The sequence below is a fragment of the Gavia stellata genome, chromosome 16 (genome assembly GCF_030936135.1).
Source record: "Gavia stellata isolate bGavSte3 chromosome 16, bGavSte3.hap2, whole genome shotgun sequence".
NCBI lineage: Eukaryota > Metazoa > Chordata > Aves > Gaviiformes > Gaviidae > Gavia > Gavia stellata.
The window spans coordinates 11,239,072-11,354,470 of record NC_082609.1 but is presented as its reverse complement, the minus strand read 5'-3'; the positions used below and the strand labels follow the sequence as shown (position 1 = coordinate 11,354,470).

The 115,399-nt window shown below is 43.9% G+C and overlaps 2 protein-coding genes across 3 annotated transcripts; both read left to right on the top strand.

The window, feature by feature from the left end:
* Window positions 1-4,296: 4,296 nt before the first annotated feature.
* C16H5orf47 (chromosome 16 C5orf47 homolog) lies at window positions 4,297-10,065 on the top strand. Its single transcript, XM_059825143.1, has 5 exons — window positions 4,297-4,600; window positions 6,092-6,180; window positions 7,644-7,746; window positions 9,505-9,554; window positions 10,039-10,065. The coding sequence occupies exons 1-5, from the start codon at window positions 4,312-4,314 to the stop codon at window positions 10,063-10,065; spliced, it is 558 nt and encodes a 185-aa protein (XP_059681126.1). The 5' UTR covers window positions 4,297-4,311.
* Window positions 10,066-21,381: 11,316 nt separating this feature from the next.
* Window positions 21,382-57,457, top strand: NSG2 (neuronal vesicle trafficking associated 2). Of its 2 annotated transcripts, none has more exons than XM_059825387.1 (4): window positions 21,382-21,510; window positions 35,291-35,374; window positions 55,260-55,370; window positions 56,937-57,457. In XM_059825387.1, exons 1-4 carry the CDS (start codon window positions 21,382-21,384, stop codon window positions 57,126-57,128), a joined length of 516 nt encoding a protein of 171 aa, XP_059681370.1. In that variant the 3' UTR covers window positions 57,129-57,457. The 2 variants fall into 2 exon arrangements, with proteins under 2 accessions (XP_059681370.1, XP_059681369.1); XM_059825386.1 differs by having other exon boundaries at window positions 35,291-35,410.
* Window positions 57,458-115,399: the final 57,942 nt, after the last annotated feature.

Sequence of the window (115,399 nt, the reverse complement as noted above, 5' to 3'; positions counted from 1 at the left end):
CAACTCAGCTCTTGTCAGTGGCAAGAAAATTTGCTCAAGGGTTGCTTTTACAGGGGGATGTCTTTGGAGGAATGTGATGGCAGAACAAAGCAGTGACTGCTTCAATTTTCTCTGCAGAGCTAGCAATCCTTGGAGACAGAAGCCCGGCTCTGTTCTTTTTCTGGCAGCATCCTTATGTCTCTGGGGGTAGGGAGGGAGTGAATGTTCAGTATTTGGAACAGTTCTACGAAGACCCTAGTACCATGACAAAGTGGACTTACTGCTGAGGAAGTTCAGTGGTATTTATGCTGTAGTTAAACAGCACTGTCTTATATATGCAGACAGATGTATTGGTGATTACGTTAGCCCGCAGGCACACTTCGGCCTGACATCATGTTAGATTTCAGAAGAGAGGCTAAGAAAATGTGAGCTTTCTGTACTTGGACAGATGGTCTTGGAAGACCTACATTACTGCTGAATCTGAGGATGCTTTAGTGATTTTTGTTTTTATATCCTGTACTGAACCACATCTTCCAGGATATGAGAGAACAATATCTGGAGGTTTATTGCAGGTAGGACGAAAATTCCCCATCTGTGTGTTCATGTTGGGTCTAACTGCAGTTTCCCCAGAACAGCAGTAATAACATTTAGTATCATCGTCCCTGCAGCCTGAAATTTGAAAGATCCAAGGTAAAGTTTTACTATCTGTGATTGGGAAACAAAGGATGTCATCATTAAATACCAGTAACTTGCACATTTGTGTGAAAAAATGAAATCAGAGAAACTGAAGTCCTTACCCACCTTTTGCTGTTACCTACTTAAGTACAAATCTTCCCCAGAAATAAGGCTGTTTAATTCTGGTGTTCTCTTCAGTGATCATTTTGCCTTTTTGAGTTTCCCCCATAGTTCAGATTGGGAATCTCTGTTTAAATACTGTAACACAAAGTTGTTCTAAGCCAAGGGTTTCAGTCTCGTTGACTTGCGTTTTGATGATCAAGTCTGTGGATCTTCTTGGTGATTTGAAAATCTCTTAAGGGGAGGCTCAGGCTTTTATGTAACAAACTTAGTTTATAGTCTGCTAAGTATTTTTATGCGCAGCATGGAGAAATGGGGAAAATATGCCTCTTCTTATGACTGGTGTGGATGAAGGTGATTCCCACATGTATGGTTTGTAAAGCAATCTGAGATATGCAGGTTCATTAATACAATATGCAGGTGTGTTAAAATGGCAGCTGGCCATTTTATCTCTCTGCTGCACTGTGTTGTTGCTTACATAATTAACTGTGAGATCCATTGTAAATTATGAAATCTTACAAGTAAGCAAAAACTGAAGGCATAATGCATTGCTTCAATTTACCAGAAGTGGTGAGTTTTGTTTTTATAATGATTCCTAGTTATACTAATAAATGATCCCCAGTGTATTCTGTAAAGTAACCACATTCTAATAAAATACCTCACTCCAGCGACTCTTACTAAATATTCTGTGAAAACGAAGGTGATACAGTAAGTGTTTGTGCTACTGCTGAGGGTATAATTAACAAGGTTTGACTGTAGCTGTTGTCAGAATTAGTATACTTTCCACGTAAAAGTCCCTGTTAATAGTGTTAAGATTCGTATTTCAGATGTATTCACAATTTGCAGTTGATCAAGATAATGTAATACTTGATAAGCAATCTGCCTTGCCTGAATTATGTTGAATCATGTGAGTACTTTAACTCCATTGCAAAGAATCCTCATAGAAACACGTATCTCCAACAGCAGGAGGAGCTTCCTTTTTGCAGGGAATCACTAGGGAATCAGGGAATCACTGAATGTGCATGCAGCAATGCCCCATCGGCTGCTTCTTTCCTTCTCCTTGGCACAAGGTGTAGGCTTGTTACCACCAAAACCTACCTTATTTTAAAATGATATTCAAGGTTAATAGAAGATGATGCATACTTGACCTAAGTAAAACTGAAACAACAGAATTCGGGAAAGAATGCAAGTTCTGAGCTGAAGAATCTGACATCTGAATACAAAACAAACAGCATGATGAGGTGCAGGCTGAAAGCTAGAATCTGGTCTATTTTTAACTAGGCAGTTAAAGATGTGGTGAAAAACTGAGGTGTTTGTTCAAAGTGACAAATACAGAGATAGTGGCTAGCTGGTAGTCAGTTCAGACATGTGGAAAGGACGATGAAGTGTGCAGTTAAAATAGCTGAATTTTCCAGTTCTGCAGATCGCTCATAGATTTTTAGGTGGCATTGATTTTTGCCAGTAGCAACAGATCCTAAAAGGGATCTGAGCTGAATTTGCTTTTGAAATCTATGTCCTGGCAACGTGCTGCTGGGCAAAGTGAACAGAATGTGCCACACAAGGTGTGTGTATTTGTATGAGTGGGGTAGAATCATATTCCGTGAATACAGATGCTGAGAAAACCACTGATTTGGCAGCCCTGATGCCCTGACGGGGCCATAGGAAGGAAGCAGCCTGCCAGTTGGCAAAGGGAACTCCTGGTCCGAAAGATACAGCAGCAAGTGTTTGTGCACAGTGCAAAGTCAGTCACGGAATGCAAACGGTGCTGTTCAGGTTTATGTGCATGTGTTCAGGGTTATTCTGTGGTGTGGACTGAGTCTTATGTATTTCAGCAAAAGGAGTGCTTTCTTTAGCAGGGGTTTGTGATTAATGGACGTGACAAATTTTGCACTCCAGGATCAGCTTTTAATGAAGCCGTCTGGTTGCTTCTCTCTGTGCTTAATATCCCCAAACTGAACTCTCTGGCTGCTGCTTCACTAGGCCAATTTGTTAGCTCAGGTCTTTGCAGAGGAGGAGGGAGTCCCTGGTGTTTGGGGTTTTTCTGAGATCACAGTTGAGCTCAAGGCTACTGACTCGGTGGTTGTATCGTATCTGTGACCTCCTTTTTAGCCCGTACACCTTGGAGCCTGCAGTAGGTGCCCTTTTAGTGCTGGGAAATAACGAATGACTCTGGCAAACTCTCAGGCTGTGCCTCTGGAAGTTGTTTTGCTCTTTTCTAACTGCATACACAAAATGCCTGTTTCTGGCAGTGTGTAAAAGAGCTGGAAATCCTGGGACGCTTCGCAGAAGAGCGCTGCGGGCTTCTTCCCTGCCCCGCTCCCCTCCTTCACGCCCGGCCGGCGGGAGCGGGGCCGCCGCCGCGCTCGGTAGGTAAGGCTGCCACCTCGCGGGGTCCGCCGGCAGAGCAGCCGGCCCGGCCGGGGGCCGCGGTGACAGCAGCCCTGGAGAGCCCAAGGACCCTCGGCCTCCTCCTCAAGGGCTGGGCAAAGGCTCCAGTTTGCTTCGGGCTCTTTCCGGATCCATTCGCAAGGGCGACAGTTTGGCAGCGCCGTTGCTATTGCTCGTGCTGCTGAAACAACTAGAAAAAGGTCTTTTCGTAGAATTTATTCTTTCTAAGTCATAATGCTTTCCCTCCTCTGAACAGCTAAGTGCGCTGAACCTCTGGGAGATAATGCGGAGCAGCATTTCAGTGCCAAAGCAAAAATCAATGGGACTTGTGCTCTTAAGTGGTTTGAGAAACCCCGCTTCTCACTGGCCGTATCTCATAAACGTGGTGCTGCGGTGGGACACGTCTCTTTAGAGCACCTCCACGGGAAGGACACCCGACTGCGCTGGGCGTCCTCTCGGAATCACACAACGTGCGTGTACGCCTGCTGGTGCTTGAGGGACAGAATGTCAGTGGGTATTTAAACCAATGTTTCGTAAATGTTGTTCACCAGGTGGCCGGAGCCACCCACCCATGCACTAGCAGGTAAGCTGTTTGGAGTACACCGGTGTGAAAGTTCATTATATCAATGCAGGAACTGCGTCAAAGAGACGTCACTCGTTCCTCGTCTGTAAATCTCGGCAGAGACAAAGAGTACATCACCGTCCTCAGACTGGAATCCCATATATCACTTTATCTCCAACTTGCATGAAATATATCAATATTTGACTTCAGCATACTTTGTGCTGCACTCTAACTAATGCTGGCCAAAAGCAACCTTGTGGAGCAGCGTTACTACAGAGAGAGACTGGGCTGGTACAAGGCCTGCTCCTATGCTGCACTAAGCTCGTCGTTCCTTCCTGCTCAGAAAACAGTTGTTTCTCCCTTTTTCACCATTCAGCTGGCACGCTGAAATGGGACAACGGCGATCAGACAGGACGAGGCCGGAGGGGTGCTCTGCAGGTCCCCCCACGCCACGCCTGCCCAGAGGAAGGGGCCGCTGGCGCTGCGCGCCCCCCACGGCGGTGGCCAGGTTGCCCGCCCCACCAGCCCCCGTCTCTCCTCAGCGCCCTGCCTCGGCGGGGCCTCGCCTCTGTCCTGCCCCACCGCAGATGGAGCCTGGCCGCAGCCAGGGGAGGCCGCGCGTGCAACTCGTTTATGTCAACAGCTTCGGCTCCCACCGCTGCGGCTCCATCATCCGCTATGGCAGGGGCTGCCGGCAGGCCGAGGCGGGCCCGGCTGGGCCCCGGCTTTCCCAGCTCAGCCCCGCGGGGGAGGCTGGGGGCCAGAGGGCCGCCCTGGTGCCACGGGACAAGGCCGGCCCCGGGCCGTCTGCCGCTGGTGGCAGGGCGCAGGCGGTGGGGAGCTGTGGCGTGGTGAAGCCTGTCAGCCGCCATCATGGTACGTGTCACTGAGCCTGGGGACCTCTGTGTGCCTGGGCGCGGGCGAGCACGGGGTTGAATTCAAGCTCCCGCCATGTCCTCCTCTTCTGGCGGGAAACCGTTTCCCTGTGGTGCGTTGTTGATACTGTCCCACCAGGGCCTTCCCTCTCAATCAGACTGTGCACACTGAAGGGTAAATGTGGCATAATTTTTTAATTTTTTTTTTTAATGTGCCCAGTACAGTCAGACTGGTATTTAGGCAGGAGGTAGAATATGGTTTTAAACTTACATGAGTGAAAAAATTAGTATTTTTGCCCCAAACTCTTACACTGTTGGGTTACAGTGTCTCCATCCTGTAAGGTGAGGTGGCTGCCTGCAGCGCAGCCTTCCCTGTCCCTGCCTGTGATAGTAATAAGGCCAAAAATAAGCTCTGTTACACACCAAACCTCTGGGTCCTTTCTGCCTCTTCGCAGGAGATTCCCGCCTAACCAGAGCGCCACTGTGCTGCTGGCTCCCTCGGTGCTGTGACAGCCCGAAGATGTTTCTTAATTTTCTTTCTTTGTGGCTGGGACCAAAGAAAGTTGGGATGGGTATGGGCGTGGGTGCCTTTTTTATAAAAGCAAACAAAAAAGATTAGGCAGTTTTCCACTAGTTGTGATCTGTTGTGAAACACAGCTCTGCTGCACAGGATGAAATGGAGTGAAAATGGAGAACATGCCCTGGCTTCTGGAGAAGTAGCCAGGGTGTGAGCTGGAAATGATGGGTGACACAGGGTGGTCCTGAATTTTACTAACTTGTTGCTGTTGAGATGTTTTCATTTTCTTGTATTGTTTCCTCCTCCTAAAAGCCATTTTTCCAAAGATGACAAAGTGAAATGTTACATTAGTCTGTAATTAAAAGCACCAGTTGTGCTGGGTTGTTATCTAAGTGGTGCCAACCTGTGGCTCGGAGGCAGCCTGTGACCACTGGTAACTCAAAGGCTTGCTCCTGTGGCTGCCTTGGTGGGGCTGTGGTGGCCTGGAGGATGCTGGTTTGCCTGAAGCCCTGCTGCGGCAGAGGACGAGCCTGCGGCGGTGACCACATTCAGCATCCGCATGTGCTCAGCTCATGCCATGCCCTGTCTGTCCAGCAGCTCCTCAGAAAGCTGCCGTCCTCACCCCACTGGGAACTCACACGAGTCCTTCCTCCTTGCAGCTATATTGAGTCCACAAGATCAACCTGCCCTTCTTGCTTCTGTCTTTTAGTGCCAGCAGAGGTGATTTGTCTGGTTTCTTGCCTCAGTCTACTCACCATTTCCTCTTTGAGCTCAGGCAGAATTCTAGCAGCTGCCATAGCAAGGGGAAAAAGAGGGAATTAAAAGCTAGTGGTATTGCCCAGAAGCCCGTTGTCCTCGTTTTTGGTTTTCCTGTAAACTGCTGGACCAGAAATAAGTATCCCTCTGGAGGATCTACAGCTTCCTCAGGCATATATTGTAAACACTCAGAATATGCTTTCTAAACTCTCTTCCTAGGTGACCTTCGACAGGATAAGGCTGACACCTTTGACTTTCCCTTCCCTTCAAGAAATGTTGATAAAGTAATTAAACGAAAGAAGCAAAAGGTATAAAGTGTGGGAGCTGAATTAACTGCCTTTGTATTTGAGAAAATCGCCTCCTGCTTGTTCTGTATATGTCTATGTGAGAGCATGAGGGAGATGGAAAGATTGAATCACTAGTCTGTTACTGAAATCCTTACTTACAAAAAAGAAAAATGGTATTATTTTCCCTCTCTGGAGGCTTTAAAATTCTGGCTCTCATTCAATAAAACACTGAAGTGTGTGCTCACCTTGAAAAATGAGAGTATGCTGTTGACTTAAAGACTGTACTGAAATGCTTTGCTGGATTGGGGCCAGGGTGCTGCACACCTTGCTGGGTGAAAGCCGGCAGAGAAAAGCTCTGCAGCTCCTCTTCCTCTTCTGTTTTAAGCAAATAAATCCTACAGGTTACAAATAAGTGAAGGCAAGAATCAGAGGTATTAACACTATACCAGTAGCAATACGAAATTACTTTCTCTTTCACAAATGTATTTCTGTTCCTGTTCAGTAGGTCAACAAATGCTTGAAATTTTAAAAGGCACATTTATTAAAACAGTAACTCATTATGAGATTTTGTAATGTGTGAAGTACAAGTAATCAGCTAGAGTATAACATAGTAATGTCACAGATACTTGATTTAAAACCAGCAAAATACTACTGACTTTCAGAGGAACAGCTAATAACATACTATAATACCACTTTTCTAGTATGTTAAATAGTCTTAAAAAAGGATGAGGAATATGTATTATGTTTTAGCAATAAATGTCCATGAGAAAGCAATTATCTTTAGATTTAAATTAGTTTCATGGATGGGGTCCAGCAAAAGTTGTAACGTTAGCATCTTAACAGCCATTTATATTTGTCAGGTTGCCTCTATGTCTGAACGCCTTTATCAACAGTTCAAATTTAATGTTTTCAATGCACAAGTTTGAAATGTGCCCACTATAAACGGAGCTTTATGCCTCTAAAATAAAGGTCCTCAACATCTATAAAACAGATTAATATGGATTTGGTATGAAATAGGCAAGGCCATTGCTATTCTGGAATCTGAGCATGGGGTCTGAATTATGCTGCTCCTGAGGGATTACATGGGAATGTTTTTGCTCCTGGAAAAACAAGCAATCTTATTTTCCCCCCATTTTGGATGACTTTGAAGACAGTTTGATGGCTCTAGACACATTTTCATAAGCTCTTCTTATCTAGAAGGGCACTTCACAAGTCCTGGATAAACAGGAGTTCTAGGCAAGAAAGAAGGATATCTCATGTGGAAAATCGTGGCGTAATTTATGGTTTTTGACTTTTAAATAGAGGTGATTCTTCCAGTATATCCCACATATATATCCCTCCTCCACGTCTCCCACTTCCCAATCCTCAACCAAAAAACAGCTGGACTTCATAGTCATGCTGGAGAATTCAAAGTTCTGCTCTATAGATGTCTTAATGCAAACTTTTTATATGCTTCACTGAGAAAGTTCAATTTTATCTTTCAGTCCGAAGTCTGGCTTAAGGTCTGGAAAGTAATTTCAAAAATGCTTGAAGAAAATGAAAAGTTCAGAAGTCGACTCTTGACTTGCAGTCAGTTTAACGGAGAAGGTAGGCAAAGAACTGATAATGTTTTATTTTACTAGAGAAAACAAATTATTAATGCAAGTGCTTTGACTTAAGCTCCCTAGGTTTAAGGTCCATTCAGCTATTTGTTTTGGGTAGTAGGTTTTACAACTCACAAATTATGGAATTCATTGCATACCTTAGACACTTCTAGCCATATTTGAAAAACCCTTGTGTTTCATTGAGGGTCTTACATGTATTAGTTTGGAGGAAGGAAGGCAGAAGTGTTTGCGCAGTCTAACTTTAAAGACATGAACAAAAAATATCTGCAATTTTTTTCTGAACACGTGAAATATGTAATTAGACTATTATTCACAAATCGGTCTAAGGCAGTACTTGCATGAATAATAATTTTTTTTTCACATAGGAAAATAGTGATTCCTTTCATACAGACAATAAATAAATTAGATGCTCCCCAAAGCTGAGAAGTTCCAGTCTACTAAATCTCTCCTCATATGGAAACTGTTTCCTGGCTCTGATAATCCTTATTCTCTTGTCTTTGTCATCAATTAAAATGCTATCTACTTCACTATACGGTGCATAGTTCATCCATATTATTGCTCATTTGTTTGCAGTAATGAGAGTAATTATTTGCAACTGTAACACTGTACCTGACTCATGCCTGTATGAGTAAGCACCTGTGAAATATAAGAATTCCACAGGGTTGGGCATGGGTACCATTCCTCCTGCACTCATCCATTCCTGCTAGCCAGGAGAGGTTTGGCGGAGGCGGTGCGTGTCTTTCGCAGGACTTTTTCCTCTGTAACACCCATTGCAGAAGCCATTGTAACACTGTGCTTCTCTACCTAATCTAAAGGTTTTGATCTAGCAGCTTTCACGTACTTTCTCCTGCAGCTTAGATCATTGCAGAAGTTTTTGTACACAGCTATTAATGTATATGTAGGACATAGCAGTCACTGAGGAAAAAGATAAGTCTTCTAGGATTTTTGTTTGCCTACTTTTAAGAAAAAGAAAAACAAAAGACAAGGAAAAATCTTGAATATGTGATTGCCTCCAAAATTTCAAGTTATTGTAAAAAAAGCCAAGAATACAAAAGATCTCCTAGGTGGATTCACCATCTCAACATAATGGCTGCTAATCTGCTTTTCTGTTTGTTATGGATATGCAATGTGCTGCCTTGTCAAGCTTGTATTTATAGACAGGGCCCATTCCCTTTTCAGATGCTCATTTCTTTTTGTCATCTGGAGGAAGAATATCATTATTATTATATATAATTTCCAGTGACTTAAAAAAAACCCCAACAAACCAACCCAAGCAGCCCCCCCCCCCCCCCCCCCCCCCCCAACTTACTCTCTCCTTAATTGTAATTGTACTTCATTTTTCAGGAGCTTTAACTGAGAATCTACTATTACGCTCTTTTTAGGTGAAAACCATCCATTCTAATAAGCAGATTTTGCAGAACATAAAATCAAGGAGATAAGTCCCCTATTCATCTGAATTTTTCATTAAACAAGAAGCAAATGGAATAATTCTAGTAGACATTTAGATAAGGATCAACAAATCTGAATAAACTGGGTTCATTTTTATCCTTTTTTTTTACTAGATTAATAAAGCTAGAAAATTAATGCTGCATTTTATCGCTTCTATAAATAGTTTTCTTGAGAGAACAAAAGTCTACTTGAATTATAATGCTACCTATTTAATCCTTGGAATGCTGCAATTAAGATTAGATTCAGTGTGACTGAAAATGACGATGTGCCTCCACATAATGTTCTCCCACAGGCAATGATATGAACCAAAGTTCACAGAATGAGGCATCCTACCTGGACAGGGTATGTACGTAGTCCATTAATTGCCAAGCAAGCTTAAATGCTAAAACAAACCAAATAATAATATTAAAAAGACACACTGGTATTGTTTAATGTTATTAATAGGTACCGGTTGTACACTTCAGTATTACTGACATTGGGCTCAAATGCTTCTCAGGATGTCAGTCATGTTTGGGAAGCAGAATAGCTCTGTCCTCAGCAGGAAGGGCTGTGTGCATTGCCAAGGCTGGGAGGTGGATTTTGCCTTTTTATTGAGCTAAATCCTTCTGTGATGGTCTAAAGTAAAATCTTGAAGAATCTGAATAGAGTATTTATTTCATAGAATCATTTAGGTTGGAAAAGACCTTTAAGGTCATCAAGTCCAACCATAAATCTAACCCTGCTAAGTGCACCACTAAACCATGTCCCTAAGTGCCTCATCTACACTTTATCTCTGACTTTTTTATATTAAAGGGAATGCACCACTTTTGTCATCTTTTTTCTCTAGGAGGAGTCCATCTTTGGCTGGGTGTAGCAAGAAAATAAAGGAAGATTAAAACAAAAAGGAAATATAAAAGTAGTGAAAGTTTTTATTTTGATCTAGTTCTTACTGATGTTGGTGGCAAGACTGCAAGTGATTTCAGTGAACACAGGTTCTCTGTTCGGTGTATGTGCTTCTATTGTTTAAGGAGTTTGTTTTTTACAGTGGCTTAAACAGCTCTGTTGCAAGATATTTATTTCAAGTCATTAAGTCTAGTGTTTCACTTAGCTATTAGTTTTCGAAAGCTTTTTAATGAGCATAATATTGTGACAGGTTGCTTGCAAAAGAATAGAGATACACATTTAGCGCTGACTCTGTGTTTATATCTATTTTTTTGTAGCTTGTCAGAATCATAAACAAACAAATTCAGTAAGGCAGAACTCCACACAAGATATAAAGAAACACTTTTTTTTCTTACTGATTTGAATAATTTTGATTTTATTCTACTAAAATACTGCACAATTACCATTCTGTTCATTCATCCATTTATACATGAATCTCAGCAAATATTCTGGATACGAAACCAGGTGAATGTTTTCTGTCTTACTGTTCATCGTGAAGCACATAATGATATCATCATAATCAGAGGGTATTGTTTATCTAGCTGACTTCAATAACACAATATAATTTTCTTCTGTTATGGAGTTTCATACTTGAGCTCTTGATTGACTGTTAAACCCTTTTAAACTAGCAAATTGTGTAAATGGAACATGAAGACTGCATAAAAACAGTATGTATATGGATTTAATCTCTGTAGATAAAACATTCACCTGTCACAATTAGACGTCCTTGGTTTCAATAAAAGGATTGTTTTCTCATTGCATAATGTTTTAGTGTTTGCAGATATAATGACTGGAATGTCAGAGTGTTGATCTTTAATAACATGCTAGTGATTGTGTCATTAAGCAGCAAAGCATTTGGAAGGGTGTAATCTCTGTTTTCTTAATAGTAAAACTGCAAGTATATAACTGGAATGTGCCTGTTTGATGACAGCTCTGGCATCAAGATTCTTTTCTGATTTGTGGTTGAGTAATATTCCGATTTTACTTAAAATAGTTGACATTTCAGCTTGGAAAAGGAAGTGAGAAAGCAAAGTATTCAATCAAGACGTGATCATTTTTCTGGCAGAGCAAAAATGTCATAGTCCCTTGGTATTTTCAAAATGCATGTTTGGAGTCACACGTATTTTTATTCTTTTTGTACTAAGGGAGAAGGTCTCCCTGTTTCCACAGTTCTATCAATGAAATGTTTGCATGGAGAGTGTTTAGTTTATAATCCTGGATTGTAAATTGTAGAGTTGTTGCTCTAATGTTTCTTTTCTTGGTAACTATGACTGCAGTTGGTACCTTTACCGGCACAGACTTAAGGGGCCCTGGAAACAAAGCTTTTCTTTCAGGTGCATAACTGCTACTTTTACAGGATAGATTAGATGTATTAACCTAAATCTCGGAATAAAGTTCAGCCAACTCATTAAGATTCCTTGGATAAATATAGACCTTTGTCTGTGGGACTATGCTAAATCATTTTAAAGGGAAGAAATTATAAATATGGCCCTAGATCATCCCTATCCATTTACCTCTTACAATCTGAAAATCTGTACAGGTTGGTTGTCAGTAGCTGCCAGGGCTATCTGAGAGTGTTTTACCTGCGTGCTGTAGCCACTTCATGTGTGTAAATGACCAGAAGGTACAAGGGAATACTGAGGCCCTGTAAAACAGATTTGATCTTTTATTGGTACACGTGTGAGAATGGAGGGGTGCCAGCTTCCCCTCTGTGTGTTCAGGGACCAGTAGAGGTGTGATAGTCTAGCCCCAGCATTGCCCAGCTTCGGTGGCTTTGCTAGATTTTGTGGGGACACAGAGTAGCCTGGACTTATGTGCTGTGTTGCTCCATTTTCACCCAGGTGTGATTTGAGGGGAAGGCCTATGCAGCATTGACCTTGCCATATGGCTTTATACTCGTTAACATCCTGCTAATCAAGAGAAAGAACTACTGCCTTCCTTAAGAATCTCAGCAAATCTGTCTTCTTGCCCACTTGTCTTAGCCCTTGTCCAACATGCCTTCACTTCACTCCCAGCTCACTCCAGAATGCAGTTCGTGTCCAGAGCGGAGGCTGGTGAGCAGCAGTGCTTCAGCCTGCGAGGTGTGTGAAACTGCAAGTAAGAGCCAGCAGCCCCTTCTCCAAAAACCCTGTGGTGCTAATGATATAATTAATTGGTTGGGATCTACTAATAAAAAAGAACTTTCAGTTGGCAGTACTTTGAAAGAGATCTTACATTTCAAGTCACTTTGGGCCAGGACAGCTAATGCGGTGGGGCAAAAAGATCTATGCTGATTTAGGTTCAATTCCTAACTCTGGGTGATGAAGTCTAGCTTATTAATGTAGTGACCAGATTTCAAAGGTACTGTTGTGAACAAGGGTAGTCGGAGCGGTTAAGCTGCTGAAAAGAGAGTCTGGAGAAAAACCTAGCTCAAGATATACAGACCAGACCAGCTGACACATACACCATCACCATCCACTCAGACCCCTGTAGTAATGCATTCTTTTTTTTTTCTTCATATGAACATTTAAGTGTAAACTGAAGAAGAGAAAGTAATTGTAGTGCTGCATTACAATATGCTTATATGATCCAAGTAAGTAATGTCTTCAACAAGAAAAAAAAGGGTTGGTTTTTACAGGAAAAACTTTATTTAAACCCTCTTTGTTAAAAGGAGTCAGAAATAAATAAGGGAACCTCAGGGCACTAGATCATATACTTGAGATTCAGAAAACAACTGATCCTCCTCTGAACTCCTTAATCATCACTGCAGAACCAAAAGCAAGTGTCATACCGTCCTGCTGTGGTTCCTGGGAAGCAGTGTTGTTCTTTCACATTCTTCAAAATGCATATCACTTACCTGAAGTTTTTAATAACAAATCTCACTTGGAGTGTGAACTGAAGCAGATGTGCAAATATAGAGGTCACACTTTGTCTTTGCTTTGCCTTGTTCTCAGTACATAATTTACTTTTCTATACAGAACAAAAACTCTAGCTTATTCTAAAAGTTCAAAAATTTTTCATCTCAACCCTATGAACAGTTGCCAAGAGATCTGAGGAGGTACCTTATGGTATGGAGGTGGAAGGGAGCAGGCAGGGCACACAGAGTAGCTGAAGTCATCGCTGCTGAATTCTTGTTATCTGTAAATAATAGTGTCAGCCCCTTGTCTCAGGATCTTGAAGTTGGTCTGAAGAAGTGTGCCTTTGTACCATGTTTTCGTAAATACAAATGACTCTATATGAAAGTAAGTCATGGAGAGTAAGGCCTTTGGTTCTTATATTGCTATTCTATGCTAGTTAGAGATTTATTGGTAAAACAAACTTTAGCTGGAAATAGCACATCTGCGGGGCCTGAAATGTTTTGATTGATGTTATCCCATTTGGTGAGTTCTTGCCAAACTGAGCTCCCCTGCTTCCTGGAGCACTTCTTGGCAGGTCAGCCCAGAAAACGCAGCCTCCTCTGTCTTGGAGTAGCCTGTCCAATGGCACCAAGGACTGTCCAGGGCTTGGGGGCTCCAGACGGTGGTATTGGACTACCGCTTCCAACCTGCTGTAAAGCTAAAAGCAAGAAAACCCTGGGAGCTTGAACTGTGCTTTGATTTCCATGTGTGGAAGTGCTAAGAGGCTTGGCTGAAGCAGGACTGCTGGAGCTCCTGCACTCCCTGATGGGTAGCTGTGACTTTGGGCAGGCTTCCCAGGGTAGTCCACAGCATCAAGGCTGCACCGGAGCCAGAGGGTCTTGGGAGCTCCCACAGCTACTGTGTGGAGCTGGTGTTAGCAGATGCTGCTGCTATTGCCAGAGACTTTGTCACTGATCAGCCGCGGGCTTGGGAACTTGGGAATTGTGTTTTGATGTTTCTGAAGTGACCTTTCTGGGAATTTCCAGTTTGTGGGCATTTTCAAAAGAGTTCGTTTCCTGCTTGATTTGGACCAAAGCCACCAATTCAGATAAAATCCCATTTCCTGCAAACTGGAGGCTTGGCTTGCCAGGCAGCTCTTCTGCTCATGCCCCATCTGCTCTGGTGTTGTGATGAATCAGATTCCTCTGTCCTAACAGCAGAGGTTCTGCAGTCCCATGGCCTGTGAGGTTATCATAACTTGGCCATTACAACATAATCAATCACTAGGGTTAATAATATTTCATTGCTGACTCCTTCCATGAAAAGATTTCAGCTCTTAAGCAAAACTTGAGAACAGGATGTGGAGTTTCTAATATGGTCAGATTTCGGGAAAGTATAAGGTGACCTTTGTCTTCACTGAACATTTACATCCAGTAAATGTCTTTGTCTTTAGGGCCCTCTCTACCAGACTACCAGTCAATGTTCATGTTCTAACTTCAAAGCTTCTAATACAATTTTGCATGGACTCTGACTAAAGAATAGCCTTCAGCAGGCAGTTCAATTATGTTTGGGTTTTTTTGGGGGAAGTGACTGAAAGCAAATTTTGGGCATATGTGACATTTTATATGTGCAGTAGGTCCTTAACTATAAACCAAAACAGGATGCAACTTTGATTTATAGTTCTTGTAAATAATTCTCAGTGGCACGGGTAGGTTTGTGTATTATGTATATTTTCATTGCATAAGCGCTTATATAACTATGATGATATGAATTTGCATTAAAAAACAAAGCAGCCATACTTTGATGAGTTTAACGTTATAGGCTTTCCAGCAAATTGAAGTAGCAGGGGAACCTATTGCTTAAGTGGAAGCTTACTTTATGAGGAAAAGAGCAAAATTTATTGAAGCATATTAAGGCCACAGTGAATTTTTACTAAATATTCATAGGAAGTTGCTCACTTGCTAGTGACAGCATCACAGCCATCTGAACTGATCCAGAAAAATTCATGTTTGAAAGTTTCTGCCTGCCTAGTAGCTAGTGAAAAATCAATGTGTGTAGCTGCAGTTTCATTTTGTTAGAAACAACAGATATTGGAGGCCCCTAAGGAAAAAGGGAGAATGCCTTGATCCTCCTGGAAGATGCTGAGTACTTTCACCTCCCATTGATTATGGCATCTCTTAGAATGGGCTATATTGCATCTTCTGTGCTGTATGTATGAGGCATATTAATGGGAGGCTCTCTTCTTCCTCCTCTAAATTGTGAACCCACATGTGTCTCATCTGAGTGGTTCAGCTGAACTGCAGATGTTGCTGGGCTGCTTGTGAACATGCCTGATTTGTGTAGTCTCCCAGAGATCATGACAAGAATGTGTAAAATTTATTGCACGCCTGGCATTCCTGCATAGACAAGGAACGGAGGCAGATTAAAAGAGCTGTGCAGGAAGGTTCACTAAGGCACTGACAAATGCTCCCTCTCTTCCAGAATCTTTGTAATCTTTTGTATTTTGAAATGAATAATAAATTAACATGGCTTTTTTTTCCTGTTCTGCTGTATGCTTATTTTCTTGTTCCTAATGTGTGTGTGACAGGAAGTCAGCGGTGCCGATGTAATTCTGTATAATGGATGAGCTCCTCCACAGCAATGACTATGAGTAGTTAACCCCAGCTTAAAATGTACATGATCACTTTTTACATCCCTTGGTATTTTAAATGCCTTTAACTACATATAGAGTAAAAATTCTTGACTGTGGTGCTAATTTGTGGAGTGATCTCTAAGGGAAAAGACCAGAAATGCCTTCCTTGCTTGACTCTGTCGTCCTAGACTGAGCAAATCAACGGAGGATGAGCAGTGAGGAGCAGTTTGGAGCATGAGCAGGGAACAAAGACTCGTCCTTTTGTAACCTCTACAGGTCTGAAGTTCACTCAGACAAACATTTTAGTGGTAACAGCCCCATATTTTGCGTTTAGGTTGAGGTTGTGGTAAGATTCCTTCCCGTGTTGATGTGCTCTGTCTAAATATTACTTTCCATCTACATTGTGGTGTTTTCTCCAGGAAAACACAGATCTGAATTCTGACTGTATAGATTTGTTAAGCCATGGGACTCAGATCAGGGCTGGGTTTGGCCTAAACTGTCTCCTGAACTTCCATACTGGTTTTCATTGTTATATTAGACTAATTTTGAAAGGAATTAAGGTGATTGTTTGAGAAACAAACCTGATCTTTTGGTAGAAGAGTCTGAGGTGCCTGATGTTCCTCCTAGGATTGCCCTACCTTGACTACTGTGACTGGCCTGATTTCCTGAGACTTTCTCCTCACTTTGTGCCTTCATGTTTTGTTGTTTCTCTTCTTAGTAATTGCTACTGCCTGTTCATATGTTTTCAAATACTGTCATTGAAAGCCTGATCGCAGTTTTTCAATACACGAAAACAGGTAAAATAATGTTACCGATAATAGTGAGCAAGAACACTGTAGGGAAAAATGCACAATGTGTAGGAAATACATTTTATGAAGAGAGATGAGCATAAGAATTCCATATATCAAGGAGCAAGTAAGTAATATTATTAACATTGAAGAGAAGTTGATTCATATGTTCAGGCTTGAAGTGGGTAGAGGTTGAACTATCCTGTGACTGACATTTTGTTTACGAGTTGCAGAATTTACAATACAGAGAAATGTTACACCCAAGCCCTCTTACAAATATTATGCCTCTTAATTATTATTATGCCAATAATCTTCAGTGTGAACTGATAACGAAAACAGTAATTCTGCTCTGATTTGTTTAACTGGAAATAGAAAATAATATATTGTAGGAGTCTTATTAAAAGAATAAAAAGAGGCATATATTTTTGCTGACAGAAGAAATATATTGTTTATTCCTTTGGGGTCTCATGTTGCTCATATTGTTGCTCTGTGTGGGTGGAAATGTCAGACTCTGTATTTGCTCCATAAGAAAATCTGTATGTTACTCTTTGATTTCTCATATTCAGTTGGATTTGCTTTAATGTTGTCCCTAGAGAATGTTCACTTTTAGGATCTTGCTGGCAACTTTAGGCATCTATTTTTTCCATAAAGCAACTTTAGGCATCTATTTTTTCCTGCTACATAAATTTACTCCTGGTAGTTTGTCTGTTTATGAACGAGGCATTTTGCAAAGAGGTTTTTTCAAATTGAAATGGGGCATTCTGACCCTAAGTAGTTACAGGGCTAGTTCAGTCTCATGGAGGAAATGGAAGTTGTTGGATGTAATGCCAAGGAGGGCTTTGAGAGATTCAACATCTCTCTGAACACCTCCCTCCACCACCCTGCCAAAAGTCTCAGATGGTGCCTCTGCAAGACATTGCTTAAAATGTGCTTATACCCTGAAAAGTCATAAGGTAAAAGCAGCATCTGCTCACTTATGGCAGGTTCTCGCTGCTAGTACTCACAGCTAAAAGTCTTCTAGTGAAAAAGTGGCTCTAACTGCCAGTGCCTGAGTGCTGGCAATGTTGAGCTGCATTCTGCGGGTTATACAGAATATCTCCAGCAGAGTTTAGTTCTGTTTAGTTATCAGTAGATTTGCAGCTACATGAAAGGCATTTTACAGTGGTAGTAATGCACAAGAAGGAATGGGATTCACTTTGCTGCCCCTTAGCTATGTTACTCTGAAGAGTATTCAAGTATCACCAACAAAAGTTAACATACTAAACTCTGCGAGCATATCAATATGTTTGAGTGAGTAGACATGCTGAGCAATCAGATAACCTTATTTGCAACCTTATTTTTCATTGTCTAGCCACACTTTTAATGGATTTGCACAAGTGATTCTGGACATTTAACATCAGTGTGTTCGTGAAGTGTTGCTTAAAGCATCTGTTAAGTCAGAGGATCTGCCTAGGTGTTGCTAAGGTAGTATTTTGGCTAGCAGGATATTCATTACCAATGTTGATGTGCATGAAAATGATTTGGTTTTTGGATCACAAAATGCATTTGCAAGCTATGAAAGACATCACTTTGCTTTTCAACGAAGAGCTCTCATGTCCGTTGTTAATTACCAGATAAAGGTGGAAAACCACAATGCCATTTCTATGGAGTTAAAATGCAATGTTTCCTTTGCATTTTTAAATAATATTTCCTAGTCCCTCAGTTGAAAATAGCCTTTTTGCTGACAGAGGAGCTAGAGTAGTTCGAATGTATACATTCAGTGGAAGATAACTGTAGAGTCTGTGAATATCTTTGGATGGTCAAATCACTTTGGATGGTATAATCTGTAATATATTGAAAGCTGGGGAGAGAGTTGCTGCAATTGCACTTTCTTGCTTGGAGCATGTGCCACATGGGGAGAGGCTGACAGAGTTGGGATTGTTCAGCCTTGAGAAGGCTCAGAGCCAGCCTCTTCTCAGTTGTGCCCAGTGATGGGACAAGGGACAATGGGCTCAAATGGAAACGCAGGAAATTTCATTTAAACATAAGAAAAACTATTTTACTATGAGGGTGGCTGAACCCTGGAACATGTTTACCAGAGCATTTGTGGTGTCTCCATCCTTGGAGATATTCAAAATCCACTGGACATGGCCCTGAGCAACTGCTCTTGCTGTCCCTGCTTTAAGTGTGGGGGGGTGGGCGGACTGGATGGTCTGCAGAGGTTCCTGCCAGCCTCAGTGATGCTGTACGTGAAAGGAAAGAAATACTCTGATAGGAGCCTGGCCCAGTGCCCCTCTAGGACCAGAGGGCTTCTGCTCGGGATCTGGAGAGCAGGCAATGTCTGGGACAAGACTGGGCTTCTGTCATCATTTGCAAAGTATGTGCATTTGGATTTTCTTACAATCTCCACATTTTGAAGGCCCTAATTATCATCCTGAGCCAAACTATCACAGTGACATTCATCTCTGTGCAGAGTATGAGCAAAGGACTTTGCAGGGTTTATGACTTTCTATATATTTGCACGGATCCTAGCCCAGATGGGCATTGATGGTTGATTTCTGGTATTACTACAGTATTAAATCATTATATTGTGGTAGTTTAATCAATAATCTTTACTGAGTGTTTTTATGTGCTTCTTCAGACCTATAGAGCATAAGTCCTACACTTTCCCTTGCCTGCGGGATGCAACCTGACAGCTTTCTTTGTAGGTATCTATTCCTGGTCCAGTCTGCAGCAACCTGGAGTTGTAGTTACAGTGAAAATCTTGTTGAGTCTTGAGCTGAACATGTGTCTCACGGGTGGGATCTGAGGGGAATTCTGCTACTGAGCTTAAGAAATCTTTCCTGAATTTCCTGACTATGAACTCCCAAAACCTTATGATGTGATCAATTTTTTGCAGATGATTCTGAGAACTTCAAAAAGCTACCTGCTAATGATTTTTAACACTGAGCAAAAGTTATTCAAAGTTAAGTTTTATATATGGCAGAACCTTATTCTTAAAACCAGGAAAACTCTTGGATGAAATGTTCTGTAGAAGTTTGGCCTTACGCTGAAATGTGATACAGAAAATTCCAAACCGAGCATTAAAAACTGGCAAAGCTACCGGAAACAAGCTCTTCAACGGACCATGTAAGGCGATAACAGTGGAAGGTAGTTTCAGCTGCCCCAACTCTACTGACTGCCTCTCAGCACTTCTCGCTCTAGATGTTGAACTGCCCTACTGTGAACAAGCTCGTACCAATGCTTTAAGTGCTTTCACTTGCTCTGCCAAAGTATGGCTTTAAATGAATTTTCACAAGTGAGTTCTAAAAGGCTTTATTATGGAAACAGTTCACGCCTTTTAGGAGTATATTTAGGTCTTGTGAAAGATGCCAAGTCGCAAGCTCTGGAGGCAAATTCTATATTTATAAACAAATCAGGCAAAAGTCATCCCAAAGTATCCTCTGTCTCCAAGCAAAGTGCTTTAGCCTCATCCCGCAGTGGCTGGCGATTTCAGGGATGCTGGCGCGTGGGACGGTGTTTGCTGGCGGGCCAGCCTGGCGCTTCGTGGCAGTGCCTCCCGGGGTGGTGAGGCGTTACCAGGCTGGCTTCTGCAAACAGGAGCAGGGTCCCGCACAAAGCCGAGCAGGGCCAGCGGCTTGCTCCTGTCCTGCTGTTCCAGTATTTGAGTGGGCACCAGGGAGCGGTGACTGACCCTGTGCAACGCCCTGGTGAGGGACACAGTGGTCAACGGCACTGTGGGGCAAAGCGGGGAAATGGGGTGCCCACTTGCCCCAGCAGCAGCACCAGTCCCGTCTCCTTGCAGCACCGCAGCCGCCCCGGGCCCCGCTCCAGTCCCCAGCCCTCTCTGTGACCGCATTTGTGCCTGGGGAAGGGTCATAGCTCGCTTGTGGCCCTCTCTGGCCTTTGTGCAACTGCATTTCTGCGTGCACGACACGTTCCTGCAGCGCCGCAGCTGCCGCTGGGCCCTCTCCGCCCGACGCCCCCCGTGCAGCCGCAGCCGTGCCCGTGCAGCGCCTTCCTGCAGCACCACAGCCCACCCGCGGCCCCTCCGCAGCCGCACCCACGCCCCCCCCCCCCCGCCGACCCCATGCGCGGCCTGCAGGGGGCGCCACAGCCCGCCGGGGCGCGTGGCCGTGCGCAGTGGGGACGCCAGGGGGTGCCCGAGGCCGCGCGGCGACGCGCGGGGGCGCGGGGCGTGCGCGCGCGCGCGGCGGGCTGGCGCGGGGGGGGGGAGCTGCCGCCCGCGCCCGCCCTCAGTCGCGCTTGCGGAGCCGCAGCCGAGCGCAGGGCGCAGCGCTGTCCCTTCAGCACCGCTCCCCCCGCGCGCCTCATTACTGCAAATAAAAATTAACGGAAACCTTTCCCCCCGCTCGCCTCCGCCTTCCCCCGCCCCCCCGCCGCAGCGCCCGGGCCGAGCCGCCGCCAGTGACCGCGTGGTTTGCAGTAAGTAGGGGCTCGGGGGCGGCGGGGGGGTGCCCGCAGCTCCCCCCCCCCCCCCGCATCCCCCCCCTGCGACGCGACCCCCAGCCCCGCCGCCCCCGGGGGAGCTGGGAGGAGGTGACCCCCAAGTCCCGCAGGGTGTGGGGTTTGCAAGGGAGGGTTTCTGTTCCCTCACAGGGGGCTGCAAAAAATAATGGGGGGGGGGCAGGCAAAAGCACCCCTGGGGCCAGACCGGCAGCAGGCGATGCGCCCCGTCCCCGTGAACGGTTGCGGTTGTTTCAGTGGTGGTGGCAGTCCCGGTGGGTAACGCCGTTTGCGGTGTGGGTGCGTTGGGAGCAGCCCTGCTTGGGCTCACGGCGGGGGGGCTTCAGGGGTGCTGGTGGGGCGTCTGCGTGGGGCACGGAAAATGCATGTGTGAAGTCAAGTCGTGGTGTGGGATGCGGTGCGTCTAGAAACCCAAGCGTAAAAGCCCGGGTAACCGATAACGCTAAGTCAGACCGAGCAGGGTAAGGCAGCAATCCTCCCCTTCCCGCTACCCTTGTGACATCAATCATCTTGCCCGTTTTAGGTCTGGAAAGCAAAGTCCAAGAATGGTGAAGCTGGGGAGTAATTTGAACGACAAGAACAACAAACAACCATCCGCCGAAGATGGTTTTCAGACAGTTCCTTTGATCACACCTTTGGAAGTAAATCACCTGCAGTTCCCGGCTCCGGAAAAGGTAAACCGAAATAAAATGGCACTCTTGCATGATTACGCACATACACATGCCCCTTGGTTTTCACTGCCTTGGTGACTTACTGGTCTCTGATGATGTGAACTGTGGCATAGTGTCTATTCAATAAATAAAGAGGGGTTATCTTTTGTAGTGTGTTTATCTGTTTTAGCATGGCAAATAAGCATACAACTGTCCCCCAACTCCTTCCCTCCTCAAAAAAGCCCCAAATATTCCTTCAAAAATACAACTGGAAAAGGCTTGATGTGTTTCTCTTGCAAGTGCTGGAGAAATTGAGCAGTAGTTTACAATGCGTTGTTATCGGTGAGATGAATTGCCTGCATTGAGAGTACTGTGATAACTCTTGCAAAATAAGCAGCTATTTTAATTATCTCAGCTAAGGTTTGTTTTCTTCTCCACGGCTTTGCAAAGCTTATTTGGGCATTGAGGATGCTGATTTCTCTGAAGAGAGCGGCTGAGTTCGCCCGTGCATGGAGTGGTGATGGAGCAATCCAGGGATTCATTTCCCCGATTGGCTCCAGCCGGGGGACAGCTTGCTCCCCTGCCCACTCAACACTCTCAGAACTGAATGCAGCACTAAAATGTCCAGAAATGTGCATGAGTGATTGGCTGTGGTTTGGTGGTTGGGGTTTTTTAGTTGCAGTATGTACTAGGAAGTCTTTTGTCTGTATCGATGCAGTGACGATGCATATCAATATAACCTGGGGAGGACATGACGAGACCGTAAAAATCCGTATGCCCCAATAGTCCTTGCAAAAACAAAGCCTGTCTGCAATGTAGTTCCCAGATACTACAGAGATGGAGCCAACTCACCCGAAAGTACAGACAGAATTATTAGATCCCACAGGATAATGGAATAACAGTAAAATTAACACTGATGATTATTGAACATATATCCTGTTTTTACAGTAGTACAAAATGAATTTTCTCTAAATACATTAGGAGAACATGACGATGGATGTGATAAAACTGTCTAGATAGATAGACAAACTATGTTTATTTTATGATAGAGCTGAGTCAACTGCCTTGACATCCTGGGAACCAGAGCCGTGCCAGACAAAGGAGCTAGTTTCATTCTCCGTGTGCCTCATGGCAATCAGGGGCAACTTCGCTGCATTCAGGATAGTTACGCTTCCATGAATTGTTGTGAATGAGAGGGTAAACCAGCCCTTATCTATGACTCTGGTAAATAAGATGAAGCAATATAATTCAGGCAAAGCAGTATGATTTATCATAAACGTCTGAAAAGCTCAGAGGAAACTATAGATGTGTAAAAGTAGCTCATTTGATGCTAGTATAAATGGCTCATTGAGATCACACAGTGTCACATGACATGAAATTTAAATGACTCATGTATCAGGTGAGACATGGATAACCTAACAAAAATCCTTTCAAGCTAATAAAGTGGTAATGAGTGTTCTCACGACCACCACATTCCAATTGCCTGTTGGTGAACAAACACTGGGTTGTATTGGTCTGGTGTGATTCCTTGCTGATTTTTCTGTTTAAACATGCTTACATCAATAATTCACATGTTGTTAGGTTACATTACCTTCATTAGCATACATTACTGTCAATGCATCTACTGACATCCATATTTTAATTTGCTGGAAGAGTGGGATGTATCTCCAGGAGTGCTAAGCATGATTCAGAACTCATTAGAGTCAATGGTATTGATTTCTGCAGGCTGTAGTTCAGCTCCTGTGTGCAGTAGGCCTGGAGTTAACAGTGACTGGAGGTCCGCTTACAAGAAGGAGAGGTTATTTATGATAAAAGCAAAATAATTCACAACCTGTTTCCTTTGCTTTTTGTAGAACAGATTCTGTTGGGGTGAGTTCATCTTAGGGCAGAGGGTCTATTTAAAGACCTGCTAATAAGGAGTTGAGCCTCAGGTGGAAAGCTTGGGCAAAGGTTAAGTGGTAGGGGGAAATTTCAGCTGTGTACTTAGGAAAGCAAAGCCACTACTGAATTCTGTCAGACTGTGGGCCTGAGGAAGAGTAGACATGGATTTCAAGTCTTTCAGAGAGTATTCTTGTTTGGACTTGCCTTGCAGTCGGGAGGCAGGGTTAAAAAAAAAAACCACCAAAAACCTACAGTAGATTTGACTTTTTTTTCTGTCTATTCCTAAAACCTGCCAGCAGTTGATTTTTAGCTTGGGAGAGCGAGAACACACGCCAAGGTACTTTCTGTGCCTCTCGCATGGGATGCCACATAAATGACCAAAACCAAAACGGGTTTGGCATTGGGGTTTGTGTGCAGCAGCTCAGAAGGGCTTTGCTCACTCGTTTCCTTAAATGCAAACCCATCGCTGGTCGCTTGTAACCACAAGGAGGCAAGCAATGCTCCCGGCCCTGCACCCTGCCTGCCCGGCAGCTGCTGTCAGCCGCATCGCCTTTGCCTCTGCAACGCAGAGCTGGTGCGCCCTGGTGTTTTCCTGCAAGTGAAATCTAAAAAAGAAGAAAAAAAAATACCCTGCTAAATACTCACTTTTCTGGGCTTCTCTTCACCATTAGAGGGTATTGTCATTTAGGACAATGTGAGATCCCAACCTGGATCTGACCTTGGGTCTGGGGCGATCCAGGGTGCATCAAAACCAGAGCAAGGAGGTTTGACTGCAGCTTGGAGCTGTGTACTTGCTCTAGCTTCAGTCTGTCTGGTAAAGGAGTAGCAGTACAGGCTTTGGCTAGCGATCCAAGAGCATACTAGGTCTGTGCGGGGCGACCCAACTGCTGTTATTGCCAGTGCACAATAATGCCTTCACCTGGTGTACGTATATTGCATGGCAAAGGTTTGCAGGCTCTGTTAACTTACAGGCTTTTTCCACCTGAGTCTTAGACACCTGCATGCAAATTGAAGAGAAACAAACCTGTCGTTTCTCAATATACTTACCTTTGCAAATCCTTAAAAGCACCCCACAAAGCCTATGGAAAATTTCTGCTTTAAGTGCTTTAAATACCTGATTTTTCTTCATTTTAAGGATATTTTTGTAACTGGATCACTTGAGAGTCACTTGAAGTGACTCTCAGCATTAACCTCTGTAGGTGTCTCACCATAACTTCATCTCATTCAAAGTGTTTTCTGTGTCTGGCTCCCCTTTCAGAGAAAGGATATAGAGTGAGAATATAAAAATGAGGCTTTTGCTCATGTGATGTAATCCCTGAAGCCCATCTCTTTCCAGATAGGTCCTTGATTATAGGAAATCATGTGGGGGGTGATAGGGGGAAGCACTTTCTTAAAGGTATGCTTAAACTTACTGGCTGTCCTTTTTGGGATGCTTTCCTAACAGGCTTGTTTTACAAAGTGCTGTGAGCTTAGCAGCTCCCTCTCACTTCCACCTTGAGGCTGTTGGAAAAATCCAGGCAGGAATTCAGGAGGCTTGAATTTGGCAACCTTTTTTTAAAATTATTGGCCACTGTACTGACTTCCACCAAATGAGGATGTCTCCTCCCAAGGCTCGTGCTATGCCTCCTGCAGCATCAGCATTCTCATCGTTCTGTCAGCAGTTGTATGGCTGCAAGCGGGGAAATGTAGCCGGGACAGTAATTTCTCCCCTAGGGTGCTAAGCCTGCTGTGTATTTATATTTATTGAATATCTTCAAGCATTTCCCTTGCCCCCTGTTCTCTTGCTGGGGCGGCATTTGCAGAAGGCAGAGACAGATGCACTTAAATCATTTTAGTGTGGCCTTTTTGCTGAAATCTATCCATGTAACAGGAATAATAGCCATCACTGGTGACAAGCCCTCGACCTTGCTTTTTATGTCTCTGAATTTAATTTCTTCTTATTCAAAAAGCAAAAAAAGAAGTCTTCTTTCTTTTAGGACCGAAGGGGAAAAGGCTAGCTGTTCACTTGTTTTCCCAGGCATAGACAAAATGCTTCGGCTGTAATTGTTACGTGTCTCTGCAATGATAATGCTAAAAGATAATACAGCTTTTCAGGGACCATCCTGTTTCACTGAAATTTTAAATGAGACCAACAACTGGGGACCCCTTGGTCTCATAGGCTTGCTTCAGTATAATCCAGCAGGAAATGCCTCTGTTCTGGCAGTAAAAATCCTAATTTTACATAACACAAAAGTGCATGAAAGCTATTGTCAGGGCTGAAAAAAACATCCGGCATCTCTTTTGTAGGGAAAGCTGCAGAAGGCTTATCATGTGGTCCATTGTTCTTTATTTTGAAAGCATCTGGAGGCTTGAGAAATAATTTCTCTGGTGACAAATTCCTGCCATCCAACCCAAGAAAGAAAAAAACAGATGTAACTGCTCTCTTCAAATGCTTTTCCCATCCCATGCTCCTGCCTCTTGCCCTCCCTGGCCGCACCCCTCTCTGACTGGCCGAGGCCACACATTTACACAGAGTAATCAAGAGTTCCTGGAAATCAGGAGGGTCCCTTGTGTTCACAGCCTGTCCCTATTGGTTTAACAGAAAAGAATGTTTTGTCCTGGCCAGCTGAGCAGGCATAATTAATAGTATGCTGGATGAGTGCTTTTGTACCTAGGGGACTACTTGCATCTCTGTCCTGAAATACTGATGTCAGTCCGCCCTCTGCAAAGCAGCTCCAGCCAGCCTGAAGGCACATGCTGTCAGGGCAGCATGGAGCTGGTTTTGGGGTGCTGGTACCCGTGGTGGGGCCAGAGGCAGCTCAGCCTTCCCTGCTGCTGTCTGGGAGGGCTCCCGATGCAGCTGGGGGCAGGCATCTGTGCTCCTGCTCACGCTGCTGGTGACTTTGGTGGGATGGAGCAAGTGGCAAAAGGAGAGATGGGGCAGGGCTAGTAATCGTGGCAGTTGAAGGAAGAAAGAGTAAAAGGGAGGAGGAGGATGCAAAGGGAAAGAAAGCGTGAATAAAAGAAAGGAAGGGAATAAAAAGAGAGCGTTTGCAAACATGAAGCAATGCGCAGGCTGTCTTGCCTTTCCCCATCCTTTCCTTTCTCCACTTTGGATACCCTGCCTAATCCCCACAAATACAAGTCTGAGCCTTCCTCTCCTGTGACATTTGTCCCCCTTCTGCACTGTGCAAATCCATTTGTCCTCTAAATGTGTATTTGAATGTAAACACAGCCTCTGCTTATTAAGCTGTAATAAATATTTGCAGCAACACTGACTCTGGCAGTGCAGGGTTTCTGGGGTAACCTTTTGATTTTGTCTTGGACACTTCTACTTGAGGTTGTTGGCAGTTCATGATCCTCTTCTTTGGAGATAGCCACTGTCGGGCTAGCCTTCCCCTAGCACACTGAACACCTCCGCTCGCGGGTGATCTGTTCACAGCAGGGCTGTGCTGCAATCCAAGCGTGTGCTCGCAGCCTTCGCAGACACCTGGGGTAGCATTCAACTGCCTCACTTGCATACAGATAACATGTTGCTGCTGCAGCTCTTGAGTATGGAAAGTCTCGGGATTTATGTAGCCTGTGCAGAAATTTCTCTCCTTCACTGCACTGCTATCGGTGTCTGAATTAGGTTGTTTAAAGCTAGCTCATGTCTGTTTTTGTGAGCTCCATTGCCTCTCTTAAACCCAGTTATGTCTGCACTGCAATTCCTAGAGCTGCATTCTGCAGAAGCAGCAGAAATGGACACAGGAAAAGTGTATTAGGGTATGGATGTTTGGCTAAGCCTGTTGCAATCTATTCTAACATAAAAGCCCATTACTGCAGGTGGAAGTTATTTCAGCAAGACCATGAAGTGAACCCCGCATACTTACTGGTCTGGAAAGTATGACAGGGTAAGATTCTTGCCTGGTGTAAATCAGTGTAGTTTGGATGAAATCAGTGGAGGTCTGCTAATTTACCCTGGCCAATTTACCATCACTACAGCCGAGAGATTGATTCTTTTGTCTGCTTTGCTATACCCTCTCCTGGCTGAACCTGCTGAAATCAGTTTGTATCACCCCTTTGCAGCCTCCTGTAGGTTCCTGATGGTTATGGTCACCTAGGGATTTGTAGGGAGACTTACCTGAACAATTTCCAAGCCCCCTTTGTGCTTGCAAGCTATGCCTTTCCCTTCTCAGCTGCTTTAAGCTCCCAATGCAGCCTTTGCATTCTGTGCAGCCTTTGCATTCTGTGCTGCCTTTCATCGGTGATGCCAGGGCTGATTACATTTGCTGTCTTTGTCCTTTTGCAATGTTCCTTATGCCTGGAATATCCTCCTGGCACTGATTCAGGACACCACTTTTTTCTACCACCCTCTGTGAAACTAATTTCCAGCACAACACCCATTAGATGAGCTGATACAGGGGAAAAAAGATCCAGACTGTTTCTACTGACTGTGGCTTTCTCCATTGACTATGGATTTGATCTCTGGGCGTCCTTTTTTTTTTTTTTTTTCTTTTCCTTTCCTTATTTTTTTTGCTGCTTGATATTTCAGGCATTTAATGTATTCAGATAGTGACTAGGATGCCATGGGGTCTACCATTACATACATCCCAAATACCAATTTTAATACTAATCTCTGGGAAGTCTGCCTGCTGAGATGTGTTCATCCTATAGATTTGGAAGCATAGGTGCTTCTCCCATGGGGTGGGACATAGTCATAATTATTTGGGAAAGTTTTTAAAGACCTAATTGTCTAAAAATCTGGGAGTTTGCATCATGGTGATTGCCAGGTAGTCTGAGATTACTGGTCCACCCAGTCCAGTGTGTCCTGTTTCTAGCAGTAGCCAGTGCAAGAATCAGAAGGAGGTACAGGAGATGCTGCAATAGGTGTGGAGCTGCTGATGTCTATGAATGTTTCATCCTAAGCCTGCAAAGAAAGAGATTGTTTTAAGCCCTGAAACATGATTTTTCCATCTCTTTTCCTATACTCTTTTACTGCTAAGTATTTTAACTTCAGCTTCTGTTGGCAATGTGCACATCTCATTTGCTCTTTGAAGCTGGCTGTGTGTGAGGATTAGAGCTTGTAGGTCACTGGAGAATTTTGTGTGCGAGCAGGTGGTGAATTTTAGCCAGCCCTTGGCTTGCAGCATGTAAGCATAGAAACTGACTCAGTCACAGCAGATTTAGTGCCAAGACTGGGGGTCACCATTTTGCTATCATCAGTAGCAACCTGGACAGCATGCTACAGCTGGGACTTGGTCTAAGGTCTTTCTCGGCTATCGATGCTCAGCTGGGTAATGAAGGCAAAGGAAACCATGATGTTGGTGCCAGTGATGAGTTTATATTTTCTGTTCTCTCTCTGCAAGGAATGAAGAAAGGCATGTCTTCGGAAGCCAAGAGTCTCATTTTCATTTAGAAGTGAGCATGACTAATCCACACGGAAACTGATGGGTGTGCTACAACCATTTTGTTGGACTACAAAGTCCAGCTTTGAACCTGGAGGAAACCTTTTTCCTTGGTAGGAGAAACACATTTTGTTTATCTCTTCTGTCAATCTGAAAGCCACTCCGAGTGAGAGACTCTTCATTATTAATAATCCCGGGAAGTAGTATTTTAAATTTTTATGGTTTGCACTTTGCAGCACCTGAACCACAATATATTACATGCACTGTGGCAGTGAAGTGGGAATTACAGCAGGGCTGCGTGTCCTTTTCCAAATGAATAATTTAAAGTTTTCACAATGCCAGTTATGTTAAATATTATTACTCATTTCTTCAGGGAAAATCATAGAGCTCAAACGCAAATATAAAGTGGCAATAAATGATGTTACATTTAGCCAGTCTGAGACAAGACTCAGAATTCGTATCAGTTCATTTTCTGAAACACTTACTTCATCCCATTGCAGGAAAATCCTTTTTAAGGTTCCATGCTTAATGTGATATTTTTCCATTTGTCACATTTCACGTCTACTCTGCTCCTTCCTCCTGAAAGCAAATGCTTTTAGTATAGTCCACTTGGTTAGAAGCTTGCTTTCTTTTCCTTTCAGCATCCAAAATATCTAGATTTCCCAGCACTCTCCTACTGTTTACTTTCTCAAGGTTGTCGATGATGGATTTCCTGCTGGTGTACGCAGACTCTCATCTGTTGTTTCTCACCTCAGCACACCTATAATTTTCCAAAGCATCACTACAGAGAAGGTGCCTGGTCCTGCATTCATTAAAGCCGAGGAAAGGTTTCCTATTGATTGCAGTGGTGTCACTAGCATTAAGCCTAGAATAATAAGTGCATTTAGGTTTAGGACTCGATAAATGTATTAGCAAACAGCATCATTAGAAAAACCTTGCTTGTGTGGAGCAGCATGATAGATATGGTTTGTTGTCCTGTCATGTTTGGGTTTTTATAACTTTCACAGGCCATTCTTTATAGTTTTCTACTGAGCTCTTGCAAAAAAGCATTTCAGGGATTGGAATGAGGAACCAGAAGATGCAAGAAAGAGAATAGAAAGTAAAAATCTTTCAAGACATGGAGAGTGTTACTACATCTGCTAACCTAGGATGATTGAGGACAACAATTCTGAAGAGAGCTGCCATTTTCCATAGAGCATCTGACTTCCTACCCACCCCAGCCGTATCTCTTGCTAGCCACTAATCCCCAAAATGTTATATTTATATGGAGCATGTGCTGGAGCTACTATTACTGCTCAGTTAATGAAAACCTGAGAAAACACAGTGCACTGTAACTAGCAGCAAGCCATGGTCTGCCTTCCTGACAACCACAAATTGCTGGTGTGAGTCAGCATGTTACTAAGCTTCTTTTTTTTCTCTTTTTTTCCCTACTCCTCCATCAGTAATATGGGGATACTGGGGTCATGCTGGTATGCAAAGCGCTTTGAGCGGTCTTGCTGAAGAAGGCCCCAGGAGCCCTGAGCATCGGTATTATAACTGGCTGTGGGAACGTGATTGAAGCCAGCTTAAGCTCTGATCTGGCCAAAGCGCTTAAATGCACACTTAACTTCAAATATCTGATTAATCCTGCTGATGTTAATAGGACTACTTGCATGCTTAAGTGCTTCGCTGAATCGGAAGTTAATGAGTTCAAATGCTAGATAAAGTTAGTTTTGGAGGAAGCTGCAAGGACTGGCGGTGTGGATTCACATAATGAGACATGTCTTTTTGCTGCTCCATGGAAGCCCTTTTCTCTTTTCTTGTATACTTACAATCAGTCTGTAAACTTCAGCTAGGAAGCAACTTTCAAAGAACAGTTTTATTTTGAATGTAAAATGAAGAAAGTCCCAGGTAATTTATTTGTGTCCCCTTTATTGCATCTATCATAAACAACACAGTCTCTCTGCAGTTTCAAGGTGGAGGGTCTCTGGGAAATAGTGTGATAACTTTAATAACAGGTTACAGCAGCAACATAATTTGCAGGGCGATCCCCTGAGCTAGTATTCTTCTAGACTCCATCCACAGTACTGGCTTTAAAGTGCTATAGATAGGCTAGACTGAGCTGTCAGGGAGGGTGCTGTCTTTGGTGGGTGATCACAACACACAAAGTGAGGCACAAGCATAAGCTGGTGCTGAATCAGAGCCTAGACAATGAAACACAAAGGCTGACAAGTGTCCAAAAAAGTTCAAAGGGTATTTATCCAGCAATTGTAAAGGCTCAGACAATCCAAAAAGCTGATGGGATTGTTCTTGCTTTTTAATATTAATTTGCAGGTGTGCAGGTTGCTTCATTAACAACAACAACAACAACAACAACAATAACAACAACAACAATAATTCGCTGCCCCAGTAAGCTCACAGATAGAGATGTCAACCTAAAACAGCCAGACCCTTCTCACCATGAGGACTATGGGTTAAGATGAGCCTTAGGGAACATGCAGGAGGAGGTGAGAGCTCAGTGAGGCAAGTGCAGAGAGAATGGGCAGAATCATGTTCCTGCAGTGGGACTGGAGAGGGGGCTAACTGTCGTTTTTGGGAGTATTCAAGAGACCAGTTAAGCACTGGTTCAATTGTTTGCATGTATTGTCTGTACTCATGAGGCCAGAGCACAGCGAAGCAGTGCTGCCAGCTCTGGAAGTTACCCCCTCACAGCAGTTCATTCCCACCTTAACGGCATCGCAGAGAAGGGAATGAGGAGCTGGGCTTCAGTTTGCTTTGAATTGCAACCTACACAGGACCCCAATTTTATACTTCCTTCACGGGTTTCAGTCAAGAATAACTCTACTGAAGTCACAGCAAAGCTGCAAAACGGACAAGAAGAGGGAATGGGGATCATTCTGCTTGCTGTGGTTTGTAATAAATGCCAGTAGCTCTCCCAGGAAACCTGTCGTGGTGTGAGATGAATGTACCTTGTTTGCATTGAAACAGTGGGATCCTGGGCTCTGATGGAACTGCTCTGGGGCAGCTGGTGACAAATGAATGCTGATCATTGTGCTGACTGTGGAGTCAGTGGGGTTTTTATTACTGTACATCCAACAGCAATTTGGTTAGAATTTCTGGAAGACTTTACTGCCAGGAATTTTTTCTCAGTGACAAAACAGAAAGAAAATGTGAAAAAGGAGTGATGGCAGGGAAATGGGGGAAGGCAGATCTTTCCCACCCAACACAAATCAGAAAACTGGAAAATGAAAACAGAACAAACAACCAAAATAGCAAGAACCCAATAATGTTAAAAATACCGAAAAATGTCTTTGTAAGGTTAATTATTCCTTTTCTAAATGTGCACTTTGATTAATACGTGGTGCTTTACAAAAGTTCTTTTGGGTTTTGATCAGCTCTCATTTAGACTTGTTTCAGAAACACTCACAACTGACACATGCATGGGAGGCTGTCAGTATAGCAAATGCTCTGCTAAAAACTGGGGGGGGTGGGTGTGTGTGTATCTGTATATTATCATCTGACAGTGTTCACTCCTGTCTCTGGATACTGCTAAGGTAGCCCTGGCTGGGGTGGTCTCGCTAGTGAGGAGGCTCAAGGAGTTTGACGAAGACAGCTCAATTTCCGGAAGCCTTTGCGTGGGCTTCCTGATGGCAGCTTGTTGGATGGAGAGGGGGTGAACGTTGCTGCAAAAGTGGGATCCGTGCTCAGGCTTATTTATTTAGACTGTAGGCGACTGAACAAGAGGTAGCTCTTTTCTTCTAAATGTGTACCCCGTGCCCTCAGCAAAATTGCATTTTTATCGTTACTGCCACAATATTGAATGCTACCCCCACACTACAGGTTTTCAGTTTTCTGTTTGTCCTTTGTCATTCTATTTCTGTGCTCTCCTTTAAAGAGGAGACCTTACTGACTGCCCTGTCTTTCTTCTGCTGAGTAACTCCACCAGGTGTCTGACAAAGATACTTCTGGAGAGCAGATGTTTAGCTTTTGCAATGCCAAAAGGCATTTAACAAAGGTACTTCTTCCCTCCGCTACTAAAGCTTTTTGATACCTCTGCAAATTTCTCTGCAAAACACTGACCAGCAGGATGACTATGGCTCTGCGCACACACACATTTCACTGCTGGCACAGTAAGCAAATCGGGTTTCAAGTAGCTTCTGATCTGGCTGGGGACTGAGCTTACTGATTTATTCACAGACATGATAGTCATTGCCACTGGACTTGAATCTGATGCCTTGTGAAGGGCTGCGTGGGTTTATTTTCAGGCTCATGCTGTATCGCTGTAGACAGCATAATTCAAACTTTCCTACTTATAGGATATTTGTTGAATGTAGCGACAGTTAAAAAATACTGGTAAGAAAACTGGCATTAATGACAAAGAGTGTTATTATGTAAATGTAAAATTACAAATGTAAATTATGTGTAGAAACAAGTAAGGCTTTTTTTTTTTTTTCCCCCCTTATATTCTGGCTTCATGGTCCTTCATTAAGACGTAATGTTAGAGTTTGTGGAAAAGTCCTCATATATGTTTAAAGATTTTGTCTGAAACTAAGATTTATATCAAGCAGGAAGTGTGAATTTGGGAGAATTGGATATTGTGGCTGGTAGGTTTGAAAACAGAACGAGTGCAATTTCTGAGCACTGTTGGCAGGTGTTGATGGCTGACACCCTGTAATTTACTGTACTGGGTTTACAAAAGGCCAGCAAGGAGGCTGGAAAGCTAGGGGCCAGCTGCATGGAGTCCGGAGTGCGCTTGCCTCCTTTTGAGTGAGAAAGTGAGGTTCTTGCTTGTTCGTAACTCAGCGCTAACCTGGGCCAGCTTGTCCTGGCTGGAGAGGGAGCTTTGTTTTATTTGGTCCACAGTGTGCTCGGCTGCAATTCAGAGCATAGTGGGGTTAGGTTCGATACTAGGTTCATGGCAGGGTTAGGGTTCATCCCAAACCTGCTGAATCAAGCTTTTCCCCATGTGTCATTGCCCATCATCTATGTTGCGTCATCAGAAATCCTGAGTTCCAAAATGCTAATATAAATACATTTGGGTGGCTTTTTGTCCCCTCTTCTTCCCAAGTCTTAATGTTGCAAATGCTACTGTAATAAATATTATTGCAAGAGATTCACTGAAGGATGTAAATATTCATCAGTCTTTAACGCTTTGCATTTGAATCCAGAAAATTGGCTTATGACTTCATGCTGATTTTCTCTCACTCTGATTTTCACATGGCATTAAATGCAGGACGATTAAATACCTGGGGTTTTCTCTGGTCCAAATCAGAGTTTGCTGTCTTCATTTGGAAAGAAATTCTTCATTAGCTGGTAACTCAACCTTGTGCATCACAATCTATTTCAGTCCTTCAAGACTTTTTATTTCTAACAGAGAGCTTTAGGATCACTCTTGTCACTATCATAGGAACCAGTCACCACTCCTGGAGTATTTAATTTTCACCTTGGCAAGACTGGCAGCTGCATAGTCCTGCAATTCAGAATGGGAGACCAAAAAGTGGAAGTGTTGGCCCTGGGACCAAGAGCTTCGATGTTCTGTCTATCCTTCTGTGTTTAACCTATCCTAACCTTGCAAACCACACCAAATTGCTATATGCTTTGTGGACCTTGTCCCTGGGGTGGGGACTGTGCAGAAGAGCAGTGGTAGCATGTGCTTACAACCACAGTCCCCTCTCTAGGGATGGGCTCCAGCTCTTGGCCAGTGCTGAAGACAGGGCCATTTTGTCTTCTCTTGCATTTTCCAGCTAGATTGAGATAGTGTAGCTATGCTGGGATGCTCTCACACTGCTATTTTGCTGCATAGGCTCATGGATGGGTAGTCTGTTAAGATTCTCATGTCTAATGGGATGGATACACACACTCCTCTGAAGGGCTGTTAGTTTCAGAGTAGAGCCCCAATGCTAGTCCCCTCTGGGAGCAGCTGGCATTAGGTGTTACCTTTTCCGTGTTTGCAGTGGGTGGATTTTACCCAAAATATTTTGGGTCATTCTGGGTTACAATTAAATGCAATGTAGATTGACAATGCAATTTGGGTAATTTGACCGTACCCTTTTAAAAGCCACTTACGGCTTGTCCGTTGGCGTAAGCTACCTCATTTTTATAAGGTTAGTAGGACCTGGATTAGTCAGCAAATGACACTGAGATCTTCTGGGGAAAGCCCAAGGTGATAGTATGAGATTGATATTGATAATCTAGAGCCTGAATAAATGAGACACCAAATTGGCTTCAGTGGAACTTGTTAGGACAGGGCTTTTAATAAGTGAGGCTCTTCTTTAGGATGGGCTGTTATTCTGCATCTTCTGCCTATTGAATATGACACAAAAAACAAAAAGTGAGTATTAAACATTTTGCTGTCAGCTATTTTAAGACTCAGTGTGATAAGCTCACTATCCTAGGTCTGTGTATCTTCCTGACTATTTGTCTGTCTCTCTTAGTTCCTGAGCGTATGATGAGTTTGTGTTAATTTATGATTCTCAGATACTTGTGTAGCTTCAGGGAATGGTTTATATAGAAAAGCTTAGATAACAAAGAAAGTGTATGCTGTGTGCAGAAACCTTAAAAGTGTTGGTATTTTCCAGGTAATTGTGAAAACAAGAACAGAGTATCAGCCTGACCAGAAGAACAAAGGAAAACTCAGAGTGCCCAAAATTGCTGAATTCACAGTCAGTTTCACTGATGGTGTAACAGAAAGACTAAAGGTAAGAAATGGTTATTCTGCTGCCTTCTGATGCAAATGCCATTCATTTTAAAATAACTGAATCAAAGCGACAGTAAAGACATAACCAATTTAACACTCCACTCATCACTGGGGTCAAAGAGAGGTTTATCTGTGTGAGTATAAAGGTTTGGGGTTTTTTTAGGATAGGCATGAAACTAACTAGAGCTATAGGAGGATATGTTTTTCTTTTCCCAGGGAAAGTTGCAAAAATGTTTTCCAGCCCAAATTGAAAGTAAAACATGTTTGAATCTTTTTTCTTATCAAACATTTGAAAAAAAAAATCACAGTGATGATTGATTGAAACAGTTTGTTTCATCTTTTAAAAATGCTTTTGTCTTGTAGTCAAGCAACCCTTTCCATATTTAGAATATTTTATATAATTATATTATTATAGATTAAAAGCCATTTTAAACTGGATAAAAGAAGAGGTATTAGACAAGTGTCCAAGCATATCCTGTCCTGTAAGCAGTTTTGGTTCACAGGAATTGAAATTTTCTGATGAAAAATGTTTCCTTGAGAAATTTCCAACAGGCTCTACTCAAACACGGAAAGAAACTCATGAATTATTGAGTACCCTCAGTTCCTGTTGACTGCAGCATATTAGAATGGCTCAGTTCCTCCTAAAATTAGACTCCAAGTGTGTAGCTGCTAGTATTTTCTCCCTTTTCATTGAGAAGATACAGTGCTTCTCCTAAACCGCAGAGCATGTGAGTGATAAAAATGTGAGATCTGATTTCACATTTCCAAAGCCAGAGGAAATATAAATGATTTGAGTAAAAAACAGAGTAGGCAATGTCTAGCTATAGTCCTGCTCCTTGAAAAGCTAGGATTGGACTTATAAATTTTTGTGAAAGGGTATCAGCCTCGATGATTAACAGGAGTTGACTCAAGGAACTGAATAGTCTTTCATTTGGCCCAGTTGTTCTTGGTTTTGCAAGAAATAGGAAAGTTTATTATAAGGATTTTCTAGTAATTTAGAAGAAAACTGTAACTTTTAAAATTGTAATGTGATCCAGGAAAAACTGTTACCGTTCATCCTTGATAAACTTCAAGATAAGGCTTGTTCAACTTATTGAAAGGAAAAATGTTTAGCTACTGTCTTCTAAAGCACTACAGAATGGCACTGTTTCTATTTTTTCCAGAAATTTATTACATATATTATTCATATATATACATACATCTATGAACTAACATATATTACACAAGGACAATTCTGTTTCTTTCATCCAGGATATTTAAAGCCACAGTTTATTCTTAAGAGGTCTGTAAATAGATGTTTACGGCTTGATTCTTTTTTCAGTGGACATTACATGTTTTGATCTAAATTACTTACCAGGGGCTTACATGCTGTTGATTTTGACTGAGTTCTTCAGTGATCTTATTGCGTGCATAGTACCTATTTACCACCAATAGTGACTCTCTGTTTGTACCACTAGTAAAGTAAACAGCAAATTAGCCACAGTTAAATCCCTGGTCTTGGAAACCACAGCAGACATTTTCCACTGTGAACAACATACAAATCAGAACCAGACACAATGTGCCTGAGAAACAACAGTAAATGTAGAGTCTCCTGAAAGTGATGTGTTGGCTTGTGACTCGCAGTAAATGGCATTATTGTTGATACTGTAAGTAACGGTGCTTCATTGGGTCTTTAAAACTTAATCCTGCAGCCCTGAACTATGTTGAGGTCAGCGTAAGACCAAGTTTTAATTCCATCAAAAGAACTAACCTTGTTATTTAAAAAAGCAATCAAGAACCTTACACACTGTGTATGCTGGAGGCCCATAAGTTAGATGTGTAGCTCATCCAGTGCTACGGATAAATCTCATTTCATCTGCTCCTTCTATAGGGTATCTTATTTTTCCAATTCTTCAAACGCCCAACTTGCTGTTGTGTTCAAACCTCTCCTTTCAGTGTATTTTTTCCTCTCCCCTTCCTATTTTCGGTGCAGTTCTCCCATTGCTCCCACCCGTGTGTGCATGAGGACCGCACAGCAGCAGGCGCGGGGGAGCCGGAGGCTCCAGCTGTGTGCACAGCACTGACAGAGGTTTAAGCTGCCTTACTCTTTGCTGCGCGGTGGCGATGGCTGTGGGAGCTGTGCTTCTTCCTATGCAGCCTAGCAGCACGACAGTTTCATTTTTAAGCTATTTCCTTTCCCTAAAGTCCATATGATTTCCATTCTCTGCTCTTCAATGTCAACTTATTAATCACTCAGCCTCTCGTCTAATACTGGATAAGACTATAAGCCTCTCCCTGCCTGCTATTCATAAGGCTTCCATGTATCGTATTAAGTTTGTAGTATTATTTCCTGACAAAAATGAGCTGAGATAATAGGTGATATTTCATTACCTTTTGTACTTTTTTTTTATTGCACCACATTTTTATACCGGTGCATATTTTTAGTGAAGTTATTAAAAATACTGCCCTCTGGTTATAAGCAGTCCTGTTATCTGGTACTGATGAAATCATTTTACATTTGTTTTTTGTAAGAGGAAATCATAGTAAATACTTAGCTTTTATTATCTCAGTTTGGCTACACTTTTAAAAGCTTTAAAAAAGATAATATAAATGAGATCATCATATTTTCTTTTGCTGGCTGGTTGTTTTGTATAGCCTTCCAGTATGTGGTGTGTTGGAAAGATCAGCCACACCTTCTTGGTAACACCCTGATTAAAATTTAAGTATTCATCTATACCTGAGCCAGACTGCTGCTAGCTATACATTGGCAGAAGCAAGTAAATCATCCCATTGATTTCTTCAAGAGAAATGATGGCCTGAAAGGCCAAAAGCCCATCCAGATGTAGATGGTCCATTGGTTTAGTGCACTCCTAATATGAGAGCTGTATCCAGTAGCATGTATGGGAAGTGTCTGTTCTTCTATCCTCTGTACAACTAGTGTGAGTCCACGGCAATGCTTGAATTCAAGGGTTTTCACAGGGAGTCATTTTACTACTACAGCTCTACTAATCTGCATACAAGGAGCAATACGTCCCAGCACATGGTACCTGTATGCTGGGGAAAGAGGCAGGACAGTAAGAGACTGCAAAGAAATAGCCAAGAGGTCCTCTCCTATCTGCTCTTGCACTACTTTGGCATCCTGGTGAATACGAAGTGAGATGTCTTATATTTTATTTTTCACCCAAAGGGTAGAATTATCACTAATTCAAACAGAAATATGGCAAAGTGAATATCACTGAGTGTGTGTGGAAAAATGCTGCTGGACTCCATATTTATGACTGTGCTCCCCACCCACTAATAACTTCTCTGGAGGGGTTTTTAACATTCCTGTTTCAATCTATGAAGTGCTTTTCTTTCCTCTCTACTTCTGGTCACTTGGTATGGGACTGTTCTCAGTGAAGAAGGAATCACAGAATCACAGAATCACTAAGGTTGGAAAAGGCCTGTAAGATCATCAAGTCCAACCCTTGCTAAGTTTTTGTTTTTTTCTGAGTCATGTAGCTGCATTATATAGAAGAGCAGGATCTCTGGGGGAAATTTTGGGACCATATGAACATGGCAGTCAAATTCACAGATGTCCTTTATTCTGCCTTTTGGGTATCTTTTATTGAAGAGGCTAATGAATTATTAGACAACTTTCTCGCATGAGCAAGCCAAAGCTAGAATCTAAGTTTATGCATGCATATTTTTCATCCATCCAGAATAGCACAGATCTGAGCTCTTTAATTATTGTAAAGAAGAGACTGTCCCTAGGCAACAGTTCTTACTTCACACTACCTCTTCCAGGAACTTTGGATAGCTTCTGCAACCTGTCACATCTCCTAATAGATGAGATTATGATTCTCTATAGCTCAGCACACAGTGTCCTGGAAGTTCGACCAATTAGGCTTATTCAGCTGGATGAGTCACCCCATACATACTTTATAACAAATGTTTAAATAGTTGTGTGTAGATGGGCTACAAGAAAATTATGTTAAAATAGTGTTATGGTTGAGCCATCCATACATAAAAGAAATTTCTTTTATCGTTTTACTCCTCCACAGAGCAGCAATGACAACATTTTTTCTAAGCTGACTGGCAGTGATTTATAGACCTTGCCTCCTCCAGACTGTGCCTTTGGAGTGTGTCCCTCTAGGAAGTTTTTGAACTGCAAAGATCTTATTTTGCATAACGATGTATACCAAGGTTTCTCATTCTGGAGGGGAACAGTGTCTGGTCTTTGCCTTCCATTTTGCATGCTTTGAAGGTAGTGCATGTTACCATGTTTTACCATCCAGTGATGACACCAAGGTGCACTAGAAAAGGTCTGCAAATGTAATGACTCTCTCTATCGTGTTCCTTTGTGGGACAACAGATCTAGCCCTTTGCATTTGAGGTAGGTCTTGCTGCTTCTTTTTGCCAGTGATATCGTATGTTACAGCTTTTAAGAACAATCTCTCATACACAAGTATCTTCATTCCCGTGAGTTTCTGCCCTTAGCTCTTTCTATCAATCCTGAAATGAGATCAAATGCTCTTTTGCTTTTCAAGCAGATTATCCACTGAATGAAAGGTCTTGTTATGTCTGGAGGATGGGGTTTCCAGTGACTCCTTTTGTCTTCCAATCAGTCCAGATAACACAGAAATCAACCAGAAGCATTTAAAAGGTGAAGAGTGGGTTTCTACCCACTTTCTTGACTGTCCCCTAGCTGAAGTTTGTGTTTGAGACATCAGCACTGTGCTTAAGAAGTAACAAGCTTGACAATAGTTGCTGATGGATTTTGTGCTTGATCCAATCAGACCCAGTGAGTGTAGGTAGACCTGTACTAGCCTTGAGTTTGCCTAGATTTTTCTATCTCCAAATAGCACCAGAAAAGGTACTGGAGTGGTCTTTCAGCATAGGCTTACAACATGGACTGTCAGGTTGACACACGTAACTGCCTGTCGGTTACTGGTTTTGTGCAAATGGCTCTCTTTATTACACAAGTAAGTTCACGTGCAACCAGTTTGACCTCTGTTATCACTAAATGCCATAGAGCTACTCATTACTGCCTTTTCAGGGAGACAATGATTTAATGACTGTTAGCTGGGTGATAGTTACCTACCATAGTTATCTGACTTCTCAAGTCTTCCACAGTTCTTTCCTTTTCATGGATCATTTTCTTAAGAAAATTGAAGTTATCGGTCTTTCAGAGTTGGAATAATTGAAGTATGTACTTGTCTTTAATGGAACAAGTTGGGAGTGGGTGTACGGGGGAGAAATAGAGGTATTTAAGATGTTTTCTTATGAGCAATTTATCTACCTGGAAAAATCATCTGCAAGTATTGATCATTACTTTGTTGAAGAAGACTGGGAACTTCACTCTTTTTGCAGCAAGTTGGCAAGATCCATTTTCAGAGTCACTGGCTGTGTAATCCATTCCTGTTGAGTATGCAATGACAATATATTTCTTATCACTAGATCAACCCTCTCCTCCCTCCACCCTGAAACTGCTCTGATACATGCAAATCCAGTATCCAGTGGATGTAATTATTCACCACACTTTTCATCAGGTTCTTAAAATATAGTGGAACCCATTCAAATGTTTCTGTTATTGAAATGCTCATACTGAAACAATTATTTTCCTCTGACCTAATGTGAAAGACTTAGAACAAAATCGGTTTGTCTCCAGCCACACCCTACAAAACAGACATTAATGCAATAATTGTTCATTATCAAAACCAAGCCAGTATCTGAAATGCTTGGCTCCTAATTAAGAAAGATTTTTCTGGGCCAGGGCCAGGGCTTGATTTGCTGTTGGTAACAGCTTTGCTGAAATGGAAGATGCTTCCCCTGCTCGCACCACTAGAATCTGTCCCATCAAATCCTCAGGGTATTCAGCAAGATCTTGTAGTGGAAGGATCCTCATGTGACAGGCATTGTAATTCGGAGGAAAGGGAAGTCCCAGGCTTGTATGCTGGTGGAGGAAGGTGGGGAGCAGGTCTTGATCACTTTCTTTTGGTAGCTAAGATCCGCTGAGATGTGAGCACAAAGTGTCTTGTACAGTGTGGTGCAGAGAATTACTGTGTGGCCTCTGGACTGCCAAATGACTGCACCGTGAGCATAGCTTTGAGAAACGCCTCATTTCCCTACCTGCCCACCCTGCCCTCGTTTTTGAAGGGCACATCACCATTACAGCTGTGTAGGTGGCAACGTTCCCTTGCTCTGCTGCACACACACCCAGCCCCACATGTGGTATTCCTCTCTTTCTGCTTCCCCTGCTCCCCGTTCCCAAACTCCCCTTCCCTGCCGTGGCTCCTGCAAACTTCTCCATAGGATGTTCTGCTTTCATCTGTAGGCTATTGCTTTATGCTGATAGTTCTTGCTCTAATCTGCAAAGAAATGAATCCCAGAAAAATGGTGTGGGGCTTTTCATTGTGCCCATTCAATAGCTAAATAAATGTCAAGATTCCTTTAATTGTTAAGTTACCACAGGGCAGGAGTAACTCGTAGAGAAAGGACTCCTCTGAGTGTGAGCAGGACAACCCTTACTGCTTTTTAATACTAACAATAACAATGTTACCATGGCGACTGCCACATCACATCGGTTATCTGGAAGATGCAGAGTGGCTGCCGAAAGATCCCATTACACTGACTAATGTGAGTTGTGCTCCAGGGAGGGAACACGCTCTAATACACAGAGATTTTTCTCACTTTGGTGATAATTGCTAATGCGGCTGAGATGTTGTTTCCAGGCTGCGCAGCATTCGGATGGGCTGTGTGATCCAGGAGAACAAGGGACAAAGCGGAGAAAAATCAGAAAGGTGGCAGGCACAGGGGAGCAGTGGCAATAGCCTTCAGGCATCTTGTTGCACTGACACCAGCATTGGGGATAGTGCAGTGTTTTCCTGTTGAGTCTTGCATTCAAAGGGGGGCTTGGAGAGGTGACAGTAGGAAGGGGTTGATTTCAGCCTCCAGGGACTGATTTGGAAGCTTATTCACTCCCTTTGGGAGTTCTCAACTATCACCAGGCAATCTCCTTTCCCAGTGGGCTCAGATGCAGCGGGCATGTTCTTTTTGCAGGGCTGTCAGGCAGCCCTCACTTCACCTAAGTCTTCTCCAGACGGTGATGGAGTGACTTGCCTCTGGATCCACACTTTGCCTTGTCTTTGGAGATTGAATATTTTCCACTGCAATGCAGAGGGTCACAGTCTCTCCTTTCTCACAAATCCACTGCCCAGCCCTGCCTGGCCTTGCTTCTACTTACATCTGATGCAAACTAGCACCTGCGTGGATTCAGAGCCTCACTTGTGTGTATGAAAGGAAGTGAGACGTTGCGCATCGTCTTTCTGCCTGAACTCAGAAATCATTCTTCTCCTCCTCCGGCTGTAATGGAAGAGGAGAGGATAGGTCATAGCTGTCCTAGTTGGTCTCACAGCTTGCATGGAGATAGATTGATGGAGCCATTTGTGGTCATCAGTGACAATTCGGAGCTGTGAGGACGAACCGAATGTGGATTTGTGGCTCAACTGCCAGGAAACAGATATTTCTGATCACATCCCTAGGTATGGTACTATAAACCCTGCAGGCTTTCCCCTGTCTGGGTAAAAGTCTGTGGGTTTTGTACGAGTTCCCAGCTAATACCTGGCTTTCTGGTGCAGACTATATCCCAAGAAGGTAAAGCCAGGAAGAGCTGCCATGTCTAAAACACACACAACAAAAGTATATTGTGATTTAACTAGAATGCTCTGTATGACTGGCTTAGGGACCATCTAACAAAGCAAAGCAAAAAAAAAAGGCACGCCTTTTATATGAAATGGATCATTCCTTAAAGTGTATTCTTGTTTTATATTCTGTTTTTACAGAAACACACACACATACTCTTTTGCAAATCAAATATATTTTATTTTTGCCATCTGCGAGCACTGACGGAGTAGTCAGCTGCTTAGATTCGTTCAGGGTTATTTTTTTCCTTTAATTGATTTTTGGAGAGAAGAAGAACATTAATTGCTATGCAGAAAATGTCTAAAAATGGAAGTCACAGAGAATATTCACATGCTAAGGTGAGGTAGACCTGCTGAATCTAAATTCTCCAGATGATGATATATTGGAGGAAGAAAGGAGTAACAGAGCAGAAACCTCAAGCGACCCTTTGCTTTGGAACAAAATACTTGAAAAATATTTTCATAAGGGACTGCATGGAGATGCCCATTCTGCTAATTACAAAATGTAGCTGCAGTTTCCATTTAGTCTGAATGATTTCTTACAGTGCATCTTTGTCCTCAAAAACACAATGCCATGTTTTGTTCTGGTACCTCTGCCACCTCACAGTAAACCCTATTTGTTGGGTAATTTTCTTGTCAGCATTTGAGGTGGAATGAAATATGCTTAATGCTAGTTTGGCTAATGCAGCAAAAGGGACCGAATGGGATGGAGGAGGAAAGAGCTTGCAGCTGACTGAAGCCAAGGCAAAGTTTATTGACTGTCGTGAAGCGCATTTTGAGTCTTGTAGCCAAACCACAGAATGCTAAAAAAAAAAAAAAAAAAAAAATCAGGGAAGTGAAATGCTTCACTCATACATTTTTTTCCCATGTAATGTTTCATTCTCTCTATTTATAAAGCAGCACAGGCTGCTGATTGAATGTTAAACAGACCTGAGCTCCCTCTTGTCAGTACTTGCAGATGTATTAAGCCTGTTGGGCCAGATCCACAGCTAATGGAACTGGCCTTATGCCTTTGAAGGCATCATAATCAGCTAGATTATTCATTTTTGTTGTTTGTTTTTAAAAGAGTAGCTTTTGTAACTAATTTGCAGCAATAAAGCTTCACATTTCTAATTTAAAATGGAAAGGCTTTTAGTTCTTAAGTTACCCAGGAGACATTTTGCTCACCAAGTCCTCACTTTGTCCTTATATGAAGCACTCAGATAATAAGTTTTTTAAGAGAAATGGGTGTACTGGACCATGAATGCTGCCATTTTATTAGCTTTATTTCCTGACCCGTGATGGTAGACATAGATGCTGAAATGCATGTCAATATGTTGACCTTCTTGAAGGAACAAAATTCCAATTGTTTTGTGGGTTTTTTTTTAACCACAAGAGTGCACTGAACAAAGGTGGTTTAATTTGTGCAAGCTTGACCTTCGATTTCATTTTATCTAAGAAGTCCATGGGACTGGGGAGTGGTAGGGGGAAGTTATCTTGTGCCCTGGCTTATAAAGAGCTTAAATTGTTCTGGGCATTTTTAAATCCAGCCTTCTGTTGTTGATGGCTGATGAGGAAAATGGTAGTGTCACATGTAAAATCGAAATATAAGAAAGTGATGGGAGAGACAAATACACAAGAAAACATGCCTGGAGGAATACCATTTTGTGCCTTAGCCCAGTACATCAATACTCAAGTCTGAAAGGTTTGCTTTGAAAATTGCCCTGCCTGTGGAAGAAGGTCATTTCATAAAGCAAACAGACCTCAGCTTTTCCCCAGAACCAGCCTGATCCTTGGCCGTCCGATGGTGTTGGTGCTTGGCTGGTTGTGCACACATGGGCCCAGAGAAAGGCAAGCTTTTGGAGATTTAGATGCTTGCAGCTTTGGGTGGATCTTGCTGGAGCGCCTGTGAGTATCAGTGGGAGCAAGCCATGGAGCTGGACCTGAGTGTGTGTCAGGTGTCAAAGCAAGCCAGCAGCAGAGCAGGGAACACAACCTGCATTTCCCAGGTCTGTTGCCATGTGCTAATGCCCGTTCTTACTCAGGGCTCCTAATGCTTTCCCTGCACCAAATCCAATGTGAGGTAAGCAGGGAGAGGGGATTATTTTGCATGTATGAGACTCTTCAGAGGCTGAGTCTTGGCAGGCAAAGGGTAGGCAAGGAGACATTTTACTGATGACTTGATTTATCTTGTATTCTTGTTAATGCATTTAAAAAGGGCCCTTGGTGAGCTGAGGCATCCATTGTCATGTCCCATGTGAAGTGACCGGAGGGAATGTCACAGCCAAGGCTTTGCACAATGCAGTGGGAAATTGCAGCATGTCACTGATGAAGGGTTAGCAGTGGAGATGATGTATCTGTCTACTGCAATCCCACTAATTGAAAAACCATCTCACATTAATGATCTGGAAGGAAGCCTCTTCCAGCATTGTTCAGCTCATGCAATGGTATGTCAGGTGTTATTAGGACTATAGGTTTGAGAAGAAAAGCACCTTTGTAAGCAGTGTTCCTGAGTCACCCCACTTATTTAATTTTGGGGGTTTGCTTCTTTTCTTTTGAAGGTAGCAGAGTCACAGAAGTAAGGAGGGAAGGCTTATGATAGTTGAAAAAGGAAGAAAATATTCTTGTAGGAGGAGAGGAAAAAGACCTTTAAACACCTGTATGGTCTGTCAAAAAGGCCATGTGTTTATTTGGTGTTCCTAGAAGCAATATTATAGCATCTCAATATACCAGCCTATTCTGATGAAGGATTTTTTTAATGGCATTAAATGGCAGAAAAGAAAAAGCAAACCAAACACAGCTTTTTATTTACTGAAGTGGAAATTCACTAATATTCAATGGTGGAAGCATCCTTATTGAAAACGGCATTTTAGAACTTCCATAAGGAACGGGGGCTTGGAAACAGAGCCATGAATTTTCCTTTCAAGGGGTTTGACTTGGCACGGAAAGACGTCATGCAGATCGCAGCTGGCACCAGACACAGTTAAAAAGATCTGAGGCTATTAGTGCCTAAACAGCCACTAGAAATTATATTACATGATGGAGACTGGCTAATATAATTGAGCCAGCTAGTTATTGTGTGCATAATTTAATTATTTGACAAATTGCTTAGAAACACGGTGTTCTTGTTCCACACTCGTGCTGCACTCACAGTATTACAAGGAGCAGAGGAATTGCTGGTGGGTATGTAGTAATGTCGGAAGATAAACTTTTCTTTTTAAGATTTGCAAACCTGGGGATGTTCACTCGTGTAGTTGTGATGGGGTGGTGTATGCAGAGACGGGGGACATGGCTGGGATAGCAAACTGGCTCAGAGGCAGCTAGTGCTGTTTCAAGTGGATACCTTTGAGGCTTTAGGGTAGTTGGAGAAATTACCCTCTCTTTTCTCTACTCTGTGAGTCTTTTGGACTTTGATTGTTGGGCTGTATGGGCTGAAAGGAACCCATGAAATAGTGGAGCAGATGTGAGATGTTTTTGGACCCCAAGATTATACCACCCTCATGGATGGTGTTCAGTGTTGTTCTTAGGAGAATTGGGACCAAATTGGTTTATGGTTATGAATTCAAAGATAAAGAACCAAAAAAACCCCCCTTAGCTTCGTGTAAGAAGCCATGCATCACTAAGGAGTATTGTCCCATAGCTCTGAAGATTTAGGTACATGACTAAGGACATTTATGTTTTATAAAGCATCTCCTAAGAGTTGCTACTTAGAAATCTGGACACCATCTGGAATAAAGCTGTGCTGTAATAATAAAGGACAAATCCTACATCTTCTTCAACAATACCAAGCAGGACATGTGGGACATGTTTTAGTGGGCATGGTGGTGTTGGTTGATGGTTGGGCTTGATGATCTTACAGGTCTTTTTCAACAGTAGTGATTCTGTGATTCTGTGAAATATGCAGACCCAATTGTGTAACTTTTTTCACTTAGCCTTTCAAAATTTCAGAGGCTAAGCTGTTGCCATAAAATCAGCAAAATCAGCAGTTTATTACAAAAAGATTGTTAAAAGTCAGAAGTGAAATACCATTTCCAAAGAAGTGCAGCCTAATCATTTTTACCTGCAGAACAGATCAGGCTGTATAACAAGGTGCTGGACAATGCACCACACCATTTCTTTGGCTGAGTAAACAGAGGAGCAGCTCTTCCTGGGGTGTATTTTGGAGTCCTTATCCCCCTGGTCGATCCATCTGAGTGACCTGTCAGCCTGTGGCTCCCTCCTTGCCTACATGCCTGGGTTTTCTTACATTAGCAACCTAGATTCAAATGATGGGGTGGTTCACACTTGGATTTCATCCTGGCATAAAGGTGAGGGGCAGCCAGGACAGACAGCTGGATCCAGGAGCTGGGAAGTGCTCCTGAGTCTGTCACTTTAGCTGTAGCTTTCATGTTGAGATCTAATGTTGTCAATCTTATATCTAATTATCAGCTGGAAGAAGTTATGGGATGAAGGGGAAAAAATTAGCCTCCTGAATTTTTCACTGTCAAGCAAAAATCCTTATAATGAGATCATGAATCTATGAACATATACTGAGATGCCCTTACGGCTGAAACCTTTCTACTGAGCAGCAGGAGCTCTGGGACTGGCCCCGTGGCAAAGGGATTGATGATTTTGTGATTTTTTTTCTTGCATGCAAGTTGTCTAGGTTGTCAATGGATTGATAGGTTTCTAGGTGTAACTATGAGTAACAGAGTCTTGTTGCCTATCCAAGCATAGCTTTAATGCCCTTCTATGAAAATAATCTTGACGTAATTTCTGCCGATTTTATTTATAACAAATTTTGCCTCATGCAGAGTCTTTCTTCTTCTACAAAGAGAAAACTAAAACCGAGAGAATTTCTTCAACTGAGTTGCCTATTAAAGGTCACAAAATTTCCCAATACCCAGCAACACTGAAGGTATCTTGGAGAACCAGACATGGCATTGTCAGTGACATCCTTTCCTGACAAACTTGAATGTGAAGAGGGTGAGACTGCAGCGCACGAACAGACAGAGGCATGTGGCTTCCGAGATCCCTTATTCCCATTACAGCTGCTAAGACTAGGAAAACTGTGTGGAATTTTGTAAGGATTTTTCCATGGTAAATGATCTTTACCTAGGAATTAAACTGATCTCTTTCACAGTAACGCACAACTCTACGCTCTGAGAGCATTAACTCTGCTCTGGGTGCTGCTTGTCTGGCTGTTTGTTCTATAGAGAGCAGTGCTTTTCCTGGTTGTGGCATCTTCTTGGTTGTACTCCTATTTTGGGTGCATGTAAGCATATATATTGCATGCTCTGAGCAGTGGGAAAGGTGTCCAGAGTCAAACATTTATTTGCCAGGTTTCGAAAAAAAATCATGCTTGGTATCTAAGTGCCACCCATGCTGATGAAAATCCCTGCTTGCTAGCTCCTCACAAGAGTTGCGGGAGCACAGAACAGATATTCTGTGCTGTTTTCTTCAGACAGATTGACAGAGATCACATCATCTGTTTGCACCCTGAGAATTGCTCCACTTAGGTGGCAAATGGAGGGTGGTTTCAAATGCCTGGGCACCTACGACTTGTGCCTTGTCCACAAAGAGCAGGCAGTTCTTGCTGAGCTCCTCCAAAGCTGGACTGAATGAGTCTGTTCTTCCCCCAAAGAAAGGGCAGCACAGTGATTTTCCAAGTGAATTTTAGACAGCAGATGATAAGGCTGCTGCCTGAGTATGAGCAGTGATGGGACTGAGCTTTAGTAGTGGAGCACAAGGATTTCAGTGCTGCACCAGACTAGCTGAAGCTCATTGAAATGACCCAGAGGCAGATGTGTCAGAGCAATGTATGAAAACCCAAAATGGACAATTTCTTACCCCTCTGAAGACATCTGAGCCTACAGAAGGTGCCTACTGATTTTAGTGTCCTGTAGGAAACTGAAGGAGATTTAGACACCTGACTGCCTTTGTGGATCTGGATCTGAATGACTGGTTCATGTCATCAAATACGAGGACTCTGTGGGGGAAGAGGGGGCTGTGCCTTTTGTTTTATTAAGCCCTACTTCAAGCCATGTGGAGGCTCTCCATTTGAATGTCTAATCTTTTTGGAATCTTACTGAGGTCCTTCTGCCAACCATATCGTACAGAGTAAATTTGTTAGATTAATTGTGATTAATTTCATAGAATAATTGTGGTTTGTGTTAGAAAAAACAACCCTTTACTTTTTCAAAAGGTGTTGCTTCACAGTGTTGTAGGATGTCATCTTCTGTGTTTCACTGTGAGGTGGCTTGCATTTGAATGCCCGTGTTATTTTCTCTCCCTATCCATTTTTTTTTTTTTACCATTTTTATGCTGAGTCCTTTCAGTGTGTGACACCATCAGCGGAGCCTGTGACCAAACCATCAAGGTGGAATAAGCCCTCACACCAGGACCATGATTATGAGTTATGTTCCTCCAGCTGCTAATGCAAGTAATATGTAGCTTAACTGGGAACAAAACCACATCCCCACAACTCAGCAGCACAGGTTGGATGCTGAATACTAATAGAGAGCTGTCTGCATCCAGTCCCCACTGGGAAAAAAAATATTTGTCAACTCAGTTCAAACAGTGCATAAATTTGAGGGAACTGCCATCTCTGACAGACCCTTGCCCCACCTACACTGCCTGAAAATCCTTCCTGAACGAATATCTGCTCTGTGCAGTGATATTGCCATCAACCTCCATTCAGGGTCTGCCTTTCTCTGCTTCCTTTCGCCCCCCAGTATTTCCAGAGAGTTCAGGTTTTTCAGGACTCTAAGGCACCGAAATACCTCACTGGTTTGTGTGACAGTATCAGCCCAATGCGGGTGTGTAGCTACCTGCAGGCTCTGTGGCTCAGCAAGTGGTCAGGATTGCTGTCAAAGCCACTAAGGCTCGATTTTTGGAGGGACCAGCAGCTCCCCGCTCTTGTTGACTTCCATGGGGAGCGAAGGGTGCCCACCATCTCTTAAAACTAAGAGCGCAAACCAGAAGATTTTTGCCAAGGAAAACAATAAGGAATAAAAATGTAGAAACCTTGCAATGGAAAAGGCTGTTAAAAGAATGCCCTGCGGTTTGAATGTGGCATTGTTCTCTGGTTTGCTTTTAAATAAGGCTTTTCATTGTAGCTAGAGAGGGAAAAAAGGGAATTTTTGATGAAAAAAAGAAATCATGGGCAGCTGTTGAAATCAGAGAGTAGGAAGGATACTTCGACGGACAGCATGAAAGCCAGGTTAACTGGAACACCGTTGCAATTAGATATCATCTCACTGGAACAAAACCTAGTGGCAACTTATGTCCTGTTGCTTGATGAGGATATATCTTTTTTTTTTTTTATCCATGCTGTTGTGAAAATGCAACATGTACTTCATCTATGGGAAAGGTGGGGAGGAACCAAGTGAAGCGCGCTGCTGTTGATGGGAGGTTGACAACATCTTTCACTGGTGCTAAGGGCCTCTCTCCATGTTTTATGGAGGATGGGGATTTTTCTGATATGGTAATGATGTTTTCTCTTCTCCATTCCAGCAGACACTCCCCCCTTAAGGGAACCTTTGGGAACCATATAAGACTTTGGGGAAGGGGCAGACGAATCCCCCCCTTCTTTTACCCACTCGAGCAGTCACACGTGACAGATTCATGCCTGCAGCACTTCTAGGTTTTATCTGCTCGCTAAATTTTATTTCCCCTCTGTGAGTGTTTATATTGCTTAGAGACTGCCAAGGTTCATGTTAATCATAAAAAAAAGTGGAAGTTTATTAGGTATTGCAGCTCTGTGATTCTTTGGTGTTTGAATGTTAATGAAGCTTTGTATGCTCTAGAATAGCTAGAGAGGTGGATCTTAGCTCTGGTGTGGCAGAATACCAGCAGTGGATTTTTCTTCCTTTTCCTCTGGGTTTTAACATCTTACGTGACATTTCATCCCAGAGCAATTTTACAGTATGTATCATCATGTGTAATATTGTGTCACGCTGTAATTTTGCAAGTGCATGAAACGGCAGGAGGGAGGTGAGAATGGGCTCAATTACACCCCGAAGGGAGGGGAGAGCTCAGTGGAGGGACCTGCTCCTGGGAGGTAATGAATTGGGTGTCAGCACTTTGCCAGAGCAGAGTGACAGAGCAGAGGGGCATTTATTATTTTTAGGGCTCAGTGGGCAGACGAGAGGAAAGGAACCAGTCAAATCACATTACTAATGGTCATTTCCATAGGCTGTGCATGTATGTGGGATTTAACAAAAGAAGGGCCATTCATTCTCGCTCCAGACAGCTTGGTTCTTTCTTTTTCTGAAGGCTAAAGGAAGAGCTTGGCCATTTTAACTGGCTCAGAGTGAGAAGCCTTCAAAGCAACTTTGGTGGCAACTCTTGGGGAAGGCAGACACAGTCATTTGGGTGAGGGAGGCATCTGACAGTTCAGGGATATTCACCTTTCATGGCCTCTTCTCTGCATGCAGTCAGCCCTGAGGGATCCCTCTGGGATGGAGGAAACGGGGATGCAGAGGGGGAAAAAGGAACCAGGTAGACATTAGGGCAGGAGGAATCGTGTGTGCAGTGTGTTTGCATCCTGCTGGTGTGCAGCTGTTACTAGCCCTGGTGATGAAGGTTGTATTTACTAAAGCAAGCCAGAGGATGAGCAAGCAGCTTCTTATTTCTCAGGAACAAGAGGTACTTTCTCACTGAGTTACGCGCTATGCATTCCCAGGTGGCATTCGGTGTAATTTCATTGCCCTTTGTCTCTTCCTTTGCCCTGAGCACAAGTTTGTTCCTTCAGCTTAATCCAAGCAAGATTTCTTTTTTCACTGTACGTTGTATTTAGGGCAGAGCAACCAAACTGGAGAGCTGAGCATTTCTTATTTTCTGAATTTCAGGCCAGGGCTGCCCTCTAAGCATTGGCTTTGGTAGAGTAAGATGTATGTCCCGCTTTAGTGCCTTCAAACTAACATCATAGGGGACTTGTGTCATTGTCATCTTTGTATTACTACATAAATTGTTATCAGAGGAAGTACCAGGCCTAACCTGCTCCCCTTTTAAATGGGGAAGAGTTGATGAACATGTATTCTCCAGGGGGAAATGCTTTTCCACACTGGCCTGCCAGAGATGGGTTGTGATGGGTCTTTTTGGAGAGGAGTCTTTTTTCCCAGGTCTCCTGTTGGAAAAAGTAGAGTGTTGGCATACTTCATCCAGGAAGTCTCTCCTTTTGACTATGCTTTTTCAAAGTTTTGTTTGGTTCTTTTTTTTCATTTTTTCAGGTGTAATAGGACTTCTTTTTGGGACAGAAATCATGGCAAATGCAAATTCCATTTCCATCTCCTTTGACTCCAACCTACTGAGACTTCTTCCTCTTCAGCACTATGAAAAGGGACAGGGCTTCCCCAGGTTGGGAACCCATAGGCTACCATAAAGATGGTCTGAAAAATGTCTATTCAAACTTGCAGGCAAGTGTGCTTTGATGGAGAGGAAGTGGAGCCCATATTTTCTTGGTCAGACTAGTGCAATTCATACAACTGTAATCCTTTCAACCAGCTACCTTTTCAGCACACCAGAACTCTCTTACACATGTTGTCTGATGAGATCCAGCAGTAAGTGCTTCTCCCTCTACAGCTGCCTTTTGCTTAATTGACCCATTTTGCAGCAGATTAGGCCCCAAGGAGGAGGTTAATATGAGCAGTTGTTCTAAAAGGTGGGTTGGGGCTTCAGTGAAGTGTTCATCACTGGAAAAGCCTGTTAGCCCCAATTTTCTTACCTTTTTGTACTTCATTCTAAAATACTCTGACTTAACAATGAACTTACGAATCTCCCCTGCTAGATATAGTCTCCACACCTCTCTCTTTCCTGACTTTCAAACTGGATGTGTTGGGTCAGATTTAATACCATACATGCAGATTTACCTTCAGTCTTTCTTTTTGTCTTAAAACAGCCACCAAAATTGTATCTCTGGATCTTCCAGCATTGCAGATGGCATTGCCAGGGCCACTTTAGCTTCTCTGAGTAATAGTCCCAACATGGTGTGTGAGATTTAGGAATACAGCTCACCAGGCGGTGCATCTTTCTGCAGGATTGATGAGGATGAGAAGTCTCTTCCTGCACTGCAAGCAATTACAGTGGCCCCTCTGAGTCTGCGCAGGGATTGCATATCATACAGATTCTCAGAATTACAGCTGCTATGATGACTGAAGGAGAGAATTAGAGCAAAATTCAGTGTGAAACAATATTAAGCAATTAGTATATCTTTATTGATATAATATTACTAATATTACATAATATTATTGTTATATTAATAATATTATATTGATGAATTTTGAGATGTGGCCAACTTGCCCTTTATGAGCTGCTGTTCCTGACAAGCCTGTCCTGTATACTGCAGGAATTATCTCTGTATTTCCCCACTTTCTACCATCACCAGTCTCCCATACATTAGCTAAGGAACAACTTCTGCCTGTACCTACTATTCAATTTCCTTGAACACCCATACAAGAAAGCAAAAAGGATTGCGACATAACTGTAACAACAAAAGGGTGGGTGATGGGGGAATGACTAGGTAGAGCGGAAAAATTTGTGGCTCTTCCTTGCTAGGGCAGTAAATGATAATGATTGCCTTTAGTACAGGTAGGTGCAGCCCTGATACTGGGATGGGGGCGTGTTTTGAAGGATGAGCACATGCATGGTACAGTGGTAGCATGCCTTCAGGTAGAGGAATTAGCTGAGGGGCAGGCACACAGTCCCTGCCACGTCCTGCCATCACGGTTCTCTCAGTGGATGGGTTTTGGTATGACCAGGGGAAAATTGCAGCCCTGGGCTCGACTTCTGGTGCCATGACGGGGAAGTGGGGTTCTGAAGCAAACAGATTGATGTTGTGGGTAGGAAAAAGCCTCATTGATCGCTATCCCTCCTGTAAACCCATGCCTGATCTCAAATATTTGTAGGAACTTCCTCAGTGTGAGCTCTCACAGGCTCACCGAGCACAGGAATGTTGCAGCCCCTTCCCCGTGCAGGCAAGCATCCTGCAATCTGCGTGCTGCTGGTGTTCGGTCCCAGAGAGCCAGGGCATGCTGGGGAGCTGCCGCAGCTCTCTCCCTTGCTGCTGGCTGTGCAACAGCTTTAAACGTGTCCCCTACTGCTGTTCCCACCCCGATCATCTCTGTAAGTGAGTTCATTTGATTAGGAACTCTAGGTTGCATGGTAACACTGGAGCTCCGGGGATTATGATATTTTTTTCATGGCAGTCCAGATCAGTGTGAGACAGGAGTCTCAACAGGATGGGTTGCTGTAATTTAGGCAGTAGAAGTCCAGAGCCATTTATGCTGCATTTGCAGAATTACCAGCTGGGACCAAGAAAGCTTTGGGGAAGGAGAGAACAAGAGTGCATTTGGGACCCTTGCTCAGTCCTTAGGGAGGACACAGCTCAGCTAAAATCAAGGATCAGGGCAGCAGTTCAGACATCTGAATGGGGCTGGGAAACTTGCTGTTGAATGAACTATTTAAGAGGGACCTGGAAGGGCTGGAGAGAAGGGAGCTACAGCAAAGAAACAGAATGGTGCAGCAAAGTAACCTGCTTGGAAATGAGGAGAGGGGGAATATTTGAGCCCTAAAGAGGGTATTGTGTCTGGTACCTCCAACACCGTCATCTGCTCTTGGACATGCTGCGGGATTTACATGCTGAGCTTTGTTGGTGGTCAGGGTATTCTCCTTTTACAGCTTTGATAAATCCCTTGCTTCTGCAAGGTACTTGAGGCACAACTTATCCTTGTTGCATCGCCCAGAAGGCACAAAGGGATGTGTGCCACAGAGGCTTCATTATTCCTACCTGCTCACCTACCTCTGCTATCGGAAAAGCGGGATCTCACCATGGTTATAAGGCAGCTTATCTGCACAGATTAGACCCCGAATATGGACTCTGGCTGCTGGCAGATCCTGCTGGGCCAGCTAATGGTGCTGCTGGTTGAGCAGCTGAGAGCATGGGAACACAAAGCCTCTGAGAACACCGAATGCCTCAGCAAAATCCATACATTTGCAAGGGGTTAGACACAGGAATGCGCACTCCTGAAGGTCTGTGGGGGGATGGAAACGATGTGAGAATTCAGGGCTATTGGACCTAGCATTCATTCAATTACCATGCTTAGTTAAGTGCTGCACAGTGGAGTGAAGACTGCAGTCTGTTAGAGTGGCTGTTACTATAAGTCATTTAATTATGAGGTTGCTCATATGCCATTTTAACATATGTAGAGTAACATTATCCCTCTTTTGTAGGTCACTATTCTCATAAGTCTGGCTCTTGCATTCCTTGCCTGCATAGTGTTTCTGGTGGTATACAAAGCCTTTACTTACGACCACAGTTGCCCAGATGGATTTGTTTATAAGGTAAGAAACTTCAGACGGATGAATTGCCTGAGATAATGATAGAGTCTAATTGACTACATGGTTACAGTCTAGTCTGCTTTTTTGACCAGGCCAAACAGAACATTTGGCAAGAATGTGTTGAAATGGGAAAAGCGTTATGGGAAATGTGGACTTGCATCTGCCTCCACCAGCTACTGTTACACTGTAATTGTTGGGATTAGCATTTGGTGAACACTATAGACAGATGTTCAGGAACAATCCCTCACATTTGTGAATGGATTTATTGCAGCTGGAATCCCATGTTTGCTTCCCACACGTTCAAGTGACTGAGGTTTACTGACATATATTTTAATGCAAAGAAAACTCCCAGAGTGCTGGCACATGTGTCCTTTGTGAAAGAAATCTGAATTTGACCATGTAGGTCATTTTGAGGTGCTTTTAAGCCTCCATCAAGAAGGAAACCATGTAACTTAATTGCTAAAACCCTGCTGCCCAGTGATTTTTATATTGAATATTCACAGAGAACTATTTGCCTGGTCAGTTGAGATTTAAAAAAAATGACAAAGTTTGCAAAATAGTTCACTGACTCCTTACTGTGAACGAACCCATAAACTCATAGGAGTCTTGACCACAATGGGGATAGTCTGTGGGCTGGAAAATAGGGTAAGGATGTCGCTGTATTAGTCATTGTGAATTATTCTCTTAGGTTATATAAAAATGAAGTTAGGACGGAGTCATGAACTTCAGAATCAGATCCAAACCTGAACTTCTGAAAAGATCAAAGGTTTTGGACTCAGATTTCCGATAGTCACATTGAACTGGGAGTTGGGGTATCTCATAATAATACAATAATAATTGTACCTGGGGCCCTTTCTGTCCTTGGTGCTACTTCGACTCCAGTGAATATCAACCAGTCCGACAGTTGTTACCATTTGATTGCTCTTTTACAGCTGTTGCAAAGCAAATTGTTTTATCTGTGCGGTTCTTAGCACACAAGTGTCCGCACTAGCACGGAGGAGACGCATGGGCAGCGTCTGCACAGACAAGAAGCTCTGACAAGGGCTGGCCAGTTGGGCTACGCTTCCTACCATCCCTGACCAAGGTGGTCATCCTACAGGTCAGAGATAACACACTGTAACAGCAGCACGTAAGCAGCTTACTCTGCCTCTGCCTGTCCTCTACCTGTCTGAGGATTAATTCCGGACTTTGCTCTACAGAGCTTTCAATCCAGCGTGTGATAAGAGCTGCTCAGCCAGCCCTGCTAGGACTCCAGCAAGGGCCTCGGTCTCTGTGCATGCCAGTAACCTACCAAACCAGTCAGACCTTCATTTTACAGTCCCCATTTCCCATCCACGGATGAAATCAGCCTGCAATCAGGGTTGCCAATAGCAACAGGTTTTGAAGGCTGCTGCCCGACTCTAAACTTTGTGCATTCCCACGGCGCTGAAAGGCAGTCGGGGCTGCGCAGCAGATGCTCTCGCTGCAGCAAGTCTGAGTCAAACGTCATCCGCGCAAACAGCTAACCCTGAGATTTTTAAAGCGAGAGCCTGAGGCTCTTTACCTCTCTTGCTTTCTCCCCACTTCCAGCACAAGCGATGCATCCCGGCCTCGCTGGATGCGTACTACTCCGCACAGGATTCCAACTCCCGGGGCAGGTTCTACACCGTCATCAGCCACTACAGCATGGCCAAGCAGACCAGCTCCCGGGCCGTATCGCCCTGGCTGTCTTCAGGATCGGTAAACCACGAAGCCAAGGCTGCCAAGACAGAAGGTCATTAAAGTTAACAAGTGGTGACGGGCAAAGTGGGAGGGTGGGGGGACAACACCATGTCTATACTGCATTGCTCTAGCTGAGGGTGCTGTGCTAACAGCACGACAGGAAGAAATAAAACCCAAGTGCAGGAGTCATCTTAATGGATATTTCTTTTCGTGCATTGTTCTCGTTGATTTGTAACTGAGTCGAGCTCTTGTACAAAGGCATGTTTGATGTTGACTGTACCTTACAATGTAAAAATATTTTTAAATCATTGCTTAACTATTTGTTAGAAAAAGAAATTAAAAAACAAAAAAAGCAAATTAGATAAAAGCCAGGGAGGATAAAAGCAGCAAAGAGAATCCTGCAAAGTTTTATCATTGCTGGAAAGCTGTGACATGGCTTAACATGCAGTGAAGGAACAGCTGAAATCCTTTTGAGAGAGAGAGGGTAGAGAGAACCTGTTGCAAAGACATTATGATGTTGTTTGGCTTGCCAGAGGGGGGATATGTTGCTGTCAAATCAAATCTAGCATCAGTGTTCATTTGCTGATAGAGGAATACAAGCATCCCCTCCTCCCTCAAACATACACGTGCAAACACGCATGCACACACAGCCCTGCACAGTGGCCTAAGTGAATCCAGAAAGCTCTAGGCATTTGTAATGAGCCGCCACTGTGCTGGTGATCTTGGTTGGGCTCTGAGGCTGAAATCCTGGTTGGCATTGGGGTATGGAGCAGGATGGAAGCAGATGGAGGCTGCCATAGTGAAATCAAGAAGCACAGGGCTAGGAGTCAGGAGATCAGGGCTTTATTTCTGCTGCTCGCACAGATTTCCTGCATGACCTTTGGCAAGTTACATGAGGCTTCATCCTTTGGGACCTCCCCCTGGAGGGTCACCGAGAGACAAAGAAATGCCGTTATAAATTGAGGAGCCTCTCAAGAGTGGTGATAGTGTAGAACACTATTAAGCCTCTAACTTTTCAGCCCCTAATTTTCCCTCACCCATGAAATGGGATGCTCCTGCTTCCCTGCTTCAACTTCAGATACTTCAGTACTTAATATCATTCTAGGTAGTTAGAGAGGGATGGCCATAGCATGCTCTCAGAGTACAAGGGTCCCATCAAATCTCTGCTTGCAAACACAGACCAGACCCCAAGCTTAATCCAGTCCCAGACAATGTAAAACATCCTCCCCACAAGTGGCATGTGCAATTAATGCAGACTGATGGGATTTTAAAAAAAAAAAGGATTCTCTTTTTTCAGAGCTGCAAGCCATTGCTGCAAAGCAGCTCTGCTCCTTGATAGGGCAGGCAGGGTGAGACTGAGCAGCAGGAGCAGAGTGCACAGGGAGGGAAAGGTTCACATTCAACTAAGGCTGCTTTTTCAGATTTGTGGCTAGACTGGGATGGCAATTAGGAACTGGCCCCTTCTTCCCCTGCATTGGGCAGTTTTGTCCTCCATTTCGCATACATAGACACTAGAGGGTGTAAATGAGGGCAGAACTCCTCAGTCCTAACAGGCATCATGATAAATAACTGTATAGTGTAGCTAAAAATGTAGTGCCAAATGCCATTGTCTGATTTCCTATCCTTCCTTCCCCTTCCACCTGTAAATTCATTTCTCACTCAAAATGTACAAACCACCCCCTCACCAACAATCAAAACTCCAGCAAACCACTGAACAGTTTATAATTTTGTGGTGTATTTTTTGTCAGTAGGTAGCAAAGACTGAAGTATTTTTTGGTGTAATTCTTGAACTTTTCTGACGGGATTAAAATAAAGCTAGATGTGACTGAGCGCCTCTGGTAGGTTTTTTGGTGACTCGTGCTGTGGGCTGGGAGGTGGCGGGGGGCTGATGTGTGGGTGCCTGGTGCTGCCAAGCGTGGCTGCAGCAGAGATTGCGCCTTTGCATGGGACTCTGGCTTTCAGGAGGCATTTTCAGAGCTTGCTGTTTTCCCCTTTAATCACTGGGGGTTTATTCTCTATGTTCCTGCCCATTTTTCAATTGCAAATAGAAAAATAGTAATTAAATCTTCAAAGCAAGTGGAGATACTTTCTATTGGTGATTCTTGACTTTATGGCGGGACCTCCCCACCCTTCCCATTTTAAGGCCAACGAATGATAGAAACTTTGGATGGCAGCAATGTCTCCTTTGCCATCTACTCCCAATGCAAGTGTTCACCTATGCTGGAGCAGGCTTCTTCAGAAGGGCCGTTACAAAAAGAGTGCTGCCAGGAAATACAGCTGAACCAAGAGCCACAGCTGAACTTTGAAAAAGTTGAGCTCTGTATCCAAACTCTGCAGCTTGGTTTCTAATGAAACCACAACTATATTCATCTCACATTATTCAGAAAGTAGATTGTGTTTCCTCAAGCTTCAACTCTTTGAAATGGAATGATACCCTGGCATTAAATTAGCTCATTCCCAAAGGCTAAAGAACATTTTATAAAAAACCTTTGGATGGCATTCCTTCCAAAAAAAAGTGTATTCAGAGTTGTGAAATTGAGCTACCATAGGAGAGAAACCGTTCTTGTGTTAGAGGTCAGCACTGAGTACTTCTGAAATGTATTAAAAGGGATTCGGCGCGCTTTGCGGAATTGAGTCACAAGATAATTTGACTGTGGTATTTCTATTGCCACTCTCCCAGTAATACTCTAACCATATGTTTACTTTAATCTAAAAAACCCAGGAATCAAATAATTTGAATTAAAAGGTTCTAGCTATTATTAGATAAGTGGGTCAGTGGGAATAACCATTCCTATTTAATAAAGGAAAGATCAAAATCTGTATGGAGCAGAATAAAAAAAAAAAAAAAAGACCCAAGGAAGACTCATGGGAGAGCAAAAGAAACCAAACAAAAGAAACCAAACAACCCAACTCCAGCTGCAAGTTCCATTGCTGTGAATGTTGTTATTACAGTTTTTGTACAAGCTGCAGTAGAGCTTCCAAGATCAACCACGTATTTTAATCACAGTAACAGAGAGAGAGGGAGAGAGAGTAAATTGAAATTGTAGTACATCATCTTATTTCAGTCTTTAAAAGCCTCCTTCAAGGTTGATCATATGTTTCAATGCTGATTAAAGTAGCATATTGGTGATAGCACAGTCTCATCCTGGCTGTCGTCTCTCCGTGAAGTCTAAAGCTCCTGACTGGCTCTACAGAGCAGTGTTTTTGTGAGCTAGTGTCTGGGCAAGGGCCCAGTCTCAGCTCTGAATGGTACCGATGAACAAGAGCCTTCCCTGTGCTTCTCCCAACATTTATGTGATGGTCAAGTCAAGTCAGCTCCAACCTTTTCGTCTATGACTGGCCCTGCTAAAGCATCAGTTCCTTTGGGCAATCTTCTCTGTTATACTAGGTTGCTGCAGTGGGCTTAGATTTTGAATTCTCCACCAAAATATGCTTTTAGGCCACTTGATTTCTCTTCTGAGACAGTGATGCAGGAGATGGGTGCCTGGACTGTTTGTTTGTCCTAGCTGGAGTGGTGGGAAGGGATGGACAAGAAGTGTCAGCACATGAATGAGCTCATCTTGTGGGGACAAGGGCATTCTGAACAGGCAGCAATCCTGTGGAATGACTGGCAGAACGTGTGGAAAAAAACAGCTTTACTAAAGGTGTGGTGATGCCGTGATGGGAACTCAGCTGCCCGCAGCCTAGGCTTGGGAAGGGAAGGAAGAATTGTGGCTGTTGGAGCCTGAGAAAGATTGAGAGCAAGAGAAAAAGAGATTGCTGCCAGCCAAGGCATGGAAGCAAGCATTGCTTTTCTGTCATAACCCAATGACCCTAAAGCACTATATCCTGCTTGACTAATACAGACTGTCTTGTTTTGGAAAAGCTGCCCATTGTTGCTACAAACATCTGCTGACTGCAGCGTGCCCCGAGGGGAATTGTTCCATTACTGATTCAAATCCTCTTGGACTGCCTGCAAAAACAGTGTGAGAAAAGGAGGTGCCGATGGCAGGACCCCGTGGCCGGCGGGGCACACCATTGGCAAAACTAGAGGTGTCTGTCCAGGGTCTTGGAGGTGATTTCATGCTTTGGATCCGTGTTAGAAAGACAGCTGAAGGTGTTGCCAGTGCCTCTGTTACAAGATCAGAAAAGCAACAGTCTCTGTCCCTTTGCATGTGAATTTTTTTTCTTCCCCTTTATCCTCCTCTGTGCTTGCCAGCTGTTTCTGGTTTGTAATAATACCTCAAGTGATAAGTGTAAGGGTCATGCACCGAACTGTCTACAATCACATTTTATACGATTAGTCAGGGTTTTTTAAAGCACCCTAATTATTACAGTCAAACCGGATTAAGCTATTCCTCTAATAGATTTTCAGTTCCTGTAAAATAGGCCAGAGAAAATGACTTACGGGAGGGGACGGGGGAAGGGAAGGCTCTTGCCTTCTGTCTCTTTTGCCTTTGCTTTTTTAAAATGCTGTGCAGTGGCAGGGGTTTCAGGGATCCCACTGAAAGCACTGGATGAGTGCCCAGCAAAGTTGGGGGTTCTGGTACTCAGGTCCCATTCTCACCTGGACTGGTGCCCTTTGAGGGGCAAAAAAAAAGGTAAAATCCTTTTGATTGAGAATGTTACTTTACTTGGGAGGGTGGCTGACAAGTCATTTGATGGGATGTGGGTTGCTCCATGATGGAAAATAATCCACAGCAAGTTGAAGTACAGGAAGGTGATAAATGCATTGGCATTGTGCCTGAACTGCTTGTCGCTGGGAAAGGCTGGTCAGGATTAGTGCTGAAGAGGCTTTTGTCCTGCAGACTGTGAATGGTAAAAGCAGAGCAAGAAGAAATGGAAAAGCCTCTTAATGGCAGGTTACACAGTTCATCCTGGCATGGCCAGTGCCCTGCCCTGCTCTGACGTGACGGGATTGCCTGAGCCCGCTGCTGGTACAGGAACCGGCTGTTGGGGCTGTGCATCGCTTCCCTCTGCCGAGGGCTCCTGCCTGCATGGAGGGGCTGCTGCAGCTGCTGGCAATCCCTGTTAGCACAGGGGCGAGGGATTGCCAACAAGACGCCCCATGGCTTCCCTTGCTGATAATACAAAGTGTGAGCGCAACCGGTGTGAGCAGTAATGAAAATGCTGCAAACTGAGGCAGCCGTTAATAAAATATTTACACCACTCGGGCAGCGGCGTTTTAGACGAATCACATGTCGAGGTTTCCCCGTGGCAATCGCTGACTGATGGTGACATTATTACTTACCACTCCCCTGCCCTCCTCCATCGGCACGGCTTATTGAAGGCCAGCATTTGGCAGCTGCAAACGGCCAAGGAGAGTCTAGCCTCTCACAGTCCCAGGGGTTAAAAAGAGCCAAGCTCATGCTCCGTGGGGCTGCGAAGTCACAGCAAGCCCAGCTCTCCTTCAGAGTCAGTAGGTCCATGCCAGCAGGTTGCTTTAAGCACACGGTGCGAATCCGAGGGAGGTACTGTCTGCTGGGGCAGGAGGAGCGATGCCTGGAGACAATGCCAGCATCTGCCAGCAGCTTTCCAGCCGCTGCTTGAACGCTATGGTGGCACCAGGTCTCTGCAGGGGCTGATACTGGGGGCTCCACCAGTACCATCTCCCAGATGGATAATTGTGCAGCTACCAGTGGCCTTTCGACAACCCAAAACCCCAAGCTCCCAAGCCCTCGCAGTCACTAAATACCTTCTCCACAAGCTGCTGTGCAGGCCTATGGGTGAACCCTGCTCGTCTGGACAACAGCCAGTGCAGGTAATTAGCTCGCCCTGTCACTCAAGTGGAAACAGCACTGCAGCATTGCACAGGTTTCTGCTAAACAGTCGCTTATTCTCAACCCCTCCAGTCATGGCTACATTTCAATGGTGGGTAAATTGATTTCTGTGTATATTTTGTATGCCAGGTTATTACAATTACTCTTCAGGATCCTTTGGGATGAAAGGCTATTATAGAGATGAAAGCTCATTAACAATAAATATAAAGGGTCAAAACTCCCCATAAAAATGTATTAGAAACAGATTCTAGTTTGGAAATGTAAATATAGCATTTGGCAGAGGTCCGGACTGGCTAGTCTGGTGTGCAAGACAGCTTAATCCACTGGGAAGATGTGGCTATTTTTATAGCAGCAAGTAGAATTACTGTGTGAATTATGGAGTTTTGGCTCACTGGAAAAACAACTCCCCCCTGTCATCAAGAAAAAAAGAAATTGTTGAAGGGGGGGTGGGGATGTGGAATAAGATCATTTCTTCCACTAAAAATAGAATTTTTGTAGTAGAGCTGGAGCATCTTTGGGAATTTACAAGTATAAGTAAGTGTTAAAGAATAAAACAAAAAATAAAGGTGAAGGGAATTTCAAAATTATAGTGGTAGCAATTAAAGTACATAAACAGTGAAAAAACCCAACTTTTTTTTCAGATATGTTTTCACAGATTCATTAATGAAGGGGAAGCTGAACCTGTCTTTTTCCCAAAAACATTTGACCCACCAACATTTCAAAAACTTTCCCATACAAGTACCTTGAGCAAACTCCAGCTACCTCACTTGTGCAGGGGTGTAAGTGGGCCTCATCATGCCAGTTCATGGGTCCTCATCCCCCCGACACACAGCTTATTGCGGATGCCTTTTTGTTTTGCAGTCTCAGCTGTTATTGCAGACAAGCCATGGTTGTTTCTCTACTCTTAAAACAAGAGAGGATTCCTGGGGACACTGCAAGGAGGATGCAAACAAACACACATGGCAATGATGTGGAGATACAGACTGCTCCATGCATTTAAGCAGGACCAGCATGTCAAACACAACCTTGTTAGCTGTCTGGCGCTAATGGCTCAGTGCAGGTTAGATTGCACAAGCTCATTTGAGTAGAGTTTTGGTTTGATGCTGCAAGTAATGGGTATTTCAGAGGAACCATTTTTCTCAATCTGATCATCAGGCTGAAGGTCTGGAAGAGAATAACAGAGGGAGAGAAGTGGGTTTATGGTTTTTGCTGAGGGAGAGGCAGTGTCAGCAGAATTGGGCTCCCGCAGGGCTCCGGCATCGCCGTTCAGCGTGAGCTGACTCAGGCTTCAGTTCACAGAGGTGTCGCAGCCACTTAACCTTTAAAGATACAGCATTCCCTCCTTGCTCCACGTTATGCCTTGAGAAGGCATTTTTCTGATGGTTTTGATCAATTGGCATAATCACTGAGACCTTAAGATGAGTAATTAAGATGTTGAAGTCCTTGGCTCATACACATTACATTAATCTGCGCACGCTCCACATCCGTGCTGTCGCCCCACCTTGCAACATACCCATTATCTTTTTACTTCTGTGTCTTGACTGTGCTTTAAAAAATGACAATGAAGCTTTTTTTAAAAAAAAAAAAAACACAACAAGATGTGCCACTTTAACCTCCTCAAACTAAACAAACAAAGAAGGGGAGAAAAATCTATTCTGTTCCTTATTCAGCACCAGAGTTTTGTTGGTTTTCTACGCTGCGTTCAATCTGTGTGGCACAGTGGTGACTGCCTATAAAAGAGGGATGCCTGGCTGTCTCTTCAGCCCTTTTATTTCCAGTATATTTTGACATGTGCATGATGGAGAAGCTGTTGATTTTCACACAGACACATATTAGTAACCTGCCTGATGGAGGGAGCGCGAGAAATAAAACATTCGGGTCCCTACAACACGACTGACATTTCGTCGGTATTGGTGGTTGCTTCTGAGAAAAGTTATTATGAGGCCCATTAAAACCGCAGCAGGACTGTGAGTGTTTGGGTGCACCATCAGAATCATAGAGAATACAGAAGGGCACAGCCGGGCTGTTAACTGCCACCTCTGCTGATGCGCACGTGTGGGTGTGCGTGGCACACGTACATCTATCTGCCTCTGGCTAGCTGTATACACACAAGCGCTGCCCACAAAAAACCACATACAAACAAGAAGAGGCAACTCTGGTAAACTGTAAGGTTGTTTTCAAGAACACACCTCCTCCCATTACTGTTAACGATTACTTTAAGGGACATACAGCCATAATCCACCTGCTAGAACTAATTCTGATTCAATAGGGATTTACTGCTATTAAAGAAATGGGCCTTACACTGCTTTTTGTGGGCTCCATATATGCTTTATTGCTGCATAGGTCCTAAGTGAACTCAGGGTTTCCCTGTGCTACAGTCTCTGCAAAGACGCTGCAAAAAGACATTGCCTAAGAAAAATGTGATTGAAGAGTGGGTGGCCAAAGGAGGCAGGAGCGGTACCTGCGTGGAGGTGAAATAACTCGCCCAAGGGCTGAGCGATTCCTGAATACAGTAAGGCTGGGAGAAAACAAACCCACAGCCTGCACCCGTCACTGGCAGTGAGAAGTCCTGTTGGAGGTGAACTGGTTTTAAAGCAATTAGCTTGGAGGTTTTGCAGCTGTACGAAGAACCCCCCCTGCTCAGTGCTCATGGGGAGGTGTGCAGCGAGTGGCACTGTGTGCCCACACTTCCCAGTTTGTCCAGTGAGTCTCAGCAAGAGTTTATTTATTTCAGGCCTTTTCTCCAGCAAATGGCAGTCACTGTGGTGGTCAAATACTATAAGGAGAAAATAAACTCTGCAGGAACAATAAGCCCCATGTACCCAAGATCATGTTGTGTCTCTGGGCCAGCAGTGAATAGAAATGTCAGTTCAGAAAGCAAAGGGTATCCAGGGCTATTTTCCCTAGCCATCACCCTGCCAGCACAGCTAATATTGCACCTGATTAAAATGCACAGAACACAGTTATCTGTAACAATTTGCTCTTGTCTATTAAAATTAATAAATGAATGGCACTGGATGAGACAGAGCCGCCCGCTAATTGGTTTGGAGTTGCAGCAGATTTTTGTAGCAGGTTACAGCCTGACAATGCATTTTGAGCATCAAGAATACAGGTAATTCAGCCCACAGTCCATCCCCAATTTGATGACATCTGTGCGATGTAAGTAAGATTAAAAAGAACTGGGTTTTAAAAACATAAGTTGAAAAAATGAGAACCATTTCTTCATCCTCCTGACAGGTTGAAGATAGAGGGAGATGCTAAATGCAGCAATGAAGAATTTATTTATCCCTTGCCTACCTTCTTTTTTTTCTTTCGGGGAAAGTGGTGGAATTGTGTTTCTGACCCAGGTGAGCAGGCTGCACACCCGCCTTGCAGTCTTGGCTGTGATGGTGACTGTCACACACCATGGCACTGCGCACACACCTGCCTCAGTTTCCCCATGCGAGGAAAACTGATGAACCACATTGGGCTGCAGAAGGTTGATTAGTTCATGTTAGTAAACAATATGTAGAGGGCTGAAACACTAGCAGACACTGTTGTAGGCTTTGTGTCATGTAAGTGAATGTCTGTGTGAAGTAACAGGAGATTAAGGAATCACAGGTTTACAGAAAGCACCACGTAACTGACGGAGAAACAGCAAAGCCCTCCAAGAGCTAAGATCAAACACCTTTTTTCTAAGTCTTTGCACAAACATAGGGTAGAATAGATAATATATTTCCCTAAACCTGGCTTCTTTTGAATAGCAAATGTGTTCATCATCAAGTTTTCACTTTCAAGTAGGTTCACCTACCTCCAAATTGTTTTATCCCTGCATCAGAGTGTGGGCTCTTTTCATCAGAGCACCGGCCGGGCAGAGACAAGACCAAAGGGCCAACAACCTGCAGGGGAGCTTGGGGCACTCGGACGTGTTCGCGGGGATTACACTGAGGAAGGATGGGTTGCAGGGTGTGGGCAGCCAAACCCCGTGCACTGCGAGGCCACACGTGTTACCCCGAAGAGCAGCAGCAGCAGGAGCTGAGCCCCATCCATCACACTCCGCCTGTGCAGAGAACAGGTCTTCAAATAACATCAGACGCTGCCGGAGGGGAACGGCAGCTTTTCATCTCCCGACTGGAAGTCAGGAGGTACTCAGCAACTCCTTTGCACTTCCAATACTTCTTGCCTTCCCATTTGTTCCTTTCTGTCCAAGACTAAGTGAAAAAGTCTGTATGAGAGATGGGTCACCGTGCACATAGCATTTGCAAAGCTTCGCTGCCAGTTTCCACGATGCAGAGGGTCTGGGAGTGCTGCAAGTCCCACGGCATCCCGGGACCTGTGAGGAAACATGTGTGGGGCTGGGCACTCTCTCCTGCATCACCACCCGGGGCTGAGCTGCAGCGCCGTATTGAACAGCTATGCATGATCTGGCTGATTAAATAGAGTTTCCCCTCCCTCCCTTTAAAGTCTGCATGTCTATGAAAAAAGGCACTATATAATGCTTAGACAGCAGAGTGCTGTATTACCTAATTCCACCTCAAATCCCACCGCTGGCTCCCTACAATCAGGCCCTCAGGGAGAGCCGTGTAAACAACACCCACAGCCCCATGATGGAAGAAAGGCTGTTTTGAGAATCTGAGCGACAGCTTTGACTGTGTCTATTTAAATCTGCCTCTGTTCTGCCACGGATAATAAAATTGTTCCTGGGGGAACCCTTTAAAATTGACATAAGACAGCAAAATCAAGGAGACTGGTGATAAGGGGGAAGTTTATGGGATAGAAGGAGAAGGAGAGTGGCTGGAGAACAACCAGGATGGTATTTAGAGCTTTACATTTCAGCAGTATATACATTGGTCAGTACAGTCTTAGCAATTATTACAGAGCAGGGCACACACAGCCCTGCACCAAGATGAAATCCGTAAGCTGTTGCTGTCAGCAAAGCCCCAGTGCCCAGAGCTGCATTGCTCTGGAAGGGGGAGGATTAGGCAATCTCTAGTCAGGAAGAAATCTAACAATTATTGGAGTCATAAACCAGACAGGAAATTGTGTGCTACCCAACCGCTTGCCTTTCTTTGGGTGCAGTTTGGGCTCTACTTTCCATGTCCTCTAGGCTCAACTGTGAAGTCTGAGAACTCAAACTGGGAGACCCAGTTGCATGGTGGGAACCTCAGATGCAATGCATGAGGCTCCCTGTAGCACAGCCCGGGCAAACTTCTCTGCAGTTTTATCCAGCACAGAGACTCACCCAGCCCTGAGTCTCTGCGGGGCCAGGAGCGCACGTGCCCAGCGACACAGCCCGTCAGCAGAAGACAGATCCTTGTGCTCAGGGCACCGCATGGACCCAGTCGCCCATTCGGATCTGTCATGTTTGCATTTAATGGCAGGTCTGGAGTCAGCTCTCTCTCCCCCTTGCCTGGATCCTGCCTTTAGAGAGGGGTTCTCCCGCTGCATTAACCTGGCATGAGTTCCTAAGTCCCCAGACATGTATCAGAGATGGGAACAAAAAAACGCCGATTTGTGCCATCTGTGAGCAAGGGAGTGGACACCTGAGCATTGCCAGGACTGCAGGTAATCGACAGCCTTTGGCTATATAGCTCTTCAAGTCAGATTTGCTGGCTCCCATGAATACAGACATTTAAATGATAGTGTGTTATTTTTTGGTGGGTTTTTTTCTCTTTTTTATTACCGAATGGCAGTTGTCCTCTTCTGCTTATTGAGAGCTGCTGAGACAGAGAGGTGTTCCTGCAGTGTGGACATTGCAATGCATTGAAGTGACATGAGCTTAAATTTTGGTGCTTATTTAAAATCAAACAGCACAAATAAGCTCTTGAAGGCCATAGCGAGGGTGCTTTTATCTGGGATGTATCTGCTGTGAGTAATTCCACCACTCACAGGAGCGAGAATCGCTCTGTAATCACTTGTGCAGGGACTAAACAAGACAACCTAATTACTTTCAGAGAGAGCATTTTACAGCACGTAATTGGGTAGGAAGATGAGAGAAAGTTAGTTGGTGTGGTTAGGCTGCTGGTCTGGGATCCCTGATTACCTCTGCCTGGGATGCATTTTATGTCGGGGAGCTGCCTGCTGTGAGGAATAAAAACCATCACAGTCATTTTAGGAAAACAGCCTGATCCCACATTCTTTCTTGATTGATGGAGAAACAACACCTCGAGGTTAAAGGGGAAGGTAGAGGCTCCTGATGCCATGAGGGATTGTTGCTTCTCGCTCTCCGGGGCTGTAAGACCCCTTTGCAACGACCAGCGTGAGCGGCACGGGTGGGAGCAGGCGCAGGCGGTTGGCAGAGCCTCGGGCTCAGCCCTCTCCAGCCGCTGCGGTGGGCTCAGCAGAGTGCGAGTGGGGGATATGAAATTTCAATTTGAATTCTATTTCTCTGGGCTGTTTGAAGACCACTCGATTCAGCTTCCACTGGAAAGAAGAGCATTGTAATTGAGATGAAATGCTCTTCTGGTTTTTTTCTTTCTTTGTTTGTTCAATTTATTTTCTCCCCTAGCTGCAGCACGGCTTCATTTGCTTCAGCAGAAATCACTTCTGTGCTGCCCTCCCCTTGTTTCTAAAGTCTGTTCTTTATTTCCTTTCCCTGTATCAGGACTTCGTAACAGCACAGGGAACACATGGCAAATAGCATCTTTCAGACCCAAACAGAAGGCCTCCCTGTCACCGATTCCTTCAGACACATGGGAATGAGAAAACACAAATTCAAAACCTGTGTCAGATACAAAACCTCTTTCCTGCAGGGTTAACTGACCTGGAGGCCCTGATCAGGGGTTTTCCCAAAGGCAGGCACAGGCATGCCGTGTTTTCCCTGGTGAAGGTTAGGGGTACCCTGCTGGAGGATCTCACCTGAGGCTGGATTTTCTTAATTTTAAGGACTTAATTTTTCAATATTTGTGAGACATGAAATAAGCCTGCGAGGCTGCAGTTTGAGACCCACATAGATTGCCATTTGTAACCACGTGGCCCCTGCCTGCTGCATCGCTTCAGTTCAGGGAGCTGGCGAGGGCTGGAGCTGCAACACTCCCTGCTTAGAGCAAGAAGCCAAAGGAGCGGGATCTCTCACTTATCTTTCAGCCCACGATCCAATCCACTTGGACTGGGAATGCCGCCACCAGCCGCAAGAGCAAGGCTTGGCTCCATGATCGAAAAAATCACATTTAAACCCCCTGCCTCGGGTATAATCTCATGTTGACTCTAAAGTCTGGCTGGAAGGAGAGTGAGTGAAGTTTAGGGAAGCTTTCATTGTTGCTGTAAGACAATGAGTGGTGAGGTGTGTTAATGGTTCACCGCTCAGGCTGCATGTTCCTCGGAGATAACAGCAGACATATAGGCATTATTGGATTAATTATCAATGTAATGAGTCTGTACTATAAAAAGGACCAGATACTATATAACCCAGAATGACTGCGAGCACCTGCTGACAAATGGCTCTATGGAGAAATAAGAGGATGTTACTGTCTGATCCCCCTGAACACAGAGCATGCCAAGGCTATCAAACGGATTCCAAACTAAGCCTACCTCCACACTATTATGATGGTAAACGGGTGGGTGGTGGCTGCCGAGGCATGTAGAAAGGAGAGGAGTGTTGGTGCCCAGGGATTTTCGGTGACGGTCCTTACACACTCCATCAGCTGGCTCAGTGATGCTTTCTAATTTGAATTCAGTCTGGCAGCTCCTGGGGAGTTTTCTTTCCTACTTCTGAAGGCGAAGCCCGACGGGAGCAGCAGCTCGCTGCCGTGTGCTTTGCGGGGAAACAGCGATCAGTCCCACCCCTCAGAGTTCCTGCGGCTGGCGGGGGACGATGTGCATGCCCACTGCTGCAGATGGCATCATTTGGGGTAGTTTTGCTGGAATGGTAACACAGGTGGGGAAGAATCAGCCCTTCACCAGGGAAATGGTGAATTTTCTCCAAGAAATCCTAATATATTTCTAGGCAATTATCCCACAGCCGTCCTCAGTTCTGAAGTGGGTGTCCAGATTTTCACAAAACCTGAACAGCCACAGTTAGGCCTGATGCCACAGGGGAACTGAACTCTTTGGAAACAGCAACCCTGTAGTCCATCCCAGTGGGAAGGGGAAAGTCTCAGCTTCCCGAGGAGCTATACCGTTCACCTACCACTGTGCCAGGTCCCCACAATGGGGAATGTTACCTTAGGGCAGGTTCCTGGATGTGTTGAGATCAGCAGCAAATCTTCCATTGACTGAAAACCTCTAGATTTCCACTTAGGTAACTTTCAGGTAAAGAATGACTATTTTAAGGTAATTTCAGGTGTTTCAAATGCTTGTCTCTGAATCCTGTACGATGCCAAGAAACCTTCTTTAGGGTTTAGTAGTAAATAGCACCAAGGATGTAATTTTTAGCCTTCTAAAACATTTTTCAAACTGGTTTTGCTAATATGTTTACCACACACAATACATATGATGTAGTGGGGGGCTTAAGGGAATTTTCAGCTTGTTCCTGTAATAGTCAGAATGATTTACTCCCAGCGTCACCATTAACGAATACTACACTCATCCCAAATCATAATGAGACAGTTTTTTATCTCATTCTTGTATTGCCCTTCAAAATTGTCTTGCTCAACTCACTTGTAGTTCTGTATATATCCTAGAGATGCTAAGGACCAAGCCAGTTCATATTAACGGAGGATCTGGGGCTCTGTTTTTTAATAATTCACACCATTGATTTTTTTCACCCTGTCTGTATTCCTGCAATCACCTGCAGGTTTTGCAAATTACATTGTAAACCCAAACTGTTGCTTTTCACTGGGCTGCACGAAGATCTATTTTTCTAATGCAGTCCTATCATTTCTCTCCTTGAAGGTCCATTTATGCCAGCTATAACTCTCTTTAATAGTCTTGTCCATTTTCAGCAATTTTCCCACTCAGGAGCTAAGGAAACTGAAAGGAAATTATTTAATTTAGGGAGGTGTAGCATAAAGAGCAACTATTTCTCCTGTTCATTAAAGTATTTTATTCTCTGCTCTCAGCACCTCCATTTTGTCAAAACATCAACACAAGGTACCAGTGTAAACACTTTTATCCCATGTTACTTACACTCACGTTCCAGATTAAATGTCTGGCATTCCAGAGAGAAAGTGTGTTTAAAGGATCGCTGATGAGGCCTGAAGCATGACACATTTTCTCTGACCTTGGTCTGTTTGCTGCGACCATGGGAGTCTTGAACTGAGCTTCATCAGTTTTGTACCCCAGAGGAGAATTCCCAGCCTGCGGAGCCTTCTCTTCCCAAACCCTGCTACCATGGCAAACCAGGCTGTGCAGACCCAGCCTTTGTGCACAGTACCATAATACTGGGGGGAAAAAAGCCCACCACTTCTTTTTGAAGAACAGCTCATTTTTTTAGTCTGAAAGTTCATAAAGATTATGCTGAAGAGTGTGTGTGCGGGCAGGAGGCGGTGAAGGGGAGTGCAAAGTCAGAGGAGGAGTTGGAAATGGAGGATGTATCTTTGACACTCTCCTTTTCATACCATCATTTCCCTCTTTCCAAGTACCAGAAAGTTTAGCACTTCCACCCACCCCTGGCGGGGGTGTGTGGGGGGGTGTGTGGGGGTGTGTGTAAAAATAAGAGAAAGATTTTTTTGTTCTTGCCTTTTTTCCAGCTCGTTCTGCAATGGGAGACTGTATCAGCATTAATGTCCCCCAGCTGTTAATCAGACTGTTATACAGGATGTTAAAAAGCCTCTGAATACCCTCAGACTGCTGTGTCTCCCCATTAGACTCAGCGGCAGCTCCAGGCGCGTGCCAGCCCCAGTGCAGCCCATCAACAGAGAGGGGTGTTCAGGGCACAGCCTGGGCTCTGACTGGGGTGCGAAGAGAATCGGAGGAGGCAGTTGTGTGGTATGAACCCCCTCGGTCACCTTAATGGCTTGCCAAAGACAGCAAGAAACTTCCTGCCCTACTTTGTGTATTCCTTTGAGGCTGATGTGACCTTGGCTGTAGAGGTTGTATTGCAGCCCATTGATATGCGGTGGAATCACCCCCAAAAAAGTCAATGGTGGGAGGGTTAAATATTGGGCTACAGTGGTATTGTTCTTAATCTGGGAGGAGGGAAAGGGAACTGTGCCATAACTTGCCTTTAATCCTTCAAATGGTGTGAGTCAAATGCAGAGGTTTCTTATAGGGGACCAAGTGCCTCCATCGCCTCTGATTGTGGAAACATCAGGAAGGCAGAAAAAGCAAACAATAACCATGATCAGTATTTGCAGTGCAGCTCCTGCACCTGCACACAGAGTGGGTGGAGGGCGGGAGGACCCCTGCCCACCTGAGAGACACGAGTGAAGGAGGCTGGCAAAGCTAAATAGCCTGGACATAGCTATGAACAACGCCAACGTATAGGAGAGAGGGGTGTGAATAAAAATCCCATCCCTGAATCACAGTCCCAGGACTGCAATTGCAAATGCTGTGTACCCAAAACTGAACAGAAAGTCGACGGGGCAACTCCTTCCCCAGGAAGAATCAAGCCCAAGCTGACCCCCACGGTCCTGGCTTTGGCTTTTGGTGACTTTGCATGACAAGGTGAATTACCCTTTAGCGCGAATGAGGCTGCTGTACAATACACCTATTTATTAACCCAGCTTGCAGCAAACACCTGCCATTTTTATACAAGCACATATATAATTTAACAGAGTCTCCTTCAAAAAAGAGTGCACAGTGGGAAGCCTTGACCCCCAAAGCACTTGGTTGATATTTATAATCCAAACAAAGGATATACAGTGGCTGCGCTTTTGTTTACAAATCAGATGTTCGTGCACCTTGCATAGGCTACTAAATGTGGCTTTGAGGATAAGGCTGTAGGAAATTGTACCAGCCAGCAAAATATGAATTGCTGAACATGGTGTTTCAAGATATTGAAGCAGCGAGTCCAATCGCTAGGCTAGGAGAAAAGGGACTGGCTGTAAATGTGCAGCGTGGTAACATGACTGGAAACGTGAGATCCTCCAGTGACATGATTCCTGGCTTTCCCTGTTCCCAGTTTGTGTCACTACCATGACATAACCATAAGGAGACAGTCATCATCAGTCACTGGCTGTTATGGGGGCACAAGCATAGGGCAAGGCAAGCCAAGGAATCCTATCAAAAGCTTTCCTCCAAGTTTTAGACTCTGCCATCAATACAGCTGTCAGAAGGGTTCAGTGGATCCAGTTTCTCAGTCGTGTGGTGCGATACCACCTTCATGAGATCCCAGGTGTGTGCAAATAAGTAGTACAATTTTTACACTTCTCATCTTTTTTTACAACCCTTACCAAGTTACTTTCATAGCTGCAATGTATATATTATTTTTTTCTGTTTCCAAAGAAACACATTAACTGAGTGGCAAAGCCCACAGTAAAGCACTATCATACCTTATGTTTATGCTAACCTTGCCAGGACCTGTAGGAAATATTTTAAGAAAAGCAATGAATGAGAAATTCCATTATTCTTATCTTCTTATGTCCCTATCATTTTGTCAGGCTCGTAGTGTAATATGTAGCTTGTGCTGGCAGAGTGTCCAGCGCTCAGTCCTGCCACGTTTGTCATATTGTGCTTCATACCTACCCCTGGCTAACTCCGTACATCCTCCTGTGATACAACTAATACACCCTGGAGCATGTCTGCATAGTCGGAATTACATCTTTCTACCTTTTATCTTTTCTTTTGCATATTGCTGCAGACATGACTATACTTGTAGTTTCTTCTTTTAATCCAGCTTTGACAAGACTCTCATTTGCCACATTATTTTTTAACATGGTCCTTTCAAAGAAAACCATCTCCACCTTGGGGTTTTTTTTCCCATTCTTTTATTGTGTATTTCTTGCCATTGCCTGTCTAATGACTGTGTCTCATTTACAGTGTAGTCCTCATTGAGTTCTGGTACTAAAGAACCAGTTAGTCTATTGTCCATCTCTGATATAGTTTACTATCATTAAACGCTCTCGTTCTACAGCACCCACACATCTTTTCCTCTGACCTTCCTGTCAACATAAAACTTATCTTCATATAATTTCACAACTGTGATGTTATACATTATGAATTTCTTCCTAATCCTCCTGTTTACCCTGTCCAGTTTACTCTTTCATCTGAATATCATATATGTGCTTCTTCCCTTGTCTATGATGTGTATGTTAAACTTATGAGTTTAGCTAATTAAGACTTAATTTTATTTTACTTAACAGTTGTTTCCTTCTGAGGAGCTTCTAAATGATTATAGAAGTCGGTTCTCTCAGTGTCTCCTAATATCCTGTTAAATGGTCCTCCACCACATTTGTGAAGGGCTTATTAGCACCAACACGTGTTTGACCTCTATATTCTTCCTATATATTTCAGAAGGAAAAAAAAAAAAAGAAAATATCTGCAGTTTTAGCCATAAAACTCATATCAGCTCTGTACTTCCAGATTCACTACCAAAAGAAATGCTTTTGGCCTCTCTTTTTTTAGGAATTATATAGTCCTTCTTTGTGTGTATGACCACTGAATCCAGTATTTAACTTTGTACAAATATTGTTACTATGAATGCTGCTGCAGTTGTTATTTCCCTCAAGGAAAGTCAAGAAAAATCCTACCCATTTCTATTCCTGGTATAATTTAACTCCCATTTGGTAAAAGTCCATCAACCATGGTAATGGCACCAGGAATGCTGTGCTGCAGCAAGGAGCCAACACAGAGAAGAAAATGTATGCTCATGGCACCAGCACAGCAGCTCCAACAAGGGACGGGGTCTCAGACGGTTGGGGTCCCTGTCTCCCCTAAAGCTGCAACGCAACCGTTCACCCCACCAACGCAGTTGTTTCTGCCTGGGAAGGTGTGAAAGAAGCAGCCCCATCGGAGCAGAGCGGTTTGACCCAACTGCTGACCGACAGCAGCTGCCTTGGGAAAACCAGTAAGAAGCAAAGCAGGGCATCGCGCTTCCCCATCTGCAGGTAGTAATAACAAATTTGCACAGCTTTAAGAAGCTGTTCTCTTTAGTTGGATGTCTCTCTGGAAACCTAGTTAGCCTAATAATTGTGATTGGTAATGGCTGCTGCTCACCAGGGACAGTATTAGCAAGTTCTGCTTATCAAGGGCACATTTAGGTACTGTCGTACTATTGAAAGTGGTGCTCACTTAGCAGTGCAGGAAACTGGCCCTGCTCCTTCCATGTCTTTGTAATGTCCCTATCCTGCCACTTGCAGATGTTGTACCAGAAAACTAAAAATGAAGAAAATGCAGTTAAAAAGAGCCACCCAGCCCAAAGAGTTCGCCAGGAAGATGTCAGGGATGGCTTTTGAAGGAATAAGACATATGGAGAAATGATAGCTTAGTTTGATTCCTATTTATAATTGCCTTTTTTCTCTGATTTGTAGGCTTTTTTTTCCCCATGGCCTAAATACAGTGACTTTTTAAAAGCATCCTCTTTCAGGCTCAGCAAAACCCTACAGTGCATTCTTACCCTTGTGCCTTAACTGAACATGTATTTAACCCGGTGCTGAATCAGATTCCTAATCCAGATGAGGAGACAGGGCTGATGCAGCTGCTGGCTGGGCTGGAGGGAGCCGAGGATGGAGGGGGCAGCTGGACAGGGCACGGTGGCATGGACTGCAGTAACCAAAGTTTTTGCATCCTCTAGAAAATCCACCCTCATGCAGTGTCTGATGGATGGACTCCCATGTCCACCTCCCTCAGCAGGGAACCTGTAGGGAGCCAGTCCCTGCTGGGAGTGGTCTTCAGGAGGAGAAACTTTATGCATTACCCCCATGCAGATGAGAAGAGAGAGCTGAGACAATACTGCAGTGATGTTATTAACAGAGACCTTGCAGTTCCTGAGCTTTGCAAGGACATAAGGAGCACCCAGAAGACATTGCTGCCGTGGGGACCATGAACCTGGGGTTCTTTGCTACTTGCAGAAGTAGAATTTTGCCATTTTAGAAGGTAATGGGCAATAGTTTTGGCTGAAGAAAAGCATGTCATGGGGTTCGGGGCATGGGAAAGCGAGTGCCTCCAATCAACTGGTATTTCTGCCAGGCAGGGATGAAAGATATTGTATAAATGGGGAAAAGTCAAACCTCTCTGAACTGTTTGTTGCAATGCCTTTTCACCTATTGCCTTTGAATGGGGCTGTCAACTACAGAAATACCATTCATTCAAAACCTCCTCTTGCTTATGACAGTTCCTCTGGGTTAGGAAGAAACAGGATGATGTTTTACCACCTCAGTTCCGCTGTTACCTGCTGTTCAGCCCTCCGGAGCTGAGCACCAGAACTGTCCTTACAAAGAGAGGGAATGTCAAAATTAAGCGCAGTGCTTGGAATACAAAATGAAAAATGTAAACCATTCCACTGCAACTTTCAGGATGGTTAATAATGAGAGCATGGATTTATCTAATGGGCCACTTTGATCATTTACTTCACACACTGTCTCATCCTGCAAAGGGCTGAATGCATCCTGCGATGAGCGGAGGATCTTACACGCCCTGTGCAGAGCTGAGGACACTCGACATCACACAGAAAGGGGTCCCCAGAACTAATTTGATTCTAACAAAGAATTCTTGTAGAGAAATAGCCCTATAGAGCTTTGCATGCAATAAGGTAATTAACAGATCATAGGACCACTTGGGACATTAAAGAACTCAGCATACCCAATAGACCAAAAGGGATGTAAATTCTGCCAAGGCTAATTCAACTGTGATGCATTAAAATAAGAAGTGAGAGAACAGAAATAAATAGGTTCAGAGTTTCTCACACAGCAGGTCTGAGCTATTGCTTTTTTCTCCCATCTGAAATCTTATTAACCTGCAAGTGATTTTTTTTATTTTTTTCACCCCCCTTTTTTGATTGCTTGGTTTGTACTACATCCAAACGGCTCTGGGGTGTATGACTTCCAAGAAAGCTTTTGAAGTAGTTCATAAATGCGGTAGAAAATAGTTGTAAACACTAATTGAAAAAGGTAAGAAGAAAGCACTGTTCCTTTTTTAAAAGCATTGTTCACTAGGAAGATCAAATATATATTCAGCTCGTTTTGCATGAAGGAATTAGGAGGAGGAAAAAAAATCCTCTTGGTCTTTGTCCTGCCTGTCCAGGTGAGATGCCCCGCAATGCAGGCTCTGCTTCTTGTTAGGGGTACGGAGAGGGCTGAGCAAAATGGAGCGCTCAGTGGCCTTCTTGGTCTAATTAGCATAATATCAGTTAAATAAGTGGAAAAGTACCTGGCTGAGATCTCAACCTGCAGAAGAACCGCTGCAGAATGGAAAGCAGTGGTCTGCCCAAGGCGTTCGAGGGATGTTGAGGTGCCCTGAGCAGCCGGGGGGGTGATGGACTCTGCAGCACGGGCACCGGCAGCAGCACGGCAGCCTGCTGCCAGGAGCGATAGGCAGCAAGGGCACTCATCTGTCCCTGACAAGGGACCATTTGCTACCCAGTACCCACTAAGTCTGGAATTCAACTGTCCCTTCACAGAAACTGTGCCTCCGGCTCCCCATCCATCTTCTCCAGCTTGTCCCCTGCCTTCTGTCCCCTGGTTTGGTGCCTCCGGCTGTTGCTGTTTCCCCTCCCCTCTTCTCAACAGCCGGGCTGTAGGAAATGCAAAATCATCCAGTGCATTTGCTGTTTGCAGGCCACTGTTGCACACAAGCAGCATTTAGGTCACCAAGATGTCATGAACTGCCAGCAACTGTTAAGAAGATATTTTGCAGTGACGTATTACAGAAATGTCAGGCTAAAAGAAGCTTTAAAATGAATATTTTAAAGGGGTTAAAGGACATTTTCAAAGGAGATCTCCAGCAGCTATAGACCCAAGTCATGAAGTGGTAAACCTGCTTAAGACCCAGATTTCAATTCGCCTTAGTTCTCATTTAAGCCTTTTTTAGGAACTAATGGCTCTGCTTATTTTCCAGAAGAAGCCCTTGCTCAGTGCCTCCAGGAAAACAAGGTTGGCTGTAGAGTCACAGAAAGTCAGAGAAGACCTTAGGAGGAAATACGTGGAGTGGTCGTCTTGTTATGTTACAGCAGCACTGAAAAGATCCAGATTTTTTGTTGCTAGGTACTTCATGCATGCGTAATATGATAAAACAGAGCAGGGACAGAGAAAAGGTATTTTGGCTATTGCCCATTAATAAGGCTGGGAACTCTCATCTAGAGAGTTCGGCAGTTTCAAAGGTCAGGGCGGGAGAGAGAGAAGTTGTGAAGAGAGAGAGAAGAATTGAAGCCAGATCTCCCAGGTCCCTACTCAGGGATTTCAGTCTGTCAGCCTGAATACACACTCAAGATGGGTGAGGAACTTACAGAGAAGTCCCTGTGTCATGGGATCTCCCCCATGTTTCCAAGAAAACTGAGGGGAAATGCTCTCAAACTGGTAGCTCTCTGCAGGTAAAGCAAGAAGTCAGGAACCAGGACTGCCCTGCAAGCACCCATCGGACTCTGGTGGCCAAATTTGGCAAAGGTTCCCTAGACTGCTGTCACTGGTATTTCCACTTGAGCGAGGAAAAAGAGTCCTTATCTCTTATCATTCACTCAGGCTGATGTATTGCTATTTTTGTCACAAAAACATTTTCCAGCTCTTCCTCATATGCTTCCTCCTCACAACCCCAGAGCTGCTGCTGCTGCCCGAGTGCCCGTCAGATGTTTGCTCTTAAGTCTGGAGGCGTGAGGAATAGCTGCAAGGGCAAATGGATCATGGAGGAAATTGTTTTCCTTTCCTGACATCTCTATTTTCTTGTAAGAGGCTCAGGCAACTTGGTGCACTGGCTGAGGACATCTGTTTGTATGAAATACTGCAGCACACACCTGCCTCCTGGCACGCGTGGGCGCGCAGGTGTCATGTGGCGTTAGATTTGCTCATGCGATGCAGTTTGTTATCCCCCCGGGGACAAGCTATAACTTTCTTCATGTTAGAACATACTGGAGACTTAGGGCCATATTTTCTGCATTTTTTTTTCTGATGCTGATCAAAACTGTTTTTACTGTTGTCAGTGGAGTGGTTTTCTTTGGTAACATGTCAGCATTTGATACTACATAACTTCCAAAAATGGGACATGGAAGAAGGGCCAATTGGCAGGAGAACAGCCATGTCATCTTTAAAATAAAAATTAAAGTACAAATTTTGGCTTTTTCCTTGTTACTGGCTTTCCAGTGATGACATTGTGCATCAGGTTTGCATGCTACAAGATGGAACCGGCAGTGCATTTTTAATCTGATAAATTATCTGATGTCCCAAATTCCTTCTGTAGAATGAAAATGATTACGACTTTCAGGATCATTTCTAAATGAACATCCTTCTTTAGCTTTTCTAAACCTCCTATCACTATACTGTCTGGATGCCAACATAAATAATCCTTTCTCCAGAGCATCTTCATAAGACTTCAAACATTTATGGAAATAAAGAAAATAAACCTAGTTATTGTCTGAATAATCACTTGTTTATTGATGGAGACAAGTATGCTCATTTTTCTTGCTCTCTGGTGATTAGATTATGATAAACTGTGACATCCAGTGATAAACTTGATATGGTTGGTTACATACAGCTTAAAAAAGTGGCTATCCGATTATTCTTTCATGTGCTGGCACAATGCCTTAACCACCTGTGAAGGATATTGCAATGGTTATGAAGCAAACAGCACCCTCTTCTCTAGGTGGCTGTGACAAATGCAAAGGTCACCTATGTTCCCTAGTCCATGGATATAATTTTTGTTTTATCCCTTTCCTTTCCCATGTTCCAGCAAAACCTGAAGCTCAAGTCAGAATGATAATGAAGACTGTGCATTGAATGAATAGAAGATGAATGTAGAGACGGGCCAGGGCCAAACTGGGAGTGCAAGAGAAAGCCATTTTCACACAGTACACTAACTGGTACACTAGACTCCACGGAGGCTGAGAACTAAACATCAACCCAAAATACAGCTCTGAAAAAGCTCACTAGTAGATCTCAAAGAAAAATGCTCCAAGTGGCTCCTTTCTTTAGTCAGATCTGAAGTTCCTACTTATTAACCCAAAACAAGGACAAATTTGTTAATTTTTTTTTATTTGCATTCATGCAGAGTTTGAGATGAGGATTGTTGGACATAAATTGTACAACTATCAAAACCAAAGCAATGCCCCTGTGAGGAATGAGTGTCTCTGAGGCACACTGGATTACCTGCATTCAAACAAACAGCAGCAAAGCAGCTGGAGTCCAACCTCCTTCCTTTGGGGATAGTCCCAAACACTAGCCTATGAGATACCACCAAAGATCTCCCAGATCTGCTTTCATGTCAAATATTAACCGTGCATCTTTACCCATATCCCTGACATTACACACCCACCCCCTTATGCTGTGATCAGCAGACTGCCACTGGTGGCAGATGCTCACAAGATGCTATTTCCTAGCAGTTGTGGAAGGATGACTCCAAAACCTTAGGAATGGAAGGGACACATCCCTGGACATGACTTTTGGTTTTACCTAGAGAACTTCATCTTCACACTATAGGTCCTCTGAAAAAACAGACCTCCAGTGACAGGCGATCTCTAGCTTTGCAAGCCATCTGACACTTCTCTTTCCCAGTTTCCCAATTGCTCTTGTTCATTGAGCAAAATCATCTGTATCATCAGGAGTCTTCTGTCATGAAACATGAATTTTAGAATGAAACAGTGTCTTGGCAGAAGCAATAAGGCATCTGGGCCAGCCAAGAAGTTAAACCATCCAAACAAGGTGATTTGGGTTAGTTCCAATGAGGAAAGAAATCAGCAAGCCCCTGAGGGACCAAGGTATGGGACAGGCTCAAAAGATGGCATGTAATTAAATTCTTGGCCGCATGTGTGTGAGGTTTAGAGGAACACTTTCCTTTGTCCTTCTCTGCTCCTTCCCCCCGGGCAAAAAGCCTGCGTGGGAGTTTGTCTGCCTTGACTGGTGCTCGGAGACGGGAGAATGGGGGCTGCTCTGGGCAGACCTAGGGCTTTTGGGGGACAGCTCCTTATTCTATGTATTTGCTGCCTTCCCGATTGTCTTTCGGTGTTTAGACCATGCATGGCACCAGAAGGTTAAGGTTCATGCAGAAATGAAGGTCCCTGGCTCTGCACCGCACCGTCCGTTCCTGGACTCCTCGCTACGTCCCTGCTACCCCTCTTCCTCCCCTCTGCGGGCAGGTCGCTGCCCGCGGCACTGCAGCCTGCCGAGCCGCAGGGATCCTTGACTAATAACTGAATACACTCAGCTCCCTCGCTGTTTCACCACCTGCGTTTCCCAGCCTTCAGCCTAGCAACTGGAGGATCATATATAACCCTCTGTCTACAGGGAACTGCCTCTACTCACACCCGTGCCTCTGCTTACTTGAGGCTTGCTCAGTTTCTAAGCTCCCAAAACGAACTCTGCTTTCTGCTGCCTGGAGTCTGCACATCCCCTCGCCATGTTCAGCTTGTCCTCAGCAGGTCACACAGTTTTGCTTTTACCTGCAGTTTGCAGAAACTGCTTTCTCCTCTGGGGTGAGAGGGGAGAGCCGCTAATCAGCGTGGGCTGAACCCCTTGCAACTGAAGCTGCTGCCAAAACTCAAAAGAGTTTTCATGTTGGCCAGAGGAGATAGATACACCCCAGTGTGAAGGCAGCCTAGAAGCCCAAATGTACTGAGGAGAATGAGCAGGGCAGGGAACTGCAAAAGATTTGGTAATTTACTTTCCTCCTAACTTCAGTAACTCTTTCTGGCATCACAGACTCACGGTAATAAGCATCAATAGCAGATGCACATGCTGTTGATGAGGATTTGAGTCCTAAAGCTCAGCAGTTCCCTGCAGTGAAGGACTGCTGAGCAGCAAGGTGTGTGATAGAGCAGAATGCATTTAAGAGCATAATAAGGCACTTTGTTTTCCCAGGATAAATGTCTCCTTCCCCTCCTGCCCACTGCCTCTGCAATCGGCAGGGGCAAAGGCAGCTCTTCTCTCCGTACTCTTGAGTGTATCACCAGAAGTGCATCTTGCTGAGGTAAGACACTGCTGCTAAGGCAATTTGGGGTCCCACTAAGAGCAAGGAGCTACCGTCCCTCACAGGTGATGGGTGTCTGCTTCTCTGCTCCTCCCTTGCTACAGCCCTGAATATCCCATCCATACAACTTCCACTACCCCACAGCACGTGCTACCCTGGAAATGTATTTGGACAGAAGGCATAAGAACTCTGTTACTATATTTATTGTTCGTGCACTTTGGGTTTGCACATATGACGTGCGCTGCTGCTCTGCAGCATGGCATAAGCTCTAGCACAGAACATAGCAGCATATTGCAGCACATCCTCCTCTCAGACGGGATTTTTAACATCCATCTTGAGTTAGCTGAGCAAGAGCGGCACAGGCAGGAGCAGCAGAGAGGCTGCTCAGCTCTCACTGACTGCAGCGTCGGAAAGGCACCAAAGCATTGGTACCTCACCTGCCACAGCTGCAAATACCTGGGGTGACTCGACATCTCGCAGCCCCACGATGCTGTGGGTGTGACTGCTGGGGTTGGAGCTCTGACTGCATTCACATTCATCTTGCAGAAGCAGAGCATGAAGGAGAAATGGAAAGAATAGATCTGGTTTGTTAGTACTCCCCCAGAAACCAACTACTGCTCGCAATAATAATAATAATAATAAGCATTCCAGTTGTGTATCAGGAAAACATGAAGTGGTCTGTAGAGTACAAATAATTCATCCTGACTCACTAGAATAGTATCTCAAGTTTAAGACAGGGGTATATTGTCTTTGATTTTTATTTCCAAACTTGGGGGAGGGGTGGTTGGGTTTTTTGGCCTGTGCTGCTCTTATTTTCCTTCAACTACGTCTGAATTCTCCCTTTCCCCCTCCCAATTTAATACCTAATTTTTTATTCCTCCTTGGAGCTCTGTATTTCTTCCGTGTGTCTTACTTTATTTTTTTGCTTTCTCTTTTATTCTTTTGGACTCCGCTATGCTGTTTTCTTTCCTCCCACCTTCTTTTTCCCCTCAGTAAGAAAATCAAGCAAACCATTTAAGCTTGTTTAGAATTAAGCTTGTGATTAAGTGCTTCCCTTAAGTATAACAGATTCAAATACTCATTTCCTGAAGGAGACTCACAGCGGGAAGGAACCACGAGCTGGACCCGCTTCAGCCATTTTCTTGGGAATGCTGGTTTTTCTCTCGCTTTCTCAGCTGCTTTAATTTCAAGGCAGCTGAGGTATAAATAATCAATATCCCCATAGATGAGGCTGAGTAGTGGAGCCATAACAGCCTCCTGCCAGGTCCAACAGCCTAGTGAGGCACAGCGTGGGTAATACAGAGTTTATAGCACCCCAAGAAGTGGGCAACTACTTTACTGAACACCAACAGCAACACTTTCCAGGGATCTTTATTTGGCTGGCAGAGTATGGGAAATAGCTGATAAACAGTATTGTACTGAGTTTCCAGGCCATTGTCCCAAGAACTATACACTAAGCTGCTGGAAACAATGATTTATCCCACTGGGTTTGTTAATTATAAGATGAATGGGCAACCAGAAACTTATTAGCAAGAAAACAAGAAACCAATGTGCAGTGACCATATGCTCCAGAAATTTATTCTGAATATTCTTAAGTTATTCAGAGCAATACATCTTTGACTTTTTGAATGTTTACAGATGTTTTTCCAGTGTAAGGCCCAGTTAAGCACATGCCTAACATCAAACTCAAAAGGATTTTCACTGACATCCTCTGGGTTTCTTGTGCATATGCACTGAAGACTATAGCGTTTCATTGACCTGGCAACTGCTGTAATGCGGGCAATTCCTTGGCGACTAAGCACCAGATATAACCAGATTATAGGATTATGTCCTCTGTTCTGTGTCTGTATGTGCACAACTGTGAGGCTCCCCTCAAAGCCACCTGGGGCTACACAGATGTAAGACCCAGAGACTTGCAGTTCCATGGGCCCCCAGTGGCAACCAAAGTACCTTTTTTTCTGTCAAGGCTTTTGCATTGAAAACATCTACTCGCAATTAATGTTTTATTTTGGTGATGGCCCACAGCATGCCCTCTGGCAGTACATAAAAATTGTAGTGGAAGAGCAAGAGACATTTGTTTGGGGATGTATTTATGTTAGAGATTTAGGAAGGAGTTAAGATGTCAAAGAGAAGATACCAAAAACTACAATGGATCGGCTACTTTAAGTAATGCTTGGCAGAACTAAGAACTCAAAAGCCAGCAACACCTGGAGGTCTAGGCAAAAGGCTTAGTGCATGTATTTAGCTCTTTAGAGCATGGCAGCAATCACTGGAAATACACAGAAGCTTAATAATTGAGACATTGACATTAGTATTTTCCATCTGTTCAAAGCTGTCAAACAGATACTATTTCCGAACCTACCCATGGCTGAAGCAGGAGGATGTATGTGCAGGGATTTGCTGGGAAGCAGATTCTCAGCGAACATGTTCAAATCAGACATACACGTGTAAGAGAGGGTGCAACTCCACGTATACGCTAATGTTGTAGCTTTTGACACCTTGCCAAAATGACCGACAAAGGCGGTGGAAGAAACGGCAAAGCAAAGGTGACATCCAAGCTTTAGCTCACCATTGCTCATTTTCTACATTTTTCATTTGTTTGTCACTGTTAGCGTTTCACAGCACTGATGATGACTGCACGAGGCAACCGTGGAGGGAGACCCCCAATTTCTTGATTGAAACATCCTTTGTATTGCACTGGGCTTAGATTATAGTTTTTAAAATTTAAAATTTAAAAAAAAATTTTAAAGTCTTCTAACAGGAAAGGAAGGTGTCTGCATCAGCCATATTCACGCGCAGTGAGCTCACAGCCCTCCAGCTGGGCTGGGGACTTCCCTGTAGTGTTGATTCTTGCAAGTGTTTTAAGCAGTGCGATGTGGGATTGATTACCATTGGAACAGGTCAGCAGGCTGCTGGGTAGATGACCCTATTTCTAAGGTGTCAGTACAATTTCTGACAAATTTTAGACGATTTTGGAAACTGTAGTATGTTGAGCTTTGTTAGCTGTCTTGGGAATAGAAGCTCTCTTGCTGCACCAGGAGGAACAGCTGTTTACATAGCCTTAGATCACATTGTGCGTTTAACCTAGGATTACACAGAGGCAGGAACACCTCCTGTTTGATGGCTTGGTGTTGCTTGTGGTGCGAACAGAAAAAGAGAGAGTTTTGCAAAGATCTCACAGGGGAAAAGAAGAAAAAGCACCTCCTAGTCCTTGACTCCGTACAAGGAAAGGGAACATAAAATACCAGACGTTAGCTCCTGTCACATTGCAAAGCTCAGAATTACATGTAATTCCAGCTCCATTCCTGGCCCCTGCGTTTGCCGGAGACTGCTGACTCCTCTCTGACAATGTGGCCAGGTGAACAGTCCCTGCCCAGGGGACCCTGGGCAGAGGTGGGGAGGTGCTGGGGAGGATGGGGTGATCGGCCAGGGGAGACGGGCAGTGTGGGAACATTTCCAGTGGATTCCTCCTTGGGGTTTCGGAGGAGCTCCTGCCCCTGGGGAAGATGCTCCCTCCTCTCTGCTGGCCCACGAGCAACAGCGGCTGGTGGCGAGGAGACGGAGTGCCTGGCAGGGAGCTCGCCTGCCGCCAGGAAAGAGAAATAGCAATCTCTTAAAACAGCCATAAAGAGGGAAAAGCAATTATAATTTGTGAAATTGATAATAGATAACCAGTTACTATTTAATAGCTCTATGAAGGTATCTTGGAGGATATCTCCTATCCTCATATCTCAGAATTTATTCCACTTCTTTCATTATTCAGATTCATTTTGAATTCAGTGCCAAGAGCACCTTGGCACCATGGAGGACTTTTAATATTTTGATTTGTCGTATCCTCAACCTGCCTTGGAAATGAGCTTCAACTAAGCAGGCAGAAGACAGATTCCTTGACACATTTTTGTTTTTATTTAACAGAGGCCAGAAGAAAAAAAGAGGAGGGAGGAACTGGGACATTTTGTTTGTTCCTGGGGCTTTAAGATTCTTCGGAAAATCAGTTATCAAGAGGTGGCCCTTTTTGGGAGATTCAACTGGTGTTATGATGTTCAATTAAGCTTATTGAAAAGAAGATTAAGAGACAATTTAATCACAGTTTGTGAGTACCTACATAGGGAGAACATTTGATACAAGAGGGTTCTTTATTCTAACAGGCAAAGGCATTAAATTGCTGGAAGTTGAATTCAGCAAAGATTAAATTAGAAATAAAATTATTAAAATTTATTTTTTTTACAGCAAGGGCACTTTACCATTGAAACAAGTGATCAAAAGAGTCCGGAAATCCTGGCTTTAAATCAAGATGAGATGAACTGATATGCTCTATTCCCATAGTTGCTCAGGTTTAGGGTTAGGAAGTGTTGGCCCGGGTGCTGTGTGTGCCTGCTGACTGTGCGTCCTTGGGGGCTGTCTCCTTTTTCCTGAGCAGAGCCCCCTGCAACAGGGTGCCGTGGAAAGATGGGAGCCTGAGTCCAGGCTCAGACCACTGTGACGTGCCTGGGGTGAACTTCAGTAATGAGGGGCCGTATCCCGCCTGCGGCACAGCTGAGCCTCCTGGCAATGGTTGGCAGGCTGGGAGGTTTCATGCGTATCATACAGAAGGTGAATTATTCCAGGTCTGACAGAAAGATGACATTTTCTAGTACTGTAGATTCAAGGACTATCCTGACCAAAAACATTGACTGTAAGGAAATTAAAAAGGTCCTTAGTCAAGGTCTAAAATCCTAAACTGCTTCCCATCCTGAACTGTAAAAACATAAGATTCCTTTCCCAAGCAGTACAAGCCACCTCACACCATGAAACCACCGGGAGCCATAAATCTCCTAGAAGAGAATTTATTTTTCTCCTAATTTTCATGTTAGCTGCAGTCCACTGTCTTCCCATTACCAGTTTTGGCATCTAGGTGTAGTAGTGATGTAAGCATCAATATTTTAACATCAAAGAAGAATACAAAATGAAATTGAATTCCAGCAAGTATAAAGGAAATACAGCAATGGCTTTCCCAGTGAATCCTCTGCAGATTCCAGATAATGGATTATTCATAGACCTTCAGCTCATAATAAGGTGCCCTTTATTCCTGGAATTTGAAGCATTTCTCTCTTAAACTGCGATTATTTTCTGATTCAATTACCAAGTTCAGTTTTGACACAGTGGTACGATTTCCTTATCTCTCTCTTAAAAGTCACCGCATTAGACTGTGTAAATGAAAACTGCAACATTTTTCCATGTGTATTTTTTTCCATTTGTGTGATGTTTATTAAAAAAAAAAATCTGAGTGATACTTCATAGCACAGCAAAATGGTGTGCAATGGGAAATACAGCTGTACCTTGCAGGTGCTCCTAGCTGATATATAAACAACACAGCTTGGCCACACACAGCAATAGCCTTTAACAAACAGCAGAAGCATCTGTAACTCCAACAGCAGCTACCTATTTGAAAAGACAGCAGAGATGAAGAATAGCTGTAATAGGTGCAAACTGGTAATTGATCCCAATTCAGTTAGGAACACCATCTCTTGCCTGACTCCAGTACGTACCTGACCATTCATTCACCCAAAGCCAGGTGTGTACTCCACTTCCTTGCTGATTGTGGCTAATTGGGGATGAAAAACGTCAGCTCTGGGGGTTTTGGTCTTTGTTTGTTTGTTTGTTTTGTTCAATACAAGGATCTATTTCAGTTTGGTTATTCCTTGAGAAACTCAGCTGTGAAAACACCGTGCAATTCGGAAATCCCCTGCTAGCTGTTGAAATCTGTACTGCTATATAGAAGGTAGAATTCGTCTTTCACAGATCAAGAAGTTCCCTAATTACTCTACCCAATACAGTTCCCCACGTTTATATAGATGTTTCATTTCTCTGGCATTTTTTTAGATATAAAACAAGGGTACAGACTGATTTCCCAGTTAGCACCATACAAAAATCACCCTAACACTTTTAATTTTTTTTAATGGGATTTTAAAACCTCTACTGCATACAGTTCAGCTTATTAATCTTTAAGAATAATCCTGCATTAAAAGAGGAGTGACTCAATGTTCTCACAGGCTTTTCCCCTCTCTAGCTTTTATGGTCCTTTGCCGCTGATGTTCAGAATGGCTTTAGACAAACTGAACTTTGAGGGCTCCATTTTAATTTGTGAAATGCATACTAATTTGACAGGGTATTAGATGACTTAATTAATATTGCAAAACTTTGATAGGTTCAGATGTTAGACCCTCCAGAATAACTGGCTGTAAAGCAGATAAAACCGTAGTCCACCATCAACTCTTCCTTTTTAATGAATTTCAAACCCTGATCACAGACATGCAATGAGATTTGTCTGCCTTATTGTCTCCAACACTGCAATCCTCTGTGATGCTCATGACCTGTTAGTGTTACTTTGAGGAAAAAGCACAACTAAAGCAACGTTTGCATTGAATAACCGCCTGTTTAATAATATGGTTTACCAGAAGCAGCTCACTTTGCAGAAGAACTGTAGCACAAGATAATTGACCTTAATACAGTTATGAGCCTTTGCCTTTGATTTGGGCCACACAACTAAATTTGTGGTCAATTACAGAGCCTGCGAGAGTGAGCATGAAGGCATAATTAAAGGTTAGTAAGAGGTGGACACAGAAGGAATAGCTCTGAATTTAAAGTCCACTAATTCACTCTGGTTGCAGGGACATAAACAAGCTCTCAGCTATGCAGAGTTCAAAAGGCCACCTGCGCAGGTAGCCCCAGCTTTCCGTTGCCAGAGATCTCCAGGGCAGCAGAGATACAACATGCCCATATCGCAAAATGGATGAAAGAAACATTTTTGGTATGACTAACCTTTCTTTACATTAGAAATTACACTTTCAAATAAAGAAAACTCATTTCTGTGTTTCTAGCCATTGAGTAGTCAAGATGTAGAACTCCAACCAAGCTCAACATGGCTCATAGCCCTTCTTAATCTCAGAAAAAAGCCTTAGCAGTAGCACCTCAATGTACAGCCCTCTGGATAAGAAGGATGCATCATTCAGAGTTCAAATTAATGAAGTGAGATTTAGGAGGTCAGAGCTATATTTGATTTCTTGTTATCCTATGCTCTCCAAAGTAGTTCCACCATGACCTTAGATATGTCATGTCTCCTCATCGTTATTTAAATTCCCTACCCATAAAGTGGGAATAATAATATTTATACACTCCCAAGGAGTGCCACAAACCTCATTTGATAAGGCACAACTGGAGATCTTCATAGGGAACTCATTACAGTAATTACAAAATGTTGTAAGAAATCTTTCAAAAAAAAGTTGATTTTCAGGATTTTGTGATTCACTATGACCTAATAAAATGTAACTCTGGAAGAACCCAGGGTAAGCTCTGGGTGCAACACTGAATGTTTCTGAAATGGTTGCAGTCCATAAGGGTAAACTGAGGCATGTTGAGAATTCATGAGTCCACACCCGCCTGGAATGTGCAGAAGTACCAAATTCAGGAGAGATATATACCTGTTCTGGGATGATTGCTTGTTGTGATGAGAATGCAGAGAAAGCAATGTACAACCCAAACGATTAAAGGCAAGAAGCAAAAGTCCACTGTAGAAGTAGCAGCCCAGAATGTGTGTCAAAAGTGAATTATGAAAATAGCCTTGTACATCCATGGCAATTTCACAGAGCCATTCTGATAACAATGAACACGATAGTGTGCAATAGGAATAACAATGCCTGGAATTATTTCAACCAATATATTTTTTAAGGACAGTCGCTTTAGTTCTCTCTTTGCATCTGTAAATGGTAGCTGAATTAATGATAAATATGACTCAAGCAACAAAAGATTCTGCATGATGTTCTATTATCTGCCCTCTCTTCCTGCCTGGAAGTGGTATGAAGATATTCCTTACAACTGAACTGCAGATGATCTTGTACCTAGTGAACCATAGTTTGTGCAGAGAAACTAAAAGGCTGAGGAAGAACAAAAAGCCTCTCAGGTCACTTGGCGATTGCCTGCAAGGTTGTAGGGATCTGTGTAGTTTAATATTTCACTGTAACGCAATTTCCCTGCTGGGATCTCAAAGCACTTCGCAAACATTAATGCTAAGATTCGCACACGGTTATTACCTTGCATGGGTGATTTCCAGGGCTGAGTTTTGCTGCCGTGATTAAGGCAGAGCAGTGCTGGAGTGCTACTGAGGGACCTTGTATGAAAAGGCACCACTTCATATCAGCGAGGGTAGACATGATCAGGCCTAAGTGAGGCAGTCCAAGTGTGCAGCTGTACAAAAGGAGAGTCTGACACTGGGCAGCTTCAATGGAAAGGAAAAAATTCTTCTATGTACGAGCTATGTCACCTTCGTCAGACCAACTGTTATGAAGCAGAGCGTGGGCAGTGAAAAGCAGCAGCCTCAGCGTGAAAGAAGGTATTTTAGGCACGGGGGATTATTATTTTCTGAATGCAGCTGGGAGGTGGGTGAAGGGCAGTAGGGACTGCCCAGGCTCCCCTAACACCTAACTGGGAGGTGTGAATGGTCTCACATCACCCCATCCACTTTCTAGGCCCGCCCCGTGCAGAAACACAACGCTACGTATGAGGCAGTCAGACACTCAGTGCCTCTAGCTTCTCTCAGGCAGTCCTATATTCCTCCTTCTCCCACTGGCTTTGTTACAGAAGTCCGTGCATGTCAAGTGATATCCCCTTCAAAGTGCTTTCCCACTGGGCTGTTTCCTAAAGGCATTTAGAGCTAGAGACTCCAAAAGCACCTCTGCTCATCTTGGCTTTGGCTGCTGCCACTGCAGATGCATTCTCCCTCTTCTGAGGTTCTCATAAGACCATGTATATGTTTTAAAAAAGTAAACAAACAAACAAAATCCTAACCAGGTAACAAAACAAGCCAAACCCCGGCTCATGTTTAGGCAGGCAACCTTGCTATCAGCATCATACCAAATACCAACTGTAGACATTATTTGCCTCCTACATAGACTTCACCCTTCTACCTGTATGTTTTGATTGGATTAGGATCCTTCACTCTAGAGCAGAGCAATTTATTGCTATTCTTTCAGCAATTCAATTTTGCGCAATGTTGTGGGGAACAGCCTGCATTCAGAAAGTGAGTAAGGGCATTACTTTACTTTTACCAGTCTGCTTTAAACAAATATTAGAGAGCAGTGCTCCCTCAGGTACCATTACAGCAAACAGCAATTTTCAAGCAAGCTCCAGAGTAGATTACTCCTGAGATGCTTCTGTACTTGTAGGATGTGTATTATGCACTTATGGCACTTGTGAGGGGGATGGTGGTGGGGAAAATGTTACTGACCTTATACAGGAATAACAGTGTACCAAGCTGATAAACCCTACGGTTTCCTTAGTGTGTGCAAGGATTGCGCCTGTTTCACACAACCTTATTTTCCATTTCCTTTCTGAGTGCAGAACTAGGTCTCATGATATGGACGTCTCTGCACAAAGAATGGGGCACAGCGGTAGGACACAAGATGTTTGCTGCCCCTTCCTGTGACATATCTATCCCCTGAGCCCTCTGTCCCCATGGGAGACAGACAGCCTGCAGAGCAGCAGCATCAATTTGCTCCAAGCAGCATTTCCCAGCCCTCCACAGATGAAAGCACGAGCACAGTCAGGAAAACTTACATGTGGTAGGAATGAGCCAAAGCAAGAAGGGGCTTGGCTGCACTCTTCCAGCCTGTACTTGGTAGCGCTTTGCACCATTTGCCTCCCCTTCTCCCAAATTGCCTTGTCTCTGTATCACTCCCCACCTGCCTTTTTTGCTCGTCCACCCTGCTCGGCTCTTGCTGTGGAAATTGTGATGATTTCCATCCAGCTCTTCCCCTTTCACACCCCTCTCGCTTCTCACGCCCCCGGGCCATTTGCCTCCATTAGGTCCTGCTGGGGTGGCCTGGGTCTGTCTGTCCTGTCACAGAATCACAGAATCACTACGGTTGGAAAAGACCTGTAAGATCACCTAGTCCAACCATCAACCAACACTGTTCAACCGGGTCCCACTGGGACAGATTCCCTGGAGCAGCTGTAACAGAGAGGCACTTCTTCCCAGTCAAAACTGCTGCAATACATGCAGGGAAAATACAGTGATTACAGATCTGTTCCTCCCATCACTAAGCAATGGGTAGGTACTTAAGAGTTCAAACCCTGTAGCTCACCACTCCCATGTCAAGGGTCTTCCCAGCAGAGCTCAAAGGCAAATGTGTTAACAAATGGCTCTGTAAGGAGACCCGCACACAAGTTAAACATGCTCCTTTTTAAGAAGCTGCTATGCTGTGCAAAAGAACCAATGTGTGCCTGTCTTCACGGCTTTCTAGTCATGACAGGGAGAGAACTCCAAGCATTTCTGATTTATCTTTCCAGAATGAGAGCCCACAGAGTGACCAGATGTTTCTCCATTCATTAGCTAACGAGGTTTGGTAATGCTGGGCTGGAGCTTGGAGCTGGGTCCTCTGCACACAGAGCTTTCCCCACGCTACACAGTCCAGCTCTTCCCCTGCCGCTGGGATGCACTGTCAGGCGGCAATGATTTTGCTTAGAAGTTTGGTCTGCAGGGGTGCTGGTGTGCCGGGAGCGATGAATGCATGCCTGTGCGTACAGCGAGGGGAACACGTATTTGGTAGGGTCTGCATGCTGCCTAATACTGGATCAGGCCAGCTAGTGAAAATAGAGTTGCTGTCTCAGATGTACTTCATTGGTATTCTGGAGGCAGCTGGACTAGAGACTGCACAAAATTATTTTCAAACAAGAATTACAATTGGAAAGGCAAAAAGAGAGAGATGGAGAGAAGTTTGGGGGCATTTGTCAGCTGAGAGCCTCAAGGTTGTATTCAAGCTGTCTTGCTGATGACAGAATAAACACAAGAAAACCTGAAACAAATGGTGTTCCGTGGGTCAAAACGACTAGATTCTGCCACAGATACTCAGCGTTAAAAGGCTTTTCATTGTGGAAAGAGGGAGTGAACCCGATCTGAATCCACGACAAATGGAAAAACAAGGCGCTCTTCTGCTAAACACGGGCTGGCAAGGCAGTGCTGGTCAGGGTAAACCCTGCACGTCCTTCTGAAGCCAGATTTATGCAACAAAGCAGCAATGCCTTACATGCTAAAGCACCATTCCCCTTCATATCTACTATTGGACTGATAGACACGATGCTTAATTCTGCTAAATTTGTCAGCCTTGACCTGCGAGTCTGATCTTTGGGAAATACTATTCATTGCTGAATAAATAATGCATGGGCAGTCATGCATTTTTCATGCTAAGACTTTTAAAGGCCACTGTAGTGATGCATGTAAATTCAATTTTTCCCCCCCTCTCTCTCTCTGCACACTGAACTGCTAAATAATTATTAACATCTGACTTGCAGCATGGTGAGCTGCTGCACCATCCCGAGAATCCACTGTTGCTTTGACACTGCTGCCTCCTCTCCACCCCTGATAAAGTCAAGGAGAGATAATGCCAGGCAATAGTGAAGCAATCTGTCTCTTTTCCTCTCCCTCTCTCCCTTCTCCCCCTCCTCCCCATTTTTTTTCATTTCTTTTTTATAAGGCTCAACAAAAACACATGTGTATGAAGTGGAGCAGAACAAAGGGACCGGCTTGTGGATTTGATATTCTTCTGGAAGCACACTAATCCCTTCCAGAAAAGCAAAGCTGGTGCCTTTATTTGTAGCTGTTGGCTAATCTGTGTGTCAGAGAACTGAGCGGACGATGGGGCTCGGGGCAGCTTTATCAGGCGAGTGCTGAAGGGCTGCGACTGAAGGAGGGAGAAGCAATGCTGCTAAACAAGGGCTTAGAAAACAAAGCCAGAGAGCAAATCTGGCATGATGGAGGTCTGAAGTGGGAATGTTAAAACCCTCCAGGTTAATTCCCTGTGCATTAGCCTTGGTTGTGGGTGAGATCAGGACAAGAGCAGGGTCCTCCTTGGGGCTTGGGGATGCTGTAGGTGAGGCAGCATTGAAACACACTGCAGCTCTTCAGTGAGTCAGTGAAGGGACTATGATGAAGAAACTGGTGGGTTTTTTCCCAGCTCCAGGTGACACTGCTGATGTAGAAACGGTCCGGAAAATTGCCCCTTTGCAATCCAGTCTGCTAGATGAGATTCATCAGGCGACTCTGGTCCCCTTCTCCGGAGGGGGATGTGGCAGAGAGCCTCCAAACCTTCATTAACCAAACTGCACCACTAGCCTAGCAGAGACTTGCCAGACAGACTGCTGAAGCAATAAATATGGAAAAGGCAAACTACTGAAACGCATTTCAGTCTCTATCCCCTGGGAATGAAACTGCAGTTTTACTTAAGACTTCAGAACCTGCTGCAGCAGAATTGAAAGGCCAGCAAGTACAAGGGATGTGCAGAGGACATCACTTTGGGCATCAGTGTGTTGATGTTAGTATAGAGAGTATAAGGTAAAACACCTGTATTTTGAGCAACTTTCAGACCCATTGGCAGGAGCAAAATGCTCATGCAGTTACTGCAATTGCATCTGTACTTGAATAATTTCCCCAATAAAGGCTTAAAGGTGATGAGTTATGCATGCACTTTCCTGATTTGTTTACACACTAACATTTTGGGCTATTAACTCCCCAGTCTGGCAAAGAACATGATCATGCTGCCCACCAAAACTATATTTCCGTACACAGTCAGTGAGATTACTCATATGCTTAAATCGAAGTGCATGCTTAAATGCTTTGCTGCCTTGGGACCTAGTTTTATCATTATATGCTTAACTTGATGACATTTTGGACCTAAAATCTGATGTTAAATCAGGGTGAAACAGACTGCAGAGTTGTCTGCTTCAGTGCTTTTTGGGCTCTTCTTATGAAATATGTGAAGCCATTCCACAGGTCAGAAGAGGTGAGTTTGCTTTTTCAGAAAGAGTCAGGGCTGCTCTCAAGAGAGGGGCACAGGACTGGCCATTTGCATGGAGAACTGCATCAGTTTTATTCAACAGTAGCAGAGAGGAGGAGTCGGGGAGGAAGGGGCGAAAGGAGATGTGAAGATGAGTGCTGAGGTCTCCGTGGGAATGAAGAATGGGAATGGGACATGTCACTCAGCAGTATCCCCTATCTTGTCTTGAGGAATGTCAGGTGTCCGTAAGAGCCTGGTCTTCTGTATTATTAGTAAAGTGAAGAAAAAGAATTTATCCTGATGTAATTTAATGCTCACCTTTAAAATAGCAGCCTGCATTGAAAGATTTTGGCTAAAGCCACTCACAAAACACATGCACACACATGTAAGCCTTTTACAAATTCTCCTGTCTCTGCCGAAAAGCATTTTGAAATACGGATGAGAGCTGACTGCAAACACATCTAAAGAACTCAGAGAGAAACCTGTCCAAGACAAATTATGGAAATGAAATGCCCATCTTTACAGATCAATGCAAGGGAGTCCCTGGTGAGGAGTGTATAGATCATTTAAAAGACCTCTCATCCTCTTCACTATGATTCAGCTCCACAGTACACTGGCTGATGTGGGGTGTTATTAATAGTGTTGGCGTTAGGGAATCAGTCAGCTCTACATTGTCCATGGACTTCTCTTGCCCCTTTTATTCAAGACTTTCACTTATCGGCTGGTAATAGTTTTGCATTTAGATGAGAGTAAAACTGGTCATGGTAAGGATGGAAAGGGAATAAGACCTCTTATTGATCCTGACAGTGAAGTCTTCTCCTTAGCAGGCTATTTTAATTGACAGCAAAAATGATAAATCGCCCAATCTGTCTAGAAAAGGGATCCCTCTCCTTGGTTTGAAATCCTGTGCCATGTCATGAATTATACCTTGGGATGAAGGTGCCTCATTTGAACTGGGGCATCCCTTTGCTAACGTGCCAAACATCCTTTCCAGCCAAGGCCTCCCTTCCTGCTGCCTCGGTGCCAGCCTGTGCGCTCCCTGCGAGGGGGAGCTCAGGCTCATTTCAGGAAACCCACATGTTGTCTGTTTCTCCACTCAGCACAGCTGTCAATCTTGGTAATGAAGAGGCTGACGACTGGGGTGGAAAAGCTGTTAAATAAATCATAGTCATGCTTTGCATTTTTATAGGTGTTTTTCACGTCTAGCTCGCAGAATGCCTCATGAAGGGAGGTAAATATCATTGTTCCTCCTTCACAAACGGCAAAACTGAAACCTGGTGAGATCAAACAGCTGACTTAAGGTCAACCACCAGCCAGTGTCAGAGGAAAGGCTCCAGCCTTCATTTGTTGCCCAGGCTGAGGTGGTAGGCAATGCTACTTCTGTTGCAGGCTTGAAGAGCCGATGATTTGAAAGAAGGGCCAGGTGTGATTTAAGGGCATTGAATAGTTGCCATGCAGTCAGTTTGAAAGGGCAGCCCTGTCAGGATGTGATGCAAGGGCTTGACAAAGCACCACTGAAGCTTCCAGCAAAAGCCCCACAGGTTGCGAGGATGCAGGCTGAGACCATAAATTGCATAAGATTCCCTCTAGTCATCATGTGAATCTTCGCTCTGTGTGTGTGAGGGATGTGATTAGAGACAAACTGTCCTGGTAACACAGAGTATATAGGGACCATTATAAGATGCTCTGGCAACACAGGCATTTTTCTTTAGGTGTAACTCTCTCCTCACCAGTCCTAACACCTTTCAGGTCTTGCTTTCCACCCCACTCATGCAAGCGGTACACCAGCATCCCGACATTCCTGTGAATAAGCTGCAGGTCCCTCTGTCCCATAGAACAACCGGCAGCAGGATGGAGGTATAACTGCAACCACGACCCTGGGTACAGCCTGCTTTTTGGGCATGGAGGGAGAACTCTCCGCTATCCTGCTACTGCCCCCACCCCAAGGAAAATCAGTCCTCCTCTGCTTTTTGTCTGGACCAGCCTGAAATAGCTGCGCCCTGTTGCTAGGCTACCCGGCTGCCTTCTGCACATCCCCATAGCTGCTGGAAACCTCGCATCAAATTGCAGCTCACAAGTTGGGTTATATTTATATTTTTGGGAGATGGGGGATGAATGGACATCAGGGCGGAAGGAAGGAAGGTGTTCTTATTCAAGTGCTTGGATCCTCTGGTCATTGGGTTATTTGGTATGTGTCTTAAAAAGCTTGTGAATATAAATGTGTGTGTTTCTGCTTCCTTAAACAGGTAGAAGATATGTGGGATCATAATGAAATATCTGGCTGACTACTGAATATCAATTGACACCTTTTGTGCTATTTTGAATCCTTGATAATTTGTCTTGTGTTCTGCAACAGCCAGAAAAGAGCTGGAAGCAGCTTCGCAAAATGCACTGATGCACCAGAAAACCTGTGAAGGGCTGGCAAGTGTGGAATAAAAAGCTCTTGGCATTTAGACAGCCACAAAATCCTTACATGTTGCCTGGATTTGGATGATCTCATCATGAAGAAGGCAAGAAAATGGGGTAGAAAAGTGAAAAACGGTTGCAGAGAAATGATTCCCATCACCCCGGAGAACAAGGACTGTACTCCCTTGTCCTAAGCCACCCGTGTTACCCAGCCCTGAGCAACACCCGCTGGTTCCTGGGCTGCTGCATGCAGCAGTCTCTGGGGGTTATGCTCTGTGGTGGAGGACCCAGCAGATATAATAGGAAATCTGTGAGCATGCAGGATCTTATGCACCACCTTACATGTTCAAAGGACCTTATCTATACTGCTGCTAATGCATAGCATTGTGTATTCTTCTCTGCTTTTTTTTTTTCACAGATGGGGAAACTGAGGCTTGCAGAACCTGACTGACGGCTGGCCATTGAGACTGGGGAAAACCATGGCTGGATCCCATAAGTCACATCATGGTCCATGCTCCATTGAATTAAAACGACCTATATAATAGATCACCTCATTTCTTCTGTGTTGCTTCTAGGTTTGAGGGCTTTCTGTACAGACCAGCAACAGTCTGCAAGAAAACGAAGTTGCTTTATAGTTTTCTCTACCCCTTTTCTTCCCATAAAATGTACTGCAGCCATATGAGGTAAGAAACCCACTGCAGCTCAGATCACCCTCACTGCTGTATGCTGGGTTACAGGCTTTTTGATTCTGCTTTCAGGTCTTTGGAAAGAGGAGAAAGAAAAAGGCTTAAAAAGTGACTTTTTTAATCCTCTCTTTCCTGGGTATTTACATTAACTGAGGTCCTCAGTTTGAAGGTGGATGCAAAACACTGAATAACCTCACTCTGACTGTACATGAGCTGCCTACCTGGGTCCAGAGTCTCCCAGGGTAAGAGGGACACCAAGGGACTGAGAAATAGCCACTGGGAAATAGCCATCTCCCAGGTAGAAAAATGATACCCACAGTTACTAAAGCTGTGAGATGCTGGTGAAAAGGGAAAAAAAAGGGGAAAAAAACCCCCACTGTCTAAGATCCATTTAAAATTCACCCTCTAAGTACATTCCCTGTACTGTCAGCAGAGACTGTTTTTTGCTTTCAGTCAAAGGCAGATTCCCCCTTAAATCACAGCTGCCAATTATATATGAAATAAATGCAAGCCATAAAACTCAGCCCAAATCAGGTTTCCTGCCCTCATTCCCTCTGTTCTCCTGAACATCAAACAGCCACCCGGGGCTGAGACCTGGCACCTCCCCACGGCGCCGGCAGGAGACGTATTGTTGGCAGTCGCAATCACGGGCTCAATCAGCGACAAGGAGATTATTTCTATTTTCTCAGCAGCTGTTTGAAGGGAAATAATCCTGGAAGAGCCTAATGAATTAGCGTTACGAGAGTTATCTGAACTAATGAGAAGGAGTGGAAATGGGCTGAGGAAAAGGGGCTGCTTTTCAAAGAAATGCAGTGCCTTTATTGGCTCTCTTCTGCTTTGGCTGTTGAAAGAACCTTTATTTTTTTCTACAGCAATTTATTTCCTGAGTGATTGAAGAACAAAAACAATTACTAACTGTACCAATTTCTTTTTTCCTCTTAGCTTTCTCATTTTCACTTAGCGAGATTCTCAAACTGACGACCTTCCCATCCTCCCTTTCCCTTCCCTCTTCTGCAAGACCAGAATAATTAGAGACTAGCTAGAAACAAAACCAATCCAGAGCAGCAGAAGTCTTCTGAGCTATGCAGGGTTAGGTATTGTGCCACAGCATGCTAGTGAAATTAAAATAAAAAAGGAAAAGGAAAGAAAAAAGAAAAACGTCTTTCTAGTGCTTCCGAGATCAAAGGAGCAACCCTTGAAATTTGATGGTTGGGAACTTCTGAAAAAGGAGGTTGTTAAACCAGTCCTGACTTCTGTGTCTGTTTTATCAGCAGGGAGACAGTGACATTGTTTGAACTAGATACTGACTTTTTCCCCACAGAGGTTGTGTTATAATTTCTGAGTGTGTTCCCCAAGGCTAAGGGTTTGCTATGGGAGTTCAGGAACACGGGCTATGCTTGCACTTAAAACACACTCCTTCACAAATGCAGCTAAGGACCGGGGTGCTTCCTACATTGTCCATGTCTACGGGCATTTGTGCGAGCAGCCAGATATAGCTGTGGACCTCACACGTTAGTTTGTGGTTAGCTCCACACAATTAGTGCATCTTTGTCTTTGGACCTTTGGAAGAGGCTGGTGCTCACAGCTGAACGCAGCAGCCGCATTCGCATTACCCAGCCGTGCTGTCATGCACAGTCAGTTGCAGCACCAGGATCAAAGTCCAAAGAGGTGTGTGCACATGCAAAACTGCTACTTCATTAACCCCAGGCTGAGGGTTGCTGGCGCCCTGCCTGGCACACCCAGTTTGGCTTCATTGCTGCTTCACCTTCTCCAGGGCTCACAACACAGCCTCTGCTTCCCAGGAAAATATAGCCCTCCCTCCTTCTCAGGTTTTCCTCTCTTCAACACACAAATTATTTCATAGCAAGATGTTTGCTGTTTGTTTCTCTGCATATTAACACTGAGAAAGCAGAGAAGGGTTGATCCATTAAGATATTAAGGATCTGAGTAAATGCAGCCCTGGATCTGAACCACCTCTCCGAGCGGTTGGGACTGACACTGTGGACACAGGTCTTCTTCTGGCACCAACTGTGAAGGCTGGAAAGGAAAGCGTCCCCACCATCTGCCACCTGGTCCTCACTGCCCTTCGGCTGTGGCTGAGCTTCTGGTGTGGTCACTCCTTAATGACCTTCAATCAAAACAAATTAAGCTAGCAGTGATCTACTATTTAAAGTAGCTCAGCGCCCTTCCCTCAAAGAAGCTAAAGAGCAACCAGACGAGCACTTGGCAGACAGAGGTGAGAGGTTGGTTGTGATATGCTGGTGCAATAGCGTTTCTGGCATAGTTGCAAACGGACAGTTACAGACCTGTTGCTAATGCGTCCCTCCTCCATGGTTATCTTATTATTTGCACTACATACGTTTACTTGTTCTTTTCCCGTTATTACTTTAGACAGTCTACACACAGCTTCTACCCCATGTGCTCTTCATTTCACTCATGAGTATCTCTCTGCATGTCCAGGGTGAATTTTCCCTGTTTCAGCTGCCTCGGTTCATGCCCACGCTCCAGCGCAGGAGTGTCACACACACGTTACTGCACTACGCTGAGGTCAGCGGGAACACATGAGCAAATGCACTTGCAGGATTGAGACTGCAGTTAGTTTTGTTCCACATACAGAAAGAAGCAAATGGACTGTGTGACACGGAAGCACCCCCGCCTCCCCATGCTTCTGTAATTTGGGGAGGGAATTGCAAAGGGAAAGGGGTCAGTGGAACAGTGCAAAAGCTTTCTTGTTGCTCATAAAGTGACATGCCCTGGTTTTTCTGTGTGTTGTGTCCTGGGATGCCACGTGTCCCTGGTGTCCTGCCCTTTTGCTGACAAGACCTGGAAGGCGTCCAGAGCTGGTTCAGTGATAATTTTTCTGGCATGGCAGAGACTGGCAGGTGGTGCAGAACTAATATGTTCACCACTATCCACTTAACTCCAGTGCAGAGAGCAGAGAGGTGTGTTGGGATGGGGAGAGGCATGACCTGAATGCAGCGTGCTCTAAGTGCACACAGCTGGTGGATGATCCAATAGGGGCCACGGCCAAACAGTGCGAATTAGAGCATCCCCAGGTAGCTGTAAAGCGTGCAAAAGCTTTGTGGGGTCCAGCTCTTCTCTAGGGTGCAGGAATCCCTAAATGGTATCCCATCTGCCTCCTTCACCTGAGCTAATCATTAATGAAGTCTTTATCTTTTGTCTGGGTAAATGTAATTTCTATGACAGAAAAAATAGCAGCGACCATACATATGAAAAAGGATTTGGGAAGGCCTCCTTTGAATACTTGTTCTCTGCTTCTGCTTTACTTGACTAACGAAAGAAAGTCTCATTCTCCAGAAATGTAAAAATAATACCTGAAAAGCAGAAAGTAGCTTAAATAGTTAGAAATGGGAGTGAAACTAACTGATGGAGGTTCATCGCTCAAAATGAAATGTGTAAAGAAAACACGAAGCAAAAGAAATGGAGAAAAGTTGAAATGTAAATTAGAAGTTTAAAATTCTTCCCTCATTTACAAATCTATAGTGGGGAATTTGTTTAGAAATAGATTAATTTTATGTTCTCTGTCTCTCTAACATTATAGTTTAAAAATTACATGAAATATTCATAGAGAATGGGGAAGGAACTAACATCACCTTTGCTTTGCTGTTTTAATGAAACAAACTGAAGTGAAAAAGACAGTAAGTGACTGAAGAGCTTTTCATTCCAGGAGAGTATGAAAAAAGAAAATTTTGGTTTCCTGTATTCAACGATTACAGTGATAATGGCTACATAAGAACCTAGACAGAGAAATTTCCAGCCTCTCTACAATTCTCTGCAGCTTGCAATTACACATAGTCAAATTTATCACGGATGCCAGATGGCACAGCTAGCATATTGGCAGGAATTTTTGAAATAAAAGAGGAAAAATAGCTGGCCCGTTCTGTGCCTAGCTTGCCTTCCTTTCCCCCTCCCACCCCCAATAACCTTCTCCTACTTTCTCTTTGGATGTAAATTTCCCCCTTTCTTTGTAAACCAGTAATTTAGGGAAAGAAACAATCCAACCTATTTGGGGTCTGGCCTTCATCTGAGATACCAGTAGGTTCCCTGAATTGTAAATGGGTGAAATCACTTAGTTCAAAGGCTTTTCTTGCAACGAGCCCTATTATTTTCACTGGGATGAAGATGAGAAATGAGAGTAGAGGGTGATCTTGCAAGAAAAGACCCTTACCTTGTAATCAGAGAGTAGGCTGGTGGCTGGACAGGTAGGCATGCAGCATTGATGACAAAATCTTAATACAGGGAAGGTATTGCTCTGTGGCGACAACTATGTTTGCAAAAAACCGAAAATCAAAAGATGGTGTTGATTGCATGCACTCCCAAATGCCTGATCCGGGTTTTTGCAAGGTCTTAGAATCACATTTCTAAGTGCTCAGCAACCAGCTGCTTCTCTTGTGTCACTTGTGGCCAGATTTTCAAACCATCTCAATACCCTCCAGGAGCACTGTGACATGCAATCTGCTCCCTGTCTCAAAGGAGACAAAATTCCTTTGAAAATCTGGCCCAGATGGTCAATGCCAATCAATTTTGTAAAAGCCTATAATGCCCAGCAAGCACTGAGATATGCATCTCAGAATGATGAACAAAACGATGGCTCTGAGAGGGAACTGGACCTTATTATCTTTAATATGGTGAGGAATTTATGCCAAATCTCACTATAGTTCTTTATATTGATATAAAATTAGATCCTCCAAGGTATTAATTTGAATTACTCCTTTTGGTTTCTTTGAGAGTTAATTGCCTAACTGCATCTGGAGATACAGACCGTTGTTTATCTATTTATCTGTGTGTCTATCCCTCCATCCATCTGCTTTATTTTACTTGATTATTCTTGTCCCATCATTTGAGGCTTGCTTTCACAGCTCATGACTGTGTTGTCAGGTGTAGCATTTCCATATAATTTTTTCTGAGCAGTGTTGATAATTCTTGCTATCAGGATATTATAGGTTAAAAGCTTTTGTCTTCCTGCGCGTGCACACTCTCTCTGTGTGTTTAAATGAACACCTAGCAGTAAAAAGAAGGCAGGAAGTGAAAAATGCAATTAATGTGTCTTTAATCTCAGCCCCTGTATACAGCACTGTTCAAAGAGAAAACACTAACCCTGCAGGTACAGACCTGTTGCTCCACTTCAGTTTTTTGATTTACATTCCCTGCCCTGTGCGGGTGGGTGTGGATATATCAGGAGTAGGAAAGAGACTGCACAGGCAAGAAATGGCTGGTGCCTGCTTTCAGCAGCCTGTCTGAAATGTCTACAAGAGCACTCATTCTTCAGCAAGCCCTGGGGTATGTGTTCCCTTTCCCTTATGGCCAAGTCTCGCTGATGCATGTCACTTATGGGTATCTGGAAGGTGGGTTTACATCACTCCCGCCCCTCTTGCACTCCCCAAGCCTTTTGCCCCTCAGAGGTCCACATGCAGGTTTCAGCTCTTAAAAATGTAACAGAACCACTGAGATGCCTAAGAAAGGTTATCCCTCTATGGAGTTAGGATAAGGTTGCTAGTACTCCCCCACAAAAACTCATTTCTCCTGGACACTTTTGTTAGAGACTAAATTAGAGACTGTGACACTCCGGCTGGTCTTCCCTTACGCACGAATTTGCAGAAGATCAGCGTTTGCTGGTTGCTGTGAGTGTGTGTCTCTGTATGTATGCACCACCCCCCAACAGACTGAAAAATCTCTAGTGGTTATGAAACAGTCTCCAGAACACCATCTGATGGCAAGTAAAGTAAAACAAAAGGAACAATTACCGAAATCAGAAAACCCAAGACTAAAAAGAAATAGCTGGAGGTAGAATGAATCAGTCATGGCTGTAGTGTGATTATGTATGCAAGCTTCTTAGGACATAAGTGTAATCCAATTGAGATGATGCGTCCTTCCCACATCTAAAACAAGAGAAAAATAATACCTCCTATCAAAAGTCTATCTGCCAATTTCTCAATTACGCACGCAATCATGCTTCATTTCAGTCTCAAATTTACTCTGCAAAGCCAGGTGTGATTACCTAGATTGTTTCTTCTAGGGCCAGGTCCTGATGGCTCTATTCAGCTCCAACAATAGCCTCTTAAGCACCCACCAGGAAGGTCCTGGCAGAAGAATTGGAATTAAGCAAACAAGTGTGTGTTCCTGGGCGAAGCTCTTGTTCTGTCCAATTATATAGTGGCCAGTGCAGCTCAGGTTAGTGCCAACAGTGCGATTTGGAACAGGGTGGTAGAGATTTGCTTTTAACTGTTTCAGTGCCTGTAACAGGAGCTTTGGTGACATCTTCTTCTACGCCTAGGTGGAAAGACCAGAATCTGGCCTTTGCTTGGTAGTTGTGAATAGTCTATCTTAGGGCCACAAGAAGTGCCATTTATGTGGCATTCTCTTAAGGTCTTCTCTGGTGTCCTGCGCTCCTTGTCATGAAGCTCTTGGTAACTGGCAGTAACCCATTCCCTGGTATGGGACCAAGGACACCTGTACTGTGGTCTAGAAAACCCTGTTCCGTGGAAAAAATAATGAAAAGACTGCAGTGCAAAGGATGGCATCTCCATATGGACACTCCCACAACAGTTGCTGGGGGGAAGTTTCCAGCAGTTCCATCATCACTGTCACTACCCAAAATGACACTACCAGAGCTGGCCATAACAGATCTCTCCTGAGCTTTCAAGAGGCTGGTGTGTCCCAGCTCATGCAGATTTCTAGATCATTTCCCTAGGAATCATGAACTTTAAAAGCAACCCCCTTAGGAGGGAGAGAGCTGCTGTAGAAACTGGCAGAGACAGAAAGCGTGCGAAAACCAGAGATGTGAGGGTCCTTCCATCCACCTCCTGAGCCAGCGTGCTAAAGCCTTGGTACAGCTGAGACCCATCTGATAAGCGCTGGAATAACAAGACGCATCTCTTAACCTCCTTTTCTTTGAAAAGTAGCAGGAGATGGCTATGGCTGCCTCTGCCTGCGATAGCTTTTTGGGACTGAGAGGGAGCATCTGGTCCTTTTTTGGCATCTAACTTTCTGGATTTGCAGATTTTCACAAAGAACTTTAATAGAGAGAATAGTGAACAGGAGGAATTTCCTTATCAGTGTGAGGATCCTCCAGAGCAGCAAATGGAAGCTGAATTCACAGATCTGAACGTTCAAGGGCTCCACGGGAGGCAGTGGCTGTTGACACAGGTCTAACTTAGGGACTTGCCAATGGGGCAAGCAAGTCTGCTACTTCTCAGAAGTATTTAAAGCCAGCCTCAGAGCAATCCCTTCTGAAAATGAAATGCCTGTTTTCCTCTCTTTCTTGATCATCTTTTGGTGCTAAACATGTCACTTCTAGGGCTCTCCTCTCAGCATCTTGTACCCTGTGCGGGGCCTGGGAAACTCTATGGATGCACACTGCACTTTCCCGTAACACTCAGGGAAACGGGGCAAGATAACGACAGATGGGACTGCTTGGAAACTGTAAATTTCCCTGCCTTTTCTTCTTTCCCTTTGGTTTGAATCAAAGCATTACTGAGCAGTGGGGAGGCCCTCCTCTCCTCCTCACGTTTGAGCTTGTTGTTATTTAATGGTGCAACACTCTGTCTAATAACTCCTGCCACTGTAAAGGCGTTGGAAATGAGGAGTTTCCATGTGTGTGGGAGAACCCTTTGAGAAAAGGAAAGAAAGCAAGGGAAAAAAATAATAATGCCACAAATAATTGTCTTGGCATTCTAGAGAAGAAAGGCAGAGGTTTATGCCTGGAAAACAGCTTGTCATTTGTCTTTAATAAGGAACGATTGCAAACACATTTCCTACAGACACTGGCCGCATATTGAACTGATTAAAAATCCTGTGCTTATTGAGCGTTGCATTCTTTTCCCTTGCTGCTGCACTTTGTCTCCTCTCGGGAGGTTCAGCCACGGCATCCCCGTGCTCCCAGTTCATTACCGAGGCGATGCCTTGTGCCAGCACGCAGCCACAAATGGTGACCGGGGATACCTGCCAGGCTGCACTCCTGTCTCAGAAGGGTGGGTCCAGGGGCTGAGGAAGATGAGGGGGACCAGGATTCCAGCTTTCTAGTTGCCTGGCTGGAGGGGTGCAGATGAGGCACTTGATTCCTCCATGCTCAGTTGCCTTCTCTGTTCAAAAGGCCTTGGTAGATTTTTCCCTTGTATCAAAGGTTGTGAAATCTTTTAGGCTGAAAGAAATATGTGCTTCTGATCCTGCATATTTGTTTTTGCTTCTAAGGAAATATTGATATGGTTAACTCTGTGTTAACAGGGCTGAAATCCACCTCACCAGCCACAGGGTAACCGAGCTGCTGGGAGCCATAGCCTTGAAGGGGATGAGTTAGAGCTGAACACAGCACTGAGAAGTCCCAAAAGAGGGGCTGCAGCCCCCCCTACCACCCAGCTAAATCTGTGCCTTTCTTAAAACATGAACAGATGTACAAACAAAGCCGTAAATTAAACCACAGTGTCCTAGACCATGTTTTTAACATTCACGCTCCACTCTCTCTCGCTGCCTACAGAAACGAGTGTTGCATACCAGGGGTGAGTGGTCTCCTCCATCTGGCCTTTCCTTCCACTCTCTTGTGTTTTCACTGTCCTACGGCTGGACCTATATCCCAGGACAGCAAGAAGCACCTGCCCAGGCTCCATCTGTTGGGGGACAGTGACCTTTCAGGGCTGAGGGACAAGAAAATCAGAGTGGACATTGCATGTCAGGATGGGATTCAGGCTCACGGGGTGCAGAGGAGGTAACTGCAGTCCTGGGCTGGTGGTGAAGCAACGCCGTATCTCTGGCCCTACAGAAAGCCCAAAGTGACCACGCTCCTGACGTCACTGCCACAGCTCTTACCTCATGTGAGACTAGGTGAATCCAAGACATGGCATGGTTGATGCCTGAAACACAATTCTGTGTCAAAATGTCAATGAATGATTTCACTACGAAGCCAAGGGTCTCACCAGAATTTCTGAAGTATCCAAAAAAGGTCTGATTGCTAAAAAAAACCACCCAAGCAACCTCCTTTTGAAACCTGGACTCTGCCAAGCTAACCTGCAGGAGCTAAAGGACTCCAAATCACTAGTGGCTGCCAAAAACCACACACTCAGTTCAGTCCAGGGTATTTTAATGGGAGAAAAAACAATCAAAATCAGCAGCTCCACAAGCAGTATTCTGAACTGCAACGGCAACTGACTGTGCCACTTTAGAGAGACAATGTATGGAGGAAGGGTTAATTCTGTTTTCATGCTTTTTAAAAATAATTATTTGTTGTCACCGTGAAGAGTGACTGATAATAATAATTACAGCTCAAGTATACTGTTCAATTGCTTACCGTCAAAGGGGCTAAGTGCAAATCAGCTAGTCCAGGTTTTTTTGAGAGCGCTCATAATTAGGTTCCTACCATCATATTCCCTCTTTTCTTACAGAAAGGGGGGAAACTGCCTTCTGAAGTATCAGAAAGAGTTTTGACTAATAATAGAAGCTTGCTCTTGAGTGATGTTTAAAATCCATGGGGGAGGGGAGAGAATGAAGCAAACAAGAGCAAGATTTATCCCACGGCATCTATGCATTGTCATTTCTTTCTCTATTTTTTTTTCCTAGTTGCCTTATAATGTTTTAAAGAGAATTATAAAATGGTGCTTAGTTTAATGCTGTTCAGAGCTCAACTAAATCTCTTCCCTGATCATGTCACTTTTTCATTCAGTGACTCCATTTCTCATCTGTGAAGTGGGGATGATAAACCCTTTTCCTCAGCCTGCATCTGTCTGGTCTATTTAGCCTACAGGGTGTTTGAAACATATAGTATTTCTCACCATTATACCGCACATAGTACACGTAGACTGTTCTTAACTGGGTCTCAAATACGTAATTACAACAAAAAGCAGACTACGGAAAATGTTGATTAGGGATGCTGAACCCTGAAAACACATACAGCCAAGTGAAGAGAACACAAGGAACAGAGAAAGGGCACAAGCAGATGTCCACGGACAAGAAAGAAGAAAAGATGTTTTGTTTGAGAGCTGCATGGTGAAATAGTGCCAGTGTGAGAGAAAATGCCATGTTGTAACTCAGCCTTAATGGAAAAAGCCCATAAAATAGTTTCTCTACTGATATTTTAAAAACTGGTTTGTAAAAGAAAATGCCAAAGCATGTGAAATTACCTGCTTTGGGGTGTTTTTTGTCCACCTGAAGTCTCAGCCTATTTCTAGAGAAAGGTGTTCAAACAGGGTCAGCAATGTGAGTAGCAGACCCTTGAAGAATGTATGGAAATCCTACAGCATGAGCTTCCCCCCAGAAAGCTGGTGCAAGAGCAAGTGGTTTTATGGTATTCACATGAATGTAAGACTGGTCTTGAGAAGATAATTTTGCAAAATGCCTGTTGGACACGCAGACAATAGAGGAGTGTCGGCAATGACAATGGAAAGCACTTTCCCTAATGGGAAACATCCTCATTATTCATACCATATCCTTGTACTGTGTGGTTCTTCAGGTGGTGAAATGTAGGGTGGATCCAAGACCCTGAGTGCGGCTGATCCAAGTTACCTAATTGCTGCTAATGTTTTTCTCGTTGGTGGACACAGGAAACTTGTGTAATGAAAAGCAACATTAAAATAGCACTACGATTCTGTCGTACAGCACCAGGAGAAAAGAGGCACTAGCCTTCCTGTGTTAAGGATGCCAGCCATTCCAGCTCCCCAGCCAGCTCTCTTTGAACATTTTGTACAGTATCTGCAACAATACTAACGAATGCAATTAGGATGAATCACGTAACAAGGATGAATCAAGGGTACAAAGGGGATCTGGCTGCTCAATAAAAATCTAAAACTAAAACCACCCACTGCATCCCTTTCAGAGCTGGAACGGGTTGGCCAGAATACATTGCAATATAATATTTTTCTGTTTTTTGGCCTAACGCTGTAGCTATGACCATGGAAGCCTTTCTTATTTTTAATAATAGAGCCATCCATAAGTTGTCTTAGAAGGGCTCATCAAATAACACACTCTGAGCATCTGAATGGTGTGACACCAGTTTTTCACCAGCAACTTCTCTCAAGGCAAATGGCAATGAGTATTCTTGTTACTAAACAAGGGGATGTTCCCAGTTTAGTATGTTAGAGTTTGGCTGGACAAATAAGGCACTTTCCATGCTTATTCACTGCTGGGAGATTTGTCTGAGAACCCAAAGCCCACCTTTAGGCTTGGATCCAAAGCCTGTTTGCAGCTCTCAGGGTGCATTAACACTATTAGGGAAGTGTGGATTCAAGTCCACTTTGCAGACCAAACTCCAGAGGTGATGATAAACCACCATGTTTATGCTAAGAGGCCTGTATAGCTTGAGTTTTGGAGCTCTGCAGACAGGAACATGCAATAGCACCCAGTGAAATATCACTTTAGCATGACATCCAGCAGTCGTTCATTTGGCAGATGATCAGGACAGATCACTAGTCCAAGCACATATGCTGAAACTACCTTTGCAACATGTTTATGCAACACAATCGATGCTAAGGCCAGGCTGACAGCCAGAAATATGGAGAAACAACATGCACAACCAACCCCACTGCTTTGTCCCCTCTTTCCCTGGTAGCAAATACACCTACCAGGAGCTGCCACTGTTGAGTGCCTTCCTGCAGACTCTCAGGAGAGGGAAAAAAGGGTGTGGGAATTTATAGTTATGCCAAAAACTGGAAGCCAGACATTCTGTTCAAAGCCACCTGGATTTTGTTGTGGACATGAGAAAACATAAATCATCCAGAAGGACAGCTAGAAGACAAATCAAAAAGAAAATGCTAATGCCTTTCCCCAGAACTCATCTCTGTACTGGTGGGCAAATTCCGAGCAAAGAATTTGTTTACCTCGGTCACTTTGCATTCTTCACTGATACAGTTGAATAAATACTGTTGTTCCTTTTTTGGAATATGCATTAGTTGATTTTTAAGTATCAGGCCAGTAGCCCCCAAGGGTGTGCTGGAAAGAACCAACCAACCAATTTCACAGCAAATCATTTATTCCACAAATATTGCTTCCCTTCCCAGCTCCTGAATTGGTTCTGGATGGTTCACAAAATTCTCAGATTTATTTGTTATTCAGAATTGCTTATAAATTTCTTCCATGAATAATGAAATTGGGCTGGAGATTGTTCACTAACAGCCTTTTGTGAATAGGTGTAATTCACTATACAAAATTCATGTTGTGATTTGATATGTTAGCTATGTTTTATGATACTGTCTCCAACTGGATGAATTGTATAGCTCACCAGGGAGTGTGGAATGAATTGTGATTGTAAAAGTCTTGATTGGCCATTTCTAGGCAAAGTGGGGAAAATAATCTGCGCATGGATGTTTGTTAGTGGCAGGTATGTTTTTCCATCCACTTACACTGACATAATTGGGAGATTGCTTCACTGATGTCAGCAGAAACACTGACTGTAAAACTGAGGTGAAAAAGGCATTACAGTCAGTATCTCTGAAATAATACAGTCTCTGGGGGCTTCCTAGCTGGCATCTGGTCGCAGATAAAAATGACATAAGAAGCAGAGCACTCTTTTAATGTTTCATATCATTTATATGGGATTTTTCCCAGTGAATCTGGTGCACTTGTGTATTTGTGAGTCAACAGAAAGGGTTCATAAAAGGCTTCTCTAGCTGCTATTTGCTTTATAGTGGTATCGGCTGTAAAAGAGCATTTTGTTCCAACAGCAGGGTTAACTCCAGGTGAAGAGGAAGAACAAACATCGGATCAAACCACGTCCTCCCTGCCCAAAACCCTTCCTCAAGTTCACAGCCTGGGCTCCTTTGCCGCACTTTGCCCGTGCCCCCTCCCCTCTGCTATTAGCTGACTCTTCCCCAGCCTGTCATTTCCCATCCACGTCCTCTCCAGCGCGGCTCTGGTGCTGCCTCTGCAGACTCAGGACATGCAACCAGAAATGACAGGGACCAGCATCTTTCCCATGCTACATGCAAGGCTGCAGGCTCTCTGTATCTCCCTGCACCGTGCCACCAGAAGGTCCGGGGCAAAAGCTGAGACCCTGATGCTCACTGTATTAAGGGTAACACTTTTTAACCTCTTAAGTGGGGCGCAAGCCAAATTCCCCAAATTGAGGAGTGCAACAGCTCTGTAGTCCCCCCTCCTATTGCTTAAAGGTGGTAACAAAACCACTGAGAGGAGAGGGTGGTGGGACAATGTAAGCACCAACCTATTTTACACAGCAGAGGCTGTGCATCGCTTCTTCCTTTTTTGTGCATGCATGTGGCTTTTTTTTTCCTAAAACAATTTGATTCAATTGACTTTTTAAATTGCATTTACTTTATTTGTCACAAGGGTATAGGGCAGCCCAAGGTGAGAGGAGCAGAAAGCACAGCCATGCTTTCTAAATCCAACAAACTCAATTCCCACATCAGGAATATCGAACACTGAAGCTCTGTAAGCAGAAGCACACGCGTACACAAACGGATAAAACTACATTATAACTTCCCAAATGTCGCCTGTTCCTTCTGTAGTGTTTATATCACCAGGCACCTCCACTGTGATCACACCAAAAGGTCTCCCACTCCCAGCTCTCTTTTCCATTTCCAAATGTCGGGAAAGGAGACAGCGCTGAGCTCCGCGTGCATACGCAAATGGGCTCATCTGAATGCTGAATGCACTGCAACAGCCACGTTCACTCCTCCAGTGCATCTCCAGTCTGCATGTTTATGATCCCTCCCTCTCCGATTTGGATGTACAAAAGCATTTGCTGGTTTTTTGTCTAAGACAATGATGTGAATTTTAAAAAAAACACCTTTACAAATGAGAAAAAAATCCAAGTGGACTTTTCCCAAAAAATGAGGTGGAAGAAGGAGATGCTGCTCTTAATTTGACAAATCTTTTTTGATTTGGGGTGGGATTTTTTCTTTGTTTTGTTTCCCTCCCTTGCTAATGAAATTCCTAAAGATGAGATGGGTTGTTGTTGCCATAGAAACTTAGCGCTGGCAGAAACTAAGACTGCAGATTTATTCATGCGGCTTGTTAGTCAAACTTGATGCAATAACAGAGAATTAATATTTCGGTCTCATACAGATCTTGCAGCTTTTGCTTTTCTGCAGAACCTGTGAGCAGAAGGAAATGCCAAACTCCGCACTGCTGGGCTAAATTCCTCCGTCCTCTCCAGGTATTGCACCAAGGGCAGCTCTGCTTCATGCACAGGGAGGGCTGAATCCCCTTGCTGCTGGCTGCAACAAGGGTGCTATCACTGCTAGACATGGCAGAAGCAAGCCTGAATGGTGACTGCAGGAAATCTGTCCTGTTTTTCTTTTCAAAGCCTCTAGGACAAGTTTGGCGGAGAACTGTTTCTTCCACTCAGAGGCATCTTAACGAACAAAGGGTCTTAACCTTCTCATAACACATACAATATATTTTGTGTTCTCAGTAACCTGTATTTTGCAACTACTGATAGATGCATCCTTGCCCTATTGGATAAATAAGCATTTATCCTCTTGGTGACAGAGAAACTGTGGTGGGGAGGACAGATGAATGTGCCATACATACGGCAACTCGAAATCCATCCCAGCAGAGTAGAATTGGGGGTGGAATTTAAGATTGTTCCTTAACTCTGAGTCCCTGTGCATGTTACTGCTGTCTGCATTTGTCCTCCTTGAGCTTTATTTTCTGTTGATGGGAATCGGTTCCAATCACAAGACATGAAAATTGTGTCTTTATATGGTTCCCCCTCAAATATTCCCCTCAAATTTGTGTTTACTTTTACACAGCTCTTCCAAATGAAGACGGGACACCACAAACAGGATTATAACTGTGGAAGAGGAAATGGACAGCAGTATAGGGAAGTCCTAAGGGGTTAGAAGGAGGAAATATTTTGGTCATGAAGTCTGCTGTTACAGCTTAGGCTACTTATGGTTCTTGGGCACAAAGTCCAAGAGACACTGTGAGTCTCAAACGAGTTTTTTTTTCTGTCTCCCAGGCATGAATGAACCAGTCAGCATAAATCTGTGACCAGAATCAGAAATTCTGCCCCACTATGAGTCAACCCAGACACTTGCTTGGCCAAATCACGAAGGAGTTGAGCCTTTGGAGGATGAAGGGTCTTCTACTGATAGCATCCCACAGACTGCATGAAAGAAATTGCAGTGTTTTGAAACCTCCCTGTTTCAAGCCTGATGATCTCAAACTCATTTTTCATTTGATGAAATAGGAATTTTTTTAGATTCACCCCCCCACCCCTTTGTGCACTTTCCAAAAAACACACCAGGCAGCTGAACAACACACGGACACACAAACCAAGGGAAAGAGGGGGAACACAGCAAAGCAATGCAGCAGTCTATCCAGTACACTGATTCAGCTGATGGTTTTTACCCAGAACAAAAACTAGCCAAAGTCACTATTCCTATGCCAAGTCCATCCAGACACAAGTTTACTGCAGATATCTCAAGTGTTCAGTGAGTTCTGGAAGAAACTAGAAGTGGTAAGGGTTGTGGCCAAGGACATGGAGAAAAGGCGTCCCGGAATGTTCCCAGCAGCACCCGAACATGCCTATATATGCATGTGTTTGCTTACATAGACATCAATTTGTTGTACCTATATTGATTATTTTGCCCTTTCACAAAAGGTAAACTATAGCCAAAGTCTGTCTGACATGACATATCCCTAGAACAAGGAGGGAAAATAGCACACTAAAGGGACTAGCTGAACTGGCTTTGAATCATAAAAGGTGGAGGATATTTATGCTCAGTTGGGATTTTAATTGTGCAGGATTATGCTGATATAACTGGACCTGTATTTTGATAAAAAATATACATATTTCTGCCATAGGATTAATAATTTAAGCCCCTCACCAGCCTCTCTTTATTATCATTCTTCTCAAGGAAGTTTCTTCTCTCTGAGATGGGTGGGTGCTTTGATTTAAAGGTGCAGAATGAACAGGGAGGTTATTTGTTCTTATGGAGAACTCAAAGCAAATAGGTGCAAGCCATCCCCATCTTCAGGGATTATCAGTGCCATTCTGAGAGGAGCTCTGCACCAACCATCCCTCTCGCAGAAGCACTTCAGTACTGAACAGATATACCTACTTCACAGCAATTGATATACGTTAGTGCGTTCAAATCTGAAGTCAATAAACCTCTGAAAGAAAGTCTATTATTTATAACAGCTTGACCCTCAAATTACTCAGGAGACTTCAGGATTAGGCATATTGGGCAGGATTTTCTGCTTCTCTATTTCACTGGAGTTCCTAGAGGTGCAGATCTGTGCAGCATCTGCCCTATAATCATTAGTAAAATAAATTACACTGCTTGAAGGAGCAGCCTGATTAGGAAGTAAAGTGATCACTAGCAACTATTGTCAATGTTGTGTGCTTTGTTCCACTTACAAGACTAATTACTGTAACAAAGTAGATCATTTTAAATGGAAATTCTGGATGACTCTCAATGCAAATGTTCGTGATTTTTTCCTGGATGCATCACAACCGCATACAGGAAACAAAGGACAATGGAAATAATGAAAACACAACTAAATTAAACAAACTATTCAATAGACTTTTGTTAGAGCTCATTAAAAATGTGCATTTGTCCTCATTCTTCATGGGTTCTTTGTTTGAGGTCCCCTATCAAACCCTACCATCTCTACATCTCTTTGCAAAACAGCATTGTCCACTCAATGAGCCTATTATACTTTCTGACTTCAGCCCAAGGAACCCAGTCCACCTCCCAGGGGAATCACTGGCTGACCTCCCGTTAATCTCAGTGTCATGGGATTGAGCAGAAATTCTTCACTCAGTCACGTTCTTAACTTGTAACACATGACAACTCTTA

Bases quoted from the DNA above. Each gene is read 5' to 3' on its own strand.
- C16H5orf47 (XM_059825143.1), top strand. From the start codon at position 4,312: ATGGAGCCTGGCCGCAGCCAGGGGAGGCCGCGCGTGCAACTCGTTTAT. The intron at 6,181-7,643 runs GTATAAAGTGTG...TTTATCTTTCAG, and splicing joins TTAAACGAAAGAAGCAAAAG to TCCGAAGTCTGGCTTAAGGT. The intron at 9,555-10,038 runs GTATGTACGTAG...TTTTTTCTCTAG, and splicing joins AGGCATCCTACCTGGACAGG to GAGGAGTCCATCTTTGGCTG.
- NSG2 (XM_059825386.1), top strand. From the start codon at position 21,382: ATGGTGAAGCTGGGGAGTAATTTGAACGACAAGAACAACAAACAACCA. The intron at 21,511-35,290 runs GTAAACCGAAAT...GGTATTTTCCAG, and splicing joins AGTTCCCGGCTCCGGAAAAG to GTAATTGTGAAAACAAGAAC. The intron at 55,371-56,936 runs GTAAGAAACTTC...CCCCACTTCCAG, and splicing joins CAGATGGATTTGTTTATAAG to CACAAGCGATGCATCCCGGC.